Source organism: Sciurus vulgaris (assembly GCF_902686455.1).
Source record: "Sciurus vulgaris genome assembly, chromosome: 9".
Taxonomy (NCBI): domain Eukaryota; kingdom Metazoa; phylum Chordata; class Mammalia; order Rodentia; family Sciuridae; genus Sciurus; species Sciurus vulgaris.
In genome coordinates this window covers 91,122,443-91,266,621 of record NC_136469.1, presented here as the reverse complement: position 1 = coordinate 91,266,621, position 144,179 = coordinate 91,122,443, and the positions used below count along the sequence as shown (strand labels likewise).

The window sequence follows — 144,179 nt, the reverse complement described above, 5'->3', positions numbered from 1 at the left end:
GATATGCCCACCATTTGAAACTTGTAATATGTTATTTAAATATTTATATTCATTATAAAGGTAAATTTAAAAATTGTGTAGTAATTGGATTTTGAAAACGTGGCCAATTTAATTTTCTGGATTATGATTTGTAGGCAGTTGGAGATAAAAAGATGAGTAAACCCTAATATATTTCAAAGACTTGTCTATTCAGAAAGAATGATAGAGTAAAAAAGAGTATGTGCTTTGAAGGTAGAATATACCTTAAATACAATCTTGGCACTTCTGACCCAGCTTTGGTTTTCTTTTTCTTTTTTAGTTTTTTTTTCTTTTTGGAGGGGGAGGGATACTGGGATTGAACTCCGGGGCATGCGACTGCTGAGCCACATCCCCAATCCTATTTTGTATTTTACCTAGAGACAGGGTATCACTGAGTTGCTTAGCACCTCACTTTTGCTGAGGCTGATTTTGAACTCAAGATCCTCCTGCTTCAGCCTCCCGAGCTGCTGGGATTACAGGTGTGAGCCACGGCACCCAGCCCAGTCTTGCTTTTCTTACTGTAAAAATGGAGTTAAAATTACCATTCTCATAAAGTTGTGAAAATCAAATTTCTCAAATCAAATTAAATGAACTAATGAATGTAAATCACCTGGCATATTCAGCTGTTTGCATTATAGTCATTCCTCAGTACTGTGTGTGTGTGTGTGTGTGTGTGTGTGTGTGTGTGTGTGTGTGTGTATTTAGAGCTCAAAATCACAAAGGGGTGAACTCATATATTTTGAAAATGGTCTTGGATGGTTCTAAAATATTTACCTTCCTAGATTCCCATTTTATTTTGCTTCCGCAAACCAATCATCCTGAAAGTATTCATACAAACATGGCAAAGGAACACAACATTCATTACAGACTGTGCTGGCTTTCATGTTGAAAGTCAGCTCTTGTTTTATGCTTTCTACATGTAATTTTTTTTATCAGTTTTTTTGTTTTGTTTTGTTTTTTCATAATAAAAGGTTACAGAAGCATCTCTCTTCTTTTTATTTGTTGTTTTTAGATATACGTGACAGTGGGTGTCTTTTGACATATTGTATATTCATGGGGTGCGACTCATCACAATTTTGATCCCATTCTCGTGGTTGTACATGATGTGGAGTTTCACTGGTTGTGTAGTCATATATGAGCATAGGAAGATTCTGTCTGATTCATTCTACTGTCTTTCCTATTCCTGTCCTCCTCCCTTCCCTTCATTCCCTTTTGCCTAATCCAGTAACTTCTATACTTCCCTCCCTACCTTTCCTTGTTATGGGTTAGCATTCACAAATCAGAGAGAACACTGGACCTTTAGTTTTGGGGGACTGGCGTATTTCACTTCCCATAATATTCTCCAGTTCCATCTATTTACCAGTGAATGCAAATGCTGTCATTTCATTCTTCTTTATAGCTGAATAATGTTACCCCTTCTCTTGCTGAAACAAATACCTTTTACCCCTTTCCTATGTTCTCCACATCAGGACTTCCTTGAGCTGCAGAGTTGTTTTCTTCTATGGGGCGTAATTGCCATATTCCTGAACACATGCACAAAATTGACTCTTGTAGTTTTTTTCTACATTCAGAGAAGCAATCAAAACAAATAAATACATTTAATATATAATGCCAAAATTCACTTCACCCACTGAAGGGTCTGGCTGATAAATTCAGTTATTAAAATTATCCTGCATATCCTCAAAAGGCTTATAGGTAATCTTTTAAATAGTTAATAATGAGAACAATATGAATACAGATTATTGTTACAAGATAAATCTATTTTTAAATTGATCACATTACTAATTTATGATTGTTGGTCTTAGCTGACTCTTCAACACTGCCTGGCAATACATTTAAGTTTCCCTGATCAGTGTTAGACTTATTATTTATGAAACCATTTCAAATCTTTTCTACTCTTTTCCTTTCTATTATTTTTTTAACATATAACAGGCACTTTATTTTTTACATGATACTATATTATTTTATTTGATTTATTTTTTATTCTTTTCAGATACATGACAGTAGAGTGTATTTTGACATATTATACATACATGGGGTATAACTTTCCATTTTGTGGTTGTACATGATGTGAAATTACACTGGTCATATATTCACATATGAACATAGAAAATTATATCTAATTAATTCCACTCTCTTTCCTATTCCCATTCCATTCTTTCCCTTCCTCCCCCTTTGTCCAATCAAATGAACTTCTGTACTAACCCCAACCCCCTTATTGTGTGCATGTATTTACATATCAGAGAGAACATTTAGGCTTTGATTTTTGGGGATTGGCTTATTTCACTTAGTTAGTCTCCAGTTCCATCCATTTATCAGAAAATGCCATAATTTCATTCTTCTTTATGGCTGAGTAATATTCCACTGTGCATGTATATATATGTATATATACATATGCATATATATATATGCATTTTTTATTCATTTATCTGTTGAAGGGTACCTAGGTTGGTTCCATAACTTAGCTTTATAATTGAGTTGCTATAAACATTGATGTAACTGTGTCATTGTAGCATACTGATTTTAAGTCCTTTGGGTATATACTGAGGAGTGGGATAACTGGGTCAAAGGGTGGTTCCATTCCAAGTTTTCTAAGAAATCTCCATATTGCTTTCCAGAGTGGTTGCACCAATCTGCAGTCCCACTAAAAATTATGAATGTATCTTTTTCCCCACATCCTTGCTAACATTTATTGTTGCTTGAATTCTTGATAATTGCCATTCTGATTGGAGATGGAATCTCAGTGTAGTTTTAGTTTGCATTTTTCTAAATGCTAGAGATATTGAATCTTTTTTTCATATATGTGTTGACAATTTGTATTTCTTCTGTGAAGTGTACATATACCATAGTTCCTTTGCCCATTTATTGATTGGGTTATTTTTTCATTGCTGTTAAGTTTTTTGAGTTATTTCTATATCCTCAAGATTAATACTCTGAGGTGTAGGTGGCAAAGATTTTCTCCCATTCTGTAGGCTCTCTCTTCACATTCTTGTTCTTGTGCTGTAAAGAAACTTTTTAATTTAATACATTCCATTAATTGATTCCTGATTTTACTTCTTGCACTGTAGGAATTTTGTTGAGGAATTTGGTTCCTAAGCTGACATGGTGGAGAGTTGGGCCTACATTTTCTTCTAGTAGGGACAGGTTCTCTTGTCTAATGCCAAGGTCCTTGATCTATTTTGAGTTGAGTTTTGTGCAGGGTGAGAAATAGGGGTGTAATTTCATTTTACTACATATGGATTTCCATATGTTTTTCCAGCACCATTTGTTGAAGTGGCTATCTTTTCTCCGATGTATGTTTGCTTACCTTTCTATCATTGAAGAAAATAGAAGCCTTCCAGATGGACACTCCCTCAATTTCCTGTTATCATATATTCAAATCTGTATGCATCTTCCCATATCCTTCTATTATAGCTGAAGAGGCTTCCCTCCTCCCTTAACAGATTATCTTTTCACCTGGGCTGTACTTTTTCCTTCCTCTTTCAAAACCTGCTTCTCTAGTCAGGTTCCCCATCTGCACAAGTGACCTCTTATTCCCCCAGATTTTTACACCACAAACCTGAGGGGCATCCTTGATCACATCTTTGCTCTCAAAGTTCAATGTACATAAATATTTATTGAACCCATTTGTTTTCTTCTTATCCCCATGGTCTCCACACCTCCAAACAACTAGAATCTCTCAGCCAGATTACTGCCACAGTCTTCTGGTTAGCTTCTAAGTTTTTTCCACTCTGGTCCATTCTTCCTACTTCTAAGGGCAGTCATTGTAAATTATGTCACTATTCTTTTAAGAACTCTTTTAATAAGTTTTTAAAACTTGTTAGTAACTCCCTTGTACTTAAAATAGAATCCATTCTCCTTGACATGGGTGGCAAAGTGCTACGGCATCTGTCCTAGAATCAGAGTCTCATACAAATCATTTTTTAGTTCTGTTAGTCAGCTTTTTCCCCTTGTGAGACCAGTTCATCTCTTAGTGGAAGTTGGTCCCTTTCGAATGTGATCCCGGGTCAGCCTATTTTTTTCACTCTGCTCATTACAACGCTATGTACATTTTTAAAAAATTATTAGACAGAAGCCTGTAGAGTCTATGAGAGAAAGAACCACTCTGTTCTCTGGTACTGTTGTCCCTACCTGGCATGTGGTTAAGTGCTCATTTATTAATTTGAGTAATTTTTAATTATTTTTAAATATTTTAAATATTTAAATGTTTTTGAAATACTAGTGAGTGAATAAAATTCTACTGCTTTCTACAGTACCCTGAATGGTATTTCAATTAAAAAGAAAAACACTATTATAGCAGACATATAGCAGATCTTCTTTCAAGACAAAACTTGTTGCTTGGCTTTAAAGACTGTAAGTACCTGTTTTTTCTTTTTCTTTTCTTTTTTTTTTTTTTTTGGTTGGTTTTTGTTTTGTTTTTATTGTGGTCCTGGGGATTAAACAAACGGCACTCTGCCACTAAGCTATGTTCCTAGCCTGTTTTTGGTGTTTTGTTTGTTTTATGAGACTAGGTCTCACTATGTTGAGCAAGTTGGCCTCAAATTTGCAATCCTCCTGCCTCAGCCTCCTGAGTTACTGGAATTATAGGTGTGTGCCACTTTGTCCACCATGAGCACCTGGTCTTTTAAATGTGGATTTTATTTTTATTTAAGTAGGATGAGACCATTGGATCCAGTGACAATTTTGCCATTGAGAAGATAGTTTGCTACTCACAGTTCCCTGGAAGATGATGCACACCATGTCACACAGGGCCACACAGGGTGACAAAGGAAAGTACCAAGGCTAGACAGGAGGAAAAGGGAGAAAGAACTTTACTATGTTTTCCATGGGAAAAGTGGATGAAAGAGAGTTTAGGATTGACTAGTTGAATAATTTCAGGGGCTCTGTGACATAGAGGCAGCCCCTAGTTGCTTGATGCCTGGCCAGATGGTGATTTGGGAGTGGAATCAGTGACCTTGAATGCAAGAGCTGCAGAAAAGAGGTGGTTCAGGTTTAAGCTCTGGATTAGTTGGTGTGTTTATGAAAGGCACACTCACAGGGAAGTCATTTGTTATCTTTAGGGATTAGTTTGGCTTGGGAGGGACAGTCCCACCCCAACTGCCAAGCTCAGCAAGGCCTCAGATGGGAAAACTTCAGATTAAAAGGACATGCTTAATACAATCTGACTGTCTTTAGCTGTTAGCTTTGGGTCTTCCTCAATTTTCCATGCTCTTCTTCGGGTAGCACCCAGCCAATTATTGAGCAAGGTAGTGATACAAGTCATTTTCATCTCATGTGAATTTTTCTCTACTGGGTATTCATTCTTTATTTTCATTTTCTTTTTTTTTTTTGGTTTGGCAGAGATTTTGTAAGACTGCCACTGCTATCTGTCAGGCCTCCTGCCAGATATAGCATCCTCCCTTCTCCTTTAACAGGGTTTACTCTTATAATAAACTTTTTTTTACTTTATGTTGTTATGCAGAAAACCCAAGTTGTGATAGTTCTAAGAAACAGACACGTAGGTAAGTTTTAAGAATATATAAGATGAGTTTTTGAAATACATACCAATAGTTGTGCAGTATAAAAATTTAAGGGCCTTAGACCCATAATATGAATTACCAGGGCAAATGCTCTTTGTATTACCTAGTGGGAACTGCTTCAGCCTCCTGTAAGAACATAAACCACACCTCTGGCAAAGAAGAGACCTCGCCAGAGAGGAGGGACAAGTGTAAGTGTTGGTGTGGAAATAATATTAAGTATAGGCATAAAAAATTTGTTTTAGTTTTCATATGCTTTAAAGGAAACAATCTATACCTGTTTAAAACAGAGTGATCAGACCATTATGAGTAAGACACAGCAAACTTCCCATGAAAGGAGGAAAGTAACTGGATTTATTTACCAAGGTCTCAGTTGCCGTGGTGATGGAAGTGTTTAGAAATTAAAATGTAGATAATTAAGAAATTAGCTAGAAAATATAAGGAACAAGAAAGGTGATTGAAATTATGCTACAGGAATGTAATTTTTATGTTGCAAATTTATGTGATCGTGATTATTTTAAGCAGATACAATAAAAGATACAAAAATTCTTCTAATGGTTTTAAAAAGAAAATCCAGGGCGAGATTGTGACTCAGTGGTAGAGCACTTGCCTAGCATGTGTGAGGTCCTGGGTTCCATCCTAAGCACCACATAAAAATAAAATAAAGGTGTTGTGTCTGCCTACCACTAAAATAAAATGTTAAAAAAAAAAAAAAAAGAAAGAGAGAATCCAGTGATACATTATCAGATACATAACTAAAACAAAAGAAAGTTAAAGATAATAGATAATAGAATGAATAATGATAGTAGGCCAATGCCAGACATGGTATCAGTAGAGGCCCAGACAAACAACATTAACCAGGATACCGAAGGTTATCTGCATTGACAAGGACAGAAATGTGCAAAAGCTTTTAAAATGGGAAAAATAATGTAACAGATTCAGAAGAGATAAAAATGACTACATTGGGGCTGGAGTTGTGGCTCAGTGGTAGGGCACTTTTCTAGCACACGTGAGCACTGGGTTCGATCCTCAGCACCACATAAAAAAAAATAAATAAATAAAATAAGGTTTAAAAAGCGCTTTTAAAAAAAGTGATTGTATTATGTGAAACTATACTAAAAATATTTATCTTCAAGAATATAACTTTATGAAAAAATATAAATTATTGCAATTGATGAATAAAACTGGAAACTTGAACAGAAAAATAGCCATTGAAAACATTAAACCATCACATACTGAAAAACTTTCCTAGCCAGGCTTGGAGGTACACATCTGTAATCCCAACGACTCAGGAGACTGAGGTAGAAAAATCACAAGTTTGATGTCAGGCTCAGCAAATTAGTGAGATCCTGTCTCAAAATTGAAAAAAAAAAAAAAAAAAAAAAGATTGGGGATGCAGCTCAGTGCACCCCTAACACCCCTAGATTCAATCCCTATTACCAAACAACAAAACACCCCCAACTTTCTGAAATCATACCATTTTAAGAATTTTAAGAACATTATATTCTAAATCTTAGCTGTTCCTAAGTATTAAACATGTTGAAACTCAAGTTCATTTTACAATGCTGACCTTATTTTGCTTACTAAAAATCCCAGTAGAACACTAAGAAATACTCATTGGGATTTGAGGAATTATTGATTGTATTTAACTAATAAAATCTTATATCTATATTCCCTAGAAGAAACTATATAGGGTTGCTCATGTGGACTATAAATCGAATACTCACAGTTTAAAATGTTTGTCCAGACAGGGCATTGTCACACATGCCTGTAATCCCAGCAACTCAGGGTGCTCCTGAGGCAGGAAGATCACAAAGCTTGGATAATTCAGCAAGATCCTTTCTCAAAATTAAAAAATTAAAAGAGTTGATGGTGAGACAGAAAAGGATAGGCAATGGAAAGTAAGAAGGAACAGTAAAGGTCGACAAGAGGGCAAGCACAAGAACAGCCATTTTAACATACCTGACATGTTATAAAACATTCCTGTTTCTCAGAAAGGGCATAAGTCTCCATATTGCCAAAAGTGACTGCACAATCCATAATCTGGCCGGTACCTACTGTGGGACAACTGAAATATGAAAAACAATCAAGTGGAGCTTGTCAGCTTCTCCTTTACTTGCCTTTAAAAGGAGGAGTGCTGCAAGACTTAACGGGCACTCTTGCCCCTCCCAGGCACCCCCTCCCAGGCACTGTGTGCCCGGACTTCCGAATCATTCCTTCACTTTCCTTTTTAATAAAATTCCTGCTCTCTTGCTTATCTTGGCAGCATTTGTGATGTTTATTTGACACTGTGGAATGTAACTCTGATCCTGACTCCTGCCCGTGACGGTGGGGGATGGTATGGTTCAGTGGCAGAGTGCCTTGGTTCAACTCCCAGTACCTCCCCTAATGGATATGGAGATGGAGAATAAGAAATTCCCCAAATAATGAGGCCTGAGAAAAAGAAGTAAAAATGAAGGCCATACACTGACAGTCTTCATCTCCCAGGACAAATGTTTTCCAGGTGCAAGCCAATTGCAGACATGGAGGAGGTGTTTTATCATCCTCAAAAGAAACAGTCTCTAGGAGGCATTATCTCCTCCAAAGTAAATCCTTTTTTAGGCACTGTCCACAGACCTTGACCAAAAAGGTCCACATTCCTGACTGTTCAAGAAAACCAATATGTGTTTACTAGATCACTCCTCAAAATAACCTATATAAACCCAGTCCCTTTCTTTGTTCAGTGACTCATTTTCCACCAGGAGAGTGGGTCCACAGGCACCATTTCATCCCCCTGATTAAAGAGCTGAGATGACCCGTGAGGTTTGGGTCCTGCCTGGTCTTTTTGTACTACCATCCCCTCCCCGCCCGAAAAAAAACAAGTTTGTAGAATTTAGGCTTTGCATTTGAAAATACTGTTTTGTTGTTGTTGAACTTGCAAAACACATAACATATCCTACTAGATCTTTTTCATTGCCTAAAAATTTCTTTGACTTGGATTTTTCCTGCTTGAGTTCTTCAAATCCTCAAAGTAAATATCTTATATGTTGTATGGAGTCTCTAAAACATACCATCTCAACAGCATCTTTCAAAGTTAGCGAAAATTTGTTTAGCTCTCTTCAATTTTAAGAATTCATGGTATTACCTTGGACCCCCTCAGATAATTCAGGATTATCTTAATTACATATAGATATTTAGAAACCTTAATTATATCTGCAAAGTCCTTTTACTGTGTGGCATGACATATGCTGTAAGGCCCCCAAAAAGGAAACCCCAACTCTGTCCCATGGATCCACGGCAACCCCAATCAACCGCAGGAGGCGTCACTTGATGCAAACCGCAAGAGGTGTTTATTCCAGCGCGCTGGGACCCGACTTGTGACTCACACAGGAGTCCAGGAGTCGAGTCCCTAACAGAAAATCTTGTAGGTTTATAAAGGCAGAAACCACACATCGGGAGGGGTCGCACATGAAAGGGAAAAGGGGGACAAAGCTGCCGGGAAATTTCAAAGGGGGTCTGGGTTTGCTGATAACATACAACATGTTTCACAATGTTTTACAACAGGGCGTAGATTCTGGTCAATAGTTTCTGGCAATCCTACTGTTTGAGCACTATCTGGCTATCTGGCTCAATTTACCCTTTTACTCCCTGTTTGGGGCTGATTCCTGGAACAGCTTTAAGGGCTTTGTTCCCATCACTGGGAGGGAGACCTTAGGGAGTTGAGATAAAACAGACAGCTTAAAAAAATGTCCATTCTTTCAATGCATAGCTTAGGCGTGACACAATGATGGACAGCAGAGGTTGGGAGGTGGAATTTTGCCTACCACAGAATTGTATCAATTTTTTTTTAATGAAAATGCATTTTTTTTAATGGAAAATAAAGCATAACAGAGGTGTGGATGATACCGCCATTTACCGGTGACGAGTTCTGCTCCCTCTAATGTTGAAGTTTGAACACTAGAGAAGCACGACAAGGCAAGCATATTAAGCAGGTTTTATTTAAAAGTAATAATACAGACTTCTCCTGGGAGGGAGAAGGGGGCCATGGCTGATGTTCTAAAGTCCCCAGAAGTGAGCGCACCCTACATCTTTTATAGGTTAAGGTCTCTTTTGTTCTCCAGTTCTCTCCCCCCTTATCTCTCCTTCCTGCCTACATTTACTAGGCTTGGTTTTGCATAAAGTGAGAAGCCATGGGCAGGGGGAGGGCCAAGGTGATTCAGGCAGCTAAGGGCTCAGGGGGCATTAATTAGCAGCTCCTGGCTTGCAGTTCTTAATAAAGGCAGGTAAATTTGGTAATCAATGGGCTCCGGAGATCTTTGACATTCCATTCTCCCAGGGGCAGTCTCCAGCTTCCAGAGGCAGATGGCTTTCATGGTCTTCTTTCCTTGATTTGACCGATCCCCTATTTCTACGCTAACTACCTGTCCCTAATTCTGGCTTTATGGATACATGCAATTTTAGATAGGGTGGTCAAGAAAGTGATACCGCCATTTACCGGTGACGAGTTCTGCTCCTTCTAATGTTGAAGATTGAACACTAGAGAAGCACGCCAAGGCAAGCATGTTAAGCAGGTTTTATTTAAAGCTAATAATATAGACTTCTCCCGGCAGGGAGAAGGGGGCCATGGCTGATGTTCAAAAGTCCCAAGAAGTGAGCGCACCCTACATCTTTTATAGGTTAAATTCTCTTTTTTTCTCCAGTTCTCTCCTCCCCTTATCTCTCTTTCCTGCCTACGTGACTAGGCCTGGTTTTGCATTAAGTGCAAAGCCATGGGCAGGGGGAGGGCCAAGGTGATTCAGGCAGGCAAGGGCCCAGGGGGCATTAATTAGCAGTTCCTGGCTTGCAGTCCTTGATAAAGGCAGGTAAATTTGGTAATCAATGGGCTCCGGAGATCCTTGACATTCCATTCATTCCAGGGGCAGTTTCCAACTTCCAGAAGCAGATGATTTTATGGCCTCCATTTCCTCGATTTGACCCGATCCCCTATTTCTACACTAACTACCTGTTCCCAATTCTGGCTTCATTCCCCCCTCTAATCTTAGGAACTCCATGCTGCTGGGGAAGGAGGTCGATGACCGCTCTGGCTTCTTCGAGCTGGAAGTGGATGGCGTGGGGCAAGCAGCTTGGAGTTCCTTTTCTAAAAATCGGGTCAATCGAGGGGTCCAAGGTAGAAGTCTGGTTGGGGAAGAGCAGGTTGTAAAGTCATCTGGGGGTGGGTGCTTCTATGATAGAAGAACAAAAAGACATGAGTACTGAAATGAGAGTAGTACAAAGTAAATGTTGTAGCATCTGAAACATGCCACTGAGTATCATGAAAATGACAGAAGTCAATCTCTTACCAGAAGGTGGAAGAACTGAGAAATTGTTCCCATAACTAGGCCTAGCAAAGGCTGGAGAGGACAAGGCCTTTATTTGGGGATTTTAACATTTTCCAGGTTGTCAGGAATGTAAACACGACATTTAACCCTTAATGTCATTGATGTCCCCAGAAAATATAGTTAAGCTACTTAATGTCACCTGATTTTGTAAAATATCCCTTTATTGGTATAACCTGTGTTTAGTAGAGATCTCTATACTTCTGTTACTTAGGGCTAGATAATCATACCTGTGTAGCTGAGGAAGGTCTTAAACTGACTAAAACTTCTGACTCTGGCGGTTTCTCTTGATAGTTATCAGGCACATTTGCTGAAGAATCGTTCCAGTCTTTATCCTAGTGGGCTAGTACAAGTGTACATCTTAAGTTACATTTAACTATTATTTCCTTTAAATGCCCAAGAATGGCTATATTTTGGTTTTAACTGTTTTGCTGGGTATCTAAGATCAAGATGGTCAAATTGACCTGGTTCCTGTCTTGTTAAAGAGTCAGCTGAGTTCCCACAGGGGTCACTCGTAGAGAACTTAAGAGCGGCTTCCTGGTTCCACCAGTGACTTTGGTTAGGCAGGGTCTCTTGATGAGGTGACTTCCTTTGAAAGCATCAAGGGATGTTTCCCCTTTTCCATGACCCTCCTCTGCAGCAGATGCACTGGGTGATTTTTCATCCTCTAGTCTCAACAATCTCCTTGATCAGGAGGTTGTGTGACCCAGAGTTGCAATGCTCCTTAGAGAAGTTCTCTTATTCCCTGGGTTCAGGCTGACATTGAGGGCAAAACCCAAATATGGACTTTGGTTGACCTCTGATTTAACTCCAATCTCTAAGTTTGATCTTAATTATCCAGCAAGCCAGTCTCACCAGTCATAAAGTAAGAGTACTGGGCTTCAACTTCAGTGTCTATAACTTTACAGTTATTTACCCTTTTATCTAACTGGAGTCTGTATTAGTACTGGAAGTTACCACTATCTGTTCTATAGGTGATGGCTTATTATCACAAGTTACCTAGGTTGTGTGTTCTTGAAGCAGCTACTTCTGCAAAACATTAACAGGTAACAGTTTTACTAAATGAAATTAGCAAGAGTAAAAATATATTTTGTTTGTATAATAGCTATCTTGAATTTTGACTGAGGACCACATTATATCCCCTATTTGAGATCACAGTACTTTTACAACAAAAACCAATCTTTTGACTATAACTTTAAGTAAGCTGAAGTCTGGCTTATTTTGGAGCTATCCTACACACAGTGAGGTGGGAGGCAGAGCCTTATCTCAGGTAAGGCGTGGCTCTTTACAGATCTTAAGTGTTCTAATTCTGATGTTGATCTTTGCTTCTTTCTTAAATGTCATTTTAAGAAGTTTCCATATATTGTTTCCTGAGTCTATATGAACACTAGTTAAAACAATTTAACATTATATCTAAAACATGAATTAAAGAAAGCCTGAGACCGCTTTTAACTTTCCTTTTGTGTGATTAAGTGGCAAAATGTTTTCATGTTTCACAATATTAACCTTTAAACAAGTCAGACTCTAGTGTTTAGAAATACATTTACATTTGAAATTCTTAAAAAGTAACAAATTTTACACATACCCTATTGATAGCAGGTCCTATAATAGAACATTAAATGATAGAAATAAATCCCCAATAAAATTTACTTTATAAGTTTAAAATTACCATTACAGACAAATTTAATCTGGAGGATAGCAGAGCTTGATAAATTCCCTGCTTTAAAAACTTGTGTACCTGAAAAATATGAACACATTTAATTTACAACTAGTGACCATTTCACAATTACCTTGACACTTTTATCTTACCAAATTTAGTTTTTAGAGAAAAATGTAGACTCTGTAACATAGTACAATAATCTAACAGTTGTTTAACCATAATTGTATAAACCCCTAATTTTTAAGACTAATTGTTCTAAAGAATAAAACTTAAGACATAAAGTTAAGAGTAAATTAGTGTTTCTAAGAAATCCTTGTTATTTTACCATATAGATTAAACTTTGGTTTATATCAGAACATTAATATTTCACCTTAGGAAAAACCTTAAATAGCTTTAGGTGTCTCACACACATACAACCAACTTAGTTACACACAAACTTGTTGAAATTTGTCCTTTACTTACACAGTCTTTCTTAGCACTTACTTAGACCCTCATGTATTTCATCACACAAGAACTTTCTTACCCAGAAACATTTCCTTTTTCCTTTTACTAAATATATTTCCATACCCAGAACCTTTTATTTTCTCTTTCCTATTTGTAGACCCCTTTTTGTTCACATTCTGAAACAACTCTTAAATGAAATTTCTGAATTTAGATAAATTACTCTATTTTAATAAGATTAAATATTCTGTTGTTTATAGTACTCTAATTGAAACACAGTTGAAACTTTTGGGACCCTTTGTATACAGAATTGCACTTGTTAGGACATAACTCTTCGTAACCTTGGTTTTAGTGTAGTGATGACACAAAGCAAGTTTAAACCCTTTTATTTACCAACCTATGAAAACACCAATAATGTTTAAGTATGATACCCCATGGAATTTAAGGAGTTAAAAGTACTCGATGTTATTTAACAATTAGCATTTTAACTTTGTAAATTAATCAGATGTCTCTACAAACACATTAGAGTAATCCCATACAGGTTAACTCTAATTCACTTATTCTATAAAAACCAAGATATCAGACAAGTGTCCTGAACAGTATTTGCTGTCTCTTCCCGGTTGAAGAAAGATCCTAGAAACAATTGATATTAGACATTTTATTAACATCAATATTTTATTAGCTTAACCACCTAGAGACTTGCGAGTTATTTTCAAAGACATTTTACTTTTATTATTTTACCCAATTTGAACCTTTTTAAATCACGTGAATTGAGAGTATCTGGATCCATATTTTAATTTTAATTTTAGGAGCGCTCAGTTTTGATACAGACAAAACATGACATCAGACAGCACAACATACAAATAACACAAAATTAAAGGCCTTGTAACTTTATAGGTGAATCTCCATTGCAATGTAACAGATGTTCAAAAACTCTAGTTGAATAAAAAATAGAACTGATCAAAAAAATCATGAGCTCAAAAAACATATAATTAAAAAAAAACAAGAGTCCTGGAAAAATTATACGGCCGTTAATTACTTTAGTGAAGTACCATAAAATTTACTTTTGCTGGAGTTTAGATAAGGCTCTTTTTACCTTTTCTTTCCCTGGGTTTGAGACCGGTCTCCTACTGAGCCTTTAGGCTTCCTTTATTCACATTTCAATGTAAGCCTTGACTGAGATCTGGAAGGATCTAACAGGTTTTAATAGAAACCTTTTGCCTAGGGCATTTTAGCCATCTCATCAGGACAGGTTGGATGTCAAAGAAAATTATGAGACCTTATTTTCCATTACTTTTGAGAATGAAGCTACTTTGCTAAGTTCTTCACTGAGATATGCCATTGGTTATTGAGCGGTCTATGGCTGCTTATCCAGGATTTATTTTCCCTTTTGTGACTAACAAGTTAAATCTTGCTTCATAGGTAAGCTGAGAACAGGAGCTAGAAGTAAGTCCCCTTCTTGATATTCCTGGGGCAGAATATTGTCCTATGGTGGCTATTTACTGTAGTATTGAACCTGTTGATGACATAATTAAGCTTTATTTTTTGAGATCTTATAATTCCTATTAGCTAAGAAGTTTAGGACTTCTGTAATGGCCTTTTGATATTCCTCCTGGGTGGAGGCACATAAAGGATGTCATTTACTTACTGGAGAACAATTACAGATGTTTTATCTCTGAATTTTGTTAAGTCCTTAGCTAAGGTTTGTCCGGAACAGGTGAGGGCCATCTAAATCCTGAGGCAACACTGTCTAGGTTAGTTGAGATACAGTATCTGGTTCCTCAAAGGCAAACAGAAATTGCCATTCAGAGTCTAGCATAAACAGGAAAAGTCATCTTTTAAATCTAACTTAGTAAACCAAGCAGCAGTTGGAATACAAGATAAAACTATATGGATTAAGAACTACAGGGTGGGGGAAATTACTGCTTCATTATTCTAAGGTTTTGGACTAGGCAGTTTGCTTTTTAACTCCTAAAATGGGCAAATTGCATGGACTATTGCAAGGCATTAAAAGTTTCTATCAGTTTGAATGATCTTTAATAAGTCCTTTTCCTTGCCTATATGTTCCCTTTTTTCCTTTTTATGTCTATTAAAAAAAAAAAAAACGGAAGATGCAAGCTGGAGAAGATCATCTGAGGATTGATCAGGGCCATGTGCCAATTTTTGTAATTTCCTCTAAATATTTGGGGCTGACTAAATGGTAAATTTATACTTTAAAAGTAGGTGGCCCTTTATGGATTCAGGATTCAGGGTGGTGTGTTTTCTTATTGCTTTCCTAAGTCTCTCCATGAAAATAGCAGGACTTTCCTGAAGGCTGCATAATAGTTTCCTAGGCATCCTACTCATTTGAATCCCAGTTAGGATGGTTTCTGGGAACTGCCTGTGCTCTAGATGGTTAATAGCATAATTTTCCAGGTGAAGTCATGCCTGGCATAAGTTTTGAAACATCTCAATATTTATTAGGATCCTCCAAAAGCCTCCTTAAATTTATTTTTGTCTGTCTTAAGTTGGGAGGGTCCCCTCCATTTTCCTCCCTTAGTAGGTGATTCCTGAAGTCTTTCACTTCTCATGGTAGAGATCATTGATGTCAAGCATGGTAACATATGAAAGGCACTTTTCTTGATCATTTGCAATTTAGCAGTATGCAGGCTAGTGGTGAACCTGGCAATACTGTTAGAGAGAAGCTCCCTTCTGAGTTAGAAATATTAGGGACGTCTCCCTAACTTTGAGCTTCCTTACGGTCCAGAAAACCCGTCTCTCACTACCTGGCTTTGCCAAAGTTATTTCTGGCCTTCTTCGGCAAAGTGCTAGGGTCCTAGTTTGCCCTGTGCTAGAGACCCTGGGAGGATTCAGACTTAAGGGCATTACTGCTTTCCTCCTGCCACTATAAACTCCTAATTGTGAAAAACGATGACAAAAGTAAAAAAGCGTGCCTTTTGCCTATCTTTTTGCCCTGTAGACTAAAGGAATCTCCGGAGGGTGAGGGGACATCTATTGGTTGTTAGGCGTATAACGCCCTTTGCTTGGAGGGTCTCACGGGAGGGGTTTTTAAATGCCTCCCTCTTGTAGCTTAAAGAGAACACTCTGAGTGAGCACATTTAAGCACAGGAACAGTAATGGGGAGACTCTAGTGTCTACACTAGTGAAGGCTAACTATGTGAACAAAGGGAACCTGGGCATTTTCACACTAATCATCCCAGGCCTTAATCCTACAGCTTGAATTCCTAATATCTGACCGGCAAGGGAAGGGGAGCATCCAGGAGGGAGTGGATGTGCGGGAGTGTTGTGCACTGTGCGGCCCATACGGAGGCAAAGGTAATTGGCGCTTTCCCTCGGTGCCATTCGTCTACCGATCACTCTGGATACCCCTCAGGGCTGTCGGGAGGTGGAGTCCGGAGAAGGAACCTTTGGGGTCCACCCGAGAGTAGCCCGGGCCGAGAATCCCTCAGTTGTTCCAACCCTTCCTCCGCCTCCACGCATCCTGGGCAGATCAGGACTAGGGACACTGTGTACTGGCGGCAATTGCGCTCCGGGCCAGAACAGAAAAGTAGGAAACGGCTTCAGCAGAGTCCAACATGCCTACAGAGCAGGTGATTGGAAACTTGCCTGGGCCGGGAAACCTTTCACCCGAGTCTTAAGAATGGCGGCTGCACTAACTGCATTTAAGTAGCCGACGGGTGCCCATTTTGCCCTCCAAAAATAAAGAGACAGAAAGATGCACCCCAAACAGATGTGGGGTGCGTGGAGAGAGAAGCTTACTTACCTCGGCGTAAATCTCGGTGGGACCTCCAAATCTGATACCGCCATTTACCGGTGACGAGTTCTGCTCCTTCTAATGTTGAAGATTGAACACTAGAGAAGCACGCCAAGGCAAGCATGTTAAGCAGGTTTTATTTAAAGCTAATAATACAGACTTCTCCCGGCAGGGAGAAGGGGGCCATGGCTGATGTTCAAAAGTCCCAAGAAGTGAGCGCACCCTACATCTTTTATAGGTTAAATTCTCTTTTTTTCTCCAGTTCTCTCCTCCCCTTATCTCTCTTTCCTGCCTACGTGACTAGGCCTGGTTTTGCATTAAGTGCAAAGCCATGGGCAGGGGGAGGGCCAAGGTGATTCAGGCAGGCAAGGGCCCAGGGGGCATTAATTAGCAGTTCCTGGCTTGCAGTCCTTGATAAAGGCAGGTAAATTTGGTAATCAATGGGCTCCGGAGATCCTTGACATTCCATTCATTCCAGGGGCAGTTTCCAACTTCCAGAAGCAGATGATTTTATGGCCTCCATTTCCTCGATTTGACCCGATCCCCTATTTCTACACTAACTACCTGTTCCCAATTCTGGCTTCAAAAGTCCTTCTAAAAAAGAAATTTTGACCAAAGACCTGAAGGAGATGAGAGAAGAGCAGTTGATAACTAAAGGTAAATTATTCTAGACAGAGGAAACAGCAAGCTCAAATTCCTACCAGTGTTGGTGTGTTCCAAGAATATGAAGGAGGCAATGCTGGAGCACAGTGTGCATGAGGGAGATGGGAAGGAGAAGAGGTAAGGAAACAACCTGAACCAGTTGTTGTGAATTTTATGATGAATGATGAAAAGTCATTGGAACTCCTGAGAAATGGAATGCTGTATTATGTCTTACTTTTTAACAAGGTGGCTCTGGTTGTTCTGAAGGAGGCAAGGACATAAGCAGGGAGAAGAGTTAGAAGAGTAACAGTATCTTTCTCTCATGTTCTGCATCCAACCCCTGAGCAAATCTTCTCCGCACTATCTACAAAAATTGTCTACCGACTCACTGCCACTGCCTTGGTCTAAGACTTTGTCTCTCACTTGGATTATCAAAATGACTACCAATGGTGTTCCTGATTTTCCACCTGTTTCTTTGCCATAGCTTTTTTATTTTCTGCTTCTTCTGCCTATAATACTATTCTGTGAGTCAAATAGATAATCTAGGGGAATAGTGTTCCATGTAGAGGAATAGTAAAGAAGGAATGAAGTTATGAATTTTCAACAGAAACTTAAAATACTTTCTTGATGGCTGTAAGTAACTTTTCCATTTTCCAAGCATTTTATTTTTGTTAAATTTATATTTATATCATCATACATAATATTAGCCAAAGGTTCCATGTATTGTGCTCATCACTACATGATATAGTTGTATTTGTCCCTATTTTTCAGTGAAGAAAATTTAAAGTTATAGAATTTATGTTAGTCAGGGTTCTCCAAAGACAGCTAATAGGGTGGGTGTATATACAGAAAGAGATGTATTTATTTTAAGGAGTTGACTCATGTAATTATGGATACTTGGAAGTCAGAATCTGCAGAGGAGGCCAGTAGACTGGGGACTGGAAAGAGCCAATGTTTAAGTTCAAGTCTGAAGGCCATCTGCTGGCAGGCTGGGGGAGGTCAATCTTTGGTTCTATTCAGGCCTTCTGCTGATTGGAAAAACCCAACTATATTATGGGAGGCCGTATATTTACTTCAAGCCTATAGATTTAAATGTTGCTATGGTTTAGGTGTGTCCCAGAGAATTCACATGCTGCAAAGTTAATCCCCCAAAATCATATGTTGATGATATTTGGAGGCAAGGCCTTTAGGAGATAATTAAGATTAGATGAGGTCATGAGGGCGGGGCCTCCATGATGGCACAAATGACTTTATGAAAAGAGGAAGAGAGACCTGAGCTAGCACACATGCTCTCTCTAGCCATGTGATGTCCTCTGTCATGTGGTGATGCAGCAAGAAGAGAAGACCTTTACCTCATGAGTATGGACTTCCATGCCTCCAGACCCATGAATCAAATAAACCTCTATTCTCAATAAATTACCAAGTCTCAGGTTTTCTGTTTTATGAACCTAAACCAGCCTCAGACAAATATTAATCTGATCCAAAACACCCTCCCAGAAATATCCAGAATAATGTTTGACTCAATATCTGGGCAACATGACCCACCCAAGTTGACACATAATGCTATCGCAGAGTTTGAATAACAGGCCAATAGCCACTCATCTAGCATGTGATAAAGCTGGGACTGATTGATTGGTTGACTGATTGTAGTGCTGGAGATTGAACCCAAGGCTTCATGCATGCTAGGCAAGCACTCTACTACTGAGCCACATCCCAAGTCCTAGAGCTGAGATTTAAATTAATTTTGTCAAGGACATTTCATACTGCTTAAGGGAAACATAAATCAGGAAGACATAACGATATTAAATATTTATGCCCCAAACAATGGTGCATCCCTGTACATCAAACCAATCCTTCTCAATTTCAGGAATCACATAGACCACAACACAATAATTCTGGGTGACTTTAACACACCACTGTCACCACTAGCTAGATCTTCCAAACAAAATCCAACCAAAGAAACCATAGAACTCAATAACACAATCAATAACCTAGACTTAATAGACATATATAGAATATTCCATCCATCAACCAGTGGATTCACTTTCTTCTCAGCAGCACATGGAACCTTCTCAAAAATAGACCATATGTTATGCCACAAAGCAGCCCTTATGAAATGCAAAAAAATAGAGATACTGCCTTGTGTTCTATAGGATCATAATGGACTGAGAGTAGAAATCAATGAAAAAATAAAAAACAGAAATTACTCCAACACCTGGAGGCTAAATAATATGCTATTGAATGAAACATGGATAACAAAAAACATCAGGGAGGAGATTAAAAAATTCTTAGAGGTCAATGAGAATGATGATACAACATATCAAAATCTCTGGGACACTATGAAAGCGGTACTAAGAGGAAAATTCATTGCATGGAGCGCATTCCAGAAAAGAATGAAAAGTCAACAACTAAATGACCTAACATTACAGCTCAAAGCCCTAGAAAAAGAACATAATAACAGCAAAAGTAGTAGAAGGCAGGAAATAATTAAAATCAGAGCTGAAATCAATGAAATTGAAACAAAAGAAACTATTCAAAAAATTGACAAAACAAAAAGTTGGTTCTTTGAGAAAGTAAACAAAATAGACAAACCCTTAGCCACACTAAAAAAGAGAAGGAGAGAGAAGACTCAAATTACTAAAATACATGATGCAAAATGAAATATCATGACAGACACCACTGAGATACAGAACATAATGAGAAGCTAATTTGAAAATCTGTATTCAACAAAATAGAAACTACCGAAGACATTGACAAATTTCTAGAGACATACGCTCCTCCCAAACTGAACCAGGAGGACATACACAATTTAAACAGATCAATATCAAGCAATGAAATAGAAGAAGCCATTAAAAACCTACCATCCAAGAAAAGCCCAGGACCAGACAAATTCTCAGCCAAGTTCTACAAGACCTTCAAAGAAGAACTCATTCCAATACTTCTCAAAGTATTCCAGGAAATAGAAAAGGAGGGTACCCTACCAAACTCATTTTATGAAGCTAATATCACCCTCATACCCAAACCAGGCAAAGACACATAAAGGAAAGAAAATTTTAGACCAATATCCTTGATGAATATAGATGCAAAGATCCTTAACAAAATATTGCAAACTGTATCCAAAAACATATTAAGAAAATTGTGCACCATGATCAAGTGGGGTTCATCCCTGGAATGCAAGGATGGTTCAACATCCATAAATCAATAAATGTAATCCATCATGTCAATAGACTTAAGGATAAGAATCATATGGTTATTTTAATTGACGCAGAAAAAGCATTCAACAAAATACAACACCCCTTCATACTGAAAACACTAGAAAAAATAGGGATAGTAGGAACATACCTGAACATTGTAAAGGCTATTTATGCTAAGCCCATGGCCAACATCATTCTTAATGGAGAAAAACTTAAACCATTCCCTTTAAAAACAGAAACAAGACAGGGATGCCCTCTTTCATCACTTTTATTCAACATTGTCCTTGAAACTCTAGCCAGAGCAATTAGGCAGACCAAAGAAATTAAAGGGATACAAATAGGAAAAGAGGAACTTAAGCTGTTACTATTTGTGGATGACATGATTCTATATTTAGAGGATCCAAAAAACTCCTCCAGAAAACTTCTAGACTTCATCAATGAATTCAGCAAAATAGCAGGCTATAAAATCAACACACATAAATCTAAAGCATTTTTATATGCAAGCGATGAAACATCTGAAAGGGAAACGAGGAAAACAACCCCATTTTCAATAGCCTCAAAAAAATAATAAAATACTTGGGAATCAATCTAACCAAAGAGATAAAAGATCTCTACAACGAAAACTAAAAAACATTGAAGAAAGAAATTGAGGAAGACCTTAGAAGATGGAAAGATCTCCCATGTTCTTGGATAGGCAGAATTAATATTGTCAAAATGGCCATACTACGAAAAGTTCTATACAGATTCAATGCAATTCCAATTAAAATCCCAATGACGTACCTTACAGAAATGGAGCAAGCAATCATGAAATTCATCTGGAAGAATAAGAAACCCAGAATAGCTAAAGCAATCCTTAGCAGGAAGAATGAAACAGGGGGTATCGCAATACCAGAACTTCAACTATACTACAAAGCAATAATAACCAAAACAACATGGTATTGGCACCAAAATAGACAGGTAGATCAATGGTACAGAATAGAGGACATGGACACAAACCCAAATAAATACAATTTTCTCATACTAGACAAAGGGGCCAAAAATATGCAATGGAGAAAAGATAGCCTCTTCAACAAATGGTGCTGGGAGAATTGGAAATTCTATGTAAGTGTATGAATATGTAAATGGTATGCTGTTACTCCATGTACAAACAGAAACAACATGTATCCCATTTGTTTACAATAAAAATAAATTAAAAAATTAAAAAATAAAAAAAATTAATTATTGTCTAACTTCATAATGCTTACCTCTATATCATACTACCAATCATCCAAAAAAGTATAATTTTGTAGTATAATTAATCTTTGATAAATATTTCAAGTTATTTGAAACAATATTCAATAATTCATTTGGCTCAATGAGTATAGATGATCAAGTTTTATATTAATATTTTACTTATTTACCAAAGTATAAAATATGCATCTGCAGTGAGGCATTTGAACAGGGCTTGAGGCTATTTAGAACCATGAAATTGTATTATAACATCCTTCTCATACAAAGATAACAATTTTTACTTTCTCTTGAAAAAGTATGTACCCAAGTTGTTCTTCAGTAGTACTGATGCTTTTGCACTGATTCATTCTTGTTTTTTTTTTCCTAAGGCTTTCAAACAAGAACATTTTATATCATGATAGATGTCTGGATTAAGGAACAATGTGTGGTCAAAGAGCAGAAAAAGCTATCCAGTTCGCTCGGAATTCTCTTAGTGTCTTTTTGTGTTATTTGTCTTGGGAGTTAATTTATTGATCTGCTTTTTCAGGAGCATCTATATGAGAAGCAAATAAGGAATTTGAATCAATAGGAGGTGGTATAGAATATGGTATAGAAAAGTGGTCCACAGAATATTTTATAGAAAAGTGGTCCATAGAATGAATATGTTATGTGGCCCAGTGAAAGACAATCTGAGGGCAGGTCTGTTTTTAGTTTTCATGAAAAGCCAAAAGTGAAGTTTGTGCTTTTTCACCAAGAAGAGAGGGAATGAAAAGACACAGCTGTGGTTCTCTGTGAGCATGACTGCTGACCTGGAAGTGATTGTCTTATTTCTCAGTTGCCCATCCAGATTCTTGGGAAAGCCAAAGTAGCTGTGGGTATTAGAAACACCCCTGAGGAAAAAAGAAAAAAAAAAAAAAAAAAAAAAAACATGAGAGCTTACACTGGACCACTAAAGAGTTATAGGTGATGGAGCCAGATTATGTTACCACTTTTAACAATTTCAGGATAGAGAACTGAGAACTTGGAATGTTCTGTCCATCTAGAATTTGTTCCTAGTACGATGAATGGCAGGAGTTTTACAAGTGTGAATCTTCACGGTTGTTCAAAGACATTAAAGTTTCCTTAGTCATCATATTTCTTCAGACTTCCCTGATTTGGCCATTTAAACATTTCTCTTTCTTTCTTTCTTTCTTTCTTTCTTTCTTTCTTTCTTTCTTTCTTTCTTTCTTTCTTTCTTTTCTTTTCTTTTTTTTTTTTTTGCCTGAGAAGGGGTTTAATCAGGAACCCTGGAGGTAACTATGTAGTTCTTTTTTTTTTTTTTAAATTTATTTTTATTGAAAACAAATGGGATACATGATGTTGTTTCTGTTTGTACGTGGAGTAACAACATACCATTTGCATAATCATACATTCACATAGGGTAATGACGTTTGATTCATTCTGTTATTTCCACCCCCCATTCCTCCCACCCCTCTCTTCCCTCTATACAGTCCCTCCAACTATGTAGTTCTTACCGATAATGACAGAGATTACTCCAATCTTTTCCCTTAAAGGGATTCTGCATTATATCCTATTCTTCAGTGTTAGTAATTGTATTTCCTTTGGCACCTACAGTCATAGCTAATTCTCTCAGAGACAGTTTCCACAAAGATAAAATACCATGCTTATACAATATCAAGTGTATTTAAGATTTAGAAGAAGTATTCCTTTGAGGGGGACCCATATCATGCAACTAATGTCAACTACCGTAGTCTATATATACTACCATGGTTACTGTCATTAGTTTTGTTTGTTTGTTTGTTGCTTTCACTGGGAGAGTATGGCTAAAACTTCCAGAGAACTCCTCCAATCTTGGAAGCCAGGTTATTAGTGATTGGTGTAAGGGATATCCCACAGAACCACACCGGACACAGGAAATCACATAAGGGAGTTTATTAAGCAAACAGAGTGTCTCCCTGCAGGGTAAGAGAGAAAATGAGAGGAAAAGAGAAAAGAAAGAGAAAGGGCGCTGCTAGAGAGAGAGTGAAAGCCAGGAGGATAGAGAAAAGTGAGGAGGACAGACAGAAGGATGGGAAAAGATGGCAGAGAAGCTATAGTAAACAGTTGAATTCCGCCGGGCTAACAGGGGACCAATATCGGAGGATACTTGCAAGCTGACTGATGAAGCAATAGCTAGCTAGGATGTTCTCAGATTGACAAGTGGTTGGGAGGCGGGGAAAATGGCTGCAGCTGATAAGTGGGGGAGCAGCTTTATACATTACATTCCCCCATTTCTGTTTTTATAAGAAAATCTTTTGTTCTCCAGTTCTCTCCGAAGGCTTCTCTCTCCTTCCTGCCTAAGTGATTGGGGCTGGTTTTGCAGGTGAGATGTAAAAAGTCCATTCTCCTTCCAGACTTCCAAAGGCAGATGGTTTTCATGGACTTCATTTCCTCGATTTGACTGATCCCCTATTTCTACACTAACTGCCTGTTGCCAATTTTGACTACATTTACCCCTCTAATTCTAGGAACTCCTTCACTGCTGAAGGGAAAGGGGGTGATGACCGATCTGGCTTCTTCAAGCTGGAAAGGGGCAGAGTGGGGCAAGCAGTTTGGAGTTCCCTTTTTAGAAATCAGGTCAACTGAGGGGTCCATGGTAGAAGTCCGGTGGGGCAGAGCAGGTTGTAAAGGCATCTGGGGATGGGTGCTTCTATGAGAGAAGAACAAAAAGACATGAGTACTGAAATGAGATTGATACAATATAAATGTTGCAGAATCTGGAACATGCCAATGTATATCATAAAGATGACAGAAGTCAATAATTCTTCACCAGGGGGTGAAACAACTGAGAAGTTGTTCCCATAACAAGTCCTAGCAAAGGCTGGAGAGGACAAGGCCTTTATTTGGGAACTTTAACATTGTCCAGGTTATCAGGGATATAAACACAACATTTAGTAGAGATCTCTATACTTCTGTTACTAGCAAACATAGATTAAGCCTATCTGTGTCTGTAGGCCTTAAACTGACTAAAACTTCTGACTCTGGCAGTTTCTCTTGATAGTTATCAGGCACATTTGCCTAAGAATCTCTCTTTTGTAGCTTTTAGTCTTTATTCTAGTGGGCTAATATAAGTGTACATTTTAAGTTATATTTAAGTATTATTTCTTTTAAATGCCCAAGAATGGCTATATTTTGGTTTTAACTGTTTTGCTAGGTGTTTAAGATCAAGTTGGTCAAAGTGACCTGTTCCTGTTTCTTAAAGAGTCAGCTGAGTTCCCACAGGGGTCACTCATAGAGAACTTAAGAGCAGCTTCTTAGCTCCATTAGTGTCATTGGTTAGGCAGGGTCTTCTCAATGAGTGGCTCCCCTTGGAAGCATTAGGGGTGTCTCCCTTTTTCCATGACCCTCCTCTGCAGCAGGTGCACTGAGTGGCTTTTCCTCTAGTGGCCTCCTCAATCTCCTTGGTCAGGAGGTTGTGTGACTCAGAGTTGCAAAGCTCTTTGGAGAAGTCCTCTTGTTCCCTGGGTCCAGGCTGACTTTGAGGGCAAGACCCAAATATGGACTTTTCTTGACCTCTGAATTTAATCTCAATCTCTAAGTTTGATCTTAACCATCAAGCAAATCAGTCTCACCAGTCATAAAGTAAGAGTACTGGGCTTTGGCTTCAATGCCTATAACTTTACAGTTATTTATCCCCTTTTATCTAATTGGGGTTTACATTATATGGTGTTTGCTCTTGAAGCAATACTTCTGCAAAATATTGATCAGGTAACAATTAGAGTTTACAAGGAAAATACAAAATGGAATCACCAACAGTAAAACATTCAGTTTGTGCAATAGCTATCTTGAATTTTGGCTGAGTTCCCGTTTGAGATCACAGTAATCTTTACAACAAACATCAAACTTTTGAACACAACTTTAAATGAGTTAAAGTCTGGCTTACTTTGGAGTCATTCTAATATGCAGCAGGGTTGTGAGGCAGAGCCTTATCTCAGGTAAGGCGGGGGCTTTTAGCTCTATTCTCTGATGGAAATGCAGATCTAAAGAGTTATGTCAGCAATCTTTAAGAAGTTTACATATATTGACTCCTGAGTCTATGTGAACATTAGTTAACATAATTTAACATTGAATCTAAAACATGAATTAAAGAAAGGCTGAGAGAGCTTTTAAGTTTCCTTTTGTGTGGCAAAGTGGTAAAATGTTTTCATGCTTAACCTTTAAACAAATCAGGCTCTCAGTAAGTTTTAGAAATACATTTAACAAATTTTACATATACCCTATTGATGACAGGTCCTATAATAGAACATTAAATGATAGGTTTACCATTATAGACAAGTTTAATTTGGAGAACAGCAGCTTGATAAATTTTCTGCTTTAAAGGCTTGTATACCTGGAAAATATGAACACATTTAATATACAAAGAATAATGTTTTTAAGTATGTTACTCCATGGAATAACTTTGTATATTAATTAGATGTCTCTAACAAACACATTTGAGTAATCCCTACATGTCGACTCTAATTCACTCATCTTATTGTAGAAAAACCAAGATATCAGACAAGTGTACCAACAGTATTTGCCGTCTTTTTCCTGTTGAAGAAAAGTCCTTGAAAAGTTGATGTTAGACATTTTATAAACATCAACATTTTATTAGTTTGACCACCTAGAGACTTGTGAGTTAATTTTAAAGACATTTTACTTCTATTAGTTTACCCAATTTAAATTGAACCTCTTTAAATCACATGAATTAAAAATATTTGGATCCATTTTTAAAATTTTACTTTTTATGCATGCTTATATTTAACACAAAAGCAAAGGCCTTGTAATGCTTATCTCCATTGCTATGTGATGGATGTTCAAAAATAACTCTAGAGTTGGATAAAAAGAACTGATCAAAAATCATTAACCTAGGTATGTAGGATCAAAATTGTGAGCTCAAAAATATAGCATTTAAGAAAAACAAAAGTCCTAGAAGAAAAATGATAATGGTCATTAATTATAGCATGAGAAAATGAGAAGGAGAGAAAAGGTGAAAGGGAGAAAAGTATTCTGAGTTGTAGCCCAGGAGAAATTTAAAATGGACACTTTTTTTCCCCTTATGTTTGAAACTGGTCTCCCACTGCACCTTCCTCCAGTAGGTAAGGGAAGTCGGTAAGCCGGATCTGTAACTCCGGGATAAGGATTGGCTCTAAGGGTTGGGTGGTCGGGCTGGGGCATGAAGCGGGGCTGGGCATGCACTGCAGCTGGATGAGACATGGCTGCCCCCCCACAGGGGCACCTCCCCCACCAAGCCCGCCCCTCTGGCCCGCTCTCCTGCCCCAACCCTGCGCGGCTCCCCCCACTCTCTCCCCACTCTGGTCTCCTTCCATTTACATTTCAATGTAAGCCTTGACTGAGATCTGAATCTGAAAGGGGCAGAAACCTGATGCTTAGGTCCTTTTAACCCTTTTTCCTGGTTAGTAATTAATTTAGGTTTAGATGCAGAAAATTGTCAAACAATTATCTCCCACTACTTGTGGGGAATGGGACTGCTTATATTACATGGGGAAGCAGGGAAAGATGGAGAAGCGGGGTCTGGAGGCACTTGAGCCTGCAGGAAGAGCTAAGAAGCAAGAAAGAAGAGACTTGAAGATAAGGAATCCCTTTCCATCTGCCTGCTGGCTCACGGAAGCTGTGTGCCATTACACAAAGGGATTTTGATGGCTTTAAGTACCGGGGGTTGGGTGAAGGGTTCCCAGGGTGGAATCTGCCAGATTGGAGGACCCAGATTCCATGGTGGGGACTGATACAGCCGAGTCTGTGGCCAGGGCATCCCGAGGCCAGAGTACTGGGCTGGAGATGAGGGGCAGCACATTGATTGTGTCGTCACACAAGCACCAATGTGTGTGCCGGGCAAAAGCTGAGAAGGGTTTGAGGACCTGATATCAGGGTTTTCGAGTACGAGTGCACAAGACGAGATGAGCCTCAACCCTGAGTGAGAATCTCCACCATAAAATCAGGAATCCACCTGGCAGATAAGACCGATTATATGGGCCAGCCATAACTATAAAAGTTGTAGCTTGGGGTACCCCCACCCCTCAGCCACCTCGAGGGTATATATCGGCTTAGGGGAACTGACCTACAGGCCTCACCAACCTGAAGTTCGATGATGGATGCAGAGCAGAGTGTCCGGGCAGAATGGAAGGTGGGACCGTGTCTGGGGGCACTGTGGTGTCAGATGGGGTTCCACTCACTTAAGAGACAGTGGAAGATCCCATCCGAGTCACAGCACCAATGTAAGGGAAATCCCACAGAACCACGCCGGACACAGGAAATCACATAAGGGAGTTTATTAGGCAAACAGAGTGTCTCCCTGCAGGGTAAGAGAGAAAATGAGAGGAAAATAGAAAGGAAAGAGAAAGGGCACGTGCTAGAGAGAGTGTGAAAGCCAGGAGGATAGAGAAACGTGAGGAGGACAGACAGAAGGATGGGAAAAAATGGCAGGGAAGCTATAGTAAACAGTTGAATTCCACTGGGCTAACAGGGGACCAATATCAGAGAAGGATACTTGCAAGCTGACTGATGAACCAATAGCTAGCTAGGATGTTCACAGATTGACAAGTGGTTGGGAGGTAGGGAAAATGGCTGCACCTGATGGGCGGGGAAGCAGCTTTATACATTACAATTGGTTAGATAAACTTTCCTTGGAATATTACCCAACTTGCGAATTTTAAAGTTCTTTAGCCCCCAGGCTCCAACTAATACAAATGATGCCTCAAGGGTAGTTGGGGAATTCCTATAGATACTAGTGACTAATTGAATACCAAGGCCTCTTGGGATTGCCCTATAAGGCACATAATTCAGAGTTCATCTACTTTATGAAGACAGTTGGCCATAAAACTGAGTTAGGGAGGTGCTTAACCTAGTACTTTTTCTGCATCATAATGTTACTCTTGTCAATCACTATAATCTATGAAAAGTATTCAACAGATCAGAGAGATTTTTGGTGACCTCCTATATTATATAGTACCATCTAATGTGATGAAATCCATAACACCTATATCAAGGTTAAAGGTAGATTAGGGTAATCTGGGGAGTTGTTCTTCTTTTTTATTTTTTTCCTTTTTATAACTTCAAAAGCCTAATTTTGTCTCCAATTTTCCCCTTCTAACATTGATATGACACTAGCTTGGGGGTCTCCACAGCCTTCATGAACTCAGTAGTCTATGTACTGGCCCTCTATCCATACCATTATCATAAGTTTACAGTGACAGCTAAGCTATATTATATTTGGCATTAAATTATTTAAGAAAATACTCCTGGCATCTGTTTCCTATCTACATCGACTGATAAAAAGAATTTTGTCTTGATAATATAAAAATTTCTGATTTTATATTTTATAACAGCATAATTTGACAAAAGAAGAATTAATACCCTTATATTAACTTCTTGCACACCTTCATCTAGAACTATTCCATATATGTAGGCCTCTATATTCCATCACATATCCAAGGACTTCTGAGGCTCTGTTAGCTTTTTGTTGTGTAACAGACACTCATTTTTTAGAGAAATTTTAGGTCCACAGAAAAATTGAGTGTAAAGTACAAAGAATTCACACATATGCCTCTGTCCCCACCCATGTACAGCCTCCCCAAAATCAATATCTCAAACCAAAGTGGTACATTTGTAACAATTAATGATCCACATTGGCCCATTATTATTACTCAAAGTCCATAATTTACATTAGTGTTCACTGTTATACATATTTGTTGTACATTTAAGTTTTGACACATGTACAATGACTCATATGCACCAGTTTATCATACAGAATAGTTTCACTTCAGTAAAAATTTTGTTCTTCACCTGTTCATTCATTTCACTACATGCCTCCCCCTACTAAGCTCTGGCAATCGCTGGTTCTTTTACTGTCTTTATCATTTGCCTTTTCCACAATTCATGCAGTTGGAATCATACAGTACATAATCTTTTCAGACATGTTCCTTTCACATAATAATATGCATTTAGGATTCCTCTGTCTTTTCATGGTTTGTAGCTCATTTCTTTTGAGTGCTGAGTAATATTCCATTGTTTGTATTGCCAAATTCATTGATCCCTTAACCTCCTGAAGCCCATCTTAATTGTTTCTAAGTTTTGGCAATTATATTTGTTATCAGTATGTATGTACAGGTTTTTATGTAGACATAACTTATCAGTTCATTTCATGAATGCTAAGGAGAGTGATTGCTGAATCATGTGGTAAGAGATTATTTAGTTTTGTATAAAACTGACAAACTTTCTTCCAAAGTGATTGTACCCTTTTGCTTTCCCCTGGTAGCATTTTAGCACTTGGGAAATCTTAGGCCTTTCAAGGATACCAAGATCAGGTGCAAACAGTGTTTCAGTAGCACATAACCTTAGGTAAAACCACTGTGTATAATATACCATCAGACTGTCTTTGACCAGTGCCAGTGTCTAGTGTTCTTACAGATGGGTCCCTTTGAGGGGCTGCAAATATTCATATTTCTGTTCTAATTTGCTCCTTTAATTTCCCCCTCCATCAACATCAGTCCTTTCTTCCACAGCTCTCACTTAAACATAGTTCACAAAGATTCTACTCTTTTTTAAATCTGCATATTCCAACAATATTAACCAGACACAGAAAACCCAAGTGTGAAATTCTCAGATCACTATTATTTTTGTCTAGTTATACAGGTTGGAGGGGAGAAGTTATTTTAGTAATCACATCCTACCACAGGAATGTAGCAGACACATTTTGTTTATTAATGAATAAACACGATAATATCCTCAACTCTTTTGTCCTTATTTTTAGCTACGAATAGTTATCTATTAAAATCTGCCTGATTTAACATACTTTAGTCTAAATTCCATAATATGTTTTGTCACTGTTCTCATTCAGATTTTCCTTATTTCTGAGTAACTTTGTGTCTACAGTCTCCTTCTCCTACCAGTTAAAATCTGTAAGATGGCTTTTGTTTTGATCTTTTTCCAAAACATGACTTCAGAAATTCTAACTTTAGTTCAATTACTATGGTTCAAGTATAAGTGACTTTTTTAGTTACTGAGTCTAAAATGTAAGTTGGATGCTCTGGGTCTCTACTTATTTGGAGAATGTTAATGAAGCCAGAATTGGGGACAGGCAATTAGTGTAGAAATAGGTGATTGGGTCAAATCGAGGAAATGAAGCCATGAAGCCATCTGCCTCTGGAAGTTGGAGATTGCCCCTGGCAGAATGGAATGTCAAGGATCTCTGGAGCTCATTGGTTACCAAATTTACCTGCCTTTATTAAGGACTGCAAGCATGGAGCTGCTAATTAATGCCCCCTGGGCCCTTATCTGCCTGAATCACCTTGGCCCTCCCCCTGCCCATGGCTTTTCACTTAATGCAAAACCAGGCGTAGTTACTAGGCAGGAAGGAGAGATGAGAGGGGAGAGAACTGGAGAACAAAAAAGACTTTAACCTATAAAAGATGTAGGGTGCACTCACTTCTTGGGACTTTAGAACATCAGCCATGTTCCCCTTCTTCCTCCCGGGAGAAGTCTGTATTATTACCTTTAAATAAAACCTGCTTAATATGCGTGCCTTGGCGTGCTTCTCTAGTGTTCAAACTTCAACATTAGAAGGAGCAAAAACGCGTCACTGGTGAACGGCGGTATCAGATTTGGAGGTTCCACTGAGATTTATGCCGAGGTAAGTGAGCTTCTCTCTCCACGCACCCCACATCTGTTTGAGGTGCATCTTTCTGTCTCTTTATTTTTGGAGGGTAAAATGTCCACCCATCAGCTACTTAAACGCAGTTAGTGCAGCCGCCATCCTTCAAGACTCGGGTGAGAGGTTCCTGGCCCAGGCAGTTTTCTATCACCTGCTCTGTAGGCATGTTGGACTGTGCTGAAGCCGTTTCCTACTTTTCTGTCCAGGCCTGGAGCGCAATTGCCGCCAGTACACAGCGTCCCTAGTCCTGATCTGCCCAGGATGCGTGGAGGCGGAGGAAGGGTTGGAACAACTGCGGGGTTCCCTGACTGGGCTACTCTTGGCTGGACTCCAAAGGTTCCTTCTCCGGACTCCCCCTCCTGACCACCCTGCGGGGTATCCAGGGTAGTTGGTAGATGAATGGCACTGAGGGAAAGCGCCAATTACCTTTGCCTCCATAGGGGCCGCACCGTGCACAACACTCCCGCACATCCACTCCTTCCTGGATGCTCCCCTTCCCTTGCTGCTCAGACAGTAGGAATGCAACTGTAGGATTAAGGCCTGGGATGAAGAGTATGAAAATGCCCAGGTTCCCTTTGTTCGCATAGTTAGCATTCACTAGTCTAGATATCTAGAGTCTCCCCATTACTGTTCCTGTGCTTAAATGTGCTCACTGTGTTCTCTTTAAGCTGCAAGAGGGAGGCATTTAAAAACCCCTCCCATGACACCCTCCAAGCAAAGGGCCTTATATGCCTAACAACCAACAGATGTCCCCTTGCCAGCATTCCTTTAGTCTACAGGGCAAAAAGATAGGCAAAAGGCACAATTTTACTTTTGTCATTGTTTTCATAATCAGAAGTTTATAGTGGCAGGAGGAAAGCAGTAATGCCCTTACGTCTGAATCCTCCCAGGGTCTCTAGCACAGGGCAAACTAGGACCCTAGCACTTTGCCAAAGAAGGCCAGAAATAACTTTGGCAAAGCCAGGTAATGAGAGACGGGTTTTTCTGGACCGTAAGGAAGCTCATAATTAGGGACACGTCCCTAATACTTCTAACTCAGAAGGGAGCTTCTCTCTCGACAGTATCGCCAGGTTCACCACTAGCCTGCATACTGCTAAATTGCAAATGATCAAGAAAAGTGCCTTTCATATGCTACCATGCTTGACATCAATAATCTCTGCCATGAGAGGAGAAAGCCTTGAGGAATCCCCTACTAAGGGAGGAAAATCGAGGGGACCCTCCCAACTTAAAACAGACAAAAATAAATTTAAGGAGGCTTTTGAAGGATCCTAATAAATATTGAGATGTTTCAAAACTTACGCCAGGTATTTGACGTCACCTGGAAAGTTATGGTATTAACCATCTAGAGTACAGGCAGTTCCCAGAAACCATCCTAACTGGGATTCAAATAATGAGTAGGATGCCTAGAAAACAATCATGAGGCCTTCAGGAAAGTGCTGCTATTTTCACGGAGAGACTTAGGAAAGCAATAAGAAAACACCACTCTGAATCCTGAATCCATAAAGGGCCACCTACTTTTAAGGTACAAATTTATCATTTAGTCAGTCCCAAATATTTAGAGGAAATTACAAAAATTGGCACTGGCCCTGATCAATCCTCAGATGATCTTCTCCAGCTTCCATCTTCTGTTTTTTTAATAGACATCAAAAAGAAAAAAAAAAAAGGGAGCATAAAGAACAAGAAGAAGGGCTTATTAAAGATCATTCAAACTGATAGAAACTTTTAATGCCTTGCAACCCATGCATTCACCCATTTTAGGAGTTAAAAAGCAAACTGCCTAGTCCAAAACCTTAGAATAATGAAGCAGTAATTTCCCCCACCCTGTAGTTCTTAATCCATACACTTTTATTGTGGATTCCAACTGCTGCTTGGTTTACTAAGTTAGATTTAAAAGATGGCTTTTCCTGTTTATGCTAGACTCTGAATAGCAATTTCTGTTTGCCTTTGAGGAACCAGATACTGTATCTCAACTAACCTAGACAGTGTTGCCTCAGGATTTAGATGGCCCTCACCTGTTCCGCACAAACCTTAGCTAAGGACTTAACAAAATTCAGAGATAAAACATCTGAGATTGTTCTCCAGTAAGTAAAAGACATCCTTTATGTGCCTCCACCCTGGAGGAATATCAAAAGGTCATTACAGAGCTCCTAAACTTCTTAGCTGATAGGAATTATAAGATCTCAGAGATAAAGCTTAATTATGCCATCAATAGTTTAATACTACTGAAAGATAGCCACCATAGAACAATATTTTGCCCCAGGAATATCAAGAAGGGGCCTTACTTCAAGCTCCTGTCCTCAACTTACCTATGAAGCAAGATTTAACCTGTTTGTCACAAAGGGGAAAATAAATCCTGGATAGGTGGTCATAGGCAGCTCAATAGCCAATGGTATCTCAGTGAGGAGCTTAGCATAGTAGCTTCATTCTCAAAAGTAATGGAAAATAAGGTCTCATAATTTTCTTTGACATCCAAGCCTGTCCTGATAGAGATGGCTAAAATGCCCACACAAAACTAGGCACAAAACTTCTGCTAAAACCTGTTAGATGCTTCCGGATCTCAGTCAAGGTTTACATTGAAATGTAAGTAGAGGAAGCCTGAAGGCTCAGTAGGAGACCAGTCTCAAACCCAAGGAAGAAAAAAAAGGTAAAAAGAGTCTTACCTAAACTCCAGCAAAAGTAAATGTTATGGTGCTTTACTAAAGTAATTAATGGGCATATCATTTTTCCAGGACTCTTGTTTTTTTTGAATTCTACATTTTTTTTTGAGCTCATGACTTTTTGATTAGTTCTATTTTTTTATTCAACTAGAGTTTTTGATCATCTGTTACATTGCAATGGAGATTCACCTATAAAGTTACAAGGCCTTTAATTTTGTATTATTTGTATGTCGGGCTGTCTGATGTCATGTTTCGTCTGTATCAAAACTGAGCACTCCTAAAATTAAAATTTAAAAAATGGATCCAGATACTCTTAATTCACGTGATTTTAAAAAGGTTCAATTCAAATTGGGCAAACTAATGAAAGTAAAATGTCTTTGAAAATAGCTCTCAAGTCTCTAGGTTGTCAAACTAATAAAATATTGATGTTAATAAAATGTCTAATATCAATTGTTTTTAGGACTTTTCTTCAACAGGAAAGAGACGGCAAATACTGTTCAGGCCACTTGTCTGATATCTTGATTTTTACAGAATAAGTGAATTAGAGTTAACATGTATGGGATTACTCAAATGTGTTTGTGGAGACATCTGATTAATTTACAAAGTTAAAATGCTAATTGTTAAATGACATCGAGTACTTTTAACTTCTTAAATTCCATGGGGTAACATACTTAAACATTATTGGTGTTTTCATAGGTTGGTAAATAAAAAGGGTTTACAATTACTTTGTGTCCTTACTAAACTAAAAACAAGTTTACTAAGAGTTATGGCCTAACAGGTACAATTCTATATACAAAGGGTTCCCAAAGTTTCAACTGTGTTTCAATTAGAGTACTATAAATAACAAAATATTTAATCTTATTAAAATAGAGTAATTTATCTAAATTCAGAAATTTCATAAGAGTTGTTTCAGAATGTGAACAAAAATGAGTCAACAGATAGGAAAGAGAAAATAGAAGTTTCTGGGTATGGAAATATATTTAGTAAAAGGGAAAATGAAATGTTTCTGGGTAAGAAAGTGCTTGTGTGATGAAATACATGAGGGTCAAAGTAAGTGCTAAGAAAGTCTGTGTAAGTAAAGGGCAAATTTCAACAAGTTTGCGTGTAACTAAGTTGGTTGTATGTATGTGAGACAGTTAAAGCTATTTAAAGTTTTTCCTAAGGTGAAATACTAATGTTCTAATATAAACCAAAGTTTAATCTATATGGTAAAATAACAAGGATTTCTTAGAAACACTAATTTACTCTTAACTTTGTGTCTATTAAGTTTTGTTTTTAAAACAATTAGTCTTAAAATTGGGGTATACAATTATGGTTAAACAACTGTTAGAGTATTGTACTACATTATAGAGTCTAAATTTTTCTTTAAAAACTAAATTTGGTAATATAAAAGTGTCAAGGTAGTTGTGAAATGGTCACTCTTTGTATATTAAATGTGTTCATATTTTCCAGGTATACAAGTTTTTAAAGCAGGGAATTTATCAAGCTGCTATTCTCCAGATTAAACTTGTCTGTAATGGTAATTCTAAATTATAAAGAGTAAATTTTATTGAGGATTTATTTCTATCATTTAATGTTCTATTATAGGACCTGTTATCAATAGGGTATATGTAAAATTTGTTACTTTTTACACCGAGATAAAGAATTTTAAATGTAAACATACTTCTAAACGTTAGAGCCTGATTTGTTTAAAGGTTAATATTGTGAAACATAAAAGCATTTTGCCACTTTGCCACACAAAAGAAACGTTAAAAGTTCTCTCAGCCTTTCTTTAATTTTTTTATAAAATGTAGAATAGAATAGAATGCAAATGTTAGATTTAATTGCATTTAGTAAGGGCGAGTAATGTTTTATGGGCCTTCTTTTACAGTTTTTATAATATGCAAATGGAACTATGATATAAAATATGCTGTTTTCCTTACTACAAATTGTTCTTGATAAAACTCCATCTTCATGGTAACTTTTAATGGTGCTCTACAACTGTAGTTTAGGCAAGAGAGAAGTTTTTGTTTTCTGTATTTTTTTTTTTTTTAATAGTGCCCAGGATCAAACCCAGGGCCTTGTTCATGGTAGGCAGAGAGAAATTCTATGAGCACATTGTGTGTGGGGAGATTAGTCTATATTTGAAGTAGACACTGACAAAAGTACCAGTCATTTATTCTGCTGTTTCTTTTAGGAAAATGATAGTGAAGGTTCAACTTGATTGGTATATTTATAGTTTTTGAATAATTAGTCTCATCACTTTGAGTTGTCTCTTACATTTCTATAAAGATTAATTGCCTTCAAAACAGTTCTCAAGACAGCATAATTTTAACACATTTTTGCCAATGTCTAGAGTTATTTTTGGTTATGATAATTTAGGGTAAGTGATATGCTACAGGCATTTGGTGGGATACTGCTAAATATTCCACAATGAATAGGGCAGCCCCATACAACAAAGAATTTTCCAAACCAAAATTTCAGTAGCACCAAGATAAGGAAACCTTGCTTCAGAGAGACCCAAAGTAGTTATTTAAAATAAATATAATTCTTGAAAGATTAAAATAAATATAATATTTGAAAGATTCATGCTACTGGTCTAACACAGACCCAGTGATACTGTTTGTAGAATGCTCTGATCACCAACTTTATTAGATTTAAAATGATATATCAATATTTGCTTACATGTGACTCAAAATGAAATGCTATACAAACAGTTCCGAAATAAGATCATTTCCTGAATCTTAAAATTAAAAGTCAGAATAATATCTTACCACCATAATACACAATAATTTATATTTGGACTATATGAGTAAATAAATGACTCCCAAGTCTGCAAACCCTGATATTTCATGGGCACTGCCAAGCAGAGTAACATTTACATAACATATTTGACTAATTCTTTTATGAAATATAGAAGACTAACTTTCCTAATGAATACATGAGGCACTTTAATTAGGGAACATATTTTGTTTTTCAGATCACTTTGTGCATAGGTACTCAAGATCTATTTCAAAAAAATTGTTTGAAATATTAGAATTCCATGACTGCAATACTCAGATCAAAGCTTTAGAGATACACTGGTAGTAGAAATACAAGGGAATAAATTTTTCTTTCTTATGGAAAAAGACAATTTTCTTTGATTCTAAGTATTAATATTCTGTTATTTTCAGGTCTTTAACCTTACAATAATAAAGGACAAAATCTCCCCCTGGTGATCAAAACATGTAAGTGCATCTTCAAAATGTCTCTAAAATGGTCTGGGACTGCTCATGAAACTACCATCACGCTGCTCCACCAAATTTTCAAAACAAAATACATTTTTGATTAGATAATTACTACATATATCAAACATTAATCAGGTTTTCTTTTTAGCATATCTGTAGTATAGGAACATGTGTATGTGTATGAATGTGCATGTTAAAAAATTACAGAAAAAAAAGTTTTCACAACTGTAAGTTTGAAGATTGTGGCCTATACTGCCAGATTTTGTTTGTGAAATACAGCTTTCCTTTAGGAAAGTCTCCTGAGTGCATTTAGAATAGCAAATTTATTTCTTGTGACAGAAAATCTCTTTTGAAAACCAGGAAGAACAGGGACAGTTTAAAAAAAAAAAAGTACTTGTGAAACTTGTGAGCCCTGGAGAAGTGATAGGAAATTATATAAGAGTTCCCTGAACTCCTTGAGAGTTCAGAAAGTTTCTCATTTTGGGGGACAACCCTGACGAAAGCATACTATATCACAGGGTACCTTAAAAAGTTTGTATTGCAGCTCATGTATACTTTAACTTATTCACTTTAAAGAGCTGAATATCTCTGCTCTAATTTTCAAGCCAGGATAAAATGGCTTATTGCTTTACAAATAAAAATTCCTTATAAATTGGCAATGTATTATTGATGAATTAAAATGATTGTAAAATAAATCATGTTCTGTATCTCATGTTGCCAGGTTCAGTCATTGCATATCACTTCATTGTACTAAGCCCACTGTACATCCAAATTCTCAAATGTGTATGACCTGCATACAGTGCTCTTTGTTTAACTTTTATGGTGATTTAGAGGCCTGTTTTTGAAGCAATCCAGCGTCGGTAATAAGTTACTTGTGTGTAGACTCCAGGTTTGTTCTTTTGACCACAGTTATCTCCCCAGCTCACAATTCCAATGAGATACCAGGTATCTTTAAGATCTTTTACAACTAATGGTCCCCCAGAATCACCCTGAAAATTCAAAAAAAAGGAGAAAGAAAATTAGCTTGACATAAAGCTTATTATTTATTTTGATGAACCACATTTTATTTCTTTTAACAGAAAAGAGTATGTATAGATTAACAATGTAGAATAATTCACTGAAACATGAATTTAAAAATTATAAATAGCTGTAAGGTTCAATTTCCACATCTTTATATTATTGTTTTTTTGTACACAATACTTAGTTAAAAGGAAAAATGAATATGAAGAATACGTAGAGGGTTAAAAGCAATTTATGTCTCACATTTCCTCATTCAGCCTGTTTCCCCAGGAGTAACCTGTGTATATTGATTTTCTGTTATATAGATGGAGATTTAGCTGCTTTACAATCTCTTCATCACTTTTCCTCAACATATCTTTATGTTATGTATCTCCATTTTGGGTTAAATTAATAGCCAATGTTTACTTTAATCTTTGACATACTTTATAAATGTCATTTATTAGTGAATCAAGCAACATTTTGATTATGTTATTACATTTGACGGGCAGAGTTTAGTTTCCTAGAACTAATAACACATTCTTTTCTCTTCTTCCTTTTTTTTTTTTTTTTTTTTTTGGTACTAGTGATTGAACCCAGGGGTGCTTAACCATCTAGACACATTACCAGTCATTATTTATATTTATTTATTTATTTATTTATTTACTTTTTGGAGACAGATTCTCACTAAGTTGGTTAGGGCCTTGCTAAGATCCTGAGACTGGTCTTGAACTTGTGATCCCCCTGTCTCAACCTCCTGAGTCACTGGAATTACAGGCATGCAACACCATTCTGGGCCATTCTTTGGCTAGTTTTCCATGTACCTTGACAAATGTGTAATGTTCCAAAAAATCTACGTAGATTTAACAGTAATGTTTACTAATGCTCAAGGACACCAAAGACACATCAGTTCTAGAGACTGAACCCAGGAGCGCTTCACCCCTGAGCTACATTCCCAGTCATTTTTATTTTTAATTTGAAGACAGGGTTTCTCTGAGTTGCTTAGGGCCTCTTCAAACTTGAGATCTTTCTGCCTCAGCCTCCTGAGTCACTGAGATGTCACTGAATCACATTGTGCCACTTCAGGAACACATCAGTTGTTTTACTTCCTCTGAAGATGTTCCCCCATCTCAACATACGCAGACTTTCTCAATTTCCCTACTTCCTCCCTACACACACACACACACACACACACACACACACACACACACACACCCCTTTCTTTTATCCAACTTAGACTGGTTAGTTTAACCCTGGTGCAGAGGTGATCCTGGGACTGTCTATTCATCACCATTCTTTTGTGTTGATTTACAGTGCCTTGGGTTCCTTAACTTCCCCTTTCTTGATTTTCTCCCTTGTAATGAAATATCCTACCAGGTGGTTTCCTAAGAAAGAGGTACTTCCAAAGTTCTTATCACCTGTTGTAAGAGGCAGGGCACAAAGGTACCAAGCAGCTATATTACAGAAAACTGAGTGCTAAACAAAGGGCCCAGTTAGTAGCAGAAGAGGACAGAGACAGAGAACATAGTGGGGGTAGGCTTAGAAGCTTATACATACACACAAAAAAAGAGGAATTATGCTCTTTCAAAATAAAATTTATAAAATGTGATATATAAATAATATAATATGAATAAGAAAAGCAATATTAATATGATTAATGTTAATAACAAAATACTAAAAGGTGAATTAGAATAAAAGTAATATAAATTGTATAAAATATAAAATATAATATACAAATTAACACATAACACTGTGGACTCTCAGTAGGTAGGAGGACAGATGGCATCCTTGGTGGGGATGTAGTGTGGATGAGGGTGCAAGAGCAGCTCCTCACGTTAGTGTCTCAAAAGCACCTCAAACTCCGCATGGCTGATGCTGGACTCAGGATCTCTGTAGGATGTGAATCTTTGCCCTGACACATTGTTTGTTACCACAATTTTCCAAGTTATTCAAACCAGAAATTTGATTTATTTTTATTTTCATTTTTTTAGCCAGAAATTTAGGTATCATGCTTTGATACTTGCTCTCTCCAATCATATCAAAGTCATCCTTTCACTTGTCAATTTTAGCTCCTAACTTCTGTGTTTAGCTCTGTCTCTATGCTACCTTCTTATTCCAAATTACCATTTTCACCTGGATTTTCGCAACACATGCTAACTTATCCACCATGGCCATATCCAGATTTTCTCCTTACTTGAGCAGAATGATTTTCAAAATGTTCAAAATTGATTGAACAACTTCTTTAACTTAGCAAGCATCTAATAATACTCTAATAATACTCAGACAATGTTTTGAGAACTTCATATGTATTTATCACATATTATACATTTTAACTTGATTAAAAATTTTAGTGGCTTTCCATTGCTCTTAGGAAAAAGGGCAAAATACTTAAGGTGGCTGACAAGGCCCTGCCAGCCAACCCTCTTGCCTCACCTGGCAACGTTGAGCCTATATCTTCTGCAATCTGCTAAAGGTCTTCAGTTCCTATGGTTCTCTCTAGCCCATCATCATTACAGCTTTCCCAGTTAACTCCTCCTCTTTTGGTGCTAGTTCAACTCTAGCCACCCTTCAACTTCAGCTTCACCCCTCTAAATGGTGTTCATTTTTCTTATATTCTTACAGAAATATGTCCTTTTTCTTCCAAGCACTCCATTACAGGCATCTTCCTTTATTACTGTATATTCTGTGTTAATGCACTTTTGTGTACTGGAGAGTCAGTTCCCTGAAAGCAGCTTCCATGTAGTAGCTGAGATGGTGCATGGCACAAAGCAGGGAGTTTAAGCCTTTTTGAATAAATAACAGACTTAGAATGAATAAAACACTTATCAGGGAAAATTGTGGACTAATTTTCCTATACATTATGTTCCCAACTACCTGGATTTGAATTACGGTTCCTCTAGAAAACTGTTTCCAAAACCCACCTACTGTTTTATGGAAGGATTTCTAATGCCATATTGGGAGAACACACCCAACAGTGCCTGCATAGTTGTTAGAACTAGAATTTTTTCTTTTTGTAAACTCTTGATTGAACTATAAACAGTAGCAAAATCACAAATCTGCGCTAAGTTGTGAAAATTTTCCATTTCTGTCTTTGATGTCAGTAGTTCTGATCCTTTGTCATTTGTGTTTGGGTCTTTCCTCACTAGACTTCCGGTAGAAAAATTAAGGTCTCTCTCTTCTTATCCTGTATGTAAGGCATGGAATTTATTGAGTTCCACATCAATAGTTGGTAAATTTGCGAAAGTCAGGCTGTCACTGATGTTCGAGCTTCTGTTTTATCACCACATAACCCCATTAAAATCACTGTACTAGTGTCTTGGATACTTATGCTTGAGTCACTTCCTTGAGAACTTACCCTGTTTTCCTATAGGTTTGTTTTATTACTTTGCACAGCTGGGCAGGAATTTTACCTCTGCTCCCAATCCACTGAGGCTTCCCTGGGACTACCAATACTTCTGAGGCTTCTCAGTAATGTCACCGTCTGAACTCTCGTCCTTTTGCTCCAAATCTCCTGATGCCACCTTCCACTTTTTTCCCCTGGCGTTGACCTTGCTGGAGTCCCTCAATTCTGCCTGCCTCCCTCCTCATTCTTGGCAACTGAGGTTAGACATGTGCTGGATCCTGCTCATGCCCAGCCTATATGCTACAAAACTCACTGCCTCCTTTTCTGACACATGTTGCCCATGCTGTGTAGTTTATGGGACTTTGGACAGGGCTTTCTGCCACTTGATATCAATACCATTCCTATCATTTCACCACAGAGTTACCTCATTGAAGTTTTCAAGAATCTCATGTTAGAAACCAAATGCCTCTGGGAAGATGCACACTCATACCTTTGTCAGAAATATACATGCCAGATAGATGGTAGAGGACAGAGGGATGCACTGGAAAGAACGCTAGGCTACTGCCAATGTGGCCTAATCCACCTTTCCACTGTTAATTAGACTTTTCACCACACACACTCCTTATGCTCAGACCCAACAGATTATGTGATATTCCCTCAATTAGGAATTGTAACCATACCTTTGTAGTTTGGGCTGTGCTCTTTCTCTTTTCTCTAATTTTTTTTTTTTTTTTCTTATTCTGCAATTGTGCAAGTACTATTTGCTCTTCAGGACTCACTGAAACATCATCTCTCTGACACTAGTTCCAAAAATGTTCTCTTCAAGGAAATATATTTGTTCCTCATTATGTCATTTATAACATCACATTATTTCCTTCTTTAGGATGGGAATCCTTTGAGGAAAGATATTTTGCTTTATCAATCTTTGGATTTCTGGTTATTAAGAAATTTTATTGGTTTATTTGATAGTATCAAAGAAACATTTCACTTACTTCATTTGACTTACTAAAGCAGTTTATACTATGTATTTGCTGTAAAATTTACATTTAGAACTTTTTGGAGCTGATGTGGTATCTGTATTTTGTACTAATATAAAGAATGTAGAATATAGAATATTTCCTGGATCAGATAAAAATTTGAGGAGGTGGTTATGATATTTGGATTATTTTTTCTCTCCAACCTACCCTGCAGGCATCATAAATTCCTTCCAGATATCCAGCACAGAACATTCCAAATTTTATGTCATTGCCATACACCTGTGGTTGTTTGCACACAGCATTACTTATGATCTTCACTTTGGCTTCTCGAAGATTGTTTTGGGATTCTCCTGAAAAAAAAAAAAAGTAATTTTACTTGCATAATGATCATCCTCACTTAGAGCAATGTTGAGAAGACTTTTTTTTCTAATCTTCTTCATTCTAAAATTGTCAATAGAGAATAAGTTTAATATAAGCAGTCCTAGAGAAAAAAATTCTAATTAAATTTGGCACATTTAAGAATCATTATTTTCTGTCACATTTTTATAAATATCTCTACAAGCAAAAAAACCTTTAGATTTCCTTTTTGGAAAAATCTTTGTGTATTTATTTTAAAATAATCAGTTTATCTGAGTATGGTAGTCTACACCTATAGTCTCAGTGTCCCAGTGATTTGGGAAGATCAGAAACTTGAGGTCAATCTTGGCAATTTAGTAAAACCCTATATATATACATATATATACATATACATATGTATATGTGTGTATGTATATATATATATATATGTATATACATATATATATATATAGACTAGTAATGTAATCCTGAGCCTGAGTTTGGGTTCTATCCCTAATACCACATACACAAAAATAATCAGTTTATATTTTTTAAAAAGGCATTTCATTTTTTATGAAGTTTGTATTTGTGGATTTCATATTGCTCCCAGAAACTTTATATGCTTAGTTTTCTCTGTCAGCTTCATAAAATAACTATCATACTATACACATTTATTTTATCCTTTACATTTTATAAGGAGATTTCACTTATTAAATGGCAAGATAGCATCTCTTATATAGATTAGGTACTCTAGGTTATAAGCCCCCTGAAGTCTATATTATTGCAGGAAGACTTGGTATAAAACTAAGAATAGTGCATGAATTCTGGGATTCCTTATATTAAACCATGTATTGCTTAGGAAATCATGACACTGGTTGCAAAGACTTTTAGGATGACCTGCCAAATTGCTATATGATTCTCCTCCCCGCAAGCAGGATAGAAATCTGTTACTATAATAGACATCATTCTAATGATTAGGTTAATGTTATATGGCAAAAATATGTGAATTTTACATTCATAAATAAGATCACTAACCAGATTGATGTTGAGTTAATCTAAAGGGAGATTATCTTAAAGTAGGCCTGACCAAACCAGGGAAGGCTTTTCAGAAAGAACATAGAATTTCCCTGAGTTCAGAGATACTTTGCCAGTGGTGCTGAGGAAGCAAGCTACCATGAGTTCTACAGCTGTAAGAAACAATTCTGTCCACAACTGGTGAGCTTAGAAGAGAATTCTGAGCCACAATAAGGCCATACCCAGTCAATACCTTGATTGAAGTTTTGTGAGTCTCTGAGAAGACCACACTAAGCTGAGTTTTAGCTTCCAACACATGGAATGGTGAGATAATAATAAACAGATGCTGTTGTAAGCTGTTCCATTAGTAATTTGTTATACAGTAATAGAAATCTAATACAGACACCATCTCAAGATTTTCAAGAAGATAATTTCAAGATTTACTTCTGGAGAGGTGTTTGCACATATAGTGTATAAGTGAATAACTCAGAAATATGCTAAGGAATTTTGAAAGTTATTTTTGTTCTTCAAATATAATTATTTTGCCTATTACATTATTATGTACAGTGCTGGGAAGAGTAAAGTGAAACTGACAATCCATACTTTGTAGGTGATAGGGTAAATTCATAACGTTTTCAGCAAATTAGTTGATAAAATATTTCACAATTATAAAAAGCATATCCTATAAATTTTGGACATCTCTCACTATATCTTACCTACTGTGTAAATACTTAAAAACATTTTCTATAAAGCATCAATTTTTGTCAAAGAATCAGATTTTTATACATCAATTTTCTTTATTTTCTTTTTAAATTTCATTCATTTCTATTCTTTTCTTTATTATTTATTTACTTATACTTGTTTGAGGCTTATTTTTCTCTTCTATACTAGTTTCTTGAGGTGGGAACTTAGATTATTGATTTGACATGTTTTTTCTTTACTAATGCAAGCATTTGTAATGCATTTGTCTGTTTATTTTACTGCGTCCTGCATACAGGATTTAGTTTTCATTTAGTTCAAAGTATTTTAAAGATTTGCCCTGAGACTTCCTTTTATTTATGGGTATGTTGTTTAATTTCTAAGTATTGGGGAGATTTTCCTGTTATCTTTCTATTGGTTATTTCTAATTTGAGTCCATCATGATCACATATTTCATGGATTTCAGTTTTTGTGCTTTATAAATTTTTTTTTATTTTTACAGACTGCATTTTGATTCATTGTACAAAAATGGGGCACATCTTTTCATTTCTATGGTTGTGCATGATGTAGATTCATACCACACATGTAATCATACATTTATATAGGGTAATGATGTCTGTCTCAGTCCCTCATTTTTCATACCCCCTGTCTCATTTTCCTCTATGTAATCTAAAATTCCTTCATTCTTCTCTCACCCTCCATCCCACTGCCCAATTATATATCATCATCTACTTATCAGGGAAAACATTTGGCCTTTGATTTTTTGGAATTGGCTTATTTCACTTAGCATGGTATTCTCCAATTCCATCCATTTATCTGCAAATGTCGTAATATTCTTCTTCCTTATGGCTGAATAATATTCCATTGTGTATATATAGCACAGTTCCTTTATCCATTCATCTATTGAAGGGCATCTAGATTGGTTCCACAATCTAGCTATTGTGAATTGAGTTGCTGTAAACATTGAAGTGTCTGCAATACTATAGTATGCTAATTTTAAGTCCTTTGGATATAAACTGAGGAGTGGGATAACTGGGTGAAAAGGTAGGTTTATTCCAAGTTTTCTGAGGATTCTCCACACTGCTTTCCAGAGTGGCAGCACCAAGCTTTGATTTATGACCTGGATTTGACTGCTACTTAATGTATATACTGTGTTTTGGGGTATAATGTTCTACAAATGTCAGATTCTATTGTTATTAACAAAGTATTACGGCAGGTATTTGTCTATGTTAAACTCAAACTAGTGGGAGAAAATGAACTCTTCTGCCAACCCAAAGGGAATTCATGATGCTGCTCCCACCATTATGAAGCAGAGACTGCAAACCCTTTCTTAAAAGGAAACCCATTAGAGACAGTGTAAACATAATGAGGTATCAGGCTTACCCCTTTAATCTATTATAACTGATAATCTATGGGTAGCATTTTCTGGGATTGGTAATAACACCTTTAAGAAAGTAATGAATATTTAGTATTCATCACTATGAAGAGTAAAGTATCTGGAGAAAATCTAGAATCACAAATCCTATTCTTATGTATGTCAGTGAAAGAGTATTCCTTGTCCTTTAATGGAGCAGAAAATTAGGTTTATTCCTCATATTTTGTTGTATGTAAATAAATTGTATACAATTCTGTTAATGGATTTTATCATTCTCAGAAATCCCTTTCTCATCTTCTCAAGCCTGGAGTTAAAGAAACCCTCTAACTCTTGTTATACATATGTACCTGGACTACCTCATAGAATCCAGAGTGTGCCTGAGAATGCCACAAAACATTCAATAACCAAGTCATTATTATTTCTTAGGAGATTGTTAGTATATCAACAATCATTTTATCAATGAATCACTTTAGATAAGAAAATATGTTTTGATCATTTATCTCTATGCTTTTCTTATTCACAGTCACCCTCAAATTAACCTCTTTAGTACTATAGCAAATTTTGCCGAGTATTTGACTCGGTCATTCAATTGGAGTATCAGCCAGCATGCCGCATGCTGTTGGCAATGTTTGCCACTAAGTGGAGCTAGAATCCCTCCAAATGAAGCTAACATGGGAACAACAGAGCCAAGAAATAGATTCCAAGACTAAGAGCTCGAGGTTACCATACAAACTAATTGAATCTAGCTGTGTTTGAAGTCAGGCTTCTCACCACTATTGATTTCCAAAGTATAATAAGGGCCATTTGCTGTTTGTTTTTGTTTTTGTCTTTGTTTCTGCTTTGGTTAATTTGAATCGTTTTCAGTCACTTGCAAAGTAAAAGCCCCAACTAACCCAACCAAACTGTGGAAATGACTGGCAGGATGATACTAGCGGAGATTAAATCATACTGCCCAAAAAAGGGCTTAACATTTCTTTAGCTTTTCTGAGATACCTACCACCATAATAAAGTGCTCCAAATCCTGTGATGTAGACAGTTGAATTTGGTGGGAAAGATGCAGAGGCTTCTGGCAAACAAATCCTGCGTATGTCATCTGAAAAGGTGACTCTGGGATAGAACTGCACAACGGCAATGTCATACTCTCTTGCTGGGGAGCGATATCGCTCATGGACAATAATTCTTTTCACTTCTCTTTTCATTAAGGGAGGATTTATTGTTGTTCCAAAAGTAACAGTCCATTGACGTGGATTTGCATTACTGGAAAAGGTTAGAAATTAGCAGAATATATGAACCACACAGAATATATGAACAACATTAAGAGCATTTAGGCTAATAAAAGCGAAAATACCATTCTGAGAATACTTGGTTGCAATTACATATTTCTTTGATCATTTAGTATTTTGAAGAATAAAATATATGCAAATAACAGAACTAAAATTCAATACCAAGTTATTGAATTTTAGAACTATATGACACATACGATATTATTCATCTATTCCTTCAGCAAATACTTGTTGAGAAACTATGTGCTGAATGTTATCAATATGCTAGCAATAAATACATGAACAAGATATAAGTTTCCAGCTCACAGGATTATTAAGTTTGAGGGAAGGAAAAAGATCAAAGAAAATTAAAAAGCAGATAAATAACTTCAATGATAAGGGCTATGAATAAAATAGTGTAATATATATAGTACAGGAGGTAGTTAGGGAAGACTTTTTGGAAGAATAGCACTTTTAGACTGAGACATGGTTGATGAGGAGTCAGCAATGAGAGGACAAGGGAGTCAAATTCCCAAGCAAACACTCCAAGGCTTTGGACCGAATGGGCTCTGATTTAGAACATGAAGTTAAGGATGGTGGAGGATGAGATTCGAAAGGTAAACAGGGAACGTGGTATCTTATAGGACATGACAAGTTGCTTAAATTTCACTCAAGTAGGAATTCACTTGATGTTTTCAAGGCAGGGAGTTATGTAGTCTCATTTACATTTTCCAAAAAAAGTCATATTGGTTCTTTCTGGAAACTAGATTGTTGAAAGTCAAGTGTGGGTATGGTAAAAGCTCTCAAAGGATGATTGCAGTAGTCTTCTGAGAGACAACCAAGTATGGCTGACTTCTAGATTGCGTGCTTAAGCAGCTAGTAAAGCATGGTACACATGGAATTAGAAAGATCATTTAGTAATGATGAAAGATCATCTAGTAAAGCTCTTACTTTATACTTAAGGAAAATAGGGACTAGATGGATTAAAACATTTGCCTGGTATCATATGTCTGCCTGCCTTACTCTAGTCTTTTCTCTATAGGACACTGAATCCCACCAAAATCTATCTATTTATAGGAAGAATAATATTCTTGAACTCTTATTTAACTAACATTCTTCATGAGGGATAAGCAGAGAGACATACTACCTATTTAGATACTTGTTTCTCATTCTCATTATTTCTTAATTGTTAACTTTAACCTTAGAAGGAGCATATAAACACCAATAGGGGTAAGTCCAATTTTACAACTGTTAATTGTGCTGGGACTATTATTATCTAAAATTTTTATTTTCATCTACAAAATGCTTTAATGAGAAAAGTTTGGTAAAGAGTTGTTTATGAATCAAACAACATTACTGTATGTAAATTTATGATTACACAAATGGTATGCCTTTACGCCATGTACAAACAGAGAAACAATATGTATCCCATTTGTTTACAATAAAAAAAAATTATTAAATAAAAAAAAAGAGTTGTTTATGACTGTTATTGTTCACATAGCATAAAATACTGATCTTTTGATTTCTAAATCAGTATTTTTTGTGAGTTATATAAGTGCAAAGTTGTTCCCGCAACTTAATCATGCCTAGATGATTTTAACATAAATCAAGTTTTTTTGGACTTGAAAATGCAAAGATTAGATATTGAACTCTATTTACTCAAGTGGAAATGCTCTTTCTAGAACTTTCAAATGATGACCTGATGCTATTTAATAGACCTTGTATTTTATTACATTTGTAGATGATAAACCTGAAAAAAAAAACTCAAAATGAGAGACACTAAACATTATTATATTTTCTAAACTTAACCTTTTAACCTGAGCCCAAATCTACCAGATGAAAATTAATGATAATTAATGGTGATAAACATAAATGTATAGGAATTTAGACTCCAAAGTAAACTGTGAAAATCCAAAATGGTGACACCTGGTCTGGAAGCCATCTCTAAAAAAGGGATATGGAAATTTCATTATTATTTTTAAAATAATTAATATGTGATGAATTTTCTTAAGTATCGACTCAATATTAGACTGAAATAATATCAAACAATCTCAGGGTGAGAAAGGTCATACAAATTATTTAGTTCTCTCTCTGATCCAGTGTTTGAAAGATGAGTTTTGGCATCAGGAATATATATGCTTGTTTTCCATTCTACCCTCTCCTAACATTGTGACTACAGGCAAATTTCTTTACTTTTCTTATCCCTCCAATTAGGGCTTATTTAGCAGAATGAATATAAGAATTATATAAAAGAATTCTTAAGCATCTAATCAAATGTTTGTAGCATAGTGGAGCTTAATAATTGATGCTAGTCATTGCTACAAAAACACTCTCAAGTAGTGATTGTTTATGCCTGAGCTCTTCTGCAGATGGTGGCATGTTCTTTGCTTAGAATTCCTTTCATCTTTAGGCAGCTTTTTGCAGGTTCTTTCTTGATTCCTTAATTCTCTTCTACATAAGAGTACTTCAGATCTATTAAAACAACTATCATCTGTACCAAAGCTTTCTTGGGAAAATTTTCATCTCCTAGGGCATTGTTTCTCAAATTTTGATGTGTATACAAATAATTAGGAAATATTGTTCAAGTGCAGTTCCTAATTCTGTAGTTGACTAGATCTTCAATTCTTTCCTTTCTAACAAATTCCTTAGTGGTGTTAGGGCTGCTGGTCGGTTGACCATATTTTGACCATCCCTTTGCTTTACCTTCCAAGAATCTCTACTCTGAAAGCATTTTATTTTGTCAAGTTCTCTTTAAGTGTGTCAGTCAGAACAGAATTTACTATCCCAGGGCTCTGAGCAACAAAGAGTCTAACATCTAGTTTATTCTGGGCTCCAATTTTTAAAAAGTGAAATCTAAATCACAATAGAGTATTGCAGACAACTGACTACAAGTGAGCTATTTTCTGACCAAAAAATTCTTAATAAGTTTTACTTTAAAGCACATTTCTGCTTTTTGTACTGATAATCTTTTTTTCTGACCCAAGTTAGAGCCTTACATTTATACCTGCTAAAATTAATCATTCAGTTCTTGCTCATTAATATAACTAAGGACCTTCAAAATTTGTTTATCTTACCCAACATATCCATTTCTCTTCCAGTCTTCTATTATCAGCTAATTTGATGAACACAACTTCTATACCTACTGTCATCATTCTAGAAAATATACTGTCTAGGATATAGGGAGGCTAGATTTCTTAGGTAGACGTATAGTGTCCTCAGTATTTTAAGAAATTCTGAATCATCACCCTTTGAGTAGAGTTATTATTTTGAGTAAGTTACCTGTTACCCTTGAATTACATTTATATTATTTGTCTTTGCCAGAAGTTTCCTATTTTACTTTTTCATGTATGATATTAATCACACTATCAATCTTGTTGTGTTTAGTTCTTGGAAGTATATTTTATGGGAGACACTGACAGAAGCTAAACATCTGAAGAAGAACCGATAAGATACAGCATCCTGAAGTTGGTTCTATGAAAACAGAGTAACTATATTTGTTTTCATTTACGGTTTGGAAATTCTCATTCATTTTTGTGTTTGGCCTGAAAAAGAGATTCTAAGAACAGCTGTTAAATAGATGAACAAATAAATTTGGTTCCTGTTGTTCCAGATGAAACAACCAATATTGGTGGTAGACTCTATTAGAGCACAGATTTAGTGTTCAATGTTATAAAGATATGTATATATTCTGTTAAGAATCTCTACGTGGATTTATTCTCTTAGTCAGATAGCATGTATTATGGAAACAAGTCAGGTTAACAGGTTTATAGATTAAAAGGAACATAAGATGACCTCATTCATCTGTTTCCAAATACACTAAGGTCAATAAATTACCCAAGGCCACAGGCATTTGACCCAGCTCTCCAGATGGCTTGGAATGTTCCGCCCACAAAATCTGTTGCTACCTATTTGACTGAGATACTCAGAAAGCCTGTTATTGCTATAATTCATTCTGAGCAATGGCCATAAGGTTAATCTCCTTAGAAAGAAATCCAAAAATTTAAACGCAATAGTGATAAAAATAAATCTAACTGGTATTAAGCCTAAAAATTATTTTTAAAAAGTTATTTTATCATATATTTAATAAAATTTGTTGTATAACAGTGCTCACAATGAATAAAAATTTATCCATTGTTAACTGTGCTCTAATAGATTCTACCACCAACATTACACAATAGTACAATATACTAATCTTTGCCTTGGGCTTATCTTTTATAGCACTATTGTCAAGAAGTACTCTATTATACAAGGTTTTATTGGTTAGGTCAAGAATCCTTCCTAATTCTTGAAGGTTCAGGGGAATCTCTTGTGAAATACCTGTCCTTATCCTCCTGCTAATTTCTCATTTTGGTTGTGAACTTTAATTTTACCCAATTTCCATGTTATAATGCTACATAAGTTGGTTTGTGCCATTCTCCCTCATCGAAGTTACCAACTTCCTGTTCCATTGAAGATTTCAGTTTCATTTTTCAATTAATCTGATTATTTATCATCGGCATAAGACTGACCCAAGTGTTTGGCAGAGACAGGCACTAGTATTAAGTGGAGAGCACTGTTTGACACAGGACTAATTTTATATGTTGTTAGTAAATATTTTGTGTTAGGATGACTTCTGCTCTCTTACAGTTTCTTTATTTAAAACTCTGAGGACTTGATTGATGAACACCAGGATAATTACTACTAGTTCCTCTATTCCCACCAACCTTTCCAAATACATATGCAGGTATAACATTATTTTAGAAAAGGATCTAAAAAGTTTTCTTATCTTACTCCAGTAATATTTGGGACACTGATTAGTACCCAGAATATGATTAAAGTCAACGGTTTTTTTAAGCAGTGTGGGGTCTAATGTAAGGTCAACTTACTTTTTAAAGCAGTGTGCTGCAGTGACAAGCCACCTGTCACTAATCAAGGTGGCTCCACACTGATGGATGTTACTGCGCTGAAGGGAAGCTTGCCAAGGCCAGGCAGCCTTGGCTGCAAGTTCTCCAGACATTATTCTGTTGACTATTAATGGGACAGCTCGTTTACCGCAACCTTAAAGAGATGAGATCATTAAGTTATAAGAAATGCATAGTTAATGGTTTATACAAATAATAATAGAGTACTGCAATACAATAATTGCATCTATCATTGAATAAGCATGTACTAAATCACTATCCATTCTCTGTATTTCTTTATTATTATTATTATTATTTTATTTTTACAGGCTGCATTTTGATTCATTGTACACAAATGGGATACATCTTTTTGTTTCTGTGGTTGTGCACGATGTAGAATCATACCATTCATGTAATCATACATGCACATAGGGTAATGATGTCTGTCTCATTTCACCATTTTTCATACCCCGCCCCTGCCTCCCTCTCATTTCCCTCTATGTAATCTACGTATTTCTTGATGTGTTGATATTTTCTTACTCCTTACTTTGGTAGATGTGGATGTATGTTGCCTACTGAAGCTTTGCTAAGCTGCACACAGTCAACACACCACAAGGTGGTAAATCAGGCCTGTGAATTTACACGTTGATTATCCAATTATTCTGGGAGCTCCTATTAATATTGTTTGCCGGTTTTCGGTGATCCAGCAGTGTTACCCTGACATGACTTCCTCATCAGAAAACTCCCTCTGGTCAGATAAGTACTTGCCTGTTATTAATATTATTATTTTTTTGAAACTCCCCTCTCATCCACTTCTATGAGTGACTACTTTCTAAGGCGGGCCTGAATTAATGTGTCATCACCAGTTCTTCACTCTTCAGGATGGAACATCACAATTCACTATTGACATAAACAGACATGTATTCTATCATGTGCATCAGAAATTACTTTGCTGTTCCTGCTACTCATACTTAGGGATCCTGCTAAAAATCTAAACTATTTAGATCACAATGTTAATGAAGAAAATATGGTAAGCTCAATTCTCATTCCAACTAATTAAGTATCAAAAAATAAAATTTGTTTATCTGATAATAAATATGCTTCAAACATGTCCAGATGTTTTAGAAATCTCCATCCCTCTGTCATTTCTCTAGTTGAGACTGCCATTTTTCCTCCATTTTTCCTCATCTGAAGAACTACAACTGCTTTTCCATTCACCTCCCCATTTTTAGTTTTGCCTCTCCAAATCTATCCTCCACACTAGAAGTCAAGTGATCTTTCTGAAATGTGTGAAGCCTTTAGTAACATTTCATTGTCCTCCAGATAAAGCAAAAATGGTTCAATATGCTCTTGTCCTTGATTAATATTGACCACACCCCAGTCCCCCATTCTCTGTTCTGCGTTTCAGCCATGTTCACATTTTTCATAAGAAATGACTACGCTCTAACTTGAAGGCATTTTACATTCTGCTTCCCTGGCCCTGAACACTTAGTCCTGGTCACTTGATCACTTTCTCGCTGCACAAGACCAGGTTAAGTAAATCTCTGGTCAACTCTCAGAGCATTGTGCTCTTTCTCTGTCAAAGCATTCATCACACTATTTTAGTATTTCCTAATTTATTTCCATCTTCCCCTACCTTGAAATTATAAGTTTGAATAACATCATTCGTAATGGTACCTACCATCAGCCCCAGACACACTTTCTGGTACTTGGTAAATTTAAAAAAATATTTATTGAATGAATGAAAAGTAAATAAACATATTTTGGGTGTTCTCAAGACACAAAGGCAAATGCATAAGCATGACTGCTCAGACTCTTCGTCATTTTTGTAAAATTTTTCAAGATATAAGTCAAAGTGAATAAGTTAGTGAAGCCACTGTCAGCTATGAAGGTGAGAATATTAAGTGTATTTTGAGTGGTCAGGCTCAGATAATGGAGTTTATCTTTTCTCTATGTATTCCTATCTCATCATTTTATTTCTCAGCAGAAAGCACATTTCAGAGTATTTTTTAAAAATTAGGAAAGCAAACCAGCTTATTCCAAACAAGAAATATATACTTTCTTCAGAATTTTTAACATGTAAAATATTTTGTTTTTCTTGAACATGACTTTAAAATTTCAGTCTTAGAATTAGAAAAAAACAGTATTAACATCCATTTCCAAGTTATTTTTCTTTCCCAAAGAAAATGTGAGACAGAGATGGGAAATGATGAGCTAATATTTGAAGATAGCCTTGATGATGTGAAAATTAAACTTGTTTATATACGCTGACTAGACTTACATGCTTGGATAGTTAGCTTCCCTGTTGATGAACTCATTGCTGAAAAAAAAAATGGAACAAAGAATGATAATTTGATATTCTCTTGGTTGGTCTCAATAACCAGGAATTATCAGAGGATACTAACCTTATATGGATTCTAGATAGTTGAGCAGATGAGTCAGTCAGGAGAATAGCTATCTGATTTAGCAATATATGTGTGCATTTTTTTAGAGATTTATAGGCAACCTCTAATAAAGTACATAACATATCAAGGAGTGTGTAAGACACAAATAGTGGATGATTAAAATTCACAAATCAAATAGTTTCTATTAATACAGAACTGTGGCTTTGCAGTGGTGCAAGGTAAAGCTTTATTTTTGTATTCCACTTTAGGAAATGTGAAAGAGGGCATAAGTAGATGAGTTCCAGGCCTCAAATCCTGCCTCAAGCAGAATAGGTTGACTTTGTCTTTTTACTTAAAATTTTACATAAACCTTTCTTTTTTGGGTTAAGGGTTAGGATGAAAAAACTTTGAAAATTCCCACATAAAAATTGCATTTAAAATATTTCTAAAACAGTTCCTAAATGATCAAAAATTTTTAAAAAAGAATAAACTATTGTGTATTCTTACTCAGCATCTGCTGAACATTGGTAAGGGTCAATTATTGTCAATTTCCAACAACATTAGGAATCTAATGAGGGAAAAACATTTAAACATATATTTAAATATATATTTAAACACATATATTAATATGTAATAACATGTTACATGTTACATACATGTAACATACATTATGTACATAGTATATGTATGTATATTTTAGTTGTCAATTATACTTCAGTAAAACTGAGAAAAAATAAATTGGTAGAAGGAAGTTTACATGAAAACTGTAATGCTGTTCAGGTTAAACTATTTCCATGAAAATTGTAATGCTATTCAGGTTAAATGGTTCACTGAGCAGATACATAAATTTATTTTTCTATTAGTGCCATGTTTCTCAGACTTAAATTCTCAGCATCCTATTTCTCATTGTGCAAAATAAGAATGTTTAATTCTACTTTCTATAAATTCCATGTGGGGAATTAGGATGATGAATTCTAAAAAGTTGCAACTTTTTTTTTTTTTTTTGTAGTGGGGATTAAACCCAGGAGCATTTTACCACTGAGCTACACCCCAGTCCTTTTAATTTATTTTTAAATTTTGAGATAGGATCTCACTGATTTTCTGAGGTTCTTGCTAAAATGCTGAGTCTGGCCTTGAGTTTATGATCCTCCTTCCTGCCTCGGCCTCCTGTGTAACTGAGATTATAGGTATATACCACTGTGCCTGTCTCAAAGTGGGAACTTCTGAAAATATCCAATTCAAAGGTGCCCTTAGAGGTATCCCTAAGTCACTGTAGGGTGAATAATCAATTGTTCACCATACAGTCTTAGTGCTTACTGTATGGAAGGAGCTCAATTTTTAGCCAAAAATAGTTTAAAAGTAGTAAATTTCTCGTTTCACTTAAAAAGTGATTTAATTTGTGCTTGGTAATGTATTAAAATAGAAAATAATATGATGTTAAAATTCTTCAGTTAAAACATTATCAACTTAGTCCCAGCAGGATGCAAATTATCTATTTCTAGGGTAAACACAATGGTTTTAGTGTGACTGGATTTTTAAGAATTGAATTTTTAGAGAGAATAATTTTACTTGGAGATAAACTGCCAATACAAAAGTAACTAACTGTTGAAGATTTCTGGTTTTTACTAAATACTTTTCCTTTACAGGTATGTAGAAGTGAAGAGAAACAGTAACAATTTAGTTTAAAAAGTGACTGACTCCTAGCACACTTCTAAATTAGGAGAAATCTACTTAGTATTTGGGGATTACATGCTACAGGCATCACAGATGTGAAATGGGAGATGTGTCACCTGATTTGTAGGTAGTGAACTGCTTTACAGCAGTTATGGCTTTTTCAATGCAAGGAAGCTGATTTTAGCTTTGCTTTGACACATTTATCTATGAAGACCCCCATATATGATTATTTGACAAAACAAAAATATAGATTCTGGATAAATTATGGAATGAATCTTGAGCTACAGGGTTATTTCAAGACTTGACTTAGAATATCTGCAGTTTTAAAATATTTTTGGAAGTTCCAAGATGAAGTATTTCTGGAAAGCAATGTTTTTGCCTACAGGAATTGCCTTAAAGTTGCTACTGAGTTTTCCCCTATATGAACCTTTCCTAGGTGAGAGTTTATGGAAATTCTGAAACTTTAAAGATCCCAGCTCTTTCAATTACCTATCACTCATACTAATGCTTTCAGCTTCCCAAAGGATATGCAAAATTTAATAGCTTCCTAAGTAGTAATAGTTTCAATGTTCTATGTTGTATTTTCTCTTTTCTTATACATTCTTATATTTCTGTGATTTCAGGAAGAACAAACATTATCATTACAACTTTACAGATGAGAAAATAGACACAAAGGTATAGACCAATTACTTGGGTTTGCAGTGACTCAGTGGAGTTAGAATTAGGTAGCTGTCAAATCAGTTTCTCCATCAGTACATTCTATCTTTTAATCTAGTACAGTCATCAAAATAAGGTAAAACTCACATGAGTTGAGTCCATAAGGTACGAAAAAGTCAGACAGCCAATGATTGTTTCATGCTTCATTTCTGGTTTCAGATAGCTCAATCTTTTAAATTCCTGGCAAATTAACTTGTTACTGGAATTACATATAACACAGCCCATAACTTATCAGAATGGCCACTATTTCACAATCTCAGTTTTTGTGCCTCTCCACCTAACAAAGTAGGTGGATTAAGCATTTGACAGGTTCCTCCTTCCTATCTGGGAGAGGTCCACAGCTTTATTCCCTGAATAGCTGACTGTCACATCAGCAAACTTCTGACCATTCCATTCCCTCAGTTTTCACTTCCTGGTAAGATTTCCTCTTGAAGAGTCAGCTAGATCCTTACAGGGCAGGATATCCTGTTTCATCTCCAATATAAATCATGTGTTCTGACTCTCTTTTGTGACTCTTAAATCTGGTGTACATTGGAATTTGTAGGGGAAATCTGTACTTGTCTGCCAGAAATAGCTGCTGTGGATGCAGCTTAGTATACAAAGGTAAACAAGTTTCTGTCTACCTACACTCCTCAGAGTCTCAAATATGCTAAAGTAAGGGATAAATTTCCAAGAGACAAATATCATGGACAGAATTTCTAAAATGTGTTTGAATATAGAACCCCTTTTAAATGAAGTCTATTAAAAAGGTAGAAGTCTAGAATCTTAGTTCACTTTATTAGATTCCTTAACTTTTTTTGCCTGACTTTTACATCTATGAAGTTTAATTTCCCCACTTCATTGGAATTTAAAATTAGATATTTCATGGACCTAGAGAGGGCATAGAGATGGGCCTTGTTAAAGGTTTCTTTTATTTATTTAGGGAAGTGATGGTGGTATAATGAGCTAAGGGTGAGCCAAAAAGAGAAAAATGGACTATGACTAAATCACTTTAGAGAATTTTTTTTCTAGTCTATGGATTTTGAAAGCATTTTTTATCAGATGGCTTTTGGGATTTCAAAGATGGTTTACCATTTTCCCAAATGCTCATAGGAAGAAAGCTAACAAAAACTTAATAACATCACCATATACAGAAACTATCCATAAAGGCAACAAATGAGTTTTGTTTTTGGAAGTTCCCACCCAGAACTATAATTACTGCTTAACTCTTGGTATTTTCACTTGATTAGTCATGAAGTCAATGACTTTTCTATTAACCCTTTGTTTGTGGTAAAGGTTTGCTTTTCTTTGGGAATGAATTTCAATCAATTACTTCCAGGAAAACCACTGATGAGTAACTTCAGACATGTTTTCATCAGAGAATAATAAAAACTTGAAATGTCACTTAAGTTGAAGATTTTTCCATATGAATTTGAGCTATTATTTGAAATAATATTATTTGAAATGGAAATAATGACAAGTGAGTTTCTGATAATACAAAACATGGGCCTAACAGAGACTTCATATCATAGGTAAAATACCTACTTACCATTAACTTGAACTGAGGAGACATCTATTGGCAAGGCTCTTGCATTCCTTATCTTCTGATTTAAGATGTTATGGATTTTCTTCTCTCTTAATGTTCTTTGCCCAGTAGAGGGGAACTGGAAAACCATGATGATGTCTGCTTTTACACCATCTACCTCTGGACTGTGACACACAAGAGAAAGTACATATTCAAAGAATGTATCTGGTTATTGTCTTACACTTTTTCCTATATCTTCTTCCCCTGAATTATGTCTCAATTGCTGCGTGTGTTAATTCACATTCACGCTCTTCGATGTGTTACTCTGTGACCTAATGCCACTTCAGTATTTCCTCTTCTTGCTTTTATTATGAGTGCATTCCCCATTAATTGTTATAGTAGTTGTGTAAGATTCAGAAAATTCATCATCAAAGTAAGAAATCCTGAAGGTTGAAAGAGGCTTTCATGTTCTCTTAGAATCAATTATACATTTGATAAATGAACCATTTCTACACCATCCATGCCAAGCGGTCCTCCAACCCCAGTGCAGTCATTAAAATAATGGGAAATTCATCCTCTAAAGAGGCTGTTTTCTCATTAGTCAGCTCTGATTCTAAGAGTTCCTTAAGTTGCAAGATATCTCTCTTTATCTATAATTTCCTAAGGCTTAAATAACACAACCAATTAATTTCCTCTTCCATGTAAAATATTTGAAGATAATAAGGTGTGGTCCTGGTATACTCTAGATTAAATATGCTCAGTTCCTTGAACTTTTTCATATAAAATGAATCAAGTCTCTTCACCTGTGGAACTGAAATTTTTTTAGTATTTTTTAAAGTTATTCTTACTGGTGCATTATGATTATACATAATAGTGGAATTCATTATGTGATGTTAGTATGTGCATATAATTTGATCAATTATGTTCCCTGGTTCCTTCCTTTTCTTTCCCTTCCTCCCTCCCCAGATCCACTTGTTCTACTCTATTGATCTCTCTTCCATTGTTATTATTATTTTAATTAATGTAGTATAATTATATGTAAAAGCAGTATTCATTGTGGTATAATCTAACATGAACATAATATAATTTGGTAGATTTCACTCCCCAGTACTTCTCTATGCCCTACCTTTCTCCCTCTCTCTTGATCCTGTTCCTCTACTCTGTTGTCTTCTTTTATGAGACCCTCCCCCACCTTTTAAAAAATTCCTTTCTTTCTATCTTCTACATGTGAGAGAAAGCTTATGACACTTGACTTTCTGAGTCTGGTTTCTTTCAGTTAGCTTGGTGTTCTCCAGTTCCATCTATTTCCCACCAAGTGACACAATTTTATTCTTCTTTATAGTTTAGTGAAATGCCACTGTGCATATGTACCAGATTTTCTTTATCCATTTATCTGTTGATGACTGGTTCCATAAATTGCCTATTATAATTGTGCTTCTATAAACATTGGTATGAATGTATCATTGTAGTATGCTGGTTTTAGCTTATTTGAATAAATACTAAGGAGTGGGATAGCTGGGTCATATAGTAGTTCTAGTCTTAGTCTTTGAAGGAATCTCCATACTGCTTTCCAAAGTGATTGCACTAATTTGCAGTCCAATGGAACTGAAGTATTACACTCTCTTCAAACAGGAAAATCAAATAATTCAAGGTCTTTTTAAAAACTGAAATTAACACATCTGCCATGCTTCTTATTTTTATACTACAAAAAAAAAAAAAAAAATCAAAGCTCTAAAAAAATTAGAAGTCTGTCATCCTGAATCTTTTGACTAAAAAAGAGTAAATCATATCACTTCTGAAATATTTTATGTATAGTGGTCCATTTGTGCTCTGAAATGTAGAACTATAAATCATCAGAATTTTATGTCAAATTGGCAAACAGGTAACCAATTGATTTTTCATAAGAGGAAAAATTAATTTTAAAAATTTCAAAAATTTTAAATCAGAAGAATTAACACTTTTTAATAGGTAGAATTTCTCTGGACTCCCCACAAACTATTGCATAGTGGTAATGGCTACAAATCCAAAGGAATTCATACAGTGATGATAATACTAGAATCCTATGGCAAATTTGAAAATGGAGAGGAAAAAATCTAGGAATGCTTTTATCTTCTAAATTGTCTAATTTGCATTATAAGGCTTTATGGAAGTCCCTAGTTATCAGTAAAGATGTAAAGAACTTGGAGCAAGTCTGCCAATAAAGCATTAGTCTATTGGTAATAAAAATGATTATTATTTCCTTCAAATAAATTCATGTCTGAATATATCCTTTTTCTTTAAGAAGATGAGTCATAAATACGTTTGTGCCTATTACATATATATCCTACTGCATAATTTTCAAAATAACATAATTGAAACCTCTGAGCAACATCTGCAACTGATAAGAATCTTTTCTCTCCACAACAAAAGAACATTTATTTCTGCAGGAACATCTTTTTGTTTGAACATGCCTCCTGTAACTAGGGTTTCATTATAGGTAAAACTCATGATTACCTTTTGTAGTCCATTTTGTCTTCTTAATGCTTTTGAAATGACTTATCTGTCAAAAGCATACAAGCATATAACTTGGTGCATGCAAAGACATGCTGCTGGCTTTTCTTGAGGCTATGGGTTTTGACAGATTCCAATCATAAATCATCAGTGGGATTTGTGTCCTGGTTCTGTCACTTGAGGTAACTGTCCATTGGGGAACTTTAAATATATCACTTACCCTGCTTCCCAAATCTTAGGGTTTTATTTTAGTTTACAAAATGGTGGTCAGTCCCATATCTTGAGATTATTATAGATAAAATGTTTATGAAAAATCCTTGCCAAGAGCCTAGCACACACAGACACACACATATGAGGCTCTTGTGTCCTTGGCCCTTTGTCCCTCCAGGCTTGTAACTACCCCTTTACCCAAACATACATACGTTAGTCTGACTATTTGGTTCTTGATATAGTGCTTGTTCAAGGCCGAGTCAATAAATATTTCATCCACCTATGATTACAGGAGAGAAACTATTGTTAATAAGGTATTTTATAATAAAACTATAACCCTGAATAAATGTTATAGCAACAGAAATAAAATTGCACAGGAGTAACAAGGAGTAACATCATCATTTAAATCAGCAATTCTCAACCTTTGCAATATAATAGAATAATCTGCTGAATTCAAAACAAGATGTTGGGGTTTCTCTTCCAGAATTTTGGTTTCAATTGGTTTCAGTTGGTCTTACAGGGACCTAGGCACTCATATTTTTAAAAGTTTTCCCATATATTTCTAATGTCTAGTGTGATATGTGGAGTAGAAGATATCATTCTACATCCTTTCTTAGTAGAAAGACACAATAAAGATGGGACATGGAACAAAGCTTTGAGATATGGTAGAGAGGACTTGATCTTCATCTTGGGTTTGAACATATTTTCCTGCTCACGAACTGGGTAACCTTGGAAGAGTTACCAAACCAATGTGAGCCTACTTCCTAACCTGTGAGACAAAGATGGTGATAGGCCACTCACAAGGTTAGAAGGATGAAACACAAAATTCCAGGCATGTTTTGATAGGTAGTTGCTGGTGGTTCCCTACCCCCCATCCTGATATTGTAGGTCTTAACTTCTCTGTACATCTTTGGTTGTAAGAGACAAGGCAGAAGAACTAGGGACTTAAGAGACAGCCAAAGATTTTTAAATTGTTGATTGTCAACTCTAGGGTCGATAACAAAGGAAGAAAGAGTAAGATAGTGTTAAAATAATAGAACAAAGTTGCACTATTCCATTTATGTTGCCAAAGAAAAAGAAAAAGAAAAGCAACTGATTTTGAAACTTATGCAACAGTTTTAATTGCCTGCCACAGCATCATGCTATTGTGGTCTGTCGTACCTAGTGCTTGCCTGGCAGTATCCCCTAGCCACTTGGCAAAAAGTGTCACCTGAATGCAGGCACCGGAGGTCATGGTAGATAGCAGATGAGCCAAGTGTGTGGATGGAGTGGCAGTAGAGGATCCTAAATCCTGAAAGAAGGGGCAGGAAAACCAACTAATTTTTTAAAAAAATCACAAAAAAAAAAAAAATGAAGGGAAGTCTGTTTTAGAGACCAAGGAACAAGATAGGACCATCAGAAATTTATAGATGCTTCATTTGGAACCAAAATATTCATTATTTCCTTTAACCCTTATAATTATTCCTGGAAAAAGAATTATTGTTCACTGTTTTACTAGAAGAGGAAACTGAGTTAGAGACACTATGTGAATTTCCCTGGCTTCAACAGATAATGACAAACTGGGACTTAAACTCAAGTCTTGCCTCTTTGTTAAATATGATAAAAATTTTACTTCAATTTTTTTTCTAGAACACATAACAACAGGTTTTCAAATAGTTGACTGACCTAAAGATAACATGATATAACTTGTAAAATATATACTTGATAATAGCTTTAAACATAAGATCAAAGGCAGCATTTAAGAAATACGTTGTTAATATTCAAAATACACCCTTATCTGTACTTAAGGAAAACATAAATTTGGTGGTTTGGGGCTTATATTCTAGAAATGAAACTATTTTACAAGATGTGTTTTTGCAAGAGTGACAGTGTTACCCTCCGTCAGTACTATTTCTTGGTAACTGGGAGGAAAGTCTGAAAGAAAAGATAAATCAAAAGAAACAGGGAGAAAAGCAATAAATTTTAAAAGAAATAAAAGTAAATGGCACTTGGATGTTTAAAAAATTTGGTTTGCAATTATCCCCTGAGTAAGTTCCATGCACAATTGATTCTTGGCCATTTGTAACGTGTGGGGAAGGCACTGGATAAAATTTGCAACTCTGTGTATGATAGCATCCATCTGGCACTTGCCTGTGGAGAATAGCTAAATACAGAATACATTCCATCTTTGAATGGTTAGGTTCTCTGGGAAGATAGGAGCTGAAAGAATAATGTAAAAAGAATCTAAGTAGAAATAACCTATGTGATCACAATAAAGAAGTTTTTTTCTGTATAATTTAAATTCCAGGACCTTTTCGCTAGAAAGTCTCAATTTAGTCTGAGATGAGATCAGGGATCTTGAGGTGTTACAGGCAGTGCGAGGACAACACTTTGAGCAAAGAAGTTCAAGAACTGGTAAAAAGAGTTCCTATTCTAATGAATTTACAACAGAAGAATGATCGAAGAAAACAAACATAAACTCATTGCTAAATCGAGTTTATTTATAAATGAGCTTTTTAGAGACCCTGAAATTGTGTTTCCTTGGCAGGTTAATACTTACATCATCAGAAACATTCTTTCTGTGCACATGATAGCATTCCAAATTCCCAATAGTTTTAGAGAACTCTTTGTTTTTTCAAAGCTATGTACCAGTTTCTTGCTATTTATGCAACTTAATAGAACTTACTGCAACTTAATAAGAGTCAGTGCTTTGTAAAACTTTTCTACATCTCACTTTTTGGCATTTGGAAAGATCTGTAGTTAATCTCCTAACATTGAACAAAGACCCCTTTTCAAGTAGGATGGCACTTCTTTCTGCTTATTGATTTTGAAATGCTGGAAGTTACACTGAGATTACGTTCTAAGAGGGCAATTGGAGGTTAGTTGGGTGTTTAATTAGAGTTAAGGAAAAGTTGACAACTCAAACAAATAGATACACCCTGCCATTCTGCTCTCATTCCTGTACTAGCTCTGTTTACACATGTTGCTGCCTTTCTCTGTCACATGCTTTTCAACCAGCCTCTTTTGTTCTATGTGTTCACACAGTGGGTATTGCAGTGCTGAGATTGCAAGCTTCAAAGAGACATGCCACTGAAGGTTGGCAAATGGAATATAAATCTCTTGCTTCTAACAACACCAGATGATCTCCTGAGAAGAAAGAACCAACAATAGTCTGCAAAAAACTTTACATCCAGTGACTTTCTCCTAACTATTTTAAGGATGTCATACAAAGGATGATGTAAGAGAATGATGGTATTTCTTTTTAAAAGAAACTTTTGGTTTAAGTAAGACTTAATTGAAGTTACATTGCTACAAGGGCCGAAATCAAGGTGGGAATAGAGAGTAGGGTATTACTGCAGTTGAGCTGTTATTCATAATATCGGACATTTAAAGGCCTCACCATTTGTCACTAGCTTGCTTACTCAGGCTTCTAGATACCAGTAACTCACAGGCATGGCCCTCATTATCCTGTGTACTTTGTTCTTTTCAGGCTATTCCTTTGGGTTGTAATACCTTCTGCTAGCTCCGCTTTTCTGAATCACAATTCTTCTTCAAGATCTATTTCAGATAATACCTTCTTGGTATTAGTCTTTCATCCTCAGACTAATCTCTCCTCCTTCTGTCTCAGTTTTTCTTATCCCTCTCATACTTTCTTACTCTCTATGTAAACGTATCATTTCCTTTACTAAACTGCAAACTCTTTGTGCATAGAGATAATGATTTATGTTTTCATATTCTACAGCATCTAGCTTAGTGCTTTGCGTATGATAGGTATGCAGCACGTTTTTGTTGGATGAATGAATGTGAAAATTTATGAGAAAGGTTTATATTTACTCGGAAACCATTACAAGGGTTTTTACTGTATTTTATACATCAGATTGCGATTAAGGCTCCCAGCGAAAAAAAGCAAATTACACCTGAATTATTAGAAGGGAAATTTTTCTCCTTGTGGACATTTTTAGACTGTTTAATTTCTTGTGGAAAGCTCCTTGGTAGGCTACAATTGTTATAACAGAAGGAGTAATTATCACTGCACTGCTGTCTGCCAACTGTGCACCAATTACAAACTCAAATACTTGAGTCCATTTGCTTTTAACATCAACATCTGAAGGGAATCCCTTATTATTCGTATTATATGGATGAGGAAATGACTTGCCCAAGGTGACACAGCTGTAAGTCACACAACCAGGACTGAACCCAAGGCCATCCAGCTTCAGAGTTTGTTAATGCCCTTGTAGTGCTGACCTCAGAGTCATCACACAGATTGGCTCCCACCAAGACCTGCTGCCCACTGACAGGCAGTGCATGGTGCCCAAGTGGGCTGGAAACTGCAAAAACACCTCCAAAAATAAGAAGCATATCTTGGTAACTTTTGTTACAATTCATTGAAGTTTTATTGTATCTATTTAAATCTCCAGATTTTTGTTTGTTTGTTTTGGGTACCTGGGATTGAACCCAGGGTGCTTAACCACTGGACTACATTTCCAGCCCTTTTTAAAAAATATTTTATTTAGAGACAGAGTCTCACTGAGTTATCCAGGGCCTTGCTAAATTGCTGAGGCAGCTTTGAACTCGCAATCCTCCTGCCTCAGTCTCCTGAGCTGCTGGGATTACATGTGTGTGCCTCGGTGCCCAATTCTGCTCATTCTTATTATTTGTCTTTTCTCCAGGTTTTCAAAGTCAGTCTTTCTAGGACATCTTTCACTGTCTTTTCCTTCTACAATTCCCAATTTCAGATAGTTTTTAACACCTTTGCTAAGGTTACTTTGACATAGTATCTCTCAGAAGAACTTCCTACTGCAGTGCCCGTCAGAGTCCAATATCTTACCTTTTCCTTCTAATAGAGAGTGCACCTAAATGACATTTATCTTTTCTTGTCACTTTCTGTTTCTAAGTTTGTTGTCTCTACAACTCTACACACATATTTTGAGGATGATTTGGGGGCCTGTTTCTGGTGTTCAGAGTACGCATAAAATAAAATCTAGAACTTCTTTAAGTCTAGGGGTAGTATTTTTAGGGGGAGAAAATCCTAAGCAAATTCAGCTTCGCCATAATTAATGCAGATCGTAGTCTTTATCTCTTGTTAATAAAGTAATAGTTCCTCTGGTATTTTGTGGGATGATAGATGGGAAGTAAAATCATGCAGATGATTCTTGGAGGATGAAGTTTATTAAAACACAGAATCTCAAATCAGAATGATTGCTTTCAAATGCTGACCCTGTATCATTTGCTAGTTTTATTTTCTTCAGTAAATTAACCTTCAATAAATTACATGAGGCATCCAACCCTTTCTTATTAAATAGTCTTTGTAGTACACAATTCACCCCACCTTATAGGTGTAAATGTTTTGAGCATTTTTTGGGTAGACCTGGCTAATTTGTGATATTTGGTAGGTTAAGTATATTCAGTGCATTTTTAGCTTATGGTATTTTCAATGAATTTATTGGGAGGTAACCTGATCGTAAGCTTAGGAGTATCTTTACTAGTATCTAGTTACTGAGGTCTTCTCTGAAGGATGATATGAGAGAAGAAATTAAGTCTGTCCCACTATCTCAGGGAATGGGATGAATTTTAGCAATATGTGTGCACACACTCATTTACTTGTGCATCTCTATTTACATTCAAATCAACAAAGCCAGAATTATGTGGGAGAACAAGGCCTGCAACCTGTCTTTCTTGATGATCTAATTAGCACACATACAGGAGAGAGAAAAGAATCTGGTTGTATTCATTAGGATTTAGCAACAATAAACAGGAGTGGCTCAGGAGGAGGCATAAATCCTTCCTGTAATTCTTCTAAAGCAAACTTGGTGGTGGGGGGGTGACGGGGGGGACCTGCCTCCTTTAAACAAGAGTAAAATAATATGAACCATGGGAACCTTCCTTGATCTTCTCTTTCTTTTAAATTCTTCTGCACTTATTTTCCTCAACCTACAATTTAATCCTTAATTATATCATGTCATGCTGTTCAGTTTCGTGCGTTACTCACATCTCTCCAAAGAGATTGGGAGCAATTTGAGGAGATAGATCATGTTTCCTCTGTAGTAAGATTTAGGTGCCAAGAAATTCAGTGAGCTCAATAATCATACTATATATTTGGAAGAACTTAGATTGTTTAGTTGGTTATATTTTAAAAAGATGCTAAAATCTGGATCCCTGCCTAATAGCACATTCAATGTATTCTCTAGATGCATTGAAGACTTAATATGTTTTTACCATGCCCTTGTGTTTTTTATATTGCTAAGTCTCATAGTTTAATAGCTTCTGTGAAGAGAGTATACCTGTTGACTTTTTTAAAGCATTGAAACTGTTATTTTCCAATTTTTCATGATGAAAACAACTTATAAAAGAGTAGAAAAAATGTGATAGTAAATATCCACAAACTTTTCATCTTCACCCAACAGTTTTATTACCTCTGTCTTGTTGCTTTACATTGATCTACATATATGTAAAAAAAATATTTTTGCCAAAAAAAGCATAAAATTAAAAACATGATAGAAGAAAATATAGTAAAAATTTTTTGTGTGATTTAAAAGAAGGAAGAACTTCTTTAAAAGAAAATTCAGCCACATTTGGAAGGCAAAGAAAATCAATGAACGTGACTATTTCGAACTTGTGAATTTGTGTTTCTTGGTCAGTATTAGTAGAAGCACAATGTCTACAACTGACACTATTAACATCTAAAACATGTAAATAACCCCTACAAAGCACTATGAATTGAAAAAGCAGCTCTAACAGAACAAATAAGCAAAGAACATGTATATGCAATTTATAGACACAAAAGCCCAAAAGGTTAGTGAGCATAAGTGATAATGCCCAAACTTGTTAGTAATTTAAAAAATGAAAATCAATTCATGAGTACAATACTACTTGATGTCTGTTAGCCTGACAAATAATACCCAGAAAAGAAAAAAAAAAATCCAAATAATACCAAATACTTTGGAATGAATATGTATCCCCCAAATTCATATTTTGCAAATCTAATCTTCAAGGTGATAGTATTAGGAGATGAGATTTTAGGGAGGTAATTTGGTCACAGAGGTGGAGCCCTAAAGAGAGTAGTATCTGTATAAAAGGAGTTCTCTTGCCCCTTCCACAATTTGAGGGCACAGCAAGAAGATGGTTTCTGGTGAACCAGGAAGCAGGTCCTCACTGGTCATTGTATTATTATTAGGGGCTTCATCTTGGACTCCTGAACCTCCTGAACTGTTTGAAATAAATGTTTGTAGTTTAAGTCACCCATTTTGTGAAATATATATTTTTTGTAGCAGCCACAAAAGACTAAGATACCCAATTGTTGGCAAAGGTGTGGGGACATGTGAACCTTTATGCTTTGCAGATGAGAGTACACACGGATTCAGTCATTCTGAAGATCAATTCTACATCAATTTGTTGAATTAGGTGTGCATATGCTCAATAACCCAGTAATTCTGCCCCAGAAGTGCTTGCATGGATCTTTAAAGGGATCAGTAAGAGTCTGCTTAGGGCTATACTTCTTGGGGTGACAGGCAAGTGTGCAGGCAAAATATGGCAGTTTTTTTTTTAAATATGGCAGATTTAATTAATAATCTTCATGTAGCAGTTAATAGCCATGAATCATATGAACAGTAGTAATATAGATAGATCTTTTAAAAAAAGTTCTGAGTAAAAAAGTGTGGAACAGAAGTGATTTATAAAACAAAAGTTTACAGCTTGTGCACATATATAAACCAAAATGTATTTTTATAAGAATGCATATAAACAAAATAATAGTCATGAAACAGAATCGTTGCTTGCAGGAGCAGCAATATGGACTTATCTTATAGGGATGAACAAGAATAAATAAACATGAGAATCAGGGAAGGGCCTTGCAAATACCTTCCTGATAACGTGTCACTGCTTAATTTAGCCTCTGTCCCTGAGGTTCCTGCATTCTTAGAAACACATGCTGAACTTCAACTCAAAAGTCCACTTTCAAACATAGTTTCTGTTATAGATGTACCTTGCATTTCTTTCACTTCTTTTAAGACCTATTACATTCCTATTTACTTCAATAGGCACAATTTCTTAATTTAAAACAGCAATAATGTAAAAGAAAATGAATTTTGAGCTTTTCAATAAATTATAACATTTCTTTTTATTCAAGGAATTTCTATTTTTCACTAAAGCATTTTTAGATTTTTTTTTTAACATTGAGGAGGTTATTTGAAGTCATTAGGATAAGAGGAGTAGAGAAGGTATTGGAATATATATGCAGATTTCAGGTTCATTTTGTCATTCCTCAAGAATTGGTTGTAAAAATGTCATTTTCTAAGGTGTTCTGAATATAAAAGAATGGAAGGAACCATTGATCTGTAAACATTAGTTATTGACTGGGGGATGGACTGCAAGATAGAAAACTGTACAATTTCATATTAATTGAAAATATGTTATAAATACCATCAATAATAAGCATATTATAGTAAATACATTGTAACTGAGTATGCTATAAACAAGAGCAGATGGTGACATGGAAAAATGACAATTGAGTGCAGAAAGAAAGGAAATGTTGTGAGGAAAGAGTATTTTTTGACTTAAACAAACCAATATTTATGTCATTTCTTGTCTTTTAAAATCACTTTGTATTTGTGTGCTTCCTTGTTAGGAAGTTAACCTTTATTGATTTTGAGTGAGGGTTCATGAGACTCTTAAGCAGAGCTTTATACAACTGGGTGTATATTTTGTCCTTTGAGGGAAATGCTGCATTTTAATAAAATTGTTAGTATTTAACTTGAATGTTACATAGTAAGTCTGGGTTTGCTGTCTTGAATAATACATATACAAGATAATATTAACATTTTTATTGCCCTTTCTTTTCTCATATAAACAGGCCCTAATTCTTAAAATGTGGTTAGGAAAATAAAAATCATGTAGTTTTAAAAATAATTATTTCTGGTATAGCTAGGCTTTTCTTTAGGGAAACATTATAGTGACATGGGGGGGCAGGCGATGGGCTCGGGTATCCTGGCCTCAAGTCTCTCCTCTTTCAATGAAATGGTTGAGTTAGAAATGGTGGTTTATCAATATCCCTGATAAATAAAGGTGCAAAAATTTCTCAATAAAATTCTGGCAAGTTGCATACAAAAACACATTAAAAAGATAGTTCACCATGATCAAGTGGGGTTCATCCCAGGAATGCAGGGTTCGTTCAACATATGAAAATCAATAAATGTAGTTCATCACATCAATAGTCTTAAATACAAGAATCATGATTATCTCAATAGATACAGAAAAAGCATTTGACAAAATACAGCACTTCTTCATGTTCTAAACACTAAAAAACCTAGGGATAGTAGAAATATACCTCAACATTGTAAGAGCTATATGTGGTAAGCCCAAGGCCAACATCATTCTAAATGGAAAAAAATTGAAAACACTCCCTCTAAAAACTGGAACAAGACAGGGATGCCCTCTGTCACCACTTTTATTCAACATTGTCCTTGAAACTCTAGCCAGAGCAATCATACAGATGAAAGAAATTAGAGGAATACAAATAGGAAAATAACTCAAATCATCCCTATTTGCAGACAACATGATTCTATATTTAGAGGATCCCAAAAATTTCACCAAAAATTCTAGAACTCATAAATGAATTCATCAAAGTAGCAAGAAATAAAATCAATACCTAGAAATCAAATGCATTTCTATACCTAAGAGATGAATCCACTGAAAGAGAAATTAAGAGAAGTACCTCATTCACAATAGCCTCGAAAAAGAATAAATAAAATACTTGGGAATCAATGTAACAAAAGAGGTGAAAGACCTCTACAATGAGAACTACAGAACACTAAAGAAAGAAATTGAAGACGATCTCAGAAGATGGAAAAGTCTCCCATTTTTTTGGATAGGCAGAATTAATATTGTCAAAATGACTGTACTACCAAAAGTGTTATACAGATTCAATGAAATTCCTATTAAAATCCCTATGACATTTTTCATAGAACTAGAAAAAGCAATCATGAAATTCCTCTGGAAAAATAAGAGACACAGAATTGCCAAAGCAATCCTTAGCAAGAAGAGTGAGGCAGGAGGTATCACAATACCAGAACTTAAACTATACTACAGAGCAATAGAAACAAAAATGGCATGGTATTGGCACCAAAATAGACATGTAGACCAATGGTACAAAGTAGAAGACACTGAGATAATCCCACATAAATACTGTTATCTCATACTAGCTAACGGCACCAAAAACATACAATGGAGAAAACAACAAATGATGCTGGTAAAACTGGAAATTCATACGTAACAAAATGAGTTAAACCTCTATTTCTAACCCTGCACAAAAATCAACTCAAAGTGGATCAAAGACTTAATCACTAGAACAGAGACCCTGTGCTTAATAGAAGAAAAAGTAGGACCAAATCTTCATCATGTCAGTTTAGGACTGACTTCCTTAACAAGACTCCTAAAGTGCAAGAAATAAAATCAAGAATCAATAAATAGGATGGACTCAAACTAAAAAGCTTCTTCTAGGCAGAGGAAATAATCAATAACACGAAGAGAGAGCCTATAGAATGGGAGAAAATCTTTACCACATGCACCTCAGATAGAGTACTAATCTCCACAATATACAAAGAACTCAAAAAATTTAACACCAAAAAACCATATAACCCAATCAATAAATGGGCTGAGCAACTGAACAGACACTTCACAGTAGAGGAAGTATTACTGATCAACAAAACATGAAAAAAAACGTTCATCATCTCTAGCATTAGAGAAATACAAATCAGAACTACTCTAAGATTTCATTTCACTCTAGTCAGAATGGCAATTATTAAAAATACAAGCAATGATAAGTGTTGGCAAGGATGTGGGGAAAAAGTTACATTCATACATTGCTGGCAGGACTGTAGATTGGTGCAACCATTATGGAAAGTAATATGGAGATTCTTCAGAAAACTTGGAATGGACTCACCATTTGACCCAGCTATCCCACTTCTTGGTTTATACCCAAAGGACTTAAAATCAGCATACCTCAGTGACACAGCCACATCAATTTTTATAGCAACTCAATTCACAATAGCTAAACTATGGATCCAACCTAGATCCCTTCAACAGATGAATGTATAAAAAAATGTGATATATATGCACAATGGAATATTACTCAACCTTAAAGAAGAATAAAATCATGGCATTTGCATAATGAATGGAGCTGGAGAATATCATGCTAAGTGAAATAAGCCAAACCCAAAAAACCAAAGGCCAAATGTTTTCTCTGATAAGCAGATGCTGATCCATAGTGGGGGTGAATAGGGAAGAAGGAAGGAACTTTGGATTATGCAGAAGGAAGTGAGGGGAGGGGTTGGGCAGTGGGGATGTGAAGGATGATAGAATGAGACGGACATTATCACCCTATAAACATGTATGATTACACTGCTGGTGTGACTCAGCACATGTCCAGTCAGAGGAGTGAGAAGTTATGCTCCATTTGTGTACCATGTATCAAAATGCATTCTATTGTCATGTATAACCAATTAGAACAAATAAAAAAAATTTAAAAAAGAAATAGCGGTTTATCAGAATCACCCATATGCTAGACAGGCAGGTTCCCTTACTTCTCTTATCTCTACCTACTCGTCCTATCAGATACCAATTTAGCATATGGTATGGAACCTAGGAATCTGCAAGTTGATTTTGTTGCAGGTGGTCTGAAAATCATGTTTTCCTAAATAAGGGAAATTTTCCCACTTGCATCATTCTGCAATAAAGAGAATTTTATTCAATTTACCAAATTTTCGCTCATCTCCCGTAAGTCCTTCAGTTGGTATGTGCTCTTTTGTCCAGAATTGCTATTGACTTGAAGATCTGAAATTTTAAAGGTGCCATGATAGTATTCCATTTTCTCACCTGTGATGAAAATGGAAAGTAGGAAATTAAATGATTTGGGCAAATAATTCAGGATCAAAGACATAACTACAATGGGGCTAATATGAAGTTCTAAAAATATCACTGAGCTTCTTTCTAATTTCATTAAAATACAATAAAAATAACAATTAAGTTAAATGTTAATTATAGTGGCTGACATTTTTTGAGTTGTAACTATGTGTCTAGCATTGTTTTGTTTACTTTATTAATTCTTCTGAAACTTACACCAGCTAAGATTGGCATCGCCCCATTTTACAGATGAGGAAAGTCAAATACAGTGGTGTTAAGTAACTTGCTTTATGTTATGCAACTGCTACGTGACCTATTCATGTTTTGACCTCTAATTAGCCTGACTCTAGTGTGAATGTTCATTACTTCATTTCGCATTGCTAAGCTGAAATGTAAACCACCTATGTGTTCTACTGACGGCAGAGTAAATGAACATTGTATAAATTTTGGTTTGTAATGAGAGACCAGGCACATCTAAGAAAAACATGCAGAGAAAAGCTAAGGAAAAGAACAGTCTGAGGTTGCAGTGAAAATGTGTAACAGACAGAAGTCATTCAGATCCCTGCTTGGCTGTCAGGAAGGGTAGGACAAGATAGAGCACTGGAGACTCCTGACACCTTTGGTAATCTTAGGAAAAAGGCTCAGAGAGGATAAGAAAGCCACAAAAAATTCATGAGAGAGCATGGAGTAACCTTGGAAGAAACCTGGTGTCTTGGGCATCCCAGCTCAAGTAGAAAATAATGGGTTTCCTGACTGTGTACCCAGGGAAGAGAGGAATCTCAGGACTGTTTCCCAAATGGAACATCTCTGGACCATATCCTGCTTTTTTGTCTTCTTGATCACTTATGTAATACAATTCAAATGGTTATCAAACCTTACTCTCATAGTAAAGGGGCTTTTGTGCAGTCAAGTGAATTTTTTGTCATTCCCCAAAACTATAGCTGGACTTGTCCCATGCGGCCCAGGAATATGGTGTTAAGCCTGTTTAGTCTCCTAATGGCAGTGTTACTCACTCAAGTCTGTGGAAGGTGAAAAGAGACATTACTATTCCAGTAAGCAGCTTGAGCTACTTATTTTACCACATACATTCAAAAAATGTTTTTTATTCTGCACAGAGAGATGGGAATGTAAAAAGAGAAAATTTCCAATAACATTATTTGTGTAATCATAAACATATTAGGTAATAAAAATATAACCCTGCATATTGTTTTGAAAAGGATAATTTTTTCTTTAAAACTTAGTAACACAATGGAATATTATTCAGCCATAAAGAAGAATAATATTATGGCATTTGCAAATAAATAGATGTAATTGGAGAATATCATGCTAAGTGAAATAAGGCAATCCCAAAAAACTAAAGGCCAAATGTTCTCCCTGATAAATGGAGAATGATATATAATGGGGGTAGGGGTGTGTGGAGTGAGAGAAGAATGGAGGAACTTTAGATTATGTAGAAAGAAATGAGAGGGAGGAGGGCGTATGAAAAATGGTGGAATGAGACAGACATCATTACCCTATGTACATTTATGATTACACAAATGGTATGAATCCACATCATGAACAACCATAGAAACAAAATGATGTACCCCATTTGTGTACAATGAATCAAAATGCAGTCTTTAAAAAATTGAAAAAATAAACAATAATAAAAAAACAGCGAAAATATCATGTCATTATTTTGAAATTCATTCTTTCAACAGAGACATGTTTTTCTTTTATCCTAGAAATGCTGGTGGGCAGAAAATGATGATCATGAGTAAAAGAGTTCATTTTAATAACAAATTTATCATTGTTTTTTACTTCAGTATATAATGGCTGATGATGAGAGTTGTTTAATTACTAGTAAAGTAAATTTCAGAATGAAAATTTTCGACATTTTATGTAGATTCTTAGAATGCTACTGGATTGGGAACTCAGAATAGAAAATTCATCCACTTTGCTTAATGCTGTATTCAGAGCACGCAGAAAAGTATTTGTATGTAATGGATATTTAGTAACTATTTCTAATGGAATTACAGAGTAAATTCTAAAAATTTCATTTACATACATACAAATGAAGTTTTGCTGATAAATGAAATAAAATTGAGTGAAATACTTAATTTTACCTACCAGAGACTAAGAAGTGAGTCAGAAGGCCAGTGGTCAGTGCCACCATAGTCAGTGACAATAGAACGAGAAGGGCAATCATCCATGGCTTTGCTGCTCTGTTTTGAGTGCCAAGTCCTACTGCTCTGCAAAGAGAAAAGCCCAGTGGTTATTGTCACATTTCAAGGGTTACAGATTTCCTGATTCTCCTTGGATGAATTCATGTTGCTCTAGCTTGCCTTTCACAGCAAGAAGACATTTTGTCTTTTATTTTGGTTAAGGCCATCTTGGCCTGAGGAGAGGTATTAGTTAAAAGAATCAGGATCTGAGAGTGGTAATGCTGTTCCTTGTTTCTATTTCTAGAGGCTTTTGGTGGCCAGGTCTGCCTGCTCTTAGTAATGTAGTACGATACTTTGTACGTGTTTCTTGAAAAAGGACCATTCCTCCTTTCTCCAATGCTTTGTCATCTCTTGTATCTATTTTTTAAAGAAATTATACAATGACTTCAAATATATATATATTTTACCTTATTTTGTTTTGCATATTTATTGAAAACTTTCAGACACATAGGAAGTCAGAATTATAATTAAACATCTATATGTTCATCTCATTTTATCAATTGCTAATATTTTTGCTGTATTTACTTCATTTTTTGCTGCTGCATTATACTATGAAATAAGACATTATTACTTTTTGCTTAATCATTATTATAACTAGTTAGAATGTGTCTAACATAATCAGTACATCATTAGCATTCCTGAAAAAATTAATTCTTTTCTAATATCTTCTAAAACTCATTCGGTCTTACATTTGCTTTACTGTTCTCATTATATTTACTGATGATCTGTACAAATATAATCAAAGACCATGTAGTAAATTTGGTTGTTACGTCTTTTAAGTCTCTTAATCTGAAAGAGTCCTGCTTCCTTTTAAATTATTATTTTTTTATTTTTTATTTTTGGTACTGGGGAATTAAACTCAGGAGAGCTTAACCACTCAGCCATATCCCCAGATCTTTTTATTTTTTTATTTTGAGATAGGGTTTCACTAAGTTGCTTAGGACCTCACTAAGGTACTGAGGTTTATCTTGAATTTATGATCCTCGTGCCTCAGCCTCTCAAGCCACTGGGATTACCACTGCATTTGGCTCTTTTACTTTTAAATTACATAGGTTTGTTGAAGAGATCAAACCAATTGTCTTTTAGAATGCCCAAACTTAGGAACTTGTCCTAATGCTTTCTTGTAGTGTACATTAATTTGCTGTTCTATCTCCATCATTTCCTGTGAGCTGGAATTTAGGTATAAAGCCTTAATTAGATTTGGTTAACTACATTTGGCAAGAATACTTCGAATGCAGTGCTGCTATATCGTATCACACCATGAATGGAGGAAATTCCAATTTTGGATGAAAAAAAAATCTTTTTTTCTTTCAACACCTTGTGGTTAACAGTTATGCTTAACAAATATTTATTTGAATGAATGCTCATTTGTTTGCATGAATATTTAAGTGGAATTCTTCAATAGGTTACACAAATATTATTCATCTTTTACTATTAAAACCTGCTCAGATAATTGGTACAGAGCAAGAACTTCATTATTCTATGGCTGTCAGGCAGGTATTATACCAATTTTACATACGAAATAACAGAGGCTGAGGGATACTTGCTTTATTAGAGTCAAGTGGCTTAGGATTGCCCACTTTGTTTATCATTTTGTGTGTATATAGTGACAACCAAAATTCTTAGGGGGCAAAAGACATTTCTCATATTTCATTCATGGGATTTACTGCAATGCTTTGTGTTAAGTATGCTTTAATAAATATTTGATTGACAAGAAATTTGTCTTTTGAACCTAACGTCCTTTTGTATATACACATTCCTGGACAATAGGTACAAATAATTTGTGCCTAAGTTGCTAAGAAAATAATAGTTTGAGCATAAGAAATGAATGTGGCCAATAAACCAAATAGAATTTGAGGATTGGCATTACCTGAAGAGGCTTTTTTTTTTTTTTTTGGTGGCACTGGGAATTGAACCCAGGGCTTTGTATACGGAAAGCCAGCACTGTACCAACTGAGCTATATCCCCAACCCCAATAAACTGAATAGAATTTGAGAGACCTGAATTCTGTTGAGTATAGAAAATACTCACCATGGGAGCACTAAGTGATTAATAATAATCTAGAGAATTGGCTGTGGAAAGGCAGCGTGTCTTTTGACAGACAAGCTCACTATACGACAACTCAAATATAACAACAGATGGAAGGTCCACAGGGTATGACATTACCTATTCTCTTAAATGACTGGAAACCTAAATTCAGAAATTTTAAAAAAATTAGAGATGATTTAATATAATTTAATCACTTACCAAATGAGGAAACTGAGGTTCAGAGATACTAAGTGGTTTCTCCCATAAAATAGAACTTGTAGTTTCATAAACTCAGGTCTTCTATCTTTTAGGACACAATTTATTCTCGGTGCCAGACTGCCTTTCCATCGATTGCATGTTAAATCTTGAATACGTTTATCAGTTATTTATTCATCTGTTCACTCACTCATATATTTTCTATTTGTTAGATCTTTCCTTTTCTCATAGAATCTTAGCAGTGTGACTTCAAGTCATTGGAAAACAAAAACAGAACGAAAAAACAAAAGGCTACGACTCAAGGATATTTACAAGCTTTGAACTCTATCTCTCCATATAGTATAGTTTTTCTGAGTAGAACAAATGGAGAAAGTAGATGACAAAAAGATCACACCCCTGCTGCCCAGGCACAGGGCATGAATTCACACTCTTATGGACTGAATCACAGGTCATGAGCAGAAGAGTGGTTCAATACTATTGACACTCTGCTCAAGTACCACAGAGGTTAAATCTTCAAATCCCATGAAGGGAGCAGTGAGTATCTGGTGGAAAAAGATGACCACAGACTAGTGTGAAAAGCTAATATGTAGGGTGTTTATTCTTATGAGAACACCTTGGGGAATACAGGCCATGCACAACATTGAATTGCAAAATCTGAAGGAGCCCTGCATTAAAGCTATAGCTATTTAATCCTTTATGAATAAACTTTGAGCTTGCTACCAACTTTTATGGATCTAAACAAGCAATGCATGAAAGCAAAAATGTGTCATCATGTTCCTCTTCTGTGGAAGGTGTGTTAGTCATTCGCTTAAATTCATTCAGATTTGAAAAGAAATACACTTAGCAAAGACTTCTGAAATCTAGCCTATTTGTAAGCACAGGTGTACCATTTTGTTTGTGTATTTTTTTTTTCCTGCTTTACTTGCACCCATAAAACAAGCACAGGTATATTCATATTCTATTGCATGTCACAAATTACCACAAATTTTGCAGCTTGAAGAAATATGCATTTATTAGCTCCCAGTTCTGTGTGTGGCATGGTTGTTCTCTTCTCATGCTCTCAGACAGCTGAAATCAAGGTGATGCTGGGGCTGCCTTTCTTATCTGAGATTTTTGATCCTCTTCCAAGATCACTCAAGTACTAAGCAGAACTGAGTTCCCCGAAGCTGAACTGAGGTCTCTAGATTAGTGTTAGATTCAATAACTGTAAGAGGTGAATGCACACTAGAGGATAGGGATCTTCTGAGCATTTTAGAATTCTGCCTACCACAACTAAAAATATTATGATTTTAATGAAAATGGATGGAAACTTGTAGCCTTCAAAGAAAGCATGTGTGAGTTAAAACTTCTTTAATTTTTTTAGGGTGTGGTAGTGGGAATTATTCCATGAAAAAAGATCCTATGCTGGGCATAAAAGTTAAAAAGTTAAGGTAATAATTTCAGGAATATGAAGTGAACTCTTGAAAATTGAAATGGGAAGAGATCTAAAGGTAATCCCTAATCATGACCTAATTGGCACTCTGCATTCTTTTAAGGAAAGGGAAAATATAAATTACTCTTATTCTGAGCAACACAATCTATACTTCTGTGGAATCCAATTTATCATATCCATTATACCTTCATTCAGGTAATATTACTCCGCTTTTATAAGGGTATATTCATGACATTTTTTTTCTCAAGACTCTGTCAAAGAAACATGGTAATAATTGATAGTGTGAATTTGCATTCTAAAATCTTAAAAGCTAAAAGATACACACTTTGAAGAATACATAGAGTAGTATGAATTATTGATGATCATAGATGGAATATGCAATTTCTCATTATTTTCCTATATGTAAAGTTCAAAGACAACTTGAATTAAGCAAAGGATATTATGAGCCCTCTGCCCCACAGGGATCAGCCTTTTCCTAGAAAAGCTTCCCCTAAAAGGCAGCCATTCTGTTTGTTTCAATTTCAACCACATGTCCTTTATAATTTTATAAGCTCCAAATCTTTCTTCTTTCAAGATTATTTTTCTGCTTTCTTGCAGACATATGTTATCATTATAAATGCAGGTGCATGTGACTATTATACAAATGCTCGATTACAGACTGGTTTTGTTCCCACAAGTCTTCTTTTTAAATTATTTATTTATTTAAAAAAATTTTTACAGACTGCATTTTGATTCATTGTACACAAATGGGGTACATCATTTCGTTTCTATAGTTGTGCAGGATGTAGATTCACACCATTCATGTAATCATACATGTACATAGGGTAATGATGTCTGTCTCATTCTACCATTTTTCATACCCCCTGTTTCTTTCTATATAATCTAAAGTTCCTCCATTCTTCTCTCACTCCCCACCCTCCCACAAGTCTTAATAAAAAGTATTTTGAAGTTCAAATTACATTGTCTGATGTAAAATGGAAGAAATTGTTGCACAGCTTCCCAGTCAACCTACAAGTCTACTTAACTCTTAAAACAAAGATGCTAAATGTGTTTCAGGAAGCCAATGCATGCAGAAAACTTTGCCTTCCTTTTCCTAGCCTGGGCCAAGGAACCAAAGTGCTAATTGTCCTTTTGTCAGTGAAAATTATGATTCTCTCTGAGTCACTAAATCAATCATTTGCTACAAGGACAGTAACTTTTCATGGCAACTTTATATGTTCTAATATATAGATACCTCGGTATTCTGTAACTCTCTTAGAATGAATATTTAATACTAAAATTGATAGAAGCAAGAGCTACTATTTGGGAAGTGCCAACTTTCTAAGAGTTGTTGATATATTATCACATTTCATCTTTCAAACACTTGTCAGAAATATTTGTTGTCATTTTACAGGTAAACAACTTTTGGATAAATAACTTGTTCAGCAAAGTTAGGACTTAGCCTTTTTTTAAAAAAAGTATTTTTATTTAACCAATGTGTAGTAAGTTGACATGTTTATGGGGTACAGTGTGACATTTCAAGACATGTGCACAATATGTAATGATCATATCAGAGTAATTGCATATTGATGACCTCAGATATTTATCATTTCTTTGGGTTGGAAACATTCAAAATTCTCTCTATCAGCTATTTTGTTTATTTATTTATTTATTTATTGGTACCAGGGATTGAACTCAGGGACACTTGACCAACTGAGCCACATCCCTAGCCCTATTTTGTATTTTATTTAGAGACAGGTTCTCACTGAGTTGCTTAGCACATTATTTTTGCTGAGGCTGGCTTTGAACTCATGATCCTCCTGCCTCAGCCTCTGGAGCCGCTGGGATTACAGATATGTGCCATCATGCCCTGCCTCTACCAGATATTTTGAAATACTTTATTGACTGTTGTCAGCCATAGTTACCCTACTGTGCTATATAGAACTCTAGAAATTACTCCTCCTATCCGAGTGCACCACTGGGTCCATTAACCATCCTCCTTTCAAGGGCTGAACTTTGATTGCTATGCCTTAGACACCCATTGTTTCCATTATATTAAATCGCCTTTCGAACATTTTTTTTTCTTTTCCAAACAGGATTTCCTTTACTCCCACCCCACAAATAATCTGTGGAATGCAAAAGCTTAAAAGATAAGTGAGAAGTTTAGTGAATTGCAAGTAGACGTTATTTTACTGGTCAGAAGTTATTCTAATCTTCACCATGCTTAAGTCTTGAGTTTGATTTTGCTTTTATATCTTCTGCCTTTCCATTGGACTTAAATTCACATGTACTTCAAAACGTTAGAATTCCCTTCTTTCCCCAACCCAGAGAGTCTTTCATAATAGTGGCAGAGACAACATGGAGACAAGGAGGGTGTGTACAGGAAAACCGATGAACATATTTCGGGTTGTCTGTAGGCTTTGAAAGATTTTATTTAACTTGATACTGATTTTTCTATTGTGTCAAACGATCTCTCTATTTAAATTCTTGATCCTCTGCATATATATACATCTTCTCCTAAAGTTCACAAATATACCTTTTACCACCACATCTCCTGATATTTCTTGGGATGTTCCTGTTGCACAGAAGTGTTTTGAAGTTGTGATGTTCCATGGCATACTTAAGAAGCAATCAAGGAAACTTCTTATATTTCTTCTGTGTCTAATTCTCTGATGTGGGTGGCAGCGAGGATAAGGCATAAAGGGAGGTAAAAAATTGGATAAAATATCATTGCGAGATAAACGTTCTTTTGAAAATGATGAAGAGAATCAGGCCGAGCTGAGTTCAGGGACTCAGAGAAGGAAAATCAAGAACTCAGAAAAGAGAGACTTAAATACCTTATCAATCTAGTCCTCTTTGTGGTCCCAGGCATTAAAATGGGGCGAACGGGGGTGGAGGGTGGGGAAAAGAGCAAAGATGAGAGAAGCCAAGACTGGCAGAAGAGAACAAAAACTAAAGGGAGTTGGGAGCACCTTTCCCTGAGTCCCTCCCCATGTACCACATCCTCATGGAGGCAGAGTGTACTCCTGTCCCTGTCACTTTCTGACAGGCACGCAGGTACTCATTGCTTATCATACATGGCTTGCTGAGCTGGATTTACTCCAAGTTCTTAAGGCCCTAACGTCTGCCCAACCCTAATCAGTGGTATTAACTTCAGATTCTTACCCTTTTAGATCTTTCTGTCTTTATTCAGAAAGGGACTTTTCCAGATTTATCCCAAGATAAAACTGTCATTTAATTCTCACTTTGAGATAACAGCAAAATAGAGTTCTGGGCCAAGAAACTGGGCAGACACTTTACAGAAGAAGGCATACAGGCAATTAATAAATATATTAAAGTAATTAAAGATATGCAAATTAAAATGACTCTAAAATTTCATCTTACTCCAATTAGAGTGGCTATTATCAAGAACACAAATAATAATAGATGTTGGCATGGATGTGGGGGCACACTTGTACATTGCTGGTGGAGTTGCAAATTGGTGCAGCCACTCTGGAAAGCAGTGTGGAGATTCCTCAGAAAACTTGGAATGGATCCACCTTTTGACCCAGTTATCCCACTCCTCTCTTTATACCCAAAGGACTTAAAATTAGCATACTACAGAAATGCAGCCATGTCAAGGTCTGTTAAGGTTTTAAAAAATATTGTTGAATTTAGATTTTTGTTTAATGATAGAACACAATAAACACAAGTTTAAATTCACACAAAATGTTTGAACCGACTCCTGAGAATGTATAGTATTAAGAATAAGAGCACAATCTCTGAAGTTGTTGAGTATTGAGTCAAATCCTAGCCTTGCCACTTGTTAGCTCTGCAATGTTAGGCAAAGCATTTGGCCCTTCTGTGTGTTAATTCCCTGGTTTATAAAATGGAAATAAAATTAATATCTATTTTGTAGGACTAAATGCATTAATACATGTAAAGTGACTAGTATATAGTAAATAATATACAAATATAAGCTATTATTATCAGTCTTTTCTGTCGTTACTCTAAATAGAAATCAGTCATGCTGAGAAAATGAGCACGTTAGTATGAGAATATATATTTTAGGTAATTTTAGTACCAGTTGCATTTTGGATTTTAAAGCCCCACAGAAATGAGTTTAGATAGTTAGGTATCAGGAAGTACTCAGGATATTTTTAATATGTCATTAATCACCAAAAATTTTGTTCTCTTGTGGCCCACTGTGACACAATAAAACAAAGATACTATTGAACAAGTATGATAAAGGAATAAAGGAACAAAACTTTATCATGGAATATTCTACAACTAGAAAAGATAGGTAGTACCTAATGTTATGTTGAAGGTGTGTTGGTGTGTGCAGGCACATGCGTGTGCTTAGCCTTAGTACGCTTTTGATATAAGTTATAGCCTCACCTATTAAAATTTGTAAGGATTGTATTAGATTGGCGGTTAAGACTCAGGCTGGGATGATATGAATGTATGCCTAATGAATTATTCATATTCAAATGTCTGTCAGAGTCTTGTACAATGTCAATATGTCCTAATAAATTACTTCCAAGAAGCTATCCCTATTATCTCATTTCTCCTTTGTTTGTCCCTTTATTTGTCCATCCATCTATCTATCCAACTGCCTATCTATCCATTCTTCTATATTTGTTCTCCGCAAACCTTTATTGCACTGCTGTTATGTTTTGGGCATCATGCTGGACTTACTAAGGTAGGAACATACAAGACATGGTTTCTACCTTCCTGCAACTCATGATACAATCTAATACTTTTCCTTCAAGTTGTGTTATGGGAAATTATGATAGGAAATAAGAACCTATTGAAAACTTCTCTGTAAATATTTAAAATAGCATGAATAACAAATTTCCATTATGTAAATAATAATGAGATTTAAGGATTTTTAAAAAATCTTCCAATTCTCCATCTGCCAGGTACAGTCTTCTATAAGCATGAAGGTATACAGACATGGCCTTCCCTTTATGGACAGAATACTATGGCTTCAGTCCCAGCTCTAACAAATACCAAGTCCTACTCTGGATCGGTGGAATTTTCTTATAGGTGATCTCATGTCATTATGCTACAACTTGGTGAGTTAGGTCTTATTGTTACCATTTCACTAATAAGGAAAGGCAATACAAGTCACAGAGCTAAGGATAGGGGAAAACTTGGTTGTCTTTAAGGCTATATGTTTGTAACCAGACCACAGACCACTCTGATAATGAATGTGAATGTCTTCAGTAGAATGCTATTCAAATGCTGTTTGTATATTTTTTGTTACCAATTCTTGTCATTGTATTTTTTATTACCAATTCCTTGTCACTGCTCAAGATATTTCAGAGACATATTTGTGAATATGTAGGGGATAGAAAGTTGTGACTAGGTTCAGTTTAAAATTCATTAACTGTGATCTGGGGCAAATACTTTCCTGCCTGTAAAATAAGGTAATCTCAAACCTAACTTATCTCAGAATTATAAAGAATAAATGAAATTATGCACAAGAACTATTTCATACTTAAAAAATAGATAATGAATTCACTGTATTATAATCATCACAATGTCAACCCACTCTGGAATTATAAAATTACCTGATCATAAATTCCTAAAATCTTAGTTTCCAAGTACCATATGCATGTGTCTGCCATCCTCCCTCTTTTATCTACCAGAGTTATTCCCTACATGTCAATTAGAAAAGAAAAGCACAGACAAGGAGAGGTTATAAATCACCCTTTAAATCTCAATGAGATGTACACATATTTCACACCATCAACTATAGATAGAATCCCACTAAATTACAAGCTCTGTGAATATTATACTCAAATTTTAAATTAAAAACAAAAAATTTTTTCTCTTAAAAATTATCAAAAAGAAGGAAAAGCTGCCTCCTCTTTGCTAATTCCAGGCTCTGGCTCCACTTCCAGGTTCCAAATTTCCACTGTTCTACTCATCAATTTATGGTGTTGAGCTAGTTACTTCCTTCCTCTATAAAATGGAGTTAACAGTAGCAAAGTCAAAGGATTGCTGGGAGAATTAAATGAGCTAATGTAATGCAAATGTGGCACATAAAGCACTGTGAGTTTGCTGAAAACTAACAAAAATTTTCAATTAAAAATTTATACCAAGTATAGTAATCAGTAACTGATATGGAGACTTGACTTTGCTATCTTGATTTTAACTCCAAAGATTTAGTTTTAGAATATTTTAGGAATTAACCTTGACAAATTAACAAGTTAACTGAAGCAATTATCCAAAACAAAATCAAAATGTAAAACATGAATTCTTGTAAAAGATTTGCCTAAGACTACTTTTTTTCTCTAAAGATGATAATGAAGAGGAGGAAATAATTTTTGCATTTATTAATAATCAATGCCCAAAATAAAGAACTATAAGAAGAGAGAGATGTTAGGTTTATGGGATTAGGATACAAATCTCAGATGAAGAATTCATTTGGTATTTTATCTTTTATAGGGAGATTTAAAAATCCTTTGTAGGGAGATTTTGTCTTTTGTAAAAGATTTATCTGTTTTAGGGATATTTTTGGGGTACTGGGGATTGAACTCAGGAGCACTCAGCTACTGAGCCACATCCCCAGCCCTTTTTGTATTTTATTTAGAGACAGGGTCTCACTGAGTTGCCTTGACTTTGCTGAGGCTGGCTTTGAATTCATGATCCTCCTGCCTCAGCCTCCCGAGCTCTGGGATTATAGGCGTGCACCACCGTGCCTGGTGATATTTTGAAATCAAGGTTGTAAAGTGAGTGAATCACTATTAAAGAATATCTGAGAGAGTAGGAGTATGGATATTCCTAAAGGCAAATGCAAATAGAGTTACAAAAATGTCATTACACTGAAATTAATCTGCCATACAAAGAAGAGGGTCACAAAACCCTCAAAGAAGAGATCCAAGGTCATGAGAGCACAAACAACAAGAGTATGGATAAAATATATTTTGGTAAGGTTTCTACATGTTGTTTCCTTTTAATGGATAAATGAGAATGGTGATCCTGAATATGAATGTATTTTAGAATGAGTGTAGGTGAGATGAGAGCAGGTGAGACTTAGGTGTTAGTATTAAGACTTTGCTTTTCTTCAGTCTTGTGCCTATTAGTGTGACCTTCTGTCTCCTGCAAATCTTCCAAGTTCTGAATTAGTGTACCATGAATTAGGCTTAAAGAAAATATGACCATTCAGTGTTTCCCACTGTCTCCTTTCTTAATTAGCATGTGTTACAAATGTCCAGAACAATGACACAAACCACCAGCATTATTGCTGTATTTTGCTTCCATTAAAATGCAACCATTCCTATAAATACATATGTTCATTAGAAAAAAATAATGAGACTTGATATTTTAAAAAAATTATTTGGGGAATGTGAAATATGAGAAGTTGGAGATCCTGTTTTATAGTACCATGATTTCCATAAGCTTGGGGTATGGATATTCAAATTCAGTGAGTTTTAATAAATGAGCAAAACATCAATGCTAGATATTGACATCTGGTTTTTCATTTACTTGTTCAATAAGTATTTATGGAGTACTGATTATGAGTGAAACATTAAAGATCCTTTCTAAGAGGCTCAGAGGCAGTTACTATGTGCTCTTATAGGACTGACATAAATATGTATTTTGTGAGTGTAAAAAGAAACCCAAGGAAGCTCACCAAGTTAATGACCAATCTAGTATTAAATTCTCATCTCTGAATTTCTCAGTGGTGTTCTTGCCATCTAGAGAAGTGGTAGTTACTAAGGAACATTGAACTCTAAGAAGTTAAAGACTGAGGAACACAACTTTGATGCTGGAATCTGACAGCCCTGTAGATTTGGAGACATCTCCTAACTTCTGTTTCACTAAGATTCCATCCTTAAAAATGGGCATTAATGATTCCTATTCTACTGAGCTCACAAGACTGTCTTAGCTTTTAAATAAAATAACATATACAAAAATGTTTTTAAAAATAGCATAAATCTAAACAACACAGAAATATTATTATTTTCATAACTTTTAAGATCACTAGGAGACAGGTGACTCTGCAGCTATCAACCTCCCAATCTGCATATGTCCAGTGGACTACCAGAAAGTACAAGGGAAAAGAGCTAAGGAGAAAGTAGCATAGAATTGAAATTTTGTCAGATTGCTCAAGCGAGGGTTTTCTTAAAACAAATGAACCCTCCCTCCCAATGCAGAATCAATCAGGACACAGTGTAACACAGCTTTTCACTAACTTCTTCTAAAATCCCAACCATTCATTATTAAACTTGCCAACGTGAAGTAATTCTGTCAATGATTTTTAATACAAAAACATTGTTTTTAAACACAGAAGTTAATTAATACAGACTGTTGTTAAAAGTCCAGAAGTGTCACAGGCTCCAATGCGGGTTGAATCCATTGAGGATACCTCAGCAGTAACCCTCTGACATGGAAGTCTAGCTGCTGACAGAGAAAACAGCAATGACCATTTACAAAACAAAACCAACTTACCGATACATCATCTCCAGAAGGAATATGATCTTGTACGTCTTCCCACACTGAACTGGACTTTCTAATCAACTCTGTGGCATTTCTTGATATGTTAGAGGTCTACGGCTCAAAGAAATAAGGAAACAAATTACAAGTAGTTGAAATGAAACTAGTTTGACAAGTCTGAACAGAGAAGCCTCAGCCCAAAGAACAGCTTGAAGAAAACAGCCAGAGAAAATATAGTCCCAACAAGAAAGAAATAGGTTTTCTTTCTTTCTTCTTCTTCATTTTTTTTTTTTTTTTTGTATTGACTAGTTTTGTTAAAGAAGAATAAACTGGCTGTGAGGATTTGAATGATAAATATCTTAGGTATGCACTGGATTAAGAGTTTAAAGAAGATTATTGGTAGGCGTACAAATATCTTAAAGAAAACTTCACATAAAAACACAATAAAAGCAATCAAATAGTCTTAAAAGCTGCATTCATTATATAGCTCAACAAATCATAAATTCTTATTGAACAAGCATCTCCATCTTTCACAGGAATATAATGAATTTATTAATATCCATCTTTCACAGGGATATAGTGAATTTATTAATATGTACTAAGTTCTCTGAAAAATATCTACTTCTGAAAGCACAGGCAAATAAATGAATATCAAACCAGATTTTCCCAACATGATTTAATATCATAAATATGTTTTTAAAAGTATATATCAGAATGAATAAAATTGAAAGAGAAGAAGCAAATACTTTCAATTAGACAAAGAACCTTAGAAATGAGACTGAATCCCTGTTTGACCACGTCCTGATCTTGGTCCCTTTCTTTTTCTTCAGAAACAGTATGTACAAACAAAGACGCATCCCCAGAAAAAGCACGTTAAATTAAAAGCATCTTAATTAAAAAGTATATCATATACATTATTGTACCAAGTGGTTTTTCTTCCCTTAGTATTTTGAAGATCTTTCTACTTTGGGAGATATAGATCAACTTTATTCTTTTTAAGAATTACTTGAACTATGAATTACTTGAACTATGAACTATATTTAATGTTTAGCTTTGACTATGCTCTTTCAACCAAATGTTCCCTATTAAAGGAAAATAATACTCTAAATGAAGGTTTTCAGTCATCATTGCTTTTTAATACTTTGACAAAGTACATTTGAAATAATCTTAGTACAACATAGTAATTCAAATACAGAGACTCTGGAATTAGAGTGCCAGGATTCAAATCTTTGCAGTTTCCATGTCTGTAAAAATAATATTAGTAATTACCTTGTAAGGTATTGGAGAAGTGTGAATGAGTTAATAAATGTAAAATACTTAGAATATTACCTCATGTGATGGAGGCACTACAGAAATATTGTCTATTATTATTAAGACTTCAGTTCATTTGTATATGTTTAAGAAAGAAAAAAAACCTGGCCCTAAATGTCATCTGGCTCATAGTTCTCTGGATTTTTGATTATTGGATATTTAGTGATTAGTTTTGATTATTGGATATTATTAAATATTAGTTTACTTTCCAGAAATGAGTAGCAACTTTTGGAGTTGGAGGTAGTGACCAGCAGCCCTTAGTCACTATTGTAATCTATCTTTTTTGTTGTACCTTTTCAAACAACTACAATGCCCCAATTAATTTCTCTGATGTGTTGGGGATAAAGAAGTAAAATATTATGATTGTCAACTATCACATTTCTACTATGGATGAACTTAATTTTTGCTTCACTTTAGACATCTACATCAAGAGATTATATTAATTCATAACATTCATAAATTTCTAGAGTCATTTTTTACTTAGTCTTTACTTATATTTGAAATTTATTGTAGAAATTCTTAAGTTTTGTTTTTTTAAAATTGTCAATGTAACTGAAATGTACATCCTGCTGCTTTGCTATTGTCACAAATTAAATGTAACATTTTGATAAAATGCATAAAGATTACATGATGAGGTAGTAGCCTCATCTCTTGGGAGAGATGTAAGATATTTCTGTGAGATTTTTCTTCAGCTGATGTTACTGTCCTCTCACGCAGAGGGAAACTACAAAATTGATACCGGTGACAAACAAGTGTTGTCATGTTGAAAAATGAAGAGGTGAATAATGTCACATAGCTTAGGGGGTCAATGCATGTAGTAGCTCACACTCTATTGTGTTATGGCATTTCAGAGCAGCTTAGTGTGCTAAACATCACAGCATTCAGTAACTCATTAAACAGATATTTGCTTGGTTGCTATGGATGCTCCTAAGATGTGATTGGATATTAGAGCAGTTAAAAAAAAAAGGACAATCATTAAACTCATTTCCTTAAATGTGTCATCAACTCCTTCATTTCTCTTTACATTCTTTTGATGAAAAGATAACTTTAGGTAAATTCAAATTTCTGTGATTCTTCACCTATACTCTTGTGCGGATAAACAGAGAGATGGAGAAAAACACGAAAGTTGACTGATTTAATTTTAAATTCCTGACCATGATCCTAAAGGACTCGTAATGCTACAGGAAGTCATTTTATACTTTCTGACCTATTCATTTTTCCATCTTCCTGGGCAAACATTTCTCACTTCTGGTCTTTCCTTAAACTCTTTTGCTTATTCTTAAACTCCTTCACTTATGTCCTTGCTTCCTATGTCACTATATTAGTTTCCTGTGGCTGCCTTAATAAATCTCCACAAATTTAATGGATTAAAAGCAAGAGAAATTTATTCCTTTTAAAATTTGTTCTTTTTAGTTACACATGACAGTAGAAGATATTTTGACATATCTATACAAGCATGGGATATATCATTTTAATTAGAATCCCCATCTTGTGGATATACATCATGTTGAGATTGACGAGGGTGTGTTCATGTGTGTACACAGGAAAGTCATTTCAGAGTCTTTCACTGCCTTTCCTATTCCTATCCCTGTTCCCTTCCCTTCATTCCCCTTTGCCTAATCTATTGAACTTTTATTCTTATCCACCCCACTCCCTGCTTATTGTGGGTGAGCATCCACATATCAGAGAGAACATTCGACCTTTTTTTTTTTTTTTTGTGATTAGCTTATTTCACTTAATTTGATAGTCTCCAGATCCATTTGTTTACCAGTGAATGTCATAAAGTCATTCTTCTTTATGGCTAGTAATACTCTATTATGTTTATATACCACAATTTCTTTATCCACTCATGTTGATGGGCAACTAGGTTGGCTCCATGGCTTAGCTATTTTAAATTGTGCTGCTATAAACATTGATGTGGATGCATCACTGTCATATGCTGATTTTAACTCCTTTGGATATATACCTAGGAGTGGGATAACTTGGTCAAATGGTGGTTCCATTCTAAATTCTCCGAGAAATCTCCTTACTGCATTCCAGAGAAGTTACAGTAACTTGAAGTCCAAGTAACAATGTATCAGTATACCCTTTTCCCCACCTCCTCACCATCATTTATTGTTACTTGTAGTCTACTAATAATTGTCATTCTGGTTGGAGTGAGTTGAAATCTCAATGTAGTTTTAGTTTGCATTTTTCTAATTGCTTGAGATGTTGAATATTTTTCATATATTTCTTCTTTCAAGAAGTGTCTGTTTGGTTCCTTTTCCCATTTATTCATCGGGTTATTTGGTTTTTTGGTGTTAAATTTTTTGTGTTCTTTGTATATCCTAGAGGTTTTATGCCTTATCTGAGGTGGCAAATCTTTGCAGGTGGCAAAAATTTTCTCCTGTAAGTTCTCTTTTCATGCTCTTTTCCCCTTTGCTGTGAAGAAGTTTTTAAATTTTAGACCATTTCATTTAATTATTTTTTTATTTGACTTCTTCCATTTTAGGAATCTTGTAGAGGAAATTGGTTCCTAAGCCAACATGTTGAAGTGTTGGCCCTACATTTTCTTCTAGTAGGAGCAGGGTTTCTGGTCCAATACCTAGGTCTTTGATTTACTTTGAGTTGAGTTTTGTGCAGGGTGAGAGATAGGGGTTAAATTTCATTCTACTACATATGGATTTTCAGTTTTCCCAGCACCATTTATTGAAGAGGCTACGTTTTCTTCAAGGTATGTTTTTGGTGCATATGTCTGGTATGAGATAGCTGTGTTTATGTCTGAATTTTTCTTTCCTTAATGTGTCTTTGTCTGGTATTGTATCAGGATGATACTAGCTTCATAGAGTGAGTTTGGAAGGGTTCTTTCCTTTTCTATTTCATGGAATTATTTGTGGAGGATTGATGTTAATTTTTCTTTAAAGGTCTGATGGAACTTGGCTGAGAATTCATCTAGTCCTGGGATTTTCTTCGTTGGTAGACTATTGATAGAATCTTCAAGTTCATTACTTGAAACTGATCTCTTTACATTTTCTGTCCTCCTATTTCAGTATGGGTAGGTCTTATGTCATATGTCTCTAGAAATTTTCTAATTTATTGGAGTATAAGTTTTCAAAATCTTTTCTGAATATCCTCTGTATTTCAGTAGTGTCTGTGTTTTTCATCAAGAATTTTAATAATTTGAGTTTTTTTTTTTTTCCTCTTTCTTTTGGTTACCTTGGCTAAGGGTTTATCTATTTTGTTTATTTTTTCAAAGAGCCAACTTTTTATTTCATTGATTTTTTGAAACTTTTTCATTTCAATTTCATTGATTTTTGACTCTGATTTTAATTATTTCCTGTCTTATACTAATGTTGGTGTTGGTTTGTTCTTTTTCTAGGTCCTTGAGATATAATTTCCCAGAAACCATAAGTCTGAAATCAAGGTGTTAGCAAACTCTCTAGAAGAGACTCATTCCAAGCTCTCTAGAAAAGACTCATTCCTTGCTTCTTGTAGCTTTGGTGGCTCTAGGAGTTCCTTGGCTTGTGTCTGTTAAATTTGCAAATGTTCTCTACAACCTGCATAACCAGTACTTTGTAAAACTTGTTTACACTTCAATTGTACATAATGTTTGTAAAAGAAATAGTTTTTTTTTATTTAGGTACCTTCAAACTTGAATTCATGTGTGTGAAACATTGTAAAGCAATACCTTTCTCTTTTGAGTAACATTGCAGTTGTACAGAGGTTTTTACTGGTTCTATTTTTCTACTGTTACTGATAAGCATGTAACACTGACTTTATCCTACAAATAGTTGGCATTTCAGATAAAATGGCTTGTATAGAAAACAAAATGTCTCCCCCCATCTTCTCAGGGCTCTCTCCTCTGTTCTCCCTGTGTCCTTTCCTTTTATATTTCATTTAATCTATTTTGATAAAATATGTATAACAAACTTTAACATTTTAACCACTTGTAAGGAAATAGTTCTTTGGCATTAAGTGCATTCACATTCATATTATTCTACAACTATAAACACTGTCTCTCAAGTCTTTTCATCTTCCCAATCCAAAGCTGTATATCTACTGAATACTAAATTCCTAAGTCACCAGCGGCAAGGAGGAGTCAATGAGAATAATTTGGTCCAAATCAATTTAATGCTAATCACACAAGTATTATAATTATCTTAATTCTTTACACATTACTTAATCAATAAATTAGAATACTATAAACCCCGAATAAGCAAGATTCACTCCTTGTTAAGAACCCATTCCTAAGGTCCACTCCCATGCAGCCTGTCTTAAGTCGAAGGGCAGCGAGTTCCAGGGGTGAGTCAGGAGGAGAGCCCAGGAGATCTTGCTGGGGAAGTCCCTTTGCCGGAGTCCCGATATGTGAGGACGGTTGGGTGGCAAAGGAGGACAGCCCCCATGCTGGGCAGAGATGTCTCCGGCTGTGCGGGTGACGCTGGACTCACACAGGGCAGCAACGCTGTCGGGGAAGACGAGGCCGAGGCAGCTCCGCGGTCACCCCCACGGGAACGTGACGGATGTACCAGGTCAATGCGAGCGTCAGTGAGTCTCTGGGCTTGGTGCAGTACTGGCATCATCGGTGTCAACTGGAGACTGAGCAAAGTTGGGTCGTCAGTCTTCATAAATCCTTTCTTATCGAACTCTGCCAGCCAGTCTTGGCAGGAGTCAGTCACATATGTTATCTTACTTGAGGTAAACATTACATCATCACAGCACTCACGTTGTTTTTACAAGTTGTTTTGCAGAATACACATCACACAAGTTGTCACACATTTATTTTGCTCCTTACACCCTTTTCTTCCCTACCCCTGACCCCTGGCAACTACTATTCTACTTCTTAACATGAAACAATGTAATGAATACAATTTAACTAGTTACCTCATGTGAGGGGAATCATATAGTATTTGTGACTGGCTAATTTCATGTAACATAAAGTCTTTAAGGTTCATCCATATGATAGCATGTCAACGTTTCCTTCCTTTATAAGGCTTAATAATATTCCATTGTGATATGTATCACATATGTAAAACATATACATAACATATATAGTATATCTATAACATATTATATATGTGTGTGTTTTTGTGTGTGTGTATTCTTTGTTTACTCATCTATCAATAGACTCTTGATTTCCTTTTTTTTTTTTTTTTTTGACTATTGTGAACAATCCTGAAATGAAAATTGGTGTACAAATGTTTGTTCAAGTCCCTGATTTCAGTTCTTTTGATTATAAATCTAGAAGGGGAATCACTGGCTTGTAAGGTAAATTCTATTTTAAATTTTTTTTGAGAAAGCTACTGTCATACCATTTTTGACAACAGCTACATTTATGTTCCTATTAGCAATTCACAGGTTTTAAGTTTCTGCACACTTTTGTCCACACTTGCTATCTTTTCCTCATTCTAACAGGCACTGCTATTGTTTGCATATGGTTTGAGTGTGTCTTCCAAGACTTCATGTATTGGAAGCTTGGTCCTCTATGTGGAGGTGTTGGAAGGTGGTAGAACCTTCCTTTAAGAGGCGGGGCTAGTGAGAAGTCATTAGATCATGCAAGTGCCGCACTTGAGGAGAACTGATGTAGTTGTTATGGCACCCTGGTTGGGTTTCATGAAAGAGCTGTTACAATAGAACAAGCCTTGCTTGTCTCTGGCTGTCGGACTTCTTGACTCACCATATGATCTCTCTCTTACACATACACTCCCACTATGATCCTATTGACCATGATGGTTCAATGAACCAGGTGACCCTCATCAGAACCAGTATCATGCTACTTAACTTTCCACTTCTGAAGCTGTGAGCTAAATAAATCTATTTTCTTTATAGAGTGCTCAACCTCAGTTAATTTTTTTTTTTTCGCAATGGAAGGAAAACAGACTAATATAGGTGTGAAGTGGTATCTTATTGTGTTTTTAATTTGTATTTCCCTAATGATTAGTGATGTATAAACATTGCTTTGTGTGCTATGGTCATTTGTATATCTTCATTTGAGAAATGTCTATTCAGTGCTTTGGTCACTTTTTAACGTAGTGTCTATTTTTTAGTTGTTGAGTTGTAGAAGTTCTTCATATATTCTGGATATGAATCCTGAACAGATATATGATTTGCAAATATTTTTTTTTTCCATTCTATGGGGTCTTTTCACTTAGATAGTGTGCTCTGATGCACAGATTTTTAAATTTTGAGGTAGTACAAATTATCTTTTTGTTTTTTTGTCATCAGTGCTTTGGTATCATATACGAGAAACCATCGCCAGATCTAATGTCATAAAGATTCCCTCTATGTTTTCTTCCAAAGGTTTGCACATTTAGCTCTTATTTTTATGTCTTTGATTCCATTTGAGTTAATATTTGTATGCAGCATAAAGCAAAGGTGTGGGTTCATTTTTTGGCATGCATATATCCAGTTTTCTCAATACTCTCTTGAAAATATTTTCTTTCCCCTTTGGTTGGTCTTGGTACCTTGTTGAAAATCATTTGATCATTTATATGAGGGCTGGTTTCTGGACCCTCTACTCTATTCCATTGGTCTCTTTGTCTTTCTTCAAGTACCACACTCTTGATTAGATCTGTACCAAGTTTTGAAATCAGAAAATGTGAATCCTCCAACTTTCTTCTTTTTTAGATTGTTTTAGACATTCAGGGTCCTTTGAACTTTAGGAAGGATTTTTATAATCCTGCCTTTAGGGTGATTTAAGGTCTTTGTCTAATAAGTCCAAAAGAAATTATGAGAAACTATCAAAGAGGTATAAAATTTGCAAAACATTCAAAGAGACTAAATTGTTCAATGACTGGGAAACCTTAGTGTTTAGTCACATATCAATCAATGTAAACAAAATTATGTCTCATGTAACTTTAATTTTAATTATTAATATAATATGAATACACATATATGTGTATATATACATGTATATATAATTATGCATTTATGGAAAACATGTATAATTAAAAAAAACTTTCATGACCCAATGCCTAACATAATTCAGTGTAATTAATAGCTTGAGGGAAATAATAATTGTTTTAAAGTATGAAAGGTTGAAGAATGAAAGATAATTTAGAACTATTGGGAATATGGCATTAGTGCTTTCTAGCAGTTGGGGCTACTAAGTAGAGGAATCTATTACCCAGCATCTCTGTATCTCCTGAGAGATGATTCATGTGACAACTCTTATCCTTGAAGTTTAAGGAGGAGTCTGTTTTCCCTGTTCCATGTAAAACAAAAGGCTATGGCTTGATAATGATCTAGGAATATCACAGTGATAACTATCATACCATTCATGCTTTTAATTAAGTAGAACACAAAGATGGGAATGTGTTAATCTGTTCATTCCAATCAAAGTTGCCATTTAGTGCAATTAGTTACAAGTATTTGTTATAAATATGAAAATTTATTGAAATGAAAAGATTAACATTCCAAAGCTTTGTCATCTGCCTGAAATCAGGGAGATCAATCATATTTTTTTTATTTTGCACAGAATGCATGAATGTAAACCTTTAGTTTACTCTAATAAGCTTGAGAAATTTATTCAATCTGAAAAAAATCTCACTCCTCTCCTTTCAGCAATTAAATACAGAGTGGATCATTGATCATTAGTCTAATCTGAAGAAAATGTACTTTGGTACAATTTGAAAGTGATTTAGCACGTGATGTAGAATAATAGAATTTCTGGGTCATGGGACATGCATTTAAGTAATGTGACTAGAACTGACTGCTGTGTCAGCATTCCATGAAGGCTCTGCATCCTTTCCTACACTTGACATTTTTACTTGTCTATTAGGTATAGAGTGATGCCTTACTTTGATTTTAATTATATTTATCTGGATACTGCTTATTTGAACATTTCTTTATATGCTGGCTAGCTTTTGGAATTTTTTTTTCTTTTTATAAATTGCCTTTTCATATTCTTTGACCATATTTCTACTGAGAGTACTACTTTCCTTGTTGATTTCCAGGAGTGTTTTATATTGTCCATTTTAGTCATTTCAAATATCTTTAAACCTATCCATATTGTTAATTGCATAACAGAAACAGTCAAGGTCAAATGCATCTATTTTTCCTTTACATATAAATATTTACATATAAATATGTACTAGGAATTGAACCCAGGGGCACTTAACCACTGAGCCACCTCCCCACATCCCCAGCCACCCCCAACCTTTTTAAATTTTGAGACAGGATCTTGCTTAGGGCCTCACTAAGTTATTGAGACTGGCTTTGAATTTGAGGTTCTCCTGACTCATCCTCTTGAGTCACTGGGATTACAGGCATGTGCCACCATGCCCAGCTTATACTTTATATATATATATATATATATATGTATATATATATATATATATTTTTTTTTTTTTTTTTTTTTTTTTTTTTGCGGTACTGGGGATTGAACCTAGGGCCTTGTGCTTGCGAGGCAAACACTCTACCAACTGAGCTATATCCCTAGCCCCAATATTTTTGATTCTTTGTTTTAACAAACTATTCCTTATCATACATTGAAAGACATTCTTCGATTTTTAATATTAAAATGATTGTTTTTTTGTTTTCCTTTCTCACTTAGGTTTCTAATTTATTTTTGGAATCTACTTTTGTGTATAATTTTTGGCAAGGATTTGCAATTGAGGTGATCATGCAAATGTGCCTCTCAGACCTATTGCTTTGGGGAGTATAGTTGATAGGTGGCCCAGCTGCTGGGTGCAAGCCCACATTTGCATTGTTACTGTGGTGGTACCTGTCACTGGCTCCTCCCAGCCTATGTCTAAGCACAGCTGAGTTATTAAGGCAGGTCCATAGCTGGGAGACAGGATTCCTCAGAGGTAACTTTGACTTCAGGACTCATAGACTCAGTCAAATTTTTCTGGAACTGCACTGCCATGTGGAATTCTTCCTATCCAACTCTTCTCTCCTTCTCTACTGCACAAGGGTCAGACCTGCACTGCATTCTGAAGTCTCTCTCACTCCTCCAGCATGCATATTGTTTTCTTCACAAAAATCTCCTTGTAATGAATCTCTTTCACTTCAAATACTATCTTGGGATCTGATAGAGTGATCCCAGAATATTTAGGATGGATTAGCTTATTTCACTAACTGCTGGACAAAGAGGATGCCATCCTGAGTGACTGTGGGGCACAGATAATCCCTGGCAAAGGGTGGCAGCTGATTTGCTAAAGATTTCACCAGCAGTGAGTAGGGAAACTTCCTGGTGCTTCAGGTGGAGAGTCACTCTTGCAGGTATAATGATTCTGAGAGTTGAAGAATGGGATGAAGGAATGACTTTTACAAAGATAGGGGAGTTGGTTGGTTACTTTCAAATTGCCTTGTTCGCTGCATAAGGCTACAAACTCTTATGGAGAATCTAAAAATGTTGATCTAATAGGAGTTCAGAATAAAATAGGGGTTACCAGAGACTGAAGAAAGTTGGGGCAAAGGAACTAGGAAGAGGTTGGTCAATGTTACCTTTAGATAGGAGGAATTTCTGTTTGCCTGTCACACAGTAGAATGAATGTAGTTAACAATAATGCACAGTTGTATTAGTCAGGGTTCTCTGGAGGAACAGAATCAACAGTAAGTATGATTATAAAAAGGGGATATATTAGATTGGCTTACATGATACCAGAAGACAGATAGTTCACAATGGCTGTCTGTAGGCTGGAGAGCTGGAGGAACCAGTAGCTGCACTGTTCAAAAGGTTGAAGCCTCTGAACAAGAGGAATCAATGGTGCTACCCTGGTCTGAGACTGAAGGCTTCTTGGAAACTCCCTGGAGAATCACTGGCAGAGTCCACTTTGGAAGAGTGAGGAACAAGAGTCTGATATTCTCCTGTGATTGCAGCAGCAATCAAGAACCCCTTCAAGAAGAATCAAAATTGCATCTGCTGTTGCTTCCTTGTTCTTCCAACTTTTATTCCATCCAAGCCACCATCCTATTGAACAGTACTACCCACACTTAGGGAGGGTCTCCATTTCAGTTTTCTATCCCACATGCCAATCATTCCTGGATACTCCTCATTGATATACCCAGAAGCCTCTTAATTTTCAGCATCTCTTAATCCAATCAAGCTGACAATCCAAATTAACCATTACAAATGTATATCTCAAAATAGTTAGCAGAGAGGATTTTGAATGTACTCACCATAGAGAAATGAAAGTTTAAGGTGATAGATTTGCTAATTTATCACTATGACCTGCATGGTGATTGAACTATTCTCCAAAACATGAGCCATGAGTGGATTGAAAATATCTTAAGAGCTGAGCATGGTGGCACACACCTGTAATCACAGCAACTCAGAAGGTGAGGCAGGAGGATCGAGAGTTCAAAGCCAGCCTCAGCAACCCAGCAAGGCTCTAAGCAACTTAGCCAGACCCTGCCTCTAAATAACATATAAAAAGGTCTGGGGATATGGGTCAGTGGTTGAGTGCATCTGAGTTCAATCCCCAGTACCAAAAAATAAATAAATAAATAAAGAAAGAAAGAAAGAAAGAAAGAAAGAAAGAAAGAAAGAAAGAAAGAAAGAAAATACAGTGAGAATAAAAAATAGAAATAAAGAGAAAATAAAGACAAAGACCCAAAAAGTGGTGTAGTGGGACCCAGTGGGTGAGCCAGTCCTGATGGCATCTGTTTAAACAGTAAAGACCAGGACTCTGTGCCTTTATGACAGAGATTTAAACATCAAAAGGATTTATTGTGAGAAAGCTTCTTCAAGGTAAATGAAAGCAAGTTTGAGCAGGAACAGACTAATTGGGGCTTATCTGCTGGCCCGATATCTTCTCTAGTTCTGGGCAGCTGGTGCCTTAAGGATATTGAGTGTGTCCATATTTCTTCTGCTGCTGGGTAGCAGGCATTTGAACTCAAAGATATGGAACCCATAAATTCCATGCCAGGCATGGGATCTACCCCATTAACAGCAGCCACCCGTGAATGAGCGTCTCCTTCAGCACTATCTCACGGAAAGATGCCCAGAAGCAGAGTCTTGCTTTTAAGGGCTAAAGGGTTCAAAGCAGATTCATTGGCAGCTTCCATCATCCCCCCTGTTTTTAATTTTTGAAGCATAAGTGATGTGCTGTTACTTGGAGTTTGTGGATTTTTTTCTCTGAGTGTGTGGCAACCTATTTTCATAACACAAAAGGGAATTAGTAGCATAGCTATTATTCCAAAAATATACCATGTGGAATGTTTCAACATATTTCCAGGATTAAAGTCATTTAAATCATGAAATATCCATTCAGCAAGTGATGCAGGATCCATGAGGATTGTTTCTGCTTTCCTGAATATCCTGAATGTGATGATGTAACTCCGTAAGATCCAGATTGTCATTATTTCTATACCAAATGCCCATTAAGTGACTTTTGATCTTTTCCCAATCTCATCAGGATTGTATTTGGCTGCAGTAATGCAGACATATTTATAGCCAGCATGGCACCTAAGCCAGTGCTTAAATTTAAAAGTGGCAAGTTCATTTCCAATATTTATGAAGTAGCTTCAAAAGCATTTAAATTAGTTTCAATCTTTTCATCAATATTTACCTGATGGTGTAGGGCTTTGGAAGTATTTTGAGTCAAATTATTAAGAAAATTAGCATTTTGAACGTTTTGAGATAAGGCCACAGAACCTGTCACAGTAGAAGCCAGAAAAGATATTAAAGCGACTACTCCAAGTATTTATTGGGTTTGTGTCCATGTCCTTTATTCTGTACCATTGATCTACCTGTCTATTTTGGTGCTAATACCATGCTGTTTTGGTTACTATTGCTTTGTAGTATACTTGAAGTTCTGGTATTGCAATACCTCCTGCTTCATGCTTCCAGCTAAGGATTGCTTTAGCTATTCTGGGTTTCATATTCCTCCAGATGAATTTCATGACTGCTTGCTCTATTTCTGTAAGGTACGTCATTGGATTTTAATTGGAATTGCATTGAATCTGTATAGCACTTTTGGTAGTCTGGCCATTTTGACAATATTAATTCTGCCTATCCAAGAACATGGGAGATCTTTCCATCTTCTAAGGTTTTCTTTAATTTCTTTCTTTAGTGTTCTGTAGTTCTCATTGTGGAGGTCTTTCACCTCTTTTGTTAGATTGATTCCCAAGTATTTTATTTATTTTTTTTTTTTGAGGCTATAGTGAATGGGGTAGTTTTCCTAACCTCTCTTTCTGAAGATTCATCACTTATGTATAAAAATGCATTAGATTTATGAGCATTGATCTTATAACCTGCTACTTTACTAAATTCACTTATGAGTTCTTAGAGTTTTCTGGTGGAATTTCCTGGTTCCTCTAAATATATAATCATGTCATCAGCAAACAGGGATAGTTTGAGTACTTTTTTTCCTATTCCTATCACTTTAATTTCCTTGGTTTGTCTAACTCCTCTGGCTAGAGTTTTGAGGACAATGTTGACTAGAAGTGGTGAAAGAGGGCATCCCTGCCTTGTTCCAGTTTTTAGGGGGAATGCTTTCAGTTTTTCACCATTTAGAAGGATATTGGCCATGGGCTTAGCGTAGATGGCCTTTACAATGTTAAGGAATGTTCCCACTACCCCTATTTTTTCTAGTGTTTTGAGCATGAAGGGACGCTATATTTTATAAAATGCTTTTTCTGCACCTATCGAGATAATCATGTGATTCTTGACTTTAAGTCTGATAATATCGTGAATGACATTTATTGATTTCGAATGTTGAACCAACCTTGCATCCCTGGGATAAAACCCACTTGATTGTGGTGCACTATCTTTTTAATATATTTTTGGATGCTATTTGCTAAGATTTTGTTGAGAATTTTTGCATTGATGTTCATTAAGGATATTGGTGTGAAATTTTCTTTCCTTGATGTTTCTCTGTCTGGTTTAGGTATTGGGATGATACTGGCTTCATAGAATGAGTTTGGAAGGGTTCCCTCCTTTTCTATTTCATGGAATACTTTAAGAAGTATTGGAATGAGCTCTTTAAAGTTTTTGTAGAACTCATCGGAGAACCCATCTGCTCCAGGACTTTTCTTTGTTGGTAGGCTTTTGATGACTTCTTCTATTTCATTACTTGAAATTGATCTATTTAAGTTGTGTATATTCTCCTGGTTCAGTTTAGGTAATTCACATGTCTCTGGAAACTTGTTGATGTCTTTGAGATTTTCTGTTTTGTTGGAGCATAGATTTTCAAAATAGCTTCTAATTATGTTTTGTATTTCACTCGTGTCATGATATTTCCTTGTTCATTCTGAATTTTAGTAATTTGAGTTTTCTCTCTCTCTTTGTTAGTGTGGCTAAAGGTTTATCAATTTTATTTATTTTTTCAAAGAACCAACTATTTATTTTGTTAATTTTTTCTATTGTTTCTTTTGTTTCAATTTCATTGATTTCAGCTCTGATTTTAACTATTTCCTGTCTTCTACTACTTTTGGTTTGGTCTGCTCTTCTTTTTCTAGGGCTTTGAGCTGTAGTGTTAAGTCGTTTGTTTGTTGTTTTTTTCTTCTTTTGTTGAATTTGCTCCATGAAATAAATCTTCCTCTAAGTACTGCTTTCATAGTGCCCTGGAGATTTTGATACGATGTTTCTTTGTTCTTGTTTACTTCTAAGAATTTTTTTTATTTCCCTCCTGATGTCTTCTGTTCCATTCATCATATAATAGCATATTATTTAATCTCCAGGTTTTGGAGTAGTTTCTGTTTTATATTCTGTCATTTATTTCTACTTTCAATCCATTATTATCTGATAGAATACAAGGTAGTATCTCTATCTTCTTGTATTTGCTAACAGTAGCTTTGTGGCATAGAATATGGTCTATTTTAGAGAAGGATCCATGTGCTGCTGAGAAGAAAGTGTATTTGTTCTTTGTTGGATGGTATATTCTATATATGTCCGTTTAGTCTAAGTTGTTGATTATGTTATTGAGATCTATGATTTCTTTGTTCAATTTTTGTTTGGAGGATCTGTCCAGTGGTGAGAGAGGTGTGTTAAAATCACCTAGTATTATTGTGTTGTGGTCTATTTGATTTCTGGAATTGAGAAGGATTTGTTTGACGTACATAGATGAGCCACTGTTTGGGGCATAGATATTTATGATTGTTCTGTCTTGCTGATTTATGTTTCCCTTAACCAGTATATAATGTCCTTTTTTATCCCTTCTGAGGAGTTTTGGCTTGAAGTCCACATTATTTGAAATGAGGATGGATACTCCAGCTTTTTTTGCTGTGTCCATGTGCATGGTATGTTTTTTCCCATCCTTTTACCTTTAGTCTATGGGAATCTCTTTCTATGAGATGAGTCTGTTGCAGGCAGCATATTGTTGGATTTTTCTTTTTAATCCAATCTGCCGGTCTATGTCTTTTGATTGATGAGTTCAGGCCATTAACATTCAGGGTTATTATTGTGATATGATTTGTATTTCCAGTCTTTTGGCTCATTTTTGTTTTTTGACATGACTTGGTTTCTCCTTTATTTGGCTATTCCTTTAGGCTAGTTCCTCCCTTTGCTGATTTGCATCATTGTTTTTCATCTCTTCTTCATGGAATATTTTGCTGAGAATGCTCTGTTATGACGGCTTTCTTTTTGTAAATTCCTTTAGCTTTTGTTTATCATGGAAGGATTTTATTTCATCATCAAATCTGAAGGTAATTTTTGCTGGGTATAAGATTCTTGGTTGGCATCCATTTTCTTTCAGGGCTTGGTAAATGTTGTTCCAGGCCCTTCTATCTTTTAGGGTCTGGATTGAAAAATCTGGTGATATCCATATTGGTTTCACCCTGAATGTAATTTTGTTCTTTTCTCTCGCAGCCTTTAAGATTCTGTCTTTATTTTGTATTTTAGGTATTTTCATAATAATGTACTTTGGTGTGGGTCTGTTGTCATTTTGAATATTTGGAGACCTATAAGCCTCTTGTACTTGATTTTCCATTTCATTCTTCAGATTTGGGAAATTTTCTGATATTATTTCATTGAATAGATTGTTCATTCCTTTGGTTTGTTTCTCTGAGCCTTCCTCAATCCCAATAATTCTTAAATTGGGCCTTTTCATAATATTCCATAATTCTTGTGATTTTGTTCATGATTTCTTACCATCTTCTCTGTTTGGTCAACTTTGTTTTCAAGATGAAATATTTTGTCTTCAACATCTGAGGTTCTGTCTTCCAGGTGTTCTATCCTATTGTTCATGCTTTCTATGGAGTTTTTAATTTGGTTTATTGTTTCCTTCATTTCAAGGATTTCTGTTTTTTTATTTTTTATTTTTAAGTACCTCTTACTCTTTATTGAAATGATCTTTTGCTTCCTGTATTTGCACTTTTAACTGTCGATTGGTACGATCATTCAATGCCTGCATTTGCTCTTTCATCTCATCATTCAATGCCTGCATTTGCTCTTTTATCTCATTTGCTTCTCTGATTGTTTTAATTATGTACATTCTGAACTCCCTTTCGGTCATTTCTTCTGCCATGCTGTCATTGGGTTTTATTGATACAGTATCTAGGTTTGTTTGGGACATTTTCTTCCCTTGTTTTCTCATATTGGTCAGATATCAGTGGGACTCTGTGATAGTGCAGATTTCCTCTTTGGCTTATAGATTTCCAGGATATCACCTCCCAGCCTTCAGTAGCTTGAAGTCTTGGAGGAACTTGATAATGCAGTGCTTCTGAAGAAAGCTGCCCCTAGCCCGCTGCTGGGTGCGGGGCTGGGGACTGGCTCTGTGCGGAAAACCTCTCACTGGGCGGGCCTCCTTCAAGAAGCTGGCTGTCCACCAGGCCTGCCACCGGAGGGAGCCGTTCTGCTCGGGGAAGCCTCTCTCTGCCATGTCCTGGTCCGAGAAGCTGCCTGCCGTCCAGGGCCTGCCACTGTGTCCAGGACTGGGGCCTGGCTCTGTGCTGAAAACCTCTCACTGGGTGGGCCTGCTCCGAGCAGCTTTATAAACACTTTATTCTTTCTTCTAAAATCCTGTCATAGTCTGGGCACCAAATGTGGAGTTACTCTCTGCCATGTCCCGCATGGAGGAGAAAAGGGTTAATAGTCAAAGGAGGATGTTGGCAGTTTTTGTATTACCCAAAAAACTTAGCTACTCAATAAACACATAAGAGCCAATACTTTTTTAAAATGAGATGGGGCATGATAGATCTGTTCATACCAGCTCTGGCCTCTGACAATAATCAACTGTGTATTCTTGAGACAAGCTTTAACCTTTGTTAGTGCAGCCTTTGCTTCTGCAGTAGATTGTCAAGGGGAAGCCAGAGAAGGATCTCCATATAAAATATCAAAGGACTTAAATTGGCAGTAGATAATTTTATACTATGCCACAGACAATTAATATCTCTCAACAAATTTTTTTGGGTGGCGGTTCCGGGGAATGAACTCCAGGGCACTTGACCACTGAACAACCATTTTGTATTTTATTTAGAGGTAGAGTCTCACGGAGTTGCTTAGCACCCTGCTGTTGCTAAGGCTGGCTTTAAACCTATGATTCTCCTGCCTCAGCCTCCCAAGATGCTGGAGTATAGGCACACACTACCTTTCCCAGTCTCCCAAGAACTTTTGAGAATTATTAAGAGTATGTAAAACCTCAGTTCTAATTTGTAAAATGTGTAGAAGAATCATGGGTCCTTCAATTAAGTTGCCTACATACTGAAAAGGAGAAGCATTTTTATAATTTTTTCTGGTCCTGTTCATAAACACACTGTGGTAAGCAAGGTTTTTAAAACAGCAAAAATTCTTAAAAGCATACCAGAATTAGAATGTGCCAAAAGTAAGATATTGTTCTCACATTAGAGCAATAGTTTGTGCTACAAAAGTCTAACACAAGGTGGGGCTGTTGGTCACATTCCCTGTGGCAAGACCTTCCAGCAGTATCTCTTTACTGGCTTTTTGAAATTTATAGCTGAAACACCAAAGACAAATCATTTTACAAGCTAAATGTAAAGGTATAGTGAAAAACAATATTTTAAATCTATTACTATTAAATGATAATCAATAAGAATAGCTGTAGGAGAAGGAAGCCCAAGCTGCAATGCACCCATTAACTCTACAGTCTTGATAAGTTGCTCTACAATCTTATAATGATCTCCATTTACCAGATTTTTTCTTTATTACAAAAATAGGAGCATTCCATGGGCTAAAAGTAGGCTCAAAATGAACAGCTTGAAGCTGTTCTTGAAACTGTTCTTGAACTCATGCTGCGAGATACAAGTCTTTGTGAAGGGAAAAGTTAAGAAGGATATTGAGTGGCATAAGCCACTTGAAGTTTTTCCACTGTAGGGGCCATTGATCAACCCAGACAGGATGATCAGACAGCCAACTAATTTTTTCTACTGTTTTTTGGACTGGAGAAGAGATCATTGCCCCTATTGAAAATGTTGAGTAGGTGACTATCCTAATCCATGTCATTCTTGTTGAGAGGACTGTGTCACAGGTGAATACCTTCCTTGTTTTTTTCCCAAAACCTTAGTGAAGATTGTTAGCACAAAATGACTGGGTCATGTGCAAATTTCATGGATCAGCAGAGCCTTCATTCACTGATAAAATCATGTATCTTGTGGGCCCTCTTTCCTGGTGGAAAATGAGCCATTGGTCAAAGGGGGTATCTGTATTTATAGAGATTACACTGACAGGTGACTCAATTATTGACAGAGTGTGTCAGTTTGGGCACTCAAGAAAAGGTTTGTAATAGAGATACTGCCTTGTGTTCTATCAGATCATAATGGACTGAGAGTAGAAATCAACGAGAGAATTAGAAACAGAAATTACTCCAACACCTGGAGACTAAATAATATGCTATTGAATGAAACATGGATAACAAAAAAAAAAAAAAAAAAAAAAAAGGGAGGAGATAAAAAAATTCTTAGAGATCAATGAGAAAGACGACACAACATAGCAAAATCTCTGGGACACTATGAAAGAGGTACTAAGAGGAAAATTCATTGCATGGAGCACATTCCAGAAAAGAATTGAAGGTCAACAACTAAATGACCTAACATTACAGCTCAAAGCCCTAGAAAAAGAAGAACAGAATAACAGCAAAATTAGTAGAAGACAGGAAATAATTAAAATCAGAGCTGAAATCAATGAAATTGAAACAAAGGAACAATTCAAAAAATTGACAAAACAAAAAGTTGGTTCTTTGAGAAAGTAAACAAAATAGACAAACCCTTAGCCATACTAACAAAGAGAAGGAGAGAGAACACTCAAATTACTAAAATTCGTGATGAAAAAGGAAATATCATGACAGACACCACTGAGATACATAAAATAACGAGAAGCTACTTTGAAAATCTGTATTCCAACAAAATAGAAACTACCGAACATTGACACATTTCTTGACACATATGCTCCTCCCAAACTGAACCAGGAGGACATACACAATTTAAACAGATCAATATCAAGCAATGAAATAGAAGAAGCCATTAAAAACTACCATCCAAGAAAAGCCCAGGACCAGATGAATTCTCAGCCAAGTTCTACAAGACCTTCAAAGAAGAACCCATTCCAATACTTCACAAAGTATCCCAGAAAATAGAAAAGGAGGGTACCCTACCGAACTCATTCTATGAAGCTAATATTACCCTCATACCCAAACCAGGCAAAGACACATAAAGGAAAGAAAATTTTAGACCAATATCCTTGACGAATATAGATGCAAAGATCCTTAACAAAATATTGGCAAACCGTATCCAAAAACATATTAAGAAAATTGTGCACCACAATCAAGTGGGGTTCATCCCTGGAATGCAAGGATGGTTTAATCTCCATAAATCAATAAACATAATCCATCATGTCAATAGACTTAAGGATAAGAATCATATGGTTATTTCAATTGACGCAGAAAAAGCATTCAACAAAATACACCACCCCTTCATGCTGAAAACACTAGAAAAAATAGGGATAGTAGGAACATACCAGAACATTGTAAAGGCTATTTATGCTAAGCCCATGGACAACATCATTCTTAATGGAGAAAAACTGAAAACATTCCCTTTAAAAATGGGAACAATCCAGGGATGTCCTCCTTCACCACTTCTATTCAACATTGTTCTTGAAACTCTAGCCAGAGCAATTAGACAGACTACAGAAATTAAAGGAATTCAAATAGTAAAAGAGGAACTTAAGCTGTCACTATTTTGCTGATGACATGATTCTATATTTAGAGGATCCCAAAAACTCCTCCAGAAAACTTCTAGACCTCATCAATGAATTCAGCAAATAGCAGGCTATAAAATCAACATGCATAAATCTAAAGCATTTTTATACACAAGCGATGAAACATCTGAAAGTAAGAAATTGAGGAAAACAACTCCATTTGCAATAGCCTCAAAAAAATAAAATACTTGGGAATCAATCTAACAAAAGAGGTAAAAGATCTCTACAATGAAAACCACAAAACATTGAAGAAAGAAATTGAGGAAGACCTTAGAAGATGGAAAGATCTCCCATGTTCTTGGATAGGCAGAATTAATATTGTCAAAATGGCCCTACCAAAAGTGCTATACAGATTCAATGCAATTCCAATTAAAATCCCAATGATGTACCTTACAGAAATAGAGCAAGCAGTCATGAAATTCATCTGGAGGAACAATAAACCCAGAATAGCTAAAGCAATCCTTAGCAGGAAGAATGAAACAGGGGGTATAGCAATACCAGACCTTCAACTATACTACAAAGCAATAGTAACCAAAACAGCATGGTATTGGCACCAAAGTAGACAGGTAGAGCAATAGTACAGAATAAAGGACATGGACACAAACCCAATAAATACAATTTTCTCATACTAGACAAAGGTGCCAAAAATATGCAATGGAGAAAAAGATAGCCTCTTCAACAAATGGTGCTGGGAAAATTGGAAATCCATATGCAAAAGAATGAAACTAAACCCCTATCTCTCACCCTGCACAAAAATCAACTCACAATGGATCGAGGACCTTGAAATCGGACCAGAGACCCTGCATCTTATAGAAGAAAAAGTAGGTCCAAATCTTCAACTTGTTGGCTTAGGATCAGACTTCCTTAACAGGACTCCCATAGCACAAGAAATAAAAGCAAGAATCAATAACTAGGATAGATTCAAACTAAATAGCTTTCTCTCAGCAAAGGAAACTAGCAGTAATGTGAAGAGAGAGCCTACAGAGTGGGAGAAAATCTTTGCCACCCATACTTCAGATAGAGCACTAATTTCCAGAATATACAAAGAACTGAAAAAACTCTACATGAAGAATACAAATAACCCAATCAACAAATGGGCTAAGGATACAAACAGACGCTTCACAGAAGAAGATTTACAAACAATCAACAAACATAGGAAAAAATGTTCATCATCTTTAGTAATAAGAGAAATGCAAATCAAAACTACATTAAGATTCCATCTCACCCCAATTAGAATGGCGATTATCAAGAATACAAGCAACAATAGGTGTTGGTGAGGATGTGGTGAAAAAGGTACACTCATACATTGCTGGTGGGGTTGCAAATTAGAGCAGCCACTCTGGAAAGCAGTGTAGAGATTCCTTAGAAAGCTTGGAATGGACCTACCATTTGACCCAGCTATCCCACTCCTTGGCCTATACCCAAAGGACTTAAAATAAGCATACTACAGAGATACAGCCACATCAATGTTCTTAGCTGCTCAATTCACAATAGCCAGATTGTGGAACCAAACTAGATGCCCTTCAGTTGATGAATGGATAAAAAAAACTGTGGTATATATATACAATGGAATATTACTCATCTATAAAGAATAATAAAAGTATGGCATTTGCAGGTAAATGTATGAAATTGGAGAATATCATGCTAAGTGAGATAAGCCAATCTCAAAAAATGATCTCGCTGATAAGCTGATGATGACACATAATGGGGGGTAGGAGGGGAGCAAGACTGGAGTAAGGAGGGACTGTATAGAGGGAAAAGAGGCATGGGAGGGGTGGGGGGAAGGAAAAAATAACAATGAATCAAACATCATTAACCTATGTAAACGTATGATTATGCAAATGGTATGCTGTTACTTCATGTACAAACTGAAACAACATGTATCCCATTTGTTTACAATAAAAATCAATTTGAAAAAAAAAAGAAAAGGTTTGTGAGAATTTGAAATTTGTTTTTACTGGGCAATATTTTTACTTAGGGAAAAATGGAGGTTCATGCAGAGGGGGATTAGTGGGAGAAGTTCTGAAGCCATCACAAATCATGTCAATTCTCTTTATGGTGCTCCAGAAGATCAGGCAGTGAATGGCAGGAGGAGAGATGCTCTGAGACGTTTTCTGGCAATTGTGGCTGAACTGATTTCTTTATTAAGAAACTGTAAAACTAAAAATAGGCAGAAGCAAGCTATTATAAAAATATGTAAAGATTAACTGGTTTGTTAGTTTAGGGGAAACTATTGTACCGTATTTGATGAAGACTAATTATCTTACTAGTGTTAGGAGCATAATTCTAGGGTGAAAGATGAAGACACATTTGTTAATGCTAGAAAAATGATTCTGGGGGTTTTCAAGATGGCGGCCTAGAGGGTGGCTGCATTACGTGTTGCTCCAGAACTCAAGATTCAAGAGAGGAGATATTGAGATGCTTGGGACCAACTCAAAGTAGCCGGGTGACTCTCACCCCCTGGGGGGGCATCCCGGATGGGACGGGGGTCCCGGAACGCAGGAAACTTTGTGAAGTAGAACTGCCGGCGAGACGCCCCTCCCCCCGCTGGAGCGCCATAGAGGAGGCCGCTTGGCACAGCGCTGGGACTCGGAGCAGCCACTGGGGCTCCGGCGGCTGCCCGGGGGAGGAGTGGCGGGGAGAACTGTGTGGACTCAGGACACCGGGGCCTGCCCTGAGGAGGAGGAGAGGAGCGTGGCCACTTGGATTCGGAGAGACTGCGCCAGAGCTGCAGGCGGTTGCCAGAGGAGAAGCCGCGCGGCGAGCTGTTTGGAATCAGAACGACGCTTCTGAACACCGGGGCCTGCCCTGAGGACGAGGAGGAAGAGGAGCAGCCGCTTGGATTCGGGTGACTATACGGGAACTACAGGCGGTTGCCAGAGAAGGGGCTGCGTGGCGAGCTGTTTGGACTCTGACCACTTCTGAACCCCGGGGCCTGCCCGGAGGAGTAGGAGAAGGAGGAGAAGGAGCGCGGCGGGTCCTTTGGACTCGCAGTGACTGCATTAGCGCTCCAGGCGGCTGCTCAGAGGAGAAGGCGAGTGGTGAGTGGTTTGGTCTTAAAGTGACAGCTCCTGAACACAGGGGGGCTGCCTGGAGGAGAAGCGTGGTGGGACGCTTGGTCTTGAGGGACCACACCAGAGCTCCGGGCGGTTGCCCAGAGGACCCGTGCAGCGGGTCACGTGGATTCAGAGCCACTCAGAGGGACTGCTCCTGAACACCCGGGGGGTTATCTGGAGAAGGAGGAGGAACGGGCAGGGTCACTTCGACTCGGAGTGATTGATTGCCCCGGGCTACGGGTGGTTGGTGGGAGGAGGAGGCACGAAGTGAGTTTCTTGGACTCCTAGTGACCGCACCGGCATACTGGGCGGCTGTCTGGAGGAAGAGGCCTGTGGCGGGTCTCTGGGACTCAGAGTGATTGTTCGGGGCCACAGGTGGCTGCTCAGAGGAGGGGCCACGCAGCCAGGCGATTAGGTGCAGAACAGGGTCCCAGGATCTAGGAGGCTTCTGGGTGGAAGAGCCGCACAGAGACAGGCTTAGGGTGGAGCGAAGGTTCCAGGCCTATGGGCAAATTCTCTGAGGAGGGGCAGCCTAAGGAGATTCATCTGCGAAGGGTGAGGCTCCCAGGCCCAGGAGGTAGGGCCGGGCCCCTGGAAACTTTGCAGAGGAAGGCAGCCCAGCCCAGGCAGTAGATGTAAATTGAGGGGAACCTCTAGGAGGAAACTGACCAGCGAGACCTCCCCACCGGGTGAGTCTTCCCTGCTGGGTGAGGTTTCCCACAAGGACGGTAAAACCAGAGGCTCAGGCCCAAACAGGCCTTGCCTCAGCCCACAGCCTAGGTCCCCTTTGGATGACCATTGGTCAACAAGTGGAGGCACCTCTGCCCACTAGCAGGGAATATACCCCACCTGAAGGCCACCACTCCTAGAGAGGCAGCTTCCTTGTGGAGCACCGCATTATCAACCTCCTCCAAGACTTCAGCCTACTGAAGGCTAAGAGGGGATATATATAGAAATCTTCAGGGTCATTGTAAATCAACAGAGGAAATCTGCAATATCTCAGCGGTCCACTGATATCTGAACAACATGAGAAAACAAGGAAAGAAAATGCTGCAAACAAATCTAGATGTTACATCAATAAAACCCAATGACAGCATGGCAGAAGAAATGACAGAAAAGGAGTTCAGAATGTACATAATTAAAATGATCAGAGAAGCAAACGAGGAGATGAAAGAGCAAATGCAAGCATTGAATGATGAGATGAAAGAGCAAATGCAAGCATTGATTGATCGCACCAATCGACAGTTAAAAGAGCAAATACAGGAAGCAAAAGATCATTTCAATAAAGAGTTAGAGATATTGAAAAAAAACCAAACAGAAATCCTTGACATGAAGGAAACAATAAACCAAATTAAGAACTCCATAGAAAGCATATCCAATAGGATAGAACACCTGGAAGACAGAACCTCAGACATTGAAGACAAAATATTTAACCTTGAAAACAAAGCTGAACAAACAGAGAAGATGGTAAGAAATCATGAACAGAATCTACAAGAACTATGGGATATCATGAAAAGGCCAAATTTAAGAATTATTGGGATTGAGGAAGGCCTAGAGAAACAAGCCAAAGGAATGAACAACCTATTCAATGAAATAATATCAGAAAATTTCCCAAATCTGAAGAATGAAATGGAAAATCAAGTTCAAGAGGCTTACAGGACTCCAAATACACAAAATTACAACAGACCCACACCAAGGCACATTATAATGAAAATACCTAACATACAAAATAAAGACAGAATTTTAAAGGCTGTGAGAGAAAAGAACCAAATTACATTCAGGGGGAAACCAATACGCATATCAGCAGATTTTTCAATCCAGACCCTAAAAGCTAGAAGGTCCTGGAACAACATTTTTCAAGCCCTGAAAGAAAATGGATGCCAACCAAGAATCTTATACCCAGCAAAACTTACCTTCAAATTTGACGATGAAATAAAATCCTTCCATGATAAACAAAAGCTAAAAGAATTTACAAAAAGAAAGCCAGCATTACAGAACATTCTCAACAAAATATTCCATGAGGAAGAGATGAAAAACAAAGCAGCAAATCAGCAAAGGGAGGAATTATCCTAAAGGAATTGTCAAATAAAGGAGGAAACAAGTTGTGTCAAACAAATAAATAAACAAAATTTTAAAAATGAACCAAATGACCGGGAAACCAAATCATTTCTCTATAATAACCCTGAACGTTAATGGCCTGAATTCATCAATCAAAAGACATAGACTGGCAGACTGGATTAAAAAGAAAGATCCAACAATATGTTGCCTGCAAGAGACTCACCTCATAGAAAAAGATACCCATAGATTAAAGGTGAAAGGATGGGGAAAAACATACCATGCACATGGACTCAGCAAAAAAGCTGGAGTATCCATCCTCATTTCCGATAATGTGGACTTCAAGCCAAAGTTAGTCAGAAGGGATAAAGAAGGTCATTTCATACTGCTTAAGGGAAGCATAAATCAGCAAGATATAACAATCATAAACATCTATGCCCCAAACAGTGGCTCATCTATGTATGTCAAACAAATCCTTCTCAATTTCAGAAACCAAATAGACCACAACACAATAATACTAGGTGATTTTAACACGCCGCTCTCACCACTGGACAGATCTTCCAGACAAAAATTGAGCAAAGAAACCATAGATCTCAACAACACAATCAATAATTTAGACTTAACGGACATTTATAGAATATTCCATCCAACCAAGAGTGAATACACTTTCTTCTCAGCAGCACATGGATCCTTCTCTAAAATAGACCATATATTATGCCACAAAGCTAATGTTAGCAAATACAAGAAGATAGAGACACTAGCATGTATTCTATCAGATCATAATGGATTGAAGTTAGAAATAAATGAAAGAGTAAAACACAGAAACTATTCCAACATCTGGAGATTAAACAATATGCTATTATATGATGAATGGATAACAGAAGATATTAGGAAGGAAATTAAAAAATTCTTAGAGGTAAATGAGAACAAAGAAACATCATATCAAAACCTCTGGGACACTATGAAAGCAGTACTTAGAGGGAAATTTATTTCATGGAGCGCATTTAATAAAAGAAGTAAAACTCAACAAATAAACAACCTAACACTACAGCTCAAAGCCTTAGAAAAAGAAGAACAGAACAGCACCAAAAGTAGTAGAAGACAGGAAATAGTTAAACTCAGAGCTGAAATCAATGAAATTGAAACAAAAGAAACAATACAAAAAATTGACAAAATAAATAGTTGGTTCTTCGAAAAAATAAACAAAATTGATAAACCTTTAGCCACACTAACAAAGAGAAGACGAGAGAAAACCCAAATCACTAAAATTCGGAATGAACAAGGAAATATCACTACAGACAGGATGGAAATACAAAACATAATTAGAAGCTATTTTGAAAATCTATACTCCAACAAAATAGAAAATTTTGAAGACATCAACAGGTTTCTAGAGACATATGAATTGCCTAAACTGAACGAGGAGGACATACACAATTTAAATAGACCAATTTCAAGTACTGAAATAGAAGAAGTCATCAAAAGCCTACCAACAAAGAAAAGTCCGGGACCAGATGGGTTCTCAGCCGAGTTCTACAAAACCTTTAAGGAAGAGCTCATTCCAATACTTCTCAAAGTATTCCATAAAATAGAAGAGGAGGGAACCCTCCCAAACTCATTCTATGAAGCCAATATCACACTGATACCTAAACCAGACAGAGACTCATCAAGGAAAGAAAATTTCAGACCAATATCCTTAATGAACATCGACGCAAAAATTCTCAACAAAATTTTAGCAAATCGCATACAAAAACATATTAAAAAGATAGTGCACCATGATCAAGTGGGTTTCATCCCAGGGATGCAAGGTTGGTTCAACATCAGGAAATCAATAAACGTAATTCACCATATTAATAGACTTAAAGTCAAGAATCACATGATTATTTCAATAGACGCAGAAAAAGCATTTGATAAAATACAGCACCCCTTCATGCTCAAAACACTAGAAAAAATAGGGATAGTGGGAACATTCCTTAATATTGTAAAGGCCATTTATGCTAAGCCCATGGCTAATATCATTCTAAATGGTGAAAAGCTGAAAGCATTCCCCCTAAAAACTGGAACAAGGCAGGGATGCCCTCTTTCACCACTTCTATTCAACATCGTTCTTGAGACTCTGGCCAGAGCAATTAGACAAACCAAAGAAATTAAAGGGATACGAATTGGGAAAGAAGAACTCAAACTATCCCTGTTCGCTGATGACATGATTATATATTTAGAGGAACCTGGAAATTCCACCAGAAAACTCTTAGAACTCATAAGTGATTTCAGTAAAGTAGCAGGTTACAAGATCAATGCCCATAAATCCAACGCATTTTTATACATAAGTGATGAATCTTCAGAAAGAGAAATTAGGAAAACTACCCCATTCACAATAGCCTCGAAAAAAATAAAATACTTGGGAATCAATCTCACAAAAGAGGTGAAAGACCTCTACAATGAGAACTATACAACACTAAAGAAAGAAATTAAAGAACACCTTAGAAGATGGAAAGATCTTCCATGTTCTCGGATAGGAAGAATTAATATTGTCAAAATGGCCATACTACCTAAAGTGCTATACAAATTCAATGCAATTCCAATTAAAATCCCAATGACGTACCTTACAGAAATAGAGCAGGCAATTATGAAATTCATCTGGAAGAATAAGAAACCCAGAATAGCTAAAGCAATCCTTAGCAGGAAGAGTGAAACAGGGGGTATTGCAATACCAGATCTTCAACTCTACTACAAAGCAATAGTAACAAAAACGGCATGGTATTGGTACCAAAATAGAAAGGTAGATCAATGGTACAGAATAGAGGACACGGACACAAACCCAAATAAATACAATTTTCTCATACTAGACAAAGGTGCCAAAAATATGCAATGGAGAAAAGATAGCCTCTTCAACAAATGGTGCTGGGAGAATTGGAAATCCATATGCAACAGAATGAAACTAAACCCATATCTCTCACCATGCACGAAACTAAACTCAAAATGGATTAAGGACCTGGGAATCAGACCAGAGACCCTGCAGATTATAGAAGAAAAAGTAGGTCCAAATCTTCATCTTGTTGGTCTAGGACCAGACTTCCTTAACAGGACTCCCATAGCACAAGAAATAAAAGCTAGAATCAACCACTGGGATAGATTCAAACTAAAAAGCTTTCTCTCAGCAAAGGAAACTATCAGCAATGCGAAGAAAGAGCCTACAGAGTGGGAGAATATCTTTGCCAATCATACTTCAGATAGAGCACTAATCTCCAGAATCTATAAAGAACTCAAAAAACTCTACTCCAAGAATTCAAACAGTCCAGTCAACAAATGGGCTAAGGAAATGAATAGACACTTCACAGAAGAAGATCTACAAGCAATCAACAAACATATGGAAAAATGTTCAACATCTCTAGTAATAAGAGAAATGCAAATCAAAACCACCCTAAGGTTCCATCTCACCCCAATTAGAATGGCGATTATCAAGAATACGAGCAACAACAGGTGTTGGCGAGGATGTGGGGAGAAAGGTACACTCATACACTGCTGGTGTGGCTGCAAATTAGTGCAGCCGCTATGGAAAGCAGTGTGGAGATTCCTTAGAAAACTTGGAATGGAACCACCATTTGACCCAGCTATCCCACTCCTTGGCCTATACCCAAAGGACTTAAAATCTGCATACTACAGAAATACAGCCACATCAATGTTCATAGCTGCTCAATTCACAATAGCCAGACTGTGGAACCAACCTAGATGCCCTTCAATTGATGAGTGGATAAAGAAACTGTGGTATATATATACTATGGAATATTACTCAGCCATAAAGAATGATAAAATTATGACATTTGCAGGCAAATGGATGAAATTGGAGAATATCATGCTAAGTGAGATAAGCCAATCTCAAAAAGCCAAAGGACGAATGATATCGCTAATAAGTGGAGGTTGACACATAATGGGGGGGAGGGAAGGGTTAGAGTTAGGGTTAGGGAGGGGGGCAAGTATAGAGGAAGGAACTACTGTATAGAGGGTAAAGAGGGGTGGGAGGGGTGGGGGGAAGGGAAAAAAATAACAGAATGAATCAAACAACATTGCTCTATGTAAATTTATGATTACACAAATGGTATTCCTTTACGCCATGTACAAACAGAGAAACAACATGTATCCCATTTGTTTACAATAAAAAAAAAAAAAAAAAAAAGAAAAATGATTCTGGCATGTAATATAGCTAAGGACTCTATTATTAACTAAAGTTCAATGAGATTTAGGGAGTTCTTTCCATGATTTTGGGGATCTTGTTCCTTTGGAGCATAGCAAGCATGATTAATCTTGGAACCGTATTTTCCTGGTGGTTTAATCATTTCTATCTGGCTTTAAAAATTATGAAAAACAGGAACAGGGATACAGTTAACAGTATAGTTAAGGCTAGTAATCTAGCTATATGTGTAAAAAAATACTTAAAAGGGTTAAGGAAAGAATTTCCTTCAGCTCAACTGCCCCAAACTTCTTCATTATCAAAAGTAGGTGTTTTGGAGATCCTGGGTTTGTAGATCAGTAGTCTGAGCACTTGCCTAGCATGTGCAAGGCAATGGGTTCAATCCTCAGCACCATATTAAAATAAAAAATAACATAAAGGTATTGTGTCCATCTACAACTAAAAAAGGAATTTTTAAAAAGTAGGTATTTTAGAATTAACCATGGCCAGGACCTGAAATTATATTTTTATCACATCCAAAGAAGTATTATGAAAAGGGTCAAGTCCCATTAGATGATTGTGTACACTCTGCCATTGAATCTCAGTGTCATTGTATGAAACTCTAGTAATATAAAAGTGAGTAATAATATAATGGCATTGAAATCTCTGAGTTCACTGTAGATTTTGTACTTGTTCCCCTAGCCATTTAACAGAATCTTTTAGTTGTTGAACCTCACCAGAACTGCCTGATCAATATGTACTTGAGTTTGCCAGGTTTCAGTATAATTCTTATGGAATTGCTGAAGGTAATGCATTGTTTGAAGCTCTTGGTGTAAGGCCACTGCTGCTGTGGATGCAGAGGCAATGCTGCCAGTCAAACTGACAATAACAGCTATTAACAACTCAATAAATCATTTAGCCCAGTGCTTTAAATGTCTTAGCAACTCTTGCACGAATGCTACTGAAGGTGTTTCTTGCCATGGTCCTTTACGTTTTACAGGGAGCCAGATGGCCACTGGCCTTTTGAGAATCATAACTGTTTTGTGCTCTGCCATATGGTTCGATTGATATAATGCTGTCAACATACAGTTTTCACATTTAACATAACATATATTTTGTGAGGCATTATATTGTATTTGAATGGGCCCAGATAATAAAACACAGGTATTTAATACTCAGGCTGCGAGATAGCATTCTTTGTGAAGAGTTAAGAAGGATAACAGTTTTTGATTTCCCATATTGAGACGCACCATTCCAGACTTCAAAATGCTCCTGAGTTAAACCTATTTTCTATATGGAGTCCTGAATTGGCTCAAAATCCATTCTCAGGGTAGGAGGTGATAATTCTTCTTTGTACCAGCACTTGATGATGTTGGAACCTATGTTATTTCTATGAACATGAGTTAATCACCTCCATGAAAGAATACCTATTCTATATCTCTAGATTGAATGTCCATCAGTCCCCCATGAGATCCCTAATCTATAACCTGTTTTCCTACAACAGAAAGATTTCGTGGATAAGGCGTAACACATTCAAATCATCTTAACAATTTATGTGGAGGGTCCCTGTGATTATGGTGAAAGCATAGGGGTCTGTTTAATGAATAATTAACAGTAACATTCTGCCAGGCAGGAAAGCCTCTGCCTGTGAGAAAAGTAAGCCTGGCCTCTTGATCCTGTTCTTCAGAGATGTGATAAACCCAGGTTTGAGACTTGGAGTCATAACAATCTGAGTTACTGAGAGAAACTCAAAGTAGAGGTTGGGAAGACAATCCTGAGTAATTAAACAGAAATCATTGGGTAGACCAAGTAGTCAAAGGACCAGGCAAATGTGGTGGAATTAAGATAGATTAAAGGGGGAATATCAAACCATGTTACTGGATGAGCAAGGGCAGGCTGTGCAATATGGGCCCAATAAATCTTTGTGTTATTAGCCTATGCTTGTAGTTGTGCATATTATGAGAATCAGCATGATAAAGCTGTTAACAGAAACAGTAAATTGTTCCAGGTAGTCCTGGAGTCATTTAACCTTGTCTCTTACCACTCCCGATTGGTTTACATAGAAATAGTATTCTTCCCCAACTGGTTTTGCAGGACGACAGGTGCCAGGGAGTCCAATTGATTATGTAGAGTCAGTATTAAATCAGTGACCTGTTGGATATCTACAATAACCTGTGCTATTTTATAGTGAAAAGAGGTTCCTAATCCCACTGCTCCTGTGTTAATCCTGTGGATGGCTTAGTGTACAGAGGTCAGTTTAATTTTGGTAGGAAAGTATGCACCTCACAAAGGGAAAAAACAAAACAAAACAAAAAACACCTCAGAAGTTAGGGGGCATCAGTGCTATGGGACTGACACAAGTGTAAATCTTGATTTCTATTTAAAAGAACTATTATTTTTCTTCTAAAAGACCAAGGTATGGCTGTATTTTGGTTATAACTGTTTTTGCTAGGTGTTCAAGACCAAGCTGGTGAAATTGACTGTTTTCTATCTGCTGAGTTCCTACAGGGGTTACTCTTGGAGAACTTGAGAGCAACTTCTTAGGTCTTTTAGTGCCATGTGCTAGGTAGTGTCTCCCTGATGAGGTGGCTTCTCTTGGAAGCATCAGGGTTGTCTCCCTTCTCCAATGACCCTCCTTTTTGCAGCAAGTCAATGGGTAGACTTTCTGTTCTCCAGTGGTCTCATTAACCTCCCTGATTGGATGGTCATGTGGCTCAGAGTTGTAAAACTCCTTAGAGAAGTTTTCTTTTTCCCTGGGTTCATACTCTTAGAGGAAAAGAGACAGATTTTGGTTTTCTTGGCTCTTTTGTTTTAGCCTCAATTTTTAAGCCCAGGCTCACCAGTTTTAAAGTAAGAGTACTGGGTTTTAACTTCAATGTAATTGGGGTTTGTATTAGTACTAGAAGTTAGCCTTATGTCCTATCTGTCCTGTAGGAAATGGCTTATTATCTCAAATTAACCAAGGTTGTGTGTTATAGAAGCAGTACCTCTGCAAAACATTAACAGACAACAATGAAGTTTATAAGAAAAATACAAAATGAAATTAACAAGAGTGAAAACATATTTAGTTTGTGTAACAGCTATCTTGAATTTTGACTGAGTTGTACATCATATCCCTGCTTGAGATCATAAGTAACCTTTACAACAAACATCAAACTTTTGGACACAATTTTAAATGAGCTGAAGTCTGGCCTATTTTGGAGCCATTATAAAATGTAGTAAGTTTGGGAAGCAGAGCCTTATCTCAGGTAAGGCACGGCTCTTGGCAAATTTTATATAAAATATTCTAGTTCCGAAGCTGATTTTTACCTTTTTCTTAAATGTCATTTTTCAAAGTTTGCATTTATTTTTCCTGAGTCTATATGAACACTAGTTAACACAATATAATATTATATTTAAAACATGAACCAAAGAAAGGCTGAGAGAGCTTTTAATTTTCCTTTTGTGTGGAAAAGAGGCAAAATGCTTTCATGTTTCACAATATTAACCTTTAGATTAGGCTCTCATTATCTTTTAGAAATACATTTACAGTTTTACCCTAGTGTAAAAAATAGCATAAGATTTAGGTTCAGTTACAGAACATTAAATGATATAAATAAATCCCCAATTAAATTTGCTGTTCTTATAAGTCTAAAATTACCATTACAGAAAACATTAGTTTGGAGAACTTCAGCTTGTTAAAAATATTCTTTTAAAAGTCCTGCTTTAAAGACTGGTATACTTGGAAAATGTGAACATAATTAGTGGCCTATACTGATATTTTTATATTAACCAAGTTTAGCATTTAAAGGAAAATTTAAATTCTGTAGTGAAGTGTAATAATTGACAATAGCAGTTGCTGTGTAACCAGTGTTGTATAGATCTTAATTCCTTCAAGACTAGTAGTTTTAAAGAATAAAACTTAACAGACATAATGTTAAGAGTAAAATAATGTTTTAACCTTGTCAGGTTAACATATAGATTAAACCTTAGTTTTATGTCAGTACATTAGTATTTGACCTTAGGGGAAAACCCTAAATAGTTTTAACTGATTGTTTCACATACATATATCCAACTTAGTTACACAAAAATTTGTTGCAAATTGCCCTTTACTTACATTGACCCTCATGTTGTTTATTCCATCTCACAGAGACTTTCTTACCCAAAAACATTTTTTCCCTTCTATTAAATATATTTTCATATGTAGAACCTTCTAATTTCCCTTTCTTGTCTGTTGACCCTTCTTTTTGTTCACATTTTGAAACAACACTTATGAAATTTCTGAATTTAGTCAAATTATTCCATTTTAATAAGAAGTACTTTATGTTATTTACAGTACTCTAATTGAAAACACAGTTGAAACTTGTGGACCCTTTCTACACAGAATCTTTGAAAATGTAAACAATGTTCAAGTATATTATCCCACAGAATTCAAGAAGTTAAGAGTACTTGGTGTTATATTTAACAATCAGCATTTTAACTTGGCAAATTATTCAGATGTCTCTAATAAACACATTTGTGATCAATCCCATACACATCAAGTACAATTTACTGATTTTTACTGTAAAAGCCAAGATATCGGACAAGTGTATTGAATAGTAATACCTTTCTCTCCCTTGTTGAAGAAAAGTCCTAGAAACAATGAATATTAGACATTTTTATAATAAACATCTTATTAGTTTGATCACCTAGAAAAATTTGTGAGTTAGTAATTTTATTTTAAAGACAGCTTCATTTTCATTTGTTTACCCAGTTTAAATTGAACTTTTTAAATCATGTGAATTAAAGTATTTGTATCCATTTTTAAAATTTTAATTCATGAGCACTCATCTATATGCCAATTTTGATACTATGTACATGGTATATGGATGCACACATACAACACAATATACAAGTGTGCATACATAGACAAAAGTAAAGGCCTTGTAGCTTTTAAAAACCTATTAGATTGATGACTAACCTTTGTAAATTGACCTCTGAACAAAGCAGAGTGGATAAAATAGGTCTGATCAGAAATTTTAATTTAGTCATGCAGAATGAAAACATGAGCTCAATATATATACATATATATGTATATATATATATATATTTAAAAGAACACAAAAGTCCTAGAAAAAGTGGTATGACTGTAAATTATTTCAGTAAAAGCAGCATAAGAGAGAGAGAGAGAGAGAGAGAGAGAGAGAGAGAGAGAGAGAGAGAGAGAGAGAGAGGGGGGAGGGGAAGAGAGAGAGAGGAGAGAGAGAGGAAAGGGGGAGAGAGAGCCCTGAAAACATTTTCCTTTTGTTGCAGTCAGGGAGGAGTTAAAGGGACACTTTTTTTTTTTTCTTTTTTCTTTCTTCAGTCTCAGGTCTCCTACTGAGTCTGCCTTTTGCATTCCAGTGTAAGCTTCAGCTTGGCCTGGTCAGGAAAATTGCTGCCTATGAATTTTTAACCCTTTTCTCCCCATTTGGTAACCAAGCCAGATTTGGATGCAGAAAATTATGGAACATCATCTCCCATTACTTTTGAGGAATGAGGCTGTTATGTCATGCTCCTTATTGAGGCATGTCACTGAATGTTGGTCTGGTCAGGGTTAAGGGAGGACATTTACTAGCTAGTTGTGCCCTTAAAATCTCATCAGAAAGGGAATATTTGCCTGCTGCTTGGCCATTCACCATCCCTGTAACTTGGGGCTCCTCAAATGTATTAGGAATGTATTGGGAAGCTGGCTGAACCCCTCCAGGGTGAGAGGAGGATCATCCCTCCAGGTACCTAGTGCATCCTGGGGTGGAGGTTGAAAGACCTTCAGGAGTGTTGCCCATCAGGTGGTGGGCTTGTGGGGAGCTGAGGAAGGGCCCAGCAGATCTCAACTCCCCAGAGTCTTCTCCTTACCACTTTGGGTTGCACACCGCATCTCACAGCTGCCAGACACCGGAGGGTTTTATCCCTTGGAACAGTCCACCTTCTAGTGTTCCTGTTGCCCTTAGTTGGAATAGGGCTTGGTCAGGGGCCTTGGGTTATGACAAGCTTTTGCCCAGTGCAATACCCAGAAATTGCTTCTGGGAAGTTTTGGTGCTCTTCTTTAACTGTTTAAGTTTTTTTTTAATGGGTATCAGGTGCAAATCTGTTGATAAATTGGACAGGGAGAAAGAGAGTACCAGCAGGAGTATGAAGTCTAGGGTGGTATATTTGGTAATTAAGTGAAGGAAAAAGAAAGCTTGGAGGTAGGGAACCTCAGACAAACTTGTCATTCTGTAAGTTTTAGACAATTTTGTGAATCTGTAATAGGTAATTTTTAAATTTTGGAGAATTTCATGATCAAAGATTTCTTAGGCCATTGGTGCAGATTATCTAATTTGTATTATGGCCAAATTTGAATACTGAGCCTAATGAGGCATTTAATTTTGAGGAGAGTTTGGGAGTAAAGGGTCTTAAAATTGATAGAGACAGCCCAAGGAGGTATCTCTGGGAACTGGCTGGGTAGTTTCCATATTTGGAGAGGCTCTACAGAGGCAACAGCTGAGGGCAAAGCATTCTGTGTACCCTTATGACACCAGTGTGCCAGTCCTGGACTGGACTTTTCCCACTGGGGATTGGAGAAACAGCTTTACTTCATATCAGGGTGGGGTACCCCTGTGGTTCCCTCAGCCAAAAAAGCAGGGATATCTAGCTGGTAGAGACTGGGCAGCTGGAGTCTTACCTACCCAGAGAGATGAGGAGGCTGGTGGTGGATACAGAATAAAATGGCAAGGAGTCTCTGATCTGTGAAGTTTGCTGTGTGTGTAAGGGAAGGGAAGACTGGGGAGTCAAGGGAGGGTGTGGGTAGGGGGTCAGAAAGAGGATGACATCAGCACCAAGAAAGGATTTGATACAAATCCTTGCTCCATCCATGTAGCATAGGCCTTGGAAAACCTAGCCCAGGGTTGGGCTGTCTTATGGGTCATGTACAGGCAGTCTTTCAGCCAAAGTGGACTCAGAGGAAGTAGTCTGGGGATTCAGTCATAGCTGCATGAGTGTGGCTGGGGGCTCCCTCAACCTCAGAGATCCTTGGGGGTGCTGGATGTTCAATGATCATTTCCCAGGTCCCATTGGTCATTTAGCTTAACTGCTGGGGAAGGGGAAGGGTTTGGGGGTATAGGGAGGGTTCAATTGTACCTTACTCCTGTTCCCAGTCAGGGAACCTAATATTAGCACAAAAAGACGGCTGGATCAAACTTCAATGATCGTATCAGCTTTTTATGTAACTGGATTATACCTCAAATGGACCCACTCTCCTGGTGGAAAATAAGCCACAGCCCAAAGGGGGAGTCTGTGCTTTTATAGTTTATACTGAAAGGTGACTTAATTAATGCCAGAATGTGTCACTAAGAGATGACTTAATTAAAGTCAGAATATGTCACTCAGGAATTTGAAGTTTCAGTTTTAGTGGGCAGTGGAGGGTCTGCGGTCAGCAGTCAGTATCTGGGATTTATTTTTACTAGGCAAGGTGGAGGGTCAGGGGTCTGTGGCCAGCATCTGGAAAGGATTTATTTTGGGAGATTTATTTTGCTTAAGTTTCTTCCCAGGGACTGTCAGTCTCTGTTTGATGGCCATCTTCTCCCCAGGGTTTGTTTTTTCACTGGGAAAGAATGCATTGTGAAAAGATCAATGCTACCAATGTACGACTTTTTTTTTTTCACTCCCTTTTTCCATGCCACACTATTTTGAGGTTTGTCGTTTTTCATATCCAACATGAAAAGCTTCTTTCAAGGCTGCAGCCATCGCCAGACCTTATGAGTGCGCAACTCTAATGTCTGTACAGTCTGTACAGAAGTGGATAAAATCTTGAAGACCCTTATAAGTAAGAAGCTCAGATGAATGATGAGGTGAGAACACTTCAGTGGGAGCCACAAAAGAAAGTTGTTTTTTTTTTTTTGATTCCTGGGTTAAGACAAATGCCGTGGCCAATACCCTAAGACGTGGTGCCCAGCCTCTTACAGTGGGGTCTAGCCTTTTTGATAGGCATGCCACTGGGCTGAAGGTGGGACCAAACACGTGTCCTAAGACCCCTGGAGTGAACCCGCTTTTCCCAAAGACAAACAGAATGGTCCAGTGATGTCAGGGAGATATAGGGCTGGGGCTTGAAGAAGGACTTTCCTTAGGGTCAGAAAAGGGGCTTTCAGTGGATTGAGGAGAGGTTCAGTGGGAACACCCTTTGAAACCTCATACAAGGGGGCCACCAGGATGGAAAATTTGGGATCCAGGATTGTAAATATTCTGCTAGCCCTAGAAAGGAAAGGACTTCTTCCTTGGTAGATGTAGTGGGCATGTCCTGCAACAATGCTTTTCTCTCTACAGTGATGACCTTAAATCCAGGTATGAGGCTGACTCCTAAGTAAACAACCTGAGGTTGGGAAAGCTGCACCTTTGATGGATAGACCCTATACCCTCTGTCAGCCAGAAAATTTGGAACCTTAATAGTGTCCCCTTGGGAGTCCTCGAGAGAAGGACTACATAGAAGATCATCAACATACTATAAGAGAGAGGAGGAAGCAAAAGTAAGAGAGGTGAGATCATGAGACAGTGTTTGGCGAAAGAGGTGAGGGCTGTCCCGAAATCCCTGTGGGAGAACTGTCCAGGTCAGTTGAGAAGAAATTTGAGTAAGAGGGTCAGTCCATGTGAAAGCAAAGAGATCCTGCGAGTCAGAATGAAGAGTGACAGTGAAAAACGTATCCTCCAAATCCAACACTGAGAAGTATGTGGTAGAGGAGGGGAGAGAGGAAAGCAAGTTGTAGGGATTGGGCACAATGGGGAAGATGGGGACAACTGCCAAGTTGATGATGCAGAAATCTTGCACCAACTGGTAAGATCCATTAGACTTTTTAACAGCCAGGATAGGAGTGTTATAAGGTGAGTTGGTGGGGCACAGTAGGCCTTTCTGCCTTGGATGGATGACTGGTTGAAGCCCTAAGAGGCTCCTTGGGGAAGGGGATATTGGGCCTGGGTTGGGTAGGATGTTGGGTCCTTCAGTTGAATGAGTACAGGCATACAGGTGAGCACATGGCTATAGAGGGTGTGTGGGTATCCTAGACTTTGGGGTCAACAATGGAGGAAGGAAGGGGATATGAAGACTCAGGTTGAATTGCATATTGCTGCAAGGTCATGAGGAGCAGCAGAGGAGTCTTGGTGGAGGTGCATGAGAAGGAAATAGAGGAACCCAATTTGGTTAGGATGTCCCTTCCTAGGAGGGAAATTGGACACATAGGAATTATCAGAAAGGAATGAGTGAAGCAGATTTGTCTGATATGATAACTTATTGGAGGGGTTTATAGTGGGTGGTATGGTTTTCCCTCTACCAACAATAGAGGATTTGTCAGGGGAAGTTAGTCCCCCAAATTCCTGTAGCACTGAAAAGGTGGTTCCATTATTTATAAGGAAAGGGAGCTGCCTGCCTGCCACCCTAAGTGTCACCCAGGGCTCCTGAGCAGTGATGGTTGTCAGGCATAGAAGTCTTGGGCCCCTTCAGTTGTCCATTGCCAATCCCAGTAAGTCACTGGGGGAAGAGAGAGTGTGACCTGGCACTTCTCTAAGTACCAGGGTAATCCACTGCCCAATGTCCCAATTGGTGGCATTTTGGACAAGGGCCTGAGGGATGCTGGGGGTTGGGGCAGGCTCATGACCAGTGGCCCTCTTTTCTATACTTGAAGCATGGGCCTGGAGGTCTTCTGGGAGCTAGGGTGCCCCTAGTGGTGACTAGCTGGGTAGTTCTACCTGTCTGAAAGGCTTTGACCAGCATTTGGTATTTTAGTTTTTGTTTTTATTCTTCCCTTCCATCATACACCCTGAATGTCATCGTTAGAACTTCTAGCTCTTGGGTATGGGCCCCCCACCATGTCCAACTGTCTCAATCTAGCCTTTATGTCTGTATAGCATCGGGAAAAATAATAAGTCATGAGTAGTGTTGTCCCTCTGGAGTTTCAGGGTCCTAATTACTATATTTGAGCATGGCCTCTGTGAGGTGACTCAGAAAGGCAGATGGGTTTTCAGTTTTGTCCTGTATTATTTCCTGAAGTTTATCACAATTAATGGGTTTAATGATGGCCCTTTGGAGACCTGCAAGGATGCAGGTTTGGAACTCATCCCGATGCAGACACTCTGTTCCCGTGTTATAGTTCCTTTGGGGCTCCCTATCTGGTACTACTTCAGCCCCAATGGGGCAGACCAGGGTCGATTGGTGAACCTCATTTGCATAATTGCACTCCTGTTTCCAGACTCTCCTGCACTCCTCAGAGGTCAAGGTGTTGGACATGATCATATAAATGTCATGCCAGGTAAGGTCATAAGACTGGGTAAGATACTAGATTTTTTTTTTTTTTTTTTTTTTTTTTTTTTTTTTTTTTTTTTTTTTTTTTGGCGGTGCTGGGGATTGAACCAGGGCCTTGTGCTTGCAACTCTACCAACTGAGCTATATCCCCAGCCCTAAAGTGTTTTAATGAAGTTTGCTGAGTTGGAGATGAAGGAGCCTAGCTGCTTTTCTATCTGGGAAAGATCAGAGAGAGAGAAAGAAACATGGATTCTGACCACCCTTCCACACTGGCCACCTCCTGTAGGGAGGCTAGAACATGTGCGTGGAACCATGTGGCAGGAGGATCGGGTAGGCTGGGAGGTGGGTGGGGTGAAACAGAAGCAGAATGGAGCAAAGGAGATGGAGGAGCAGGGGCCAGAGGGGCCTCTGCTGTAGGAGATGAGTATGGGGGTGGTTTATCAGCCTGGTTGAAGTCAGAGGAGGAGGAAGGATTAGGAGTGGGAGAAGAAACAGAGGGAAGTGAAAGATTCATTGCCAAACCGAGGTATCTGAGTTTGCAGGAAGAGCAAAGATCAGGTTTAGTGCACAAGAAAGAGAAAGCTTGAATGTAGGGAATCCCTTTCCATTTGCCAGCTCACTCACAGAAGTTGTATAAGTCCTGTACAACATTGGGATCCAGGGTGCCATTACATGGTCATTTGGATTGATTATCTAAAGGGTACTGTGGCCAATTATCATTACACAAGCAAATAAGTTTTGGTGGTTTTAGGTTGTGAGTCAGGTGAAAGGGTTTAAGATTGTCTAGTAGACACCCCAGCGGTGAATCTGCTGGAATGGAGGACACAGATCCCATGGTGGAGACTGATAAACAGCAGAGTCAGTGTCCAAGGCATCCTAAGGTCATAGTCTAGTTGGCTGGAGGCGAGGAGACAGCACAATGATGGGAGTTGTCACCCCCATTAGTGTGTGCCAGCTAAAAGCTGAGGGGGTTGAGGGCCTTGCACAAGGAATTTTGAAAGGAAAACTGAAGAGGACCCTCAACCTAGGGAGGGAATCTCCACCTTACAGATCAGGGACACACCCATCAGATAGGGTCAACTAGGGGGCCAACTGTAACTGTAAAACTTGTGGCTGGGGGAACCCCCACTCCTCAACTGTCTTGAGGGAGCTGGGTGATCAACAGTAGTGTCTCAGGTCTGCAGAGGACTGTTGATGTCAACCTAGTAGAAAACTCACCAATCTGAAGGCCAGTGGTAGATGTGGAACTGGGCATCCAGGCGAATGGAAGGTGAGACCAGCGTCCAGGGGTCTGAGGTGTCAGATGGGATTCCACTCACCTAAGTGGTGGTAGAAGAGCCCATCCAAGTCACAGCACCAATGAAAGCACCCAGAAAACCACTTCAGATGCAGGAACTCACACAAGAGATTCTATTAAGCAGACAGCAGAGTGTCTGCCCTCAAGGGTGAGAGAGAGACAATGGCAGGGAGCTATTCTTAAGCAGTGGAAGTTCAAAGGCTAATAACAATTGAACCAGTGGCTGACAAGGAAGCTCACAGGCTAAAGGTCTATGTTGTAAAATGGTGGGGGGACAGAATAATGGCAGAAGCAAAATGGAAGGGGAATAGTAAATGGCTGCAGCCTTGTTAACCCATTGTCCCTTCAGACCATAAACAGAGGAAGTCTTTTAGCTTCCCCTTTTAGCTCTTTTAAAATTTCAAAAGGAAGGTGGGGGGCATGGAATCTAATTTGCCACTCCGGATCATTTGAGTGAGGTTGTTCAAAGATCAGATACAACGGGAAGGTGGCAACATCTCCTGTTGCTTTTGCAGCCTGTAGGCCCTGCTGAAGCGGCCATATCTTTACAATATTGATCACGCTGAATTTTAATTTAGCCAGAGCTGTGGGTCAGTGTACATGAGCAGAAACCTTCATATCTAAATTAGAAAAATCACGAACTAATTCTTTTTCTTCCTCAGGTTCCTCCTCAGAATCCTCCCTAAAATCCTGGTCAAAATCCCTTAGCCCTCCATCTCCATCTTGAATGCATCTGCATAAATCATTGGCCTCTGGCCCCTCCCCTCCTCCTCTTCCCACTCTCTGCAAGAGACTGTGGATGAGGGGTGGGCTGGCAAGTTGGACACCTTTTGAAAGCTGCTTATATCCTTTTACAGCACTTTTGAAAGTAGAAATGAAATCAGCGCTGATCATTTCGCACAGTCTCGAGATGGATTAAGACAATTTATATTAAAGACCACAAATTAAAAATTTTCACAGGCATCTCACCTGAATCATCAGTCACATACCTGATGCAAAACTCTTTTCCAGCCTCTCCCAACTATGCAAATCGACAGTTCCCTCTTGGAAACTGTGGACAGGTTTCAGTAACTATTTCTAAAAATTGTTCCAATTGCACCACATCAAGTTCCCTCATGATTTTAACATGGTTTTTAAGCACCTCGAGGAAAAGTTCCCTCCCTTTAGAATTAGAATGTTTTACACAGAGCTAAGAACTCACTCCCCTGCCCCCTTTCTTTAATTGATGTGAGTCCCTTTCTTGAGGAGTGTCCAGCTCACCTGGAAATTAAGAGTACCTATGATAGGGTCTCCGTTTGAGGTGTCACTTACAGCCACGAATATTGAACAGTTCTCCAACACGTGAGCGATGAGAAAATTAAAAATGTAATGAGAATAAAAAATAGAAAAAAAGAAAAAATAAAGACAAAGACACACAAAGAGGCGTAGCGGGGCCTAGTGGGTGAGCCACTCCTGATGGGATCTCGCTAAGCATCAAAGAGTGGAGCACCTCACCTTTATTACATATGTTTATACATCAAAAGGATTTATTGTGAGAAAGCTTCTTCAAGGTATGTGAAAGTGAGATTGAGCAGGAACGGGCTAATTGGTTCTTATCTGCTGGCCTGATATCTTCTCTAGCTCTGGGCTGCTGGTGCCTCAAGGCTAGTGAGGCTGCTGATATTTCTCCAATCCCCCTGCAGCAGGCATTGGAATTCAAAGTTATGGAACCCTTAAATTCCATGCTAGGCACAGGATCTACCCCATTAACAGCAGCCACCTGTGAATAGGCATCTCTTTCATGCCCAGAAGCAGAGTCTGGCTGGCTGTCCAGGGGTACAGGGTTCAAAGCAATGATTCATTTGCTGCTCCTGACACTAATGGCTTGATATATTATGCAATATATGCAAAATGTACTATACTGTATCTCATAAAGATGTACAAATCTTATGTTTCAATCAAAAAAATAAAATTAAGGAGGATCCAAGATGACAGACTAGAGGGAGGCTGCATTCCTTGTCACTCCATTGCTTCGGTTTCAAGCAGAGGATATCGGTTTCTTGGTGAGGCAGTTTTTGCTGCTTATGGATCCCCTGCTGTTTACCCCATTTGTCTACTGTGATCACCTGCAGTCTGCCAGCATATTGACACCTTTTTTTGAATGCAGATTGCTCATTGTCAGGCATCTATCATCTGCCATTTGCCTCCCTCTTGCCTGCCCATAGCCTGCCTTACACCTGTCCATCACCCACTGCACGATGTTCATCTCCTGATTGTCCTTCAACAGCCAGCAAACTGATCGCCGACCACCAGTGGAGCGCCACCTGCCTGCTGTTGCCTGGAAGTTCACTGTGACAGTACCTGCAGGTTTGATTACACGTGGCTGCTGCCATTTTGAGACAACAGCCAGGCCCTGTAGGACCCCTGGCCGGACTGACTGAGCCCCATCTCCAGGATCTCTCAGCCTGACCGATCACTCCCTGCCTCTGGGGCTCTCACATCGACTGACTGCTCCCTGCCACCAGGACCCCCAGACCGACTGACTACCCCCTGCCTCCAGGATTCCGCAACCACACCAAACACACCAGACCTCCAGGACCACTGCCTGACCAACCGCACCCCATCTCTGGGACCTCCAGCCGACCATGTCCATGCCCCGAGCAGCAGCTCCCCATTTGCCAACACATTTGGAAGCCAGAGCGGCCATCTTAGATAATCCTGGAAGCCGTAGCTCCGATCTTTAGGTGAGGCAAATCCCATCCTGAGATGCCTGCTGGAGACTTGAAGCTCATTGTCAGGTACCTCTCATACATCAGACTACTTAAGACTAGGAGGTTTGAATACTATATGACTGTTATAGTGTAGATTTTTCTTTTTTCTCCTTATTGAACAATTTTAAGTTTTTATTTCTTTACTTTTCTTGCTCTCTTTCCCTTTTGTTTACCTGTTCTCACAAAGTCTCTTTCTCCCTCTTTGCATGCTAACACCCAATTTCTTTTGATTACACTCTCACCCTTTCTATTATCTAGAACTTATGTATATTCTTTTCTTATCCCATTAACAGCTACATCCTACATCCCTCTGCATTCTCTTTGTCCTCCATTAGAAACTTCAGACCTTATTGCAAATCTGTTTGTTATACTGAAGATAATATTTTAACTCATTCTGTTTATTATGACAATATTGTTAATGTCCACATAGGGCTATTTGGTCTAGGATTGCATAGTGTCTGAATTGGGCACTGCTAATATTGATTTCCCCTTAAAGAAAAGGTTTTGGAAACCTATAGGGCCACTATAAGCCTATAGAGTGGATTCTGCAGTATCGCAGATCTGCACTGCTAGAGGGAAAGGTACATGAACAACATGAAAAAACAAGGGAAGAAAATGATCCAAACAAACCTAGATTCTATATTAATAGAATCCAATGACAGTATGGTAGAAGAAATGTCAGAAAAGGACTTCAGATTATACATGATTAAGATGATTAGTGAAGCAAAGGATGAGATAAGAGAGCAAATGCAGGCAATGAATGATCATACCAATAAGCAGTTGAAAGAGCAACTGCAGGAAGCAAAAGATCATTTCAACGAAGAGATAGAGATTCTCAAAAAAAAAAAAAAAAAAAAAAAAAAAAAAAATCCAAAATGGAAATCCTTGAAATGAAGGAAACAATAAACCAAATAAAAAACTCAATGGAAAGCATCACCCAAAGACTAGACCACTTGGAAGACAGAACCTCAGACAATGAAGACAAAATATTTAATCTTGAAAATAAAGTTGCCCAAACAGAGAAGATGGTAAGAAATCATGAACAGAATCTCCAAGAACTATGGGACATCATGAAAAGACCAAATTTGAGAATTATTGGGATTGAGGAAGGCACAGAGATACAAACCAAAGGAATGTACAACCTATTCAATGAAATAAAATCAGAAAATTTCCCAAACCTGAAGAATGAAATGAAAAATCAAATACAAGAGGCTTACAGAACACCAAATGCACAAAATCACAACAGATACACACCAAGGCACATTATAATGAAAATGCCTAACATTCAAAATAAAGATAGGATTTTGAAGGCCACGAGAGAAAAGCATCAGATTACATATAGGAGGAAACCAATATGGATACCAACAGACTTCTCAACCCAGACTCTAAAAGCTAGAAGGGCCTGGAACAATGTATTTCAATCTCTGAAAGAACATGGTTGCCAACCAAGAATCCTATACCTACCAAAACTAACCTTCAGATTTGAAGATGAAATAAAATCCTTCCATGATAAAGAAAAGATAAAGAATTTACAAATAGAAAGCCTGCACTACAGAATGTTCTCAGCAAAATATTCCATGAGGAGGAAATGAAAAACAACAATGGAGGTCAGCAAAGGGAGGAACTACCTTAGAGAAAAATCCACTCAAAGGAGAAACCAAGCCAAGTTAAAAACCAAAAATAAGTCCAAATGACTGGGAATACAAATCATATCTCTATAACAACCCTGAACGTTAATGGCCTAAATTCATCAATCAAGAGACATAGACTGGCAAAATGGATTAAAAAGAAAGACCCAACAATATGCTGCCTGCAAGAGACTCATCTCATAGAAAAAGACATCCACAGACTAAAGGTGAAAGGATGGGAAAAAACCTACCATGCACATGGACTCAGTAAAAAAGCAGGGGTTTCCATCCTTATATCACATAAAATAGACTTCAAGCCAAAGTTAGTCAGAAGGGATAAAGAAGGACATTTCATACTGCTTAAGGGAAACATAAATCAGGAAGACATAACGATCATAAATATTTATGCCGCAAACAGTGGTGCATCCCTCTACATCAAACAAATCCTTCTCAATTTCAGGAATCAAATAGACCACAACACAATAATTCTGGGTGACTTTAACACACCACTGTCACCACTGAATAGATCTTCCAAACAAAGACCAAACAAAGAAACCATAGAACTCAATAATACAATCAATAACCTAGACTTAATAGACATATAGAATATTCCATCCATCAAGGAGTGAATTCACTTTCTTCTCAGCAGCACATGGAACCATCTCAAAAATAGACCATATGTTATTGCCACAAAGCAGCTCTTAGGAAATGCAAAAAAATAGAGATACTGCCTTGTGTTCTATCAGATCAAAATGGACTGAGAGTAGAAATCAATGAAAAAATAAAAAACAGAAATTACTCTAACAACTGAAGATTAAATAATATGCTATTGAATGAAACATGGATAACAGAAACCATCAGAGAGGAGATAAAAAAATTCTTAGAGGTCAATGAGAACGATGATACAACATATCAAAATCTATGGGACACTATGAAAGCGGTACTAAGAGGAAAATTCATTACATGGAGCACATTCCAGAAAAGAATGAAAAGTCAACAACTAAATGACCTAACATTACAGCTCAAAGCCCTAGAAAAAGAACATAATAACAGCAAAAGTAGTAGAAGACAGGAAATAATTAAAATCAGAGCTGAAATCAATGAAATTGAAACAAAAGAAACTATTCAAAAAATTGACAAAACAAAAAGTTGGTTCTTTGAAAAAGTAAACAAAATAGACAAACCCTTAGCCACACTAACAAAGAGAAGGAGAGAGAAGACTCAAATTACTAAAACACATGATGCAAAAGGAAATATCACGACAGACACCACTGAGATACAGAACATAACGAGAAGCTACTTTGAAAATCTGTATTCCAACAAAATAGAAACTACCGAAGACATTGACAAATTTCTAGAGACATACACTCCTCCCAAACTGAACCAGGAGGACATACACAATTTAAATAGATCAATATCAAGCAATGAAATAGAAGAAGCCATTAAAAACCTACCATCCAAGAAAAGCCCAGGACCAGACGAATTCTCAGCCAAGTTCTACAAGACCTTCAAAGAAGAACTCATTCCAATACTTCTCAAAGTATTCCAGGAAATAGAAAAGGAGGGTACCTTATCAAACACACTCTGTGAAGCTAATATCACCCTCATACCCAAACCAGGCAAAGACACATCAAGGAAAGAAAATTTTAGACCAATATCCTTGATAAATATAGATGCAAAGATCCTTAACAAAATACTGGAGAACCATATCCAAAAACATATTAAGAAAATTGTGCACCACAATCAAGTGGGGTTCATCCCTGGAATGCAAGGATGGTTTAACATCCGTAAATCAATAAACATAATCCATCATGTCAATAGACTTAAGGATAAGAATCATATGGTTATTTCAATTGACGCAGAAAAAGCATTCAACAAAATACACCACCCCTTCATGCTGAAAACACTAGAAAAAATAGGGATAGTAGGAACATACCAGAACATTGTAAAGGCTATTTATGCTAAGCCCATGGACAACATCATTCCTAGTGGAGAAAAACTGAAAACATTCCCTTTAAAAATGGGAACAATCCAGGGATGTCCTCTTTCACCACTTCTATTCAACATCGTTCTTGAAACTCTAGCCAGAGCAATTAGACAGACTAAAGAAATTAAAGGGATATGAATAGGAAAAGAGGAACTTAAGATGTCATTATTTGCTGATGACATGATTCTATATTTAGAGGATCCCAAAAACTCCTCCAGAAAACTTCTAGACCTCATCAATGAATTCAGCAAAATAGCAGCCTATAAAATCAACACGCATAAATCTAAAGCAGTTTTATACACAAGTAATAAAACATCTGAAAGAGAAATGAGGAAAACAACTCCATTTGCAATAGCCTCAAAAAAAAAAAAAAAAAAAAACCAAAAAAAAAACTTGGAAATCAATCTAACCAAAGAGGCAAAAAGATCTCTACAATGAAAACCACAAAACATTGAAGAAAGAAATTGAGGAAGACCTTAGAAGATGGAAAGATCTCCCATGTTCTTGGATAGGCAGAATTAATATTGTCAAAATGGCCATACTACCAAAAATGCTACACAGATTCAATGCAATTCCAATTTGCTGGTGGGGCTGCAAATTAGTGCAGCCACTCTGGAAAGCAGTGTGGAGATTCCTTAGAAAACTTGGAATGGACCCTCCATTTGACCCAGCTATCCCACTCCTTGGCCTATATCCAAAGGACTTAAAATCAGCATACTACAGAGATACAGCCACATCAATGTTCATAGCTGCTCAATTCACAATAGCCAGACTGTGGAACCAACCTAGATGCCCTTCAATTGATGAGTGGATAAAGAAACTGTGGTATATATATACAATGGAATATTACTCAGCCATAAAGAATGATAAAATTATGGCATTTGCAGGCAAATGGATGAAATTGGAGGATATCATGCTAAGTGAGATAAGCCAATCTCAAAAAGCCAAAGGACGAATGACATCGCTAATAAGTGGATGATGACACATAATGGGGGGAGGGAAGGGTTAGTGTTAGGATTAGAGTTAGGGTTAGGGAGGGGGGCAAGTGTGGAGGAAGGAAACACTGTATAGAGGGAAAAGAGGGGTGGGAGAGGTGGGGGGAAGGGAAAAAATAACAGAATGAATCAAACAACATTATGTAAATTTATGATTACACAAATGGTATGCCTTTACGCCATGTACAAACAGAGAAACAACATGTATCCCATTTGTTTACAATAAAATTAAAAAAAAATAAAAAAAAGAAAGAAAAGAAAAGAAAAAAAAAAAAAAAAGAATAAGCAGGGGGTATAGCAATACCAGACCTTCAACTATACTACAAATCAATAGCAACAAAAATGGCATGGTATTGGCACCAAAATAAACAGGTAGATCAATGGTACAGAATAGAGGACACAGACACAAAACCAAATAAATACAATTTTCTCATACTAGACAAAGGGGCCAAAAATATGCAATGGAGAAAAGATAGCCTCTTCAACAAATGGTGCTGGGAAAACTGGAAATCCATATGCAGCAGAATGAAACTAAACCCCTATCTCTCACCCTGCAAAACATTCAACTCAAAATGGATCAAGGACCTTGAAATCAGACCAGAATCCCTGCATCTTATAGAAGATAAAGTAGGTCCAAATCTTCAACATGTCGGCTTAGGATCAGACTTCCTTAACAGGACTCCCATAGCACAAGAAATAAAAGCAAGAATCAACAACTGGGATAGATTCAAACTAAATAGCTTTCTCTCAGCAAAGGAAACTATCAGCAATGTGAAGAGAGAGCCTACAGAGTGGGAGAAAATCTCTGCCACTCATACTTCAGAGAGAGCGCTAATCTCCAGAATATATAAAGAACTCAAAAAACTCTACACCAAGAATACCAATAATCCAATCAACAAATGGGCTAAGGAAATGAACAGATACTTCACAGAAGAAGATCTACAAGCAATCAATAGATATATGAAAAAATGTTCAACATCTCTAGTAGTAAGAGAAATGCAAATCAAAACTACCCTAAGATTTCATCTCACCCCAATTAGAATGGCGATTATCAAGAACACAAGCAACAATAGGTGTTGGCGAGGATGTGGGGAAAAAGGTACACTCATACATTACTGGTGGGACTGCAAATTATTGCAGCCACTCTGGAAAGCAGTATGGAGATTCCTTAGAAAGCTTGAAATGGAACCACCATTTGACCCAGCTATCCCACTCCTTGGCCTATACCCAAAGGACTTAAAATCAGCATACTACAGAGATACAGCCACATCAATGTTCATAGCTGCTCAATTCACAATAGCCAGATTGTGGAACCAACCTAAATGTCCTTCAATTGATGAATGGATAAAAAAACCGTGGTGTATAAATATATATATATATATATATACACATATATATATATGTATAAATATATGTGGTGTATAAATATATATATATATACATATATATGTATATATATATACATATATATATGTATAAATATATGTGGTGTATAAATATATATATATACATATATATGTATATATATATATATATATATATTCCATGGTGTATATATATACACCATGGAATATTACTCAGCCATAAAGAATAATAAAATTTTTACATTTGCAGGCAAATGGATGAAATTGGAGAATATCATGCTAAGTGAGATAAGCCAATCTCAAAAAACCAAAGGACGAATGATCTCGCTGATAAGCGGATGATGACACATAATGGGAGGTGGGAGGGGGGCAAGAATGGAGGAAATAGGGACTGTATAGAGGGAAAAGAGGGGTGGGAGGGGTGGGGGGAAGGAAAAATAACATACTGAATCAAACACCATTACCCTATGTAAATGTATGATTACACAAATGGTATGCCTCTACTTCATGTACAGAGAAACAAGATGTATCCCACTTGTTTACAATAAAAATAAATAAAATAAAAATAAAAATAAAATTAATTAAAAGAGAAGTAAATTGAGGGCCATTAACAGTTACGTGTTAAGTCTGACAACTAGTCACAAAAAAGTCTTGTCTCCTGCATAGGAAGCATAGTCATAGCTAAGCAGTATGGGAGCTCTAATAGATTTCCAGGGTTTGAATGCTTAGTCAAAACAGATCTGCTATGATTAGGTCAGGACTTGTTGGCAACGATAGAACTTGAAACCTGAGATGGGACTACTGGATGATGATCTTGAGAGTGTTAGTTCTTCGAACTCTCTGAACGCTCAGAGTTTATGGATGTCATCCCCCTTCTCCTTAGAAGAGCAGCTTTCTCATATGCTGCAAGATTCTGTGGAACCCTTTCCCTTTCAAGGTGACAGTTGTTTCAAGCTCTACGCACACATCCTTAACTGAAAAATGGGCCAGTGTTTCAGGTACCAATGTTCTTAGACTCATAAAGGTGGAAAGAGATAAAATAATGAAGGAATTGTAAGAATTACTGAGTAGGTACTGGCAGAGGGGTACTCTTGATCCTGATGTTGATCAAGTAGAAGTACATCCAGACAAAAACAATATAAAGCTCCCAGAGTGAAAAATTGGATCACCAAAAAAGGCAGACAGAATAAGCAAGAATTCGTGAACTTTGGAGCATTGTCTCAAGATATGACATGTAACACTCTAGCAGAGAAATAAAAAAATTAGGCAAATTTGTTGTTAGGGTGCTTCTTGGCAGCCTGGAAGAAGCAAAACCAAAGCAAAATGAAGTCCAAATGTCCCATTTGCCTTAGAGGAGAGCAGAGAAAGAAATGAAGAGGTGGAGGAAAGTGGGAATATTGAATGGATATATTATCTTGAGGCCTGACAGGGGCTATGTTTCATTAAAAAGTTCAGAGCTCATATCTCATACCAAAGCCACTAGAAATGAGTTGGTGAGAGGGGTTCAAGAATAACTAAGAAATTCACTGTAGGTGAAGTCTGGGCATAAAAGAAACAGCTACAGAACTAGGATCATCTATAGGAATGGTGGAAACTTGAAATAGAGAATAAATTGCATGTACCAACCAACTGTTAAGGACAGGAGCCCACGTTTACTTTAACATGTGCCAAGATCACAGGGATAGCCAAGGGAGCCTGACCCACAAGATATTATAGACATAGTTCAAACAGCATGGTGTCTTTAGGAGAAAATAAATGTGACAAACAAGAGTGCTGATTAGCATACACAATCAAAAAGTTAAAGAAAAAAAAGACATAAATGAAACAACAGAAGGTTCTAGATGGTTGCTTCATTAGAAAGTTGTGATTCCTTGCTCAGTTCTGACTGGAGGCTATTTTCAGATCAAGCGCATATTGAATGAAGAGGTGGCTAGTCCCTTATAAGGAAAGACCTTGTCATGCCAAAGGAACCTATGGTAATTTCCTTACTGGGTGACTGTACAAAAGGCAAAGAGAATAACCAGATATTTCCAAGACTATTAGAAATGGGATCTGAGTTGACACTGATACTATAGACACAAAGCAGAGATTTATGGGGAGTTATGAGTCCTGGAAATGAGATTCTAGGTTCACAGTTTATTTAAATACTTTAAGACTATGACTCCATTGCCATCTTATTTACAGTGTTGCTGGTGAGCAGCACTGGTCTTGTTCATTTTTTTGGTGATCCATTTTTTCTCTCTGTTAGCTTTATGATGTCTTTATCTGAATATTTAAAAACCTATGTAATGTATCTAGGTACAGATTTTTTTTATCTTTCATTTTTACAGATTGCCTTTTGATTCATTGTACACAAATGGGGTACATCTTTTCATTTCTATGATTATGCATGATGTAGATTTATACCATTCATGTAATCATACATGTACTTATCTATCTCATTTGGAATTCTTTAAACCTTTTTAATAATATAAAATTTATCAGTTTTTTAAATTATGAAAATATTCTTTTATTATTTTTTCAAATTTTTCCTCATCTCTTTAAATTTTTTTTTTCTCTTTGAGATTCTTATTGTTGGCATTTATAATTCTGTCTTCCAATCTCTAAAATTTTTAAAACTTATTTTTATCCTTCTGTTTTTCTAGGAAATTTCCTCAATTTGAATTTCTGACTCATTAATTTATTTTTCAGTTGTAATCATCCTACTATTGATCTTGTCAACTATATTTTTTATTTCTATTCTTAAATTGTTCAAACCTGATATTTCCATTTGGTTCTCCTTTTGTACATTCTTATTATTCCTTCAGTTGATCAATATAAGAAATGACAAAGAGTTAATATCTTTCCTTACCTCTTTAAGCATTGATATTATGTTTATTTTACATTTTTGTTCTATTTTAATGCTTCTGCTCCAGAGGTTATGTATTGTCTTGTACATTGGCTATTTCTTGAGCAAGTTGTACTATTTGGACTCTACTTATTTTGGAATATGATTTCATGTTCCCCAGAGGAATTAGTTGCTGTATCTGGTGGGAAAAATTGCAGAACAGTCAAAGGCTAGGGCTTTACCTGCATTGGTCAAAGTGAATTTTAAGGAACAAGTTGGGAATGAACTCCACGATATAGAGCCCTACAGGCCACAATAACTATTGTTGTTGATTCCCATTTACTGACCCTCCAACAGTCAACTCTCCTAAGGGGAACTGCACTTCATAGAGTGAAGCAGCACTAGAATAAAGCAGTTTCCCTTGATTTTAATGTACAAGCCCTGGAGATCTGGAGGGGCAGGAAAAGAAGTGGAATATCTGAAAGCAAGTGATTATTGCTACGTTTTCCAGTAACTTCTCTTCTCTGCTGACTTTTCACCTGATACTTGGAAAATTGGTGGTCTGGATTGCTGAGACTAGTTTGTGATAAAAACAAAAACAAAAAAACCCCAAAAACTTAAAAAGCTTTGCTCTTAACTCATTCTACTCTTGATTTCAGTCACCTTCCTTCCCTACCCACTCCAATTCAGGATCGTCTCTTTCCCAGTCCTGGCCTGGAATCCATGTTTACTTCATTTCCCCCCCCCATATCTGGGGTTGATTCCCCATTTATCTGGGGTTGATTCGGAGGAGGGAGCAATATTCTGTTCCAGGCCACCATTTTGGTAGAAACAAAAGCCTAAAAGCCCCCTCTTTCTCTCCCTGCTTGTCTCCCTCCCTCTCTGTCTCTGTCTCTCTCTCTCACACACACACACACACACACACACACACACACACACACGCACACACCCCCCCTATGTGCATTTATAAAATTATCTCTTTTTTGAAGCAAAAAGTCCTTTATAAGTGAAAGATATATCTGTTTATGTTCGTAACATAATAGAACAATGTAAAAGGATATGCAAAACTTTGTATTTCAGTTTGCTTGGGAAAATATTGGTGAAAGAGTGCAGATTTTTCTTTTTTACTACTACCCTGTGTTGGGAAAGAGCTCATATAACTTCATACCTTGAAATGAAATTACAATAAACAGCATTTTGAAAATAATCTGGACCAGAAGATGGCAGCACACTAACATATTTGGTCTAAGTGTTTTTACTATCTATCCTTCCTGCACACTAGTGTGCATCTTGGTGACCTGCTATTTACCCATTTTCTGCATTTAGCTATAATAGAATGACATTTACCGACTGTATGATCCAATTCCTGTTTGCATTGTCGACTTACTTAAAGTGTCATGAGCTGTTTTTAATCTGCATGACTAAGTCATCTTATGTTCTTCCAGTGGTTGTTATTCCTTTTTTTTGACGGCCACTAATAAATATTCCTGGGTTCTACAAAATACCCTGTCAATTTTTTTTTAGAAAACAATACAAGGTCTTTTTTATTCTTTTTTTTTTTTTTTGCCAATTAGAGATATTCTGGAATCTTTTTCTAAGGCAGGTTGAAAAACCAGTTTCTGATCACTTCAACCTCACCTGTGGCTCCTGGCAGGTCTTCTGTAGCTCACACTGTCCTTTTTTTTACTAGTTGACAGGGCCATTAGAGGAAGGAAAGTTAAAAAAAAAATGGCCATGCCACGTGTGGTTAATTTCATTCTCCATAAGTCTCCGTTGTTAAAAAACACTTTTGCCTCTTTATGTGGTTTTGAGAGTTTGGGACTTGGTTTTATATACAATTGTGTATTCAACATCCGAAGTACCTAACACAGAGAAGTTACAGAAGTGTTTGTTAGATGCACTGCTAAGTGATTATGTAATTGGTTGCGTAGAATGCTCTAGGTCAGTGAGGTCCAGTGGAATTTTCTGTAATGATGGAAATATTCTATAGCCACTAGTCACATGTGGCTATTTTGTGGTTGGAATGCATTAATATGACTGAAGAAATGAAATTTTAATTTATTTAATTTTAATAAGTTTAAATCTAAATAGTTTCATCTGGCTAATGGCTACCATTTTGGAGACTGCAGTTTTTGGTGCTCAATGTTGCTGTTCTCCATTCTGCATATGTTAGTGGATGATGGGTTTAGCCATTCTGCTTCAGTTGAATTCACAAACCTCTTGAAGTGGTACGTATTTACACATTCTGAAGATCATATATAGATATACTTGATGCAGGATTTAGGCATTTGACAAACCATATATATATGTATGTATATATATATGTATATATATTTCATACATATTTCTTAATAGTTCAGGCTTCAGTCTTTCTTCTTCAACTTCTGCAACCAGGTTCAGTTTCCAAATGATCTTAATTTGTTTGGAATTATATGGATATGAGTGTGGTCATAATAGGTTTTATTTTAGCATTTTCAATGCATAAGCATTCTAAAAATGAAGTAAATAAAACTATTTTCAAATGCATGTAGAAAATTGTGAGTGCATTATTTTATTCCATTGAATAGAATGTTCATTCCTTTGGTTTGTATCTCTGTGCCTTCCTTAATCCTGATAATTCTTAAATTTGGTCTTTTCATGATTTCCCATAGTTCTTAGAGGTTCTGTTCATGATTTCTTACCATCTTCTGTTTGGGCAACTTTATTTTCAAGATTAAATATTTTGTCTTCATTGTCTGAGCTTCTGTCTTCCAAGTTGTCTAGTCTGTAGGTGATGCTTTCCATTGAGTTTTTTAATTTGGTTTATTGTTTCCTTCATTTCAAGGATTTCCTTTTTTTTTTTTTTATTTTGAGAATCTCTATCTCTCTGTTGAAATGATCTTTTACTTCCTGCAGTTGCTCTTTCAACTGCTTATTGGAGTGATAATTTATTGCCTGCATTTACTCTTATCTCATCCTTTGCTTTACAAATCATTTTAATTATGTAAAATCTGAAGTTCTTTTCTGACATTTCTTCTACCATGTTGTCACTGGATTCTATTAATATAGAATCTAGGTTTGTTTGGATCATTTTCTTTCCTTGTTTTTTCATGTTGTTCACGTATCTTCCCCTCCAGCAGTGCAGATCTGGGGTATTACAGTTTTCCCCCATAGGCTTATAGTGACCCTATAGGTTTCCAAAACCTTTTCTTTAGGGAGGAGATTAATATTAGCAGTGCCCAGTACAGACAATATGTAGCCCTAAACCAAATAGCCCCTATGAAGATGTTACAATATTGTCATAATAAACAGAATGAGTTCAATTATTTTCTACAGTATAACAAATAGATTTGCAATAAGGTCTGCAGTTTCTAATGGAGGAAAAAGAGGTTGGGGAGGGGTGTAAGATGTAGCTGTCAATGGGACACAAAAGAGTATATAGAAGTTCTAGATTGTAGAAAGAGTGAAAGTGTAATCAAAAGAAGTTTGTAGTTAGCATGAGAAAAGGGAGAAAGAGACTCTGAGGAAACAGGTAAACAAAAGGAAAACAGTGAGAAAAGTAAAGAAATAAAAACTTAAAAATTTTCAAAAAGGAGGGGAAAAAAAAGAAAAAAGAAAAAAGAAACTACACTATAACAGTCATAAAGTATTCAAACCTCCCAGTCTTCAGCCTGATATATGAGAGGTACCTAACAATGAGCTTCCAGTCTCCAACAGGCCTCTCAGGATGAGATTTGCCCCACCTAAAGATGGGAGCTACCACTTCCAGGATAACCCAAGATAGCTGCTCTGGGTTCCAAATGTGTTGGCAAATGGGGAGCTACAGCTCGGTGTGGGGTGGTTGACTGGAGGTCCTAGAAGTAGGGTGTGGTTGGTCTGGTTGAGGAATTCTGGAGGCAGGGCACAGTCAGTCAGTCTGGGGGTCCCGGAGGCAGGGAGTAGTCCGTCAGACTGACGGCTCCTGGACATGGGGTTCAGTCAGTCCAGCCAGGGATCCTACAGGTCCTGTCTGTTGTCTCAAAATGGTGGCAGCCACATGTAACCAAACCTGCAGGTAGTGTGACAGTGG

General features: G+C 36.8%; 1 protein-coding gene across 1 annotated transcript; it reads right to left on the bottom strand.

The window, feature by feature from the left end:
• Positions 1–37,908: 37,908 nt before the first annotated feature.
• On the bottom strand, positions 37,909–87,521 carry TMPRSS11A (transmembrane serine protease 11A). The gene is made up of 10 exons (XM_079152678.1): positions 87,376–87,521; positions 75,184–75,305; positions 72,929–73,047; positions 61,413–61,480; positions 58,525–58,685; positions 54,503–54,541; positions 52,207–52,378; positions 47,077–47,336; positions 42,863–43,005; positions 37,909–38,328 (listed from the first exon to the last, which is right to left on the bottom strand). Exons 1-10 carry the CDS (start codon positions 87,384–87,386, stop codon positions 38,167–38,169), a joined length of 1,257 nt encoding a protein of 418 aa, XP_079008804.1. The 5' UTR covers positions 87,387–87,521; the 3' UTR covers positions 37,909–38,166.
• Positions 87,522–144,179: the final 56,658 nt, after the last annotated feature.

Bases quoted from the DNA above. Each gene is read 5' to 3' on its own strand.
- TMPRSS11A (XM_079152678.1), bottom strand. The intron at 47,337-52,206 runs GTAAGTTGACCT...AACCTTTTCCAG, and splicing joins GCAGCACACTGCTTTAAAAA to TAATGCAAATCCACGTCAAT. The intron at 38,329-42,862 runs GTAGGTTGGAGA...TTGAATTTTCAG, and splicing joins GAATTTATGATGCCTGCAGG to GGTGATTCTGGGGGACCATT.